Below are 139559 nucleotides of genomic sequence, written 5' to 3'. Positions count from 1 at the left end.
TGTTTTTGCATAGGTGATGCAATTACATCACCTTTATCTACAGATATAAATTGAAAGAAGATTTAATATTGATATTTTGATATTTCTTAATAAAGAATTAAATATTTAACGGGGTGTCCAGGACTGTATGGCAGGAGGGGCAATTAATCCTTCAACTCCACCCTTTCCCTGATTTATTTTTGGCGTTTCTTTGGTTGTATGACATTGGTTTTGGCGGGTTCCCTCAGTCCAGTATCCCCACATCACACTGAAAGCCCTGACCCACGTCAAACTGCCTTTATCGCACATTCCCGGTTCAGACCTGAGTCAGCGATGTCAGAGAGCAGGGATTCCGATTTTACCTTAAGGAACGGTCCTACCTTCTTGTCCCCACAGGTGTAGTTTATCTGACTTACTGTTTATCCGGCAAACTCACATGATCCAGGCAATCACACTTGAGAATTATCGCTGAGTATAACATCGTGAACGCTAATTAATTACGGCTAAGCATTAATCGAGCGCTTACTTGTTGGGTAACCCATGCCTTCACCACTACACTGGACCTCCCCTTTGTTTAGAGATCACCAGGGCTAAGCAAATGGGCCTCACATGCCCAGAAGAATCGCCAGCTCATCTCTGCTTGAATTAGATTCAATACAGGTCATTAGTTTGGGGTCAATCTGAGTAAAGGCCCAGAGGATGGAACACAACTAGCAAGTTGGCAAACTGATAAATACTTGTTATGAAGCTCAAATTAGGATTTGCAAACAGTTTGAAATGGAATCTGACAGCTCTTCCTATTTCAGTGAAGTGTGTAAACAAGAACAATCGCAGGTTATTTAGCTCCAGGTTATAACTGTCTTGCACATTAACTGACTTATTGTTAAATTGCTTTCAGCCGGCATGTGGGTGGCACGGGCAGCCGCCCAGGCCTAGGAGGGGTGGTTGTCTGTCTGCGGGCGGGTGGGCAGGTCTAGGCACGCGCGCATGCGATGACGGAGCTGCTCGGCTCTGTGCCGCTGAGGTGGCGCGGCACGTCTCACGCGTACACAGCGCTCCAAGGAAGTCGCAGGCTTCCAGACAACTGGCAAAGCAGTTACAGCTGTTCTGTGGAATTATGTTCTTTTTGAAGGTTTCAGCAGTTTAGGTGGAATGCTGGTTTAGGTGTGTGTGTGTGAATTGAGAGAGGGTGGGAGGGGGGGGGGAGAAGGGGAAGAAATTGAAACCCATTTTGCGGAGGTAGTGAACATGAGCCAGAGGAAATTTTCCAAGACGTACGTTCAGTTTACAAGAGATCATTTAAGGTCTCGGAGGCATCGCAGACTGACCGTGGTGGAAGTTTTGCAAAGCTCCCACTTTGACTAACAAATACAATTATGATCATTATGGTCACAAGATCCGCAGGCTGTACAAAAATTCTATGTGACTTATGTCATAAAATAATTTTAGACTTCTCCATTTCAAGATTACAAAAAACTATGCAGATTGTAAATATAACAAAATGCCGCATGTATGCCACCATGTTCCTCACTTTAAATTAAAACTGATTATACATTATAACTGAAATTTGTTTCTAATTTGATTTTTGTACTCTAAGCTTGACAGTGGTAGCATAATTCATCGTTGATAATACAGTGATAATACGTCAGTACATCCATTACCTTGGTTACGTCATGTGCTGCAGTTTGTTATTGAATTCATAAAGTCATTTTTTGTGGTATGTGATACAAATACACAATTAACAAGACTACTGCCTACTGAATACACAATACTTACAAAAAATAATAATTGTTCAAACATTTATTTGAGCATCACATTCTATATGGCCTACTTATTATTACTGATGTATGTGACACTGTGTAGTGTCTATTTTAGTTTTGTTGTGTATTTGTGAAATGTGCAGTCTCACAGACAATTTCCTTTGGGATAATAAAAGTTTTCTGATTCTGATTCTAAGGTCACTATCAAGGATATTTCCTTTCGGAAATAGCTGTACCCACTGAAAAGCAGAATTTAGTTCTTTTATACAGCTGGGGATTTCGGAAACCAAACGCAATTATATGAATAACAGCCGATCAGGGACCCGCTTACAACGGCAGCAGGACAGGAAGGCTGTATGACTTCTCTTAGCTCAAACTTGGCAGTTTCTTATGAGGTCAATGTGCGGGACGTGTCAGCAGGCTCCGATACAAATGATAACAGCGGATGACACAATGCTTCTGTTATCAAAATGCGACAGTACAAAAAAAACAAACACAGTAAAAATAATTAGCCTCTTATTCACACACCGTTTACTTTACGACTTCATGCGACTTCCGTGAATTGTCTGGCCTTTTTACTGGCCTTTTTGTTTGAAGACACTGACCCCTAGTGAAAACTTTGTGTACAATACACCATCGTTTACGATGTTCTTATACATATATGTTTCAGAGAACGTGAGGTATTTCACGTGACCTGCGTAGCCACAATGGCAGTGAGGGATGTGCTGTGTCAGATCTGCACAGGTTTGACACGACCTGAGCGACAGCGAATCAATCCACTGAACTATATCCGGTCGACTGGCTTTTTAATTAGTTTAATCCCTTCAGCATTTACGTAGCATGCATGTAATTTCTGGGCTGCTGTCACAGACAGTGGTGCCGTGTGGGACCTGTTTCCTCATTTAACCGACAGTTATACGCCAGTGATAAGTTTTTTTTTCCCCTGACCTAAATCGGCATTAAAGAGCAGCCGGACAGCCCTTTAAATTAATCTCTGATTAAATAAAACGTCACAATTCCATAAAAGGAATAGACGTTTATAATCATTTTGATTTTAAAAATGCTGAAAATGTTTCAATATTGAATTTGTAACATAACCTAACAGCCGCTTTTTAATAATACTGCCGTTTCATCGGGATTGTTTGTTCCCCCTGAATACTTCTCCATTCAGATCATTTAAGTTTCTCTTTCTGTTCAGATATCCGTGGTGGTGTACAAAACAAAAGACTCACATATAACACAGTCTGGGGTTCAACTCGGCTAAACGGAGAGAATGAGTTAGTGGCCCTTGTGACTGGCTGCCCAATTATTCACTTTTGTGGATGGGGGAGGGAGCAGTGCAATATACATTGTCAGGAAGCTCATGAACCTTAACCAGAATGTCATGGGCGTCCATGGAGAGCCAAGGAGGATAGACAGGATCATCTGTGCGAATGGACTGGAAGAGCTCCTCCTCGTCGTGACCATGGAAAGGCGACTGGCCAATTAACATCTCGTACAGCAGGACCCCAAAAGACCACCAATCCACAGAGTACCCATATTTCTGCTCCAGCAGGATCTTGGGAGGGGGTCAGATAACATAGGTATTATTTCCTCCCGCTTGAACTTTTGGATTTCAATTCATACAAAAACAGTTCACAGTGTCTCAGCTTAAGTATCAATGTAATCTACGTGACTGTAGATCAGATAGCTGGCACGTCCATAAATGCATCCAGTTATAATAAACACATATACTGAAGGGTTGCAGTGGTCCTGGCTGCCTTCCCAGGAAGCGCAGTGCACTGTACACACATGGGCAGGATGCTGGACATTACAGGGCCAACACACATATCATGGTATTTTTTGTTTTTTGATTGCAGTTACAGATATGATTAAAATCGGTGGTTCCCACAACGTCAGAATAACAGGAATTTATCACACTGTGGGAACATCTGGTCCCCACACTGTAATTTATATCTGTGACTGCAATATAAAAACTAAAAATGCTGAAAGTCTTTATTTTCTTTATGGTTATTTATGGTTTAGGTTAGGCCAGGGTAGGGGTTAAGGTTGTCATTGGTGGGATTAGGGTTTTTTTCCATAGAAAAGAACAGACTTTCCTAACAAAGATGTGAATACAAACGTGTGTGACTGAAACTGAGATGCCTCATGAATCAGTGTAATTTGGTCAGTTGTAGTACTTCAGTAAATGTAAACTGTGATCTTCCTGTGAGTCAAATGGGACAAAATGATCACTGAGGAGATTATTGTACTGCCCCATGTGATCTTGAATTTGCCCTGTAGTTGTCTCTGTGCATTTGATCCCAGGACAGCTGACCTAATGAAGTGTGACTCTGCTCATCTTCATTTTTATCTGGTCTCTTAGGCTGTCTGGCTGCAGTGCTGTTCCAGTAACTGCCTTGAGCTGCTTCATCATTGTTCTAGAAGATTCTGTCCTGTCAGCCAACCGCTGACCCTCTAATTGAGCCTAAAGCAGTTAAAATATTCTTCTGTATCCAATGAACTAATGTGATTGCCCTTCAGCTGAATCTGGTAACTCGCAAGTCCATTTGATGCATTACTGCCCTCTGGTGGACAGCAATTACTGCAGCGGTATAGCAGACAGCGGGTTCTACCTCAGGGCTGGGGTGAAAATGTGTGGTTGATGTCCTGTGGTAGATGTCATCTCTTTAACCTTGGGCCCAAAGCTTTCAGAGAGAGTCGCCACCACCCATAGTATTACATTAGTGGTTAGATAGCTCAAAAGGTAACACGTTGCTCTCTATTGTTTCGTATTCATTTGACAAACTTCCAGGTTTCTTTATCTTTTGAACAGAAAAAAGCAGAACATTGTCTTTTGTGTTTTTGGCTGGCTGTGCTATTTCACAGCTTTGAGAGGCAGTTGCCCTATCATACAAATGGGTACAAGAATGACGAGAGAGACTTTTTTTCCAACAAATAGTAGATCTGATATGCTGCCTTTGTGTCAGCAACTCGCAACAAAATACACGGCCAAGAATGAACATTTAATCATCAGGGAAGCGTGGTATAGTGGCTTTGAAAATCCCTCTTGTGTTTGGTTGACCCTAACATTCCATGCATACATATTTTAAGATCACAATTTTAGGCAGCTCAGCTGACTTTTACAAAAAAAATATCGATTAAAAATACAACTAATATAGCCATGACGAAAGGGGTTTGAATGGGTCTCATTTCATGTTGAAATCAGAGGCAGGAACTGCAGTCTGAAGAAAGAAGTAAAATATTGATGCAATATGTTTCCTGTGAGACTGTTATTTATATGGTGGGTCATATTTTGAAAATAGCATCCATTTTTCCAGGGTTTAGAAGGCTGAAACAAATGCTGAATTATTCGGAAAAAAGGAGAATTACGACGGGAGTTTGCTAACCAGAAAAGAATCCTTATCCTGCTTACCTGTAAATACATAAACCACAGACATACGCAGACACAGCCGGAGTGCTTTTTGGACCGGTCAAGATTCACGTTTGGTCCTCCAAACACCAAAGAAAAGGGAAACACATGAGGATACTACAGAAAACAGGGGCACTCCCTCCACATAGTCTGCCGGGGTCTGAAGTCACAAGATACACCATGGTTGTATTGCAGGCTACAGCTCCATCTCGCTAAGTTAGATTGCCCTCGATCATAATGAAAGTACCAAATCTCTGCATGCACGGAACACCTGGATTAGTTACAGTTGTTTCTTTGGTGAAAGGCAAGGAATTCTTCAAGTGGGATGCATTGTTTTCTCGATGCTTCTTTCTAACCCCGAGTAGAACCTTGTATAACAGACCATCACACATTCCCAGTTTGAATCCATAACATTTTAATGCAGTACTACAGAGCTTTTGACCAACTGTGATACTTATGGCATATATGGAGATTAGAACTTGGGATCCACAAGGGTGAAAATTACTGAATTTTACCCGTGTTGCCCATATTGTGGTAGTTAAGTTGTGGGGTCACAAATGATAATTTCTCATTCCAATGCAATCAACACTGAAAATTCCTATTCGCCATTAATATTGTGCAAAACCTATTAGCAATTAGTCCAGAGGCTGGGTCTTGTACCCCAAGTTATTTACTCTCGCAATAAACTTTTCTCATCATTTCAGCAAATTTACTACTGCTGATTTCCTCTTCGACTTGAATCCATCATTCTCTTGTATCTCAGTGATTGATCACAGCTGATTACCTCATATTGATGTTGAGAGATGCCTGTGACAAAGGCACAGGCTCAAACGTGCCAGTGACATCGCTTATTAATGCCTTTCAGGGGCATTAATCAGGGGCCCTTGAAGCGCTCCATCCTAGGGGTGACGAAGGAGAAGTCGTGGAACATGGTCTGGTCCACGCTGTTAATTAGTGTGCGGTCCACACAGGAAAGTCGGGGCTTCTCGTTGATGAATTCTCGGTCAAAGTTACTGCAGTCATTTGGGGATTTCTGCAAATGAGGGAGATTGTGTCAGAATTTGCTTTTGGAGTGGACAGGAACCTGAAGCTGTACTTAGTGAGGACGTTCCACCTGACTTCTTCTGTCCTATCTAACTGGCCGAAGCTTTTCCGTTCATTTGAGTGAATTCTCTTCACCTACGGCTCCTCTTTCTTCTGGAGTCCCCCAAGTCTCTGTCCTGGGCCCTATACTCTTTTTACTGTATTTATTGCCACTGGGGTCTATATTCAGAAAATATAATATCGCCTTCCACTGTTTTGCAGATGATGTACAAATTTATCTGCCTCTACCTCTAAGCAGGAATGATTGTATTCAGCCTTTGATCGACTGCTTGAATGAGGTTAAATCTTGGATGAGTAGTAGTTTTTCAAACCTTATTGATAGTTAGACCGAGATTATTCTATTTGGCCATAAGTGTACTGATTGCTTCTCTGGTCTTTTGGACCCTCTTTCTCCTTATCTTCGCGCATCTGTTAAGAACCTAGGTTTGACCTTTGACAGTGCTTTTAAATTTGATAATCAGGTGAGCTCTGTCATAAAAACAGATTTGTATCAATTGAGACTTATAGCTGAGGTTAAAGGTTATCTCCCCCTTAAAGATCTCGAGAAGGTTATCCATGCTTTTATAACCTCCCGTTTGGATTATTGCAATTCATTATATTTTGGAACTGATCAATCACAAATTCACCTTCTGCAGTAAAAGGGCATGTTAGATCTGCCTCAACTCTGGAAACTTTTAAATCTTCTCTAAAGACAAAGATAAGATAAGATCTTTTCTCAATAGCATTTAATTTAGGATGAGTTGGCATAAAATGCTTTGAGTCTGTTGTTTTTCATTTTATGTTTCCTAATTATTATTTATTTTTTTTTACTGTTTTTAATGATATGAATCTATACAGCACTTTGGTCAACCTTGGTTGTTTGAAAGTGCTTTATAAATAAGCTTAGATTTGATTTGATTTATTATCTGTATTAATTGGCATATTATTTGTAATGGCACCTGGTCTTGACATTGAATCGGTGTTAATACCAGTAGGATTCTCCTGCTAGCAATGTGAGGGCGTGTCTCTGAGGGCATCCTTACCACAATTGGTCGAAATGGAGGCTCCACCTGCCGACCCTCCAGCGCAGTCCAGTCCACATCCCGGAAGAAGCTGTGCTGCCGGATATTCCCTTTCACTCCCAGCCGGCGCTCTGGCTCCCGCACAAAGAGCTACAACCAATCATAGCACAGAATTTGACTCAGGCACTGCCCATTGTTTTTCTTTAAACCAATCACAGCAGAGCCAACAGTCAAGTGACAAGCATTTACTTAGTTGCCTGCAGTCAACTGGGATATCAGACAGCAGAATTCTGGAGGATAGCACTGCGAGTGACAGCCGACGAACCTTAACCAGAATGTCATGGGCGTCCATGGAGAGCCAAGGAGGATAGACAGGATCATCTGTGCGAATGGACTGGAAGAGCTCCTCCTCGTCGTGACCATGGAAAGGCGACTGGCCAATTAACATCTCGTACAGCAGGACCCCAAAAGACCACCAATCCACAGAGTACCCATATTTCTGCTCCAGCAGGATCTTGGGAGGGGGTCAGATAACATAGGTATTATTTCCTGCTGCTTGAACTTTTGGATTTCAATTCATACAAAAACAGTTCACAGTGTCTCAGCTTAAGCATCAATGTAATCTACGTGACTGTAGATCAGATAGCTGGCACGTCCATAAATGCATCCAGTTATAATAAACACATATACTGAAGGGTTGCAGTGGTCCTGGCTGCCTTCCCAGGAAGCGCAGTGCACTGTACACACTGGGCAGGATGCTGGACATTACAGGGCCAACACACATATCATGGCATTTTTAGTTTTTTGATTGCAGTCACAGATATGATTAAAATTGGTGGTTCCCACAATAACAGGAATAACAGGAATTTATCACACTGTGGGAACATCTGGTCCCCACACTGTAATTTATACGAAACCCATACACACACAACACACACACCACGCAGGGCAATTAAGAGACCCTAATCCACCTAACCCATATGTCTTTGCCTGGGAGAAAAACACAGGAAGAACATGCTTCACACAATGACAAGGCACTGACCTCGGGTGCGATGTAGTCTGGGGTCCCGCAGAAGGTGGACGTCCGGGCATCTCCATACATGCTCTCCTTACACATGCCAAAGTCAGCGATCTTGATGTGCCCGTCAGCATCCAGTAGCACATTGTCCAGTTTCAAGTCCCTATGGCAACAGAAACACAACATCACCATTGTGATCACCTCCAAAACCAACAATTAGGAGTAGGCTGCTGTCTCACTCTAGGCCTGTTCCAAGACCTCCTGCAGGTCTGTGTCTAACCTATGGAGAGTAGACACTGCTGGCCCAGCTACAATGAACCACGCAGCATACAACAAAGCTCCTAGATTCTCCCATTACCTGCTTGTTTACCTGTATATGATGCCTTTGGAGTGAAGGAACTGGAGACCACATATAATCTCAGCACCATAGAATCTGAAGCCCGGGGCCAGAAGGAGAAAGTGCACATTAGTGTCACCTCTAGATTAGTAAGATCAAAACCAGCAGCAGGCTCTGAAGTTGGAGACTGTACTTACATGGATCTTTGCAGGTCAAACTTTTGGCAGTTCTGTATGTGGAACATCAGGTCACCTCCATTCAAGTACTCCATTACAAAAAACAGATTTTCCTATAGGACAGGTAAACAGTAGTGAAGGACAAAATGACACTTCATGAACCAATTGCTGTATTTTTCGACCCTACATTCATAAAAGGGCACAGAGCATGACCCAAGGCAAACCAAGAGCACCATCTAGTGGGTTCAAAAAATACAGCAAATGGTTCTTCAAGTGTCTTTTTGTCCATCATTAGGTAAATAAATGTTAGTGAACCTGCTGTGCCTATACTTGGACAGTACATGCAGTCTTCTACACAGCTCTATCCTCCAGTAGTTGGCTTTATGAAGGATAAGGGTGGACAATGCAACATAAAGTGAGAGTAAAGCCTTGACCTTTCAGTTTCTTACCTTAGTCTGGAAGGTACAGTATAGGTGTGTGAGGAAAGGATGCTCCCAGGCTAGAGACAAAACCCTCCTTTCCACCATGGTGCACTCAACATCATCGTCCATCAGTACCACATCCTTCTTCAGGGCCTTTATTGCGAAGAACTGATTGTTCGGCTTGAGTTCAGCTAAAAACACCTACCAGTGTAGACAAGGAACCTATGTCATGCACTAACCTTCCATCCTGTTGACCATAAAAGCTAAAAGTACATTGTGCAGCAATGATAAAAAACTATTTCTACTGGAACCAGTACCACTGCAATATATCACTGCTTTAACACTCTTGCCAGTGTTCAATGTGCGGACCTTGCCAAAGCTGCCCTTCCCCAGCATCTTGTGCAGTGTGAAGTCGTCGATAGTGAACTTGTACGCCTCGTTCTTTGGTAAAACAGAGGGCGTCTCCTGGCCTTGTGGGGCGAATTGATCTCCCTCCATGGGTCTGTCCCAGAAGATGCCTGGGTAATCTTTGGGAAGCCAAAAATCTTTTTAGCACTTTATCACCAACACACTCGTAGCATGGACAGTGTTGCCAAGTGATACGGATTACTGGTAATTTGGTTAAAGATATTTATCATATAAGTGAAAATTTGAGCGTTCAGAAAGACGTGGTATTTCAAGACTCCTCTACCACGACCCCTGAACCCAGTACCCAGTGATACTCTCTACATACCTTTCCGGCTTGTAGATGGAGCCACAGATGATGATGTAGTGCCTGACGTCTCTAGGGGGCTTGCCTGTCCGGTCCCTGTGGGGCCACTCCCAAATATGTCAAATCCACGGGAGTTTCGGGCCTAAAGTATTAAGAGGGACCAAAGCAAGGTTTTACTTCAGCTGTCACAACAGCATCTGGTAGCAAGTAACAAGGTTTTTAATAACAGCTTTAATTACCAAACGTGGCCATTCATTATTAGCAAAAATGAAACCAAGGTTCAACCTAGAGGCATAATAACTTTTACTAGAGATGGACAAAATTACGTTTCATGAACCATTTGCTGTATTTTTTTATCCCACTAGATGGTGCTCTTCATTTGTTTTGGGACATGTTCTGCACCCTTTTGAACAGTGAGCACTATTTAGTGGGGTCAAAAATACAGCAGATGGTTTACTAAGCTATTTTCTCCATCACTAATTCTGACCCGGAGCACAGGTGACAGTAAGGAGAGACCCAGAACAGCTTGCCGTTCTGCCTGTGTCATCTTCCTTGTATGACCCGCTGCCTGCCTTCTGGCTGCCTGGCGATTGGAGGGAGCGTTGGCACCGGCTTGTCAGCTCCCCCCTGCTCCCCGTTTGTGTCTCAAAATTTACTGTATCTGACTCTCCCTGCCGGCCCCTGGAGGATGGGCTCCCCCTTTGAGTCTGGTCCCTCCCAAGGTTTCTTCCTTCTAGGGAGTTTTTCCTTGCCACTGTCGCCTATGGCTTACTCACTGGGGGCTTTGGGTGGGGATGCTGTAAAGCGCTTTGAGACGATGTAATGTTGTGATAATGCGCTATACAAAAATAAATTTGTTGTTGTTGTTGTTGTTGTATGTCCTCCCAGTATAAGGGGAGGTCATGCCCAACACTCACCTGCTGGGTGATCCCAATGGTTTGAAGTGTCTCAGCCATCAGCTTTTGATTCACCCCACACAGGTTGGCCACTTTCATCTGGCACTTGTGATGCACATTCATTCCACACTCTGCAAGGATCACCATGTGACTGACTCTCAAGCCCAACCCAGCTGTCACCCATGGGTGAATAATATCATGACATGTCATTCGACTGACCTATCAGGTTCACACCTGAGGGTCTGTCTGATCAAATATGTGCAATGTCATGTGACATATTTTGTGACCAGGTCTCACCTTCACACTTGAGGCCCTGTTTAGCCAGACCCCACAGCAACGTTCCACAGTGCTGACAGAAGCTGGGACTCTTGTAGTTGTACACTTTAAACCTGTGAGGCATGTCGATATTAAACCGCTCCTTGAGGTTCTGGTAGTACAAGAAAACATAAGAACAGACTGTAAAAACATCTGTGACTAAGTAACAGGCAAGAAACCTTGGAAATTATACCTGGTTGTATTTGTTTAGCAGCGAATATGAATGACATCATTACATTCCTTTTCAGAAATCAGGCCGTAGGCACCATAGTGGTTCACAAAGCTAATTTTAGACCCTGAAGGGAATTTGTTCTGATCATTGTTAAAAAGTTGTGTTAAAGTGTCATTTTTCTTTTAATTAACCTACATTGTCAATTTTCTTGGTAACAGGCCTGCAATATACTTAGAATATAGCATCCAGAGTCATGATATCATCGCAATGACTACCAAGAGCACAAAGCATTTCAACTGAAGACTGATGTATCGTGGTCTGTATAGACTGCTACGAATCATCTTTCTGAGAGCCTAGCAAGCAGGGTGTGAAAAACATCCCCCGGGCTGCCTGTGACAAGCACAGCATATAATAGGACTGCAGACCACAGATTATGTGACCTTTGGCTTCCCACATACTCCTGGGAAAAAGTGCATGAAAAAATCTCAACTCATTCATCACACATATCTAAGACATTTCAATTTCATTATAGCACCATGTCACCATGGAAACCACTGTCAAATGCATGCCTCTAGTTGTGCTGGCCCTGTGGTGACCGGTAACACTTCCCAGAGCTGCTCACCATGGTTTCATTTCTGTTGATGGCTGATCCTGTGCAAGTGGCGATCACTTTGTCAATACACTTCTTGTGTATGGCCACACTGCACTCTGAAAAGCCAGGGGGGAGGATGAAAGAGGGGGGAGTTATCGAGAGCACCAAGGAGGCTCTGCTGGCATGAGAATAATGAGGGGGGCTGGTGGCACTCACGTTTACACTGGTAACCCTGCTTATTCAGGCCCCTGGGAGCAAACAACAACACAAAGGGTCAAATGTTCTGGGTGGCACAGTACAAACTATCAATTGTTTTTAACGTCAGGTGTAGGATTGGAGTTCTAAACAAGCTGTTATAGGAAGGTCAGAACTGTTCACAAAGGCTCACAAGCAGCTGATGGGAGTTTTACTTGCATCGAAATGTTCTAAGGGCAGAATGAGAAATGATTGGTTCAGAGAGATAACCAATCAGATTGTAGAGGAGGTGGGTCCAAGCAACTAGAGGAGGCAGGACCAACCAATCAGATGTCTTATTCCTGCCTCCTCTAATTGCTCAGACCAACCTCCTTTACAATATGACTGGTTAACTCTGTGAACCAATCATTTTTCGTTCTGCCCTCAGAACATTTGTGTGTAAGTAAAACTCACACAAGCTCACAAGCACTGGAGAGGGGTATTTGTAAGAGAATGTATTCGAGATTAAAACATAAATTCAACTTTGAATGAGTTTAAATCGTGTCAAAGAAATGACTCGCAATCAAAATCCCACATCACTTTTCATATCCCGATCCAAAAAGCTGGTTATGATAAAATGTAAAAAGATTGTAACTGATTTATCTTCAGTGAGACTAGGAGCAAAGGGGTAAGTCTGTATGTTTCGGTCACATGGTGCATGAAATAAAGGCCCACCATACAAACTCCTGGCAGACAGAGCAGAAGGTCGGTTGTGGGAAGAAGGTGGCTGTGAACTCGTGGCCCTTCACCATGTGGACCTTGGCCTGCTTGATGGCACCGCGTCGCTGGTGGAGAGTGAAGGGCCCTTCCTTAACCGCATCTACTTCATCCTCACCCTTGGTCTTCCCTGTAGCGTCTGGTCAAGAATTCAGCTTTGAGTGATGTGAGTTGTATATCACATGTGACCTTTCACACTGAGATAACAATGTTAAAGGAATAATTGTCTTCAAAAGTCTTTCTGATGCATGTCTACACTACTCTTGAAGAAGAAGATACAAAATAAGACAAGAAAGACATTTGATAAAGATGGATTACCAGAAAACAGCTCACTGACGCCTCGCTAGCATTTCAAACTCACCACTCTTCTCCAGGAAGTACCTGGCCTCCATCATCAAGCGACCCACTGGTTTCAGCTCCACCTGGTTTTGCAGAGGAAGTCAGATAAAATCCTGCTTACCATCTCTCCCCCTGTCACCTAGATCTTCAGCCAGCCCCCTGATACTCACCCAGATCTCCAGCTTGCCATTCTCTTTCTTGCAGCGTGTAGCAAGGACGTCCAGCTGCATTGTGGCTTCAGACTTGAATTGCGCCATCTTGTCTGTGACCACCACATGCATGACACGGCCTTTGTGGATGTGGGCGTCAAATGTGCTGTTCCATCGTGGGAACATGGTGGGTTTGTTTTGCTTGTAAATCTGCCCCTTCTCTGTTTTCAAGGGTGTGGGGCATTGGGGAAAACAACTTGGGGTCATCAAATGTCAGATGTGGAATCCAGTCTTTAGGCATTCTCTACATAACCTTCATCAACCTTCATCACCCTCCCTGTCTGGATAGAAGCAGCATCCCAGTAATGCTGATGTAGAGATAAATTTTACTAAAGGGAACATTCATTAAGTAATGAACTCAAGAAAATATGGATTCAAATTTTAGTAATTTAAATTAAGGAATTAACCAACACACTCTTGATGCCTCAACATAGCATGTAGCAATGCAGTAGCAGTCTCAATTTTCAAAAGTTGTCTTCCTTCCTACGTCACACAATTTCTAATTTTCAGCCAGTCTCTCTGGCTTTTCAAATTACGGAGACACGGCCTTTGACGTCCTTGCTTATGCGATGTAGGTAAAACAGCCAATCAGCCATCTTGATGCAAATCACCTGACAAAGAGCTGATCATTGGGCCCACCTACATGCTAACTTTTAAAGTAAAGTGGTACCTCGGTTCTCGAACTCACTAGAACTCGAATTTCTTGAAAGTCGAACAAACCAGTTTCACCTAGAACTCGATCTGAATATCAGAAGTCGAACCGTGAACGCTGACGTAATATAAATTGTATGCGCCAGCAAATGAGTCATACTACAATGCAATTCTTACTTGAATGCTTTCTTCACACACTGGACGATTAACCAAATAAAGCAGCGCAACATTACAATTACTAACAATAAATAAACCACTAACTTACGTGTAGTATTAGAGTATTTGTCATTTATTTAAACTTTATTTTACTAGTTAAATTGAAAACCAGTTCTCACTGCTTTACGTGATATTCGGGAGAAATAGCAGATTACGCATCGGAACTGTCTGGGATACAAACGTCATGCGTGTAACTAAACTCTTCAGCCAATAACGGCACAGGCGTGTTGTCACGGAGTCGGTTCCCAGTTTGTGCAGCCGGGTGAAGGGTCGTAATGCATCTAAGCATAATGTATTGCGTCAGAATCAGAATACGTTGCTTTAAGCCAGCGCTGAAAGCAAGTCGAACGCAGCCAATGACCAGACTGGGGAAACAAACTGAAACGCGAACTTAATACAGAGGACTGAAAACAACAAGAACAGCTGATCACATGGGGATCCCACACGAGGTTAACGAGGGGGAGTGGCACACGGAAGGAGCGGACGATCAGAGCAGGACAGGGGTAATGTTGGGATAAGATCTTTATCGTTTTGGAAGCCATTAAGAAAAAAATGCTCATCTTGTTTTATCCTGTTCATTTTGTGTTTAAATGCTAAAAAAATCTAACTTTTTAGGATTCGGTCCGGAGTCCGGAACGGATTAAGTGTATCTACAATGTAACGCAGCTATTTGTGAAGATATATGTGTTTTCCAGGAAGAGCACTGAGGGAATCGCCGGAGAGTGGTAACGTCATTAATTAACAGTAGATGTCTATATCATAAGTTATAAAGTCTGAGAACTAAATGATAATATCCACTTGTGCATGAAAGCAAGAATGATGTTTATTTCTCAACCCTTTATTAACCTGTGGTCACCTCACCGCTTTACTGTGGCCATGGGCACAAACCAAGGCTCAGCTGTGATGTAGCACACACTCTGTTTTCATGACTTCATACCACAGTTGAAAGAAATGTGTTTTAGGTGAAGCTGTGACTGATTCACCCACGGTGCAAGACTGAATGTCTGCGTAAGCTTTGGAGATTTTCATCTAGTTTGGCCAACCTGTGTTCCCCTGGACAACCTTTTCTCAACCACAACCCTTAAGATTAGCATTTATTTCTTTTATTGTATCATCAGCTCTTTTACCAATAATAAGTACAAGAAAATTAGATCTGGACTAGGTCTATACGCAGGATGTAACACTGGAGGCTTCCAGAACCCCCTAAGGCCTCACCTGTCTCCACCACCTCCTTGATGTACACAACACAGTATGGCTTCAGCTTCTCTTCGTACTGCGCCACTCCCGGATCCATCTCAAAGTTCATGAAACTGATTCTCAGGAAGGGGGACATGATGCCGTCGTCACGACACAGCAACTTAGGAGCCTGCAAATCTGGATGGTGAATCAGAAAGAGAGAGGGACGGATTCATTCACTAAGAAGCTTCCCTTCCCACATGAAGGAAGCGGACTTGAGAGAGAGAGAGAGAGAGAGAGAGAGAGAGAGAGATAAGTGAAGATATATGCACCTAGAACGTAACAGAGGGAAAGCCAGAGAGATTTGGGAGAAAGAGAAAAAGAGAAGAGTGAACAAAAGAGGTAATAGAGAGAGAGAGAGAGAGAGAGAACAAAAACAATAGGAGAGTAGCTCAGGAGCACAAGAGCTTCCAGGCAGCAGATGCTCACAGAAGGTTCCCTGTCCTTCAGTGTGGAGTTCGGGCCTGAGCTCTGCAATAAAGAGCCTCCTCACAGCTTCCAGTGATGGGGCTGGTCAGCCGAATAACTTATGATTTGCGATAAAATGCTGTCCTGATGCCTCCCTCTTAGGTCATTTGCAATAAACACAAACAGACACACATACATATACAGCTACGCCTTTGCTGATGTTTCTTTGTCAACTTAACGCAGTTTATCATTCACATTCACTTTCTGTTCAATGTAAAAACATATTACCACAAAGAAACTAAGGTTACTAAAGGCACATCCTATGACTAATATATAGGCCTACATTTTAGATATTTTAAATTATTCTCATTCGTAAAAACAAAAATACCGATATTATGGCGCCCTGTTAATGGTGGATGTTGTTACAGTTTTGCAAAATTCTACCAAGGGAAACCGCACAGGCGATGCCCTAGCTGAGGAAACAGATTCCGCCTCCGAGGCTGTTCTCGCTGCAGATCTCACATACACACATTTTTTATCGCGGAGCGGAAAAGATGACTGGCTACGCGCATGCGACAGCAGCCTTTCCACGCCCGGAGCGCCGGGCCGGGGAGCGCCGGACACACGCGGCGGAGCTGCGGTGCGCGTCTGCGGGGGGGGTCCCGGAGCGGTCCCACCGGTACGCGCGTACACTGACGCGCATTTCCCATCTGCCAGTAATGTGATTCAAAAAGTTCCTGTTTCCAGGTGGTTTCTCTTAAGCGTATCTTATACAATACTCGCCAGAACTCGCGTAACCGGCAGAATAACAATAACGTTTTACATTATTGTATTGAAATAATTTTACATTATTTCAGGTCCATTGCATGATTGCATGATCTGGGTTTTATTCAAACATCACAGATATAAGAAACGCCTTTACCTTTTTCTCCTTTTTAGCCTCACGTTATTTTCAGTTTTCTGTCTTGAAAATGTCTTTTCGTAATTAGTCGGTAAGCAAAAACTTTTTTTTTTTTTTTAATTAAGCTGTATGTAAGAAATTCGATATGAGTGATAACGCTCGCATTTGCGAGACGAGTTGTTTGTTAACACTTCCGTCTGCTGGTAAATGACAGCTCGGTAACCACACTTCCTGTGTTTAGTTACGAAAAATGTCACAGGTGGATGTCACCTAACTGTCTTCAAATACCCCAAAGAGACAAAAAATGAGAACGTCCTTTTGAAAACTTTTCCAGTGTCTTTCAGTGTTATTCGTGGTCACATCTAACGTTTAAGTGCAACGTTGACTTTCAAAAAAATACTTAACATTACTTAAACGTGAAAAAATTTAAACCGTTCATGAGATTGAAATAAAAGCTACCAAACATTATTAAAACCCAGATTGATATATATTTACAGACGTACCAAACAATTTCAATATTAGGCTATTATATAACGACCTGTTACGTTCGACAAAACCATAGACCCATCCTTAGATCCTGTCGACAGTTCGATGGTCAAACGTTGCTTAATTTATAAATCTAACTGACGCAAATATGTATACTATGTTTCCAATTCCAATTTTTCCAAGTCACCAGCACCCGTTTTTAAGGGTCCTACTTATTTAATGGCAGGTTTCTAACAAACCTCCCACTCAGAAAGAAGAAATCTAAAGATTCCTCTTTTATGATTCAATTTTAAGTCAGAATCACATTCCTGTGTAGTTTCCAGTGTTGCCACATTTATTCTGACCTGCTGCTTTTAACATTAAGTTCTTATGTCTTTTGTTTCCCATGGCTTCTGGATCTGAAGACAATGAACATAAGGAATAGAAGACACAACATAACCTTTTATCTGTCAGGAGCTTGCAGGTCACCGCCTGCAACTATTACCCACTTTGCTATTTTTAATTATTTCAAGGTCCTCTATGTAAAATACTTATAAATTTGCATTTCCCCCCTTTTTTTCTCCAGGAGCTATTTTCAGTTCTGTCTCATGGTCAGCAGTAACTACCGAACTACTAATTCTGGTGTGATAAATCACCCGAAGACATATGATTACATGGCACAGTGCCTAAAACTGTTCTTGCCTCTTTCTGTCTTTGTAATTTTTTTTCATATTCCCACCTTCCTAGTGACATACGTATCGTTTGATTGGCCAAAGCAGCAGTCAATCGATGTCGCAACTCTGACAGCCCGTTTCTGAAAAAAAAAAAAAACTCACAGAGATGAAGTTTCGCTCTTCAGAAATCTCTCTTTAACTCCAATCGCGCACGGAATGAGAGACCATATCCTCTAGGTCAGGTCCAATATGACACTGTCTTGATCCAGCCTTAATCTGAGCAGAGTTACACCCATCCATCCCATAACTGCTTATCCAGTACTGGGTCAGAATGTAAACAAAGTCAATTTGAAAAGAAAAACACTTTATTCAGTAGTTTGGAGTCAAACAGAACATAAGCATTTAGTCATCCACAGTAATGTATATAGTCAGTGAGATGAAAATACTATACATTCAATGCATTGCAAGTTGATATAGCTTCACCCACATGGATTGTGTACATCTACGCAAACATCATGCATGCATGGAGCATTTGTTTTTAATGGTGCTCACTGATCATCATTATGCCTGATAAATATTTGATCTATCACTTATGATCACCGTGTACTTTATTCACTCACTGTTCTTTCATTGTAAACCTGTGTGCCTGTAATCAGAAGGTTGCCGGTTCAAACCCAGCCTCAGCATGTCTGTGGGTCCTTGAGCAAGGCCCTTAACCCCCAGCTTTCTGGGTGCCGCTATGGGTGGCTGCCCTTCGCGGGCATCTTACTCTACTAAGAGCAAGTTGAGGGAGGTGTAAAGACAATTTCCCCACGGGGATTAATAAAGTATCAATTATAATTTGTTGATGCAATAAATGCGCAACCAAAGCTGCTGCAGTTCCTTAGTCAGGAGGTGCCTGTGAACCATGCGGTAACAGAACTATGTACAACATATACAGCTTTTCATTCATTATGTTCTGCATAAGCTGTTTTTAAGGTCTTGTATAAACTTTATTGGTTTCACTGTATGCTTGCATGATTTTAAACAGCCAGACCTGTCTAACATCTCATGAATGGACTGTGGAACAGTTTCATGAGCTCAGAAATGCTGCTGGGTCTTCCTGCCCGAAGACCAAGTCTCCTGTCCTAAGGGTGCATGAAACCATACACTCCCAGGTGAACATTATTCCACCTCACACATTGTCCTCAGTCTCTTTAAACTTCAGAACCACTGCAGAGATTGCAATGTATTAGTTAAACCATTAATAATTTTGAAAAAGCTATACTCTCATATTACTTCAACTACATGACTGTGTTTCGCTATAATAAATCACAAATTAATAACCGTCCCCATGGTTATAAGTAGATAGTTTTGCATCTGATATATTTTTCCTGTATAGTTTGGGGGGGATCTATTTTTAGACAAAATACAGATGTTTAATTTAAAGTACTCCTTCTTCTTTGTAGAAAATGTTTAATTGTTATTTAAGAAAGGGGCTCACTCAGGTGAACAGTAAGATGACAAAGGACAGAATGTCACTTAAATCCATAAATTTCCTGACATTATTAAGCTAGTTACCAGTTCCGTCTACAGATAATCACGTCACCTGACACGGGCCCCCATTACAGAAACATAGTGTAGTATTACCGTGCACACCAGCGAAACCAAAATGTAAAATAAGTATGTTAAATACTGATATTACGTTAACTTATCATTAATAGATCGTGACGCCTATTTTGTCTCAAGCAGTTACTATATTTGTTACTATATCTGTTAGGTATGTAAACCTTTATGAACTACTGAAGGACCGTCACAAATAACACAAGTTAATTACTGATCTCATATGTGTTCATCATTAATGAATCATGATGCATCTTTCATCCAAAGCAGTTACTATATTTGTTACTATATCTGTTAATTTTGTAAATCTTTGTGAACTGCTGAAGGAACAAGTAGCCTAATGAACAACACATGCGAAATACTGATCTCATGATTGTTGATCATTATTCAATCTTGACGCATCTTCTATCTCAAGTAGCGACTATATTTGCGCATAATTTGTACTTCAGTAGTAACTGAGTTATTACTAAGTATTTGTGCCCCGTCAAGTAAAGTGTTACCGAAATTTCTAACCATAATCTAATAAATCTTTAAAGACAAATCTTAAAAATAGGCCTAAGCTTACCTTAAAAACAACTTCGGAAGAATAAAAGTCAGGAACAGCAATGAAACTCAAGTCGCCCTTGAGTAATCTTCCAGTTGCAGCATATTTTAGTGTTTTTCTCTGGTGCTAGCGATGCACCCCTCGGTTTGACTGTCGGAGCGGTAACTCGACCTCAGGTCTGCGCAGCCCCGCCTCCCCGAAGGAGAATGCGGTGACAGCTTGTACGCTTTAATCCACAGCGTCACGTTCAACAGGTAGCTATGATTTTGTAATCAGATACAGGACCTTTGATAAAGGTGACAGAACTGTAATTTTAAAAAATATTTGGGAACACTCTAGTTTGTTAATATTTGTCATGGTATTCAGAATCCCTCTTGCATATTCTCTAAACAGATCAATAAATGAACGGTTCGCGAGGACCCGTGCGAGTACCAAAAGATAAGGCGGGGGTGTGGGACTGCCTCTTTTGCGCCTGAAAGTCTTCTGATGTTATATCGCCAAACGGAAAGTTCCGCCCTCGTACTATGATGTAGATGCCATGTACGCCGACGCAGTAGAAAATGTCAACACACACAGGTTTTCTCAACGCTGAACTGGCCTGGCGTCTAAGTGCTGCTGGATCTGCTTCTTGGTTGAAGGGCTTTTCAGAAAGTTTACTATGAACTTTCTATATTTATTTGAAAATATGAATGTTGCGTTGACTTTTGTCATGTTGTAATAATGTGTAATTACTGCCATTTTCTTTTCATAGGAAGTCATATAGTCATAAGAGTAACCGCTGCATCTTAGCATTCGAGATTTAATCAGCTCCACCTAAATTATGATTCAGTTTTATATCAGTTCAATTTAGTTTAATATAGCGCTTTTAACAACAGAGTCGCCCGAGGCGCTTTACACTGGGTGTGTCGTGATTCAACATCCTTAACACAGAATAATACAAAAACAGGAAAAAGGCAGCACAGAAAAATGACAATAAAAACAGTCTTCGTTTTGTACTGTGTGTCATATGTGCATAAAGGTCACTGGTGCATTTATTTGTACCAATTTATTTTTCATTACACATCTTCCAAACCCTGTTCAAGTTCGTGGTGTGTGTGTGTGGGGGGGGGGGGTTTCCCACAAAAATAATACAACTACAGAAAGAAAGTGATGGAGGAATTTGTCTGAAAAACATAAATGTCTTTTCATAGGTTTTCCTCATTTAAGTGGAATTACACATACTTTATGTGGAACATTTACATTGACTTGTAACATGGCCTAATTAAAGGTGTAAAGAGATTTGAGGCCTTGGTCTGTACAACCTTGTATAAAGCTTCATAAGAGTATTTATACTGTAAATACATTCCCTTTGTGGTGCAGACATGTAAGGGCAGCATGTAGCTCAGTGGGCTAAGACCCTGTGTCTGTCATTAGAAGGCTGCTGGTTTGAGCCCAGTCTCTGCGTAATAGTCATACAGTATCTATGGGCAACTGCTGAGCTTGTGCTTACCTCCATGTTTGTGATGGAGAGCAAGGTGTGGTAGGTGAGAAAAGAATCTCCCCACAGAGATCAACAAAGTCTCTTCATTACAAACGATGAACATTCTGGATACATGAATGAACTCATAGAAGCACTAGTCAACTCAGTTCGGAATAAGTTAACGGCGTGCTGTTTAATCCAGTTAATACGAACCCAATGCAGTTTATTGATCCTTGTGCGTGCAGCAGCAAAAACGTACATTAACTTACATGTAATGACAAATGGACAGGGTGTAAAGACAGTGCCAACAAGTAATCATAGGGAGGTAAAGTACAGAGAGTATGCAGCACTGAGAAAAAGGACATTGTGATACTACAGAAATATTTAAAGATACGAATAATAAATTAGCAGATGTGTGTCTGCAATTATAACAAATAGAGCTGGACCTTTACTGTAAGGAGAGAGGATGTTTCCTGTTATGGCTGGGGGGGGACGGTGGGACGGGGGGGGGGGGAGAAGGCAATTGGTGTCTGGCTGTAACAGACAGGAAGGATCCCCAGTAGCATTTTTTAGCGCATCGTGGTGGAATGAACCGCTGGCTAAATGTGCTCCAGCATAGCGCCCCCTGAAGCCCACGGGCAGAATTGTTCACTGTATTGTCCATTTTTGCCAGCATCCTCTTCTCTGCCACTGCCTCCAGGAGGTCCTGGTTCAGGTTCAGTCCTGTGCTGAGCTGGACTTCCTGATGGACAGAGCTGATGTCACTTCCCCAGCAGGTACAATGTAAAAAAAAAAAAAAAGAAATAAACACACTGGCCACCGTGGAATGATTAAACGTACACAGCAGCTTGCTACACATGTTACTCAGGTACTCGTACCCCTGCACCACCTCCACTCCCCCCCGGATGGTGACTCGTCTCAGGGGCTCCATTTTGCCGGAAGTCCCACCAACAGCTCCTTTGTACGCTGATATTGAGCTGCAGGTTGTTCTTCCTGCACCTACTAGTCCTCTGCACTCTGACTCATCTACGTTGTTGATGTGTCCTACAATGGAGTCGTCATCACAGTTGTTGTTCTGGAAGTCCGACGTGTAGAGAGTAAACAGGAAGGGAGACAGGACTGTTCCCTGAGGTGCTCCAGTGTCACTCACCACCATCTCCGACACACAGTCCCAGTGCTTCATAATGGAGGTGCTCCATGATCCAGACTGTGGAGGCATCAAGCTGCGATATCCTGAGTTTGTTCTCCAATCAGAGAGGCTGGATGGTGTAAAAGGCACTGAAGAAGTTAAAGAACATGATCCTGGGGTATCGGCTTTGTCTGGGATTGTCTGATATTTTATGAGGACAAGCAAAAAGGGTGAAAAGCTAGTGTCTCGAGTCAGTCAGTCTTCAATGATCTAACTTTCACCCTTCATGAATTAGACATTTTTAGCATTTCCTACATTCTACTTTCGACACTGTTTTAAGGCACAAGAAATTTGTAGGTGCAAATCTTATTTGTGAATGGTCACTGAACGACTGGCTGTAATGATCATTATTCGCCGCCCAGCCTGCAGATGGAGCCACAGACAATGACGTGGTGCCTGATGGCCCTGGGGGGCTTGCCTGTCCGGTCCCCATGGGGCTACTGTCTGGCCAGCGTTGCCCTATGTCATTTGACCAGTTCACACCATGTGACACATCATGTGGCCAATTCCTAACGACATATTTCCTTTCTAGCCAGACCCCATGGCAGTGCTCCTTACAGGTGATAGACGATACTGTACCTGTACACATTAAACTTGTGTGGTACCTGTCATCTTTTAAAAAGATGTGTTTAACTGCCATCCCTGCATTAAAAAAAACCTCCATTACCATTTTTCCTTGTGTACAAACTAAAAGGACAGTAGAATACGAAAAACATAACATTATTCCATCATAGTTACTGCCAAGAGCACAAAACATTTCACAAAAGACTGACTCACTGTGGTCTGTATAGACTGCTATAAATCATCTTTCTGAGAGACATCTTAGCAGACAAGGTGTGAAAAACATTACCAGGCTGCCTGTGACAACCACGGTGTACACTCACCTAAAGGATTATTAGGAACACCATACTAATACGGTGTTTGACCCCCTTTCGCCTTCAGAACTGCCTTAATTCTACATGGCATTGATTCAACAAGGTGCTGAAAGCATTCTTTAGAAATGTTGGCCCATATTGATAGGATAGCATCTTGCAGTTGATGGAGATTTGTGGGATGCACATCCAGGGCACGAAGCTCCCGTTCCACCACATCCCAAAGATGCTCTATTGGGTTGAGATCTGGTGACTGTGGGGGCCATTTTAGTACAGTGAAGCACTGTCATGTTCAAGAAACCAATTTGAAATGATTCGAGCTTTGTGACATGGTGCATTATCCTGCTGGAAGTAGCCAGGATGGGTACATGGTGGTCATAAAGGGATGGACATGGTCAGAAACAATGCTCAGGTAGGCCGTGGCATTTAAACGATGTCCAATTGGCACTAAGGGGCCTAAAGTGTGCCAAGAAAACATCCCCCACACCATTACACCACCACCACCAGCCTGCACAGTGGTAACAAGGCATGATGGATCCATGTTCTCATTCTGTTTACGCCAAATTCTGAATGTCTCAACAGAAATCGAGACTCATCAGACCAGGCAACATTTTTCCAGTCTTCAACTGTCCAATTTTGGTGAGCTCGTGCAAATTGTAGCCTCTTTTTCCTATTTGTAGTGGAGATGAGTGGTACCCGGTGTGGTCTTCTGCTGTTGTAGCCCATCCGCCTCAAGGTTGTGCGTGTTGTGGCTTCACAAATGCTTTGCTGCATACCTGGGTTGTAACGAAAATCCCAGTAACTGAGCAGATTATGAAATACTCAGACCGGCCCGTCTGGCACCAACAACCATGCCACGCTCAAAATTGCTTAAATCACCTTTCTTTCCCATTCTGACATTCAGTTTGGAGTTCAGGAGATTGTCTTGACCAGGACCACACCCCTAAATGCATTGAAGCAACTGCCATGTGATTGGTTGATTAGATAATTGCATTAATGAGAAATTGAACAGGTGTTCCTAATAATCCTTTAGGTGAGTGTATAATAGGACAGTAGACTGCAACTTCTTTCACCTTTGGTTTCCACACATCCTTGGGACAAAGTGAATATAGACAATTTTCCCAGCTCAGTTTTGTACCTATCTGGAATGTATAATTTCTTTGTCTCCATAGCACCAGAATTCACCATGGAAATGACAGAGAAAAGCTGTGTCTCTAACTATACCATCGGAAAGTTGCCGTGGCCCTGTGGCAGCCTCTGAAGCTTCCTGGGTTGCCCTTCACAGTTGATGGTCGATCCTGTTTGACTGGCGATTGTTTTCTTCATGCGTTTCTTGTCAATCATTTGATAAAGGTGCCAGAAGTTTTAGGTGCTGCCTCCTCACCACTGCAGTGCTGGGGGTTTCATGCTCGTCTTCACTGTGTTTGCGTGGCGTTTCCAGGTCACCCTCATGTCATGTTGGTTTCCTTCGCATACATGCATTTATGCCAGTCGGGGTCTAAATTGCCCCACAGTGTAATATCACTCCATCCAGCCTTGTGGCCTGTACTGTGCAAGACAGATTCCAGGCCTTATCAGGATCCTGTTCTAGATAAATGGCTGGAAGATGAATGGACAGAAACTTTTCAAAAACTATGGGAAGATTCCTAGTTAATAATACTGCATAACCATCCGTTCCTCCATCCATCCATCCAATAAATTTTTATAAGGTGTCCCAAATAAGATCTTCTTCTAAAATGTCCTAATGTTTATTCATTTGAGTTGTTATACCATTATTACACAAATAAAGATATTTTCTTATCATATTTATCACTCTAAAAATGCCTAATATGAACATACTGTTTTATACTGTTGCCAAATAAAGGATTTTGTTCAAACTAAGGAATGTGCTTCGGATATTGGTGTTTTCAGTCAGGAGGACAGCGAGCAGCGTGGCTAAGCATGTAGCAGATTGAGAGGCTGGAGCGCAGGTTATCCGCCGCTTTTCAGTTACCTTCTTGACCATGTAACAACAAGGTTCTGTTTGCTTGTTTTGTGTCTACAGAGCATTGTTAGATATTTGCTGTATAAGTTTGCAACAAATACATACGGCAGTCCCTGCAGATTGCCGAAACCGCGGATAATAGAGAACCATCCGCAGATGCCACGCAGCCAGCCATGTGACTTCCGTGTACTTAAATATGGCGACTGATGAATTTCACAAAGTAAGACATTAAAACATTAAACAGGCCTAGAACAATAATTAGCACTTTCACATTATTTGCATATAATTAAACAGTACTGTAAGCTACAGTGCTGTACTCTCCCGCATGAGATGGATTCTGACGTTTTAGACTAATTCGCAAGAGACAATAGGGCAATGAAAAAAGGCCATGTACGTATCAAGGGATGACGGAACAATGAAAATCATGTTTTTAAACCCCTCAAATGACAAAGGAACAATGAAAAAACATACTGTTAAACATTTTACAATATTTTTATTCTGTGATAAACCAAAATTACCAGAAACTCTTGTTACTGAAACCGTGCAGGTGGCAACATGCATGTCCCCCCTGACCCTCGTGCCCGCCATATATACATATTCTACTTGGTTCTGAAATAAATATACTACTGTTATTATTATTATAATTTAGAGTTATATATGCGGGCTAAAATTTTATGCGCTGGGAACAGACGAAACACAGACGTTAGCACATTTTCTTGACAAACTCTTAACGCGGGTGCGCCCCTGTTTGAGTCGCTTCAGTTGGGGAAATCCGTTCCCCCTGCTTCAATCAGAAAGACAGTGTTCCTAAAGGATATTGCTGATTGTGTTTACTCTGCGACAGGTACATATGTCTTTCAGTAACTTTCAGTCACCACTTATACCAGGAATTGGGAAAATCCCCCACCCGTTACTGGCTGTGGAAATATGAGGGGTGACAGGAAGTCATTCGGCGACATGATTACATGTATATAAACTACTGTTATCGGTACTGGGGTACAGAGTTGCTGCATGTTTGTTTTAGCAGATGCAACGAAGCATCCTCGATTTCAGGAAATAAAGTTTCCCTCTCATATTTGGGCAAAGAAGTATGTGAGATGGCTGAAAGTCATTCAGGTACACAACTACATGTGCCTAAACTAATATTATTAGTACTGAGGTTCAGACTTGCTGTGTGTCTTTTTTAGTATGGCAACCATATATTCTAGCCTTAAGGTAATAACGTTCCCCCTCGGTTTCCTGCAATTAAGTCAGAATAAACAACATTACATCGATCATCATGCATACTATACGTCATGCCCTTCAAACAATACTAGTTTCCTTTATTTTACCAGCAAAAACCAATTACCAGCGATTTAAATAGTTTATCTTTAAATAATACACAAATATCGGAAAGACAGGTGATATTTTTGCATAAATGTTTGTTTCTCTCAGCACATTAAAGACACTGAGAAAAACATGAACATGACTATAATCAAATAACACGACTTCAAATCAGCGCGCAAGAGCGGGAACATCGACCTACCTCTGGCGCGCAGATGTGGATGTCATCCTCTAACTACAGTGGGATGACATCATGATTCACATTGTCAGCCTCCCTAGCAAGCTCCCTACAGTCCTTAAGCGGGAGGTTAGCTAACGCCCCCCGCAAGTCTGCGGGCAGCTGTTGCATGAAAAGCTCTCTGAAAATAAAGCAGGGCTGATGGTCACCTAGGAGAGCTAGCATGTGATCCATCAGCTCCGAGGGCCGTGAATCACCCAGCCCGGGCAGCGCGAGCAAGCGGCGCGCGCGCTCTGTCTCGGAAAGCTCGTAAGTGCCCAGCAACTCGTGTCGAGGCAGTCTGTTATGGTGGCCAGCGGTTCCGGTGGCGTTTTGTGGTGGCGAAGGTGTCCACCCCCCTGCTGGGCGCCGATTTTTTATGTGCCAACAACCTGCTGGTGGACATAAATCACCAGCGCCTGGTTGATGCCAGGACTTTCCATTCGGTGCGGTGCTCGCGAAGCAGGGCTGGTTCGTCTCGGCTGTCTAGCGCCTTGGCGGCAAATGACACTTTCGCCCGCCTGCTCACCCGGCCCACCTTCACGGCCAAGCACGGTGTTGAACACCACATTGTTACAACAGGGCCGCCGGTCCATGCCCGAGCCCGACGCCTCGATGCCGGTAAATTGGCCATCGCTAAGGCGGAGTTTGCTGCATTGGAGAGCCTCGGTATTGTTCGCCGTTCCAGCAGCACCTGGGCCTCCCCTCTACACATGGTACCCAAGCCTGGTGGGGGTTGGCGCCCGTGTGGCGATTACCGCCGGCTTAATGACGCCACAACCCCGGATCGCTACCCGATCCCACACATCCAGGACTTTTCCTCCCGGTTGGCGGGGGCATCCATTTTTTCAAAGGTTGACCTGGTGCGTGGCTACTATCAGGTCCCAGTACATCCAGGGGACATTGCAAAGACTGCGGTCATCACCCCGTTTGGACTTTTTGAGTTTCTTCGGATGCCCTTTGGGCTTAAAAACACTGCCTAGTTCAATTCAATTCAATTCAATTTTATTTATATAGCGCATTATCACAACATTACATCTAGTACACCTAGTCTTTCCAGTCGCTCATGGACAGTGACCTGAAGGACCTTCCGTTCTTGTTTGTCTATTTAGATGACATTTTGGTAGCCAGCAACTACAGGTCTGAACATATAGCTCACCTTCGGACCCTTTTTGAGCGTCTGAGTGGTCATGGGTTAATTATCAACCCACAAAAGTGTCAGTTTGGTTTATCCTCCATTGATTTCCTCGGCCACCGCATCACGGGCGACGGGGCAGTTCCTCTGCCTGCCAAAGTGGAGGCCATCTCTGCGTTTCCGCAGCCTGCTACAGCCAGGGCCCTTCAGGAGTTCTTGGGCATGGTTACTTTTTACCATCGCTTTATCCCTCGGGCCGCCCAGCTGATGCGGCCGCTGTATGAGGCTCTCAGGGGTAGGACGGCCAAGCAGGTTCTTGAGTGGACTGCTGAGCAGACCCAGGCTTTTGTAGCTACCAAGTCTGCTCTGGTGAACGCGACCATGCCGGCCCATCCATTTTCTGGTGCTCCGGTTGCACTCACCACTGACGCCTCGGACTATGCGGTGGGGGCCGTGCACGAGCAGTTCGTGAGTGGTGCCTGGCAGCCGCTGGCCTTTTTCAGCCGACCGCTCAGGCCGCACGAACGGAAGTACAGCACATTTGACCGCGAACTTCTTGGCCTGTACTTGGCTGTGCGTCACTTCCGGTTCCTCATAGAGGGCCGCCCAATCGCGGTTTTTGTTGACCACAAGCCCCTGACGTTTGCGATGGCTAAGACATCGGAGCCTTGGTCTGCTCGTCAGCAGCGGCAGCTCTCCTTTATATCGGAGTTCACTACTGACATCCGGCACGTGGCAGGGAAGCATAACCGTGTTGCGGACTGCCTCTCCCGCTCGGTGGCAAGTGCTGTGCACTTAGGAGTGGATTATGCTCTGTTAGCAGCAGATCAGCGGGTTGATCCAGAGGTGCAGGCATATAGGACCGCAGTCACCAGTCTGCAGCTGGCTGATGTTCCCTTCGTTGACAGTGGTGCCACCCTCCTGTGTGATATCTTGACTGGTCTGGCTAGGCCTATCGTGCCGGCTGGTTGGCGTCGTCACATTTTCGAGGTGGTGCACGGGCTTTCACACCCACACTCTAAAAAACGCTGGGTTGTTTTTTCAACCCAAATGCCGGGTTGAGACTGCTGGGTAACAAAGTTGGGTTGATTTAACCCAATTTGGGTTGAAAATCGGTCTTGATCTATAACCCAGCAGTGCTGGGTTGGGAACGCGGACGTGAAAGAGAGCACGCACGTCACGTCAACATCCAGGGACATCAGCGAGAGTTGACGGAGTTTTGCGCCGTCTTTAGAGGGAAGCCAGTGAAATTCTGTCTGAAACGTAAGTTATTCAGTGTGTATTTAACAATGTTCATAATAAATAAAACATTTGCTTTACTGTATAATATATATACACGCAAATTTTAGGCTTTCGGTCAGTTGAACTGAGATTACCTAACGACTAAGCGACGGCCGATCTCTTGCTCAGTGGACGGGAAAGCGCGCGTGACATCGTCATCGGAAGGAGCTTGGAAAGGATAACGTAAAATTTTTAAATATTACTTTTGTATATGTTAAATCTACTTTGTTTATTATTAATGATTTACTATGTTAGATACGGTTTTGATATAGCGGAGTTTACTTAACTAATTTGATTTTGTCAGCACATCCACATAAATTTCCCGCTCTGCTTGTAAGGTACATTTCCTTTAATTCGTTTGACTTAGTTGTACATTCGACAGCAAACGATGTTAATTTACTACGAACATGTAATTTCTTTAATCCTGTAAATGGTTTGATGCAGGCGGGAATGTCTGAGCTCAGCTCAGGCTAAAGGAGGCTTGAAACTAAGCATGTTCCACGGACATTTTCTAAGCATAGTGCTAAGGCCATGGTCAGTGGTTAACTAATGCTGATAGCTTGGCGTGTTATGGTCTTTAATGCTCCTAAAGGTTTTTTAGGTGTTCTGAAGGTAGCTCTAAGGATATTTAACTTTTACACATTTTTGAGTTCTTAATGAATCTATACCATTTATTTTTTATTTATTTTTCCTTTTTTCAGATTGGGACCAATATGGCTGAGTACCTTCGTTCAGAAGAGTCCATTGAATTTTCTTATGTTCTCATGCTTGGAGACAACCACTGCTTTCAAGCCTTTGCTATAATAAATGGCACAGCATTTGAGCAAAGTACATTACTTGCTGCAGTGGACGTTTGAAATGTTTTCATATTTTAAATACATATTTTCTTGGAAGTAAATTTGACTTCAGTCACTTTATATCTCAGGATATATTGATGTTTGCACATAATTGTTAATGGGAAAGTTATAAAATGTTTTCCTATTTTTTCCTAATCTTAAATTTGTATTTTCTTAAGTTTTTTTTGTTTGTTTGTTTTTTCAGTCAGTTTGATGCCGTTTCATTATTACTTCTACATATTTTTTTTTCTACATTGCAGTTGATGATTTATATATATCAGGATATGTCAATGTTTATGCACAAATTTGTATTTTAAAGTTAATCTTTCTGACTTCAGTCAGTAAGATGCTTTTTCATTATTACTTCTACATACTTTTATTTTCCCTCTACTCTGCAATTACATTGCAATTGATTCTTACTGATGATTCCTGTATATCTCAGGATATATTAATGTTTATGCATGATGTAAATGTTTTGAAAAGTTTTCATATTTCAAATTTCTAAAGTTAATTTGTCTGACTTCAGTCTGATGCATTGTTACTGACTTCAGTCACAGTGTTTCTGTGATACAGTTTGATACATTTTAATAGAAATTGTCTTAATGCTGAGGTGTAGATGGGAAAAATGTCTTAAATTCATATGGACACATTTTTTACATGTTTTGTCATAAATAAAATTCCATCACTGAAGTATGTATTGCTGTAGAATTGTTTTTATTTTAGTAATTTTAATCACCAAAATTTCTAGATTAAATTTCTGACCCATTTTGGGTTACATTCAACCCAGCAGTGTAGTCATTTTTAACTAATAGTTGGGTTAAAAATCTCAACCCAGCATGCTGGGTTAAACGTGTAACCCAACTTGTTGGGTCAAAATAACCCAGCGTTGGGTTAGTCCCTTTTTTACCCAGCGCTGGGTTACCAAAATAACCCAAATTGGGTTGTTTTTAACCCAGCAGTTTTTAGAGTGCAGGCAGACGAGCGTCTCAGCGTCTGCTGGCCGGCAAGTTTGTCTGGCATGGGCTGCGGAAGGATGTCCGTAGTTGGGCCGCCTCCTGTGTTCCGTGTCAGCGTGCTAAGGTGCACCAACATACCAAGGCACCGTTGGCGCCTTTTGTGGTGCCTGAGCGCCGTTTTGACCATGTTCATGTGGACCTGGTCGGGCCTCTTCCCCCTTCCTTGGGCTTTACTCACTTGCTAATGGTGGTGGACAGGTCTACTCGGTGGCCAGAGGCCTCACCTCTGATCTCTGGGCTGCAGTGGCCCAGGTTTTGGGGGTTTCCCTCCATCGTACCACAGCCTACCATCCGCAGGCCAATGGGCTGTGCGAGCGTTTTCACCGCTCCCTGAAAGCCGCTCTTCGGGCCAGCCTCAGGGACGGCGGCTGGGTGGACAGGCTTCCCTGGGTTTTGTTGGGCCTCCGGACCGCTCTCAAGTCAGACCTGTAATCCTCGTCGGCCGAGTTAGTCTACGGGCAGACTCTGCTTGTACCAGGGGATTTCCTGCCCACCACCACAGCCCCTTGGTGCGCTGAACGTCAGCGTTCCGCTCTGCGGGACTTGGCTGGGGCTTTCGTTCCAGTACCCACGACTCAACATGGGGTGCCCCAGTCACGTTCCGGAGGATTTGGCCGGGGCCGCATATGTCTTTGTCCGCCATGATGCTCATCAGGGTCCGCTGCGGCCGCCCTATGATGGGCCCTTCCGTGTCCTACAATCAGGGGACAAGTTTTTCACACTGGACATTAGGGGCAAGCCGGACCGGGTTTCGGTGGACCGTCTGAAACCTGCTCATTTGGACGTGGACACCCCAGCAGCCCCCACCCCTGCTGTTGTGCGTGTGCGGGGGCCTGCTCCGGCGACGGCTGGGCACCCAGCCTCCCAGCCTATTGTGACTCGTTCCGGTCGGGTAGCCCGACCTCCCCGCAAGTTGGACTTGTCTGTGTTTGTGAATTCTGGGGGGGCGTGTGTAGGGGCTCCTACCATGTAAACAGAATTCATTGTCTTACCTTTTGCTCATGTGTGCAGGGTGTCGTGGTTGGTGACGTATGCCCAAGCGGAGAGCGCGGGTTCTCTCTGGTGTTTAGGCACGTTATAATAAACTCACAGGTTTTTTGACGCTCAGCCTGTCTTGACTGCCTCTTTCCTTTTTGCTGCTGCACCGCAGCTCTACAACGTCAGCGACAGGGGGAACATGGGGGAACTGAATTTTCCGTAACAGTAGAAGGAGAACTGGCAAATCGCACAAGGTCTATCTCAATCTTCCGTCTGTCCTTGGGCAGACCAGTACAAGAGTACTGTATAAATTACACAAAAAGACTGAAATAGTGAATTTATGAAAAATTTAAGCTTATTAATTGTTGTGAGTAGTGAAAGCGAGCCAGAGGTTGGTAGTATAGTACAGTGGCATGGAATCCTGAATAACAAGGAAAGTGGCTGACCATTACGGGGCAACAAGTGTCAAGCACTCATTTTCGTGTACAAAATACCTTCTGTGCCACAAAAGGCATTATTTAATGACGAAATCAAGTAATGCCTTGCTGCATTCTGTCCACAAAAGCAAAACGACTTCACTTTCTTTCCTGCACAGAAATCAAAAGGTATATTTCATTTTGTGCACAGAAATGATATCAGCATTTTGCATTTCGTGAACAAAAGAAAGTCATTTTGTGGTAGAAATGCATTTGGTGAATGATACACAATTATTTCGTGAACAAAATGCATTTCATGAATTAAAGTCATTTTGTGGACAAAATGCATTTCGTGAATGATACACCATCATTGCAGTGGATGAAATTGATTCTGTGGAATCACGAAATGCATTTCGTCTTTTGCCGAGTCACGAAAGGTACCACGAAATGCATTTCGTCTTTTGCTGAGTCACAAAATGCCTTACCTCTTTGGCTGAGTGACGCGCACCTGTGGGGGGAGGGGGTAGTACCTTGCAATGACCAGAAGGTGGAGCGCTGGCTTTGATTTTGCCGACGCGTGTAATTACCTTTAACTTGCATTTAATTGTAATAAAAAATACAGTCATTACTCCTGGGTTCATACTTTTACTGTTGTATGTACTCATTAGTGTCACTATTTTTTCATTACATTTTTTATATTTTTAAGTGGAGCCAATGAAAGATCGGCACTGATTCTCTCCATTTGTTACCATAACATTTCCCCCTGCATAACACTGTCCCTGATAGTTCAGATCACACATACTGGGTAGCCTGCGAGTAATATGCAACAATAAAATGGCAGATATGAATGGATTAACACAAGGAGTCACAGAATCTCTGCAGATCCTCATAGAATCGCTGGTGTTGCGAACTGCTGACGGAACTAGTTACTCGATCCGGTCCACACAGTGTTCAGGGGGACATCCAGGACAGGACAGTCACTGGTCAACTGCCTATTGTAAGAAGGGTCCTTGTTATGCTCCTAATTAGTTAGTGATTACTCTTTTTTGACATTTAAACAGTTGTCAACTTGGGTCAGTTGGCTAGCGTGAGATTTTCAGTTTGAGACAAGTCTGCACATACATGCACATGCATTTAAATGTATGTAACATTTTTATTACCTTGTAAATAGTCTGTATGGTTTGCAAACTACCCCAACATTTTTGATGTAGCTGTTACGGTCCAGTCTAGGGTTGGAGCGCAACAAAGTGAAAGGGAAGGAGGGATTGGGGAGGACAGGACAACTAGGGCTAGGAGAAGGGAACACGGGACACAAAGGGAGTCTTTTTTTTATAGTTTTTCACAAACACTAGGTGTAACGAACGTCAGGAGTGACAAAGGCCAAAGAAACAAACAAAAGCACATCTACCGAGTATCACCACAAGCTGAGCTACCTAAGCGAACACAAAAAAAAGGTGAAAAGAAACAACAATGCCTAAATCTATCTCCCTGACCAAACAAACAATAATCCCCACGTTAACGAATAAACAAAAAGGCAGACACTCCCTACACACTTAGTGAACACGAAACACAAAGCCAAAGCAAAGGTATCAAAAGGGAAGAACCGAGAGGCGAAGTCGAAACACAGGCGAAAGTCCAAAACCAAGCAAGCAGTCAAAAACCAAGGCAAAAGTACAAATAAGGGCGAGGCGAAAATCGAAAGTCAAGGGCAAAACAGTCATACACAATCAATCAAACAAAGTAAACCGAACGGAGAGCGAGCTAGCAGGCGAGAAACAAGTAGCGGGCCACGAAAGGACGAAGCGGCGATCTCTTCAGCCGACGAACCGGAAACTGCTCCGAAGGTAAGGCAGGCGGGGTCGGGTCCAGAGGGCGGAGTCGAGGGGGCGGTTGACCAATCGGCGAGTGGGCAGGACGTCCGAAGGACCTGCAGGCATCCTCCTAAACTTACGGTACGTAACACTTACGGCACGTACCCGAAACTTACGGCACATATCCCTTACGGCACGTAACCCAAACTTACGGCACGTAACATAGCCAATATTAGGTTTTTAATGGAATAATATAGATTTCTAATATAAATACATTAGATTCCTTGCGTGAGCGTGAGAGTCTGAAAGAGAGGGTGTTACACCAGATGCTTGAGAGTTGGCATCCCTGCAATGCATCTGTTTGTGGCTAGCTACCTGAGGCTAATGCTGTGTGCACAGAAAACATGATGGGGAAAATAAACTCATTTTCTCTCAATGACAAATATAGACTAATCAAAGCGTATGTTAAACTGCCAAAAAACGGGCCACAGAGATGCAGCAGCGAAACTACTGTACAAGCGCATTGAGATAAGGTAACGGTCTGAAAACGCACTGTGTAAATAAAATTGAATTGGATATTTATCCAATTTAATTTATTTTTATATAGCGCCTTTATATAGCGTTATGACACATTACAACATCATTAGAGAGAGTAATACAGAATTGGAAAATGGAATGAAAGAAATTAAATAAAGAAAGCCAGATGACAACAGAGGAAAGGAAGCAAAAACTCCCAATTAATGAGAAAAAAACTCTGGAGGTTCAAGGTAAACTGGCTGCCCCCCCCCCGGGGGTAATAACATTACTGAACACAGTGGACTTGCTTGCTAAAAGCAGGGTGTATGCTGTGATTAAGGATCAAGACAGTCCATCAATCCACGTTGTCCTGTGTAGGGTGGCACTGAAGGCTGCACCCTCAATGATACAATTCCACAATATAGGGGCCCTGTAGCAGAATGCTTTACCGCCCACTCTCACTTTATTTATATGCGGAACAACAAGGAAACCTGCATTTTGTGATCTGAGTGGATGATGTGGTTTGTAAACTTGAATTTGTTCTGTCAGGTAGGCAGGAACTAGACCTTTAAGTGCCTTATATGTAAGTAGGAGAACTTTGAAGTCAACTCTAAACCTAACAGGAAGCCAGTGCAGGGAACTAAGAACAGGGGTTATGTGTTCAAACTTCCTGCTCTTGGTGACAGTTCGAGCTGCTGCATTTCGAATATGTTGCAAGGTATTTAATGTGCAGTGTGTGCTTCCAGATAACAGAGCATTACAGTAGTCTAACCTACTCTATACAAAGGCATGTATCAATTTCACTGTGTCTTGAATAGTAAGAAATCGTTGCAGATGGCGATATGGCATAGCTGTAAGAAGCATTGCTTCGATACTGCATCCGCATGTGATTTGAATGAGAGGTTTGTATCAAAGACAGCATCAAAGTTACGGACTGAGCTGCTGAGGCAAAAGTTCAGCCCTTTGAAGTGGAGTGCAGTGATTATAAAATTCCTATCTGCAGACCTGCCTCCAAACAACAGAACCTGGATGTTGTGAGCATTTAGTGATAAAAAGTTTTCAGCCATCCAGGTTTTGACTTTGATAACGCAATTAGCTAAAGTGACAATAGATGTGGTGTCGTTAGGCGTAACCGAAGTGCATATTTGGGTGTTGTCAGCATAGGAGTGATAGTTAACATTATGTTTTCTCATTATGTTTCATAATGGCAGCAGGTTGAGGGAAAACAATAAAGGGCGAAGCACTGATCCCTGTGGTACTCCATATTTGACTGGTATGAGTATTTGACACTTGAACATATTGATAACAATTAGTCACATATGATTTAAACCACTTCAACACTGTTCCACACAACCCAACCTCAAATTTAAGTCTTTGTAATAGGATAGAATGGCCAACCGTGTCAAAAGCTGCATTAAGGCCCAGAAGCAATAGCACAGCCATTTGCCATTGTTATGTCTTTTATGACTTTAATCAAGGCAGGTTCAGTGCTGTGTGCTGGGCGAAAGCCCGGCTGGAAACAATCCAGTATGTTGTGTCTCTCCAAGTTAAGCAGCAACATCTACAGAACTTTTGAGAAAAATGGTAGGTTAGAGATAGGTCTGTAATTGCTGAGCTCCTGTGGATTCAAACTTGGCTTCTTCAGTAGTGGCCTGATTACTGCTGCTTTAAGTTGGTCAAGAACATTGCCTGATAACAGGGACACATTCAGTATGGAAGAACTCCCAGGGATACTTTAAGAAGCTTAGTGGTGATTGGGTCCAGTGGACAAATGGTTGGTTTGATCTTAATTATAATAGTTTTTAGCTCTTGCTCATTAATTACTTAAAAACATTAAGGGTGTGTTCACATTCCGCCTGCATTGAAGTTAATTGTGAGCCATCTGAACATGTTTGAAGCCTAATGTTTGTAATTTTATCATTAAAGAAGTTCATAAAATGTTGGCTAGTGAACTTACACGGTAGCAGAGTTTCAGCCTTATTTGTTAGATGAACTGGATTATTTCTATTGTGATCATTGAGGTTAGAATAACAGACTGAACGTGCCCTATAAAGGGCTTGCTTATATTGTTCAAGCTGTCATGCCAACTTGAACACTTCTAAACCTGTGGATTTCCACTTGCTCTCCAATCTGCGGCCCTCCCGTTTGTAAGAGCGTCTGTGATCATTAAACCACGGGGAGTGTATGGTGGTTTTTACCACTTTATTTTTCAGAGGAGCTGTCTCATTTAAAATCTGACTAACCATTTTATTGAAGTCATGGGTGACTTCTGAGATCTGTAGAAGTGCAAATTACTTACTGCATTAATAAATAATAGGGAATTTCTATCATTTAGGTGACGTGTCCTAATAATCCTCTCTACCATAGTCAAAGAGAGTGGCTCAACCATGAAGGTGATTACAAAATGGCCAGAGAAGGACTTATTCAATGGACCTACAGATACACAACGAGCAGAAACTCCGTGAGTAATAATCAAGTCTAGTGTATGACTGTGAACATGTCTTGGTCCTGTTACATGTTGGTGACATTCAACTGAGTCCAGGAGGGACAGGAGACTTTTGCTGAAGGCATCAGTCTCTATGTGCACATGTATATTGAAGTCTCCAAGTATTGTAATATTCTCTAAGTTAATAAACAAGTCAGAGAGAAGTTCTCCAAATTCTGCCAGGAACGAAGTGTATGATCCTGGTGGTCTGCGTACTATAAGAATCCAGATGGGCAGGTCGGAGACCATGTGGATTAGCATTGCTTCAAATGTTATAAAATCTTTGATAATCTTGGGTTCAATTTTTAACACCGAGTTAAAAATAGCTGCCAGGCTGCCTCCATGCCCAGAGCCACGTGGTTTGTGTACGAAACTAAACCCATCAGGTGAGGCTTCAACAAGAGGAATAGTGTCTGTGGGTCTGAGTCAGGTCTCAGTTAAAGAAAACACAGGTCTGCAGCAGTGTCCAGCACCATATCATTAATGAAAAGTGAGCAGACATTCAATAATACACATTTTATGGTGGGTTTATGTTGTGACTCTTTCATTCTTATTAATGAGATTGATATTAAGTTATCCACACAGGAGCCCCCAGTGGAACATTTAGATCTAAGTCTCAGTCTAATAATGCTTACAATATTCTTTTTATGCTCTGTTTCTAAATAGTCGCTAGATTTAGGGGATGCCGTGTGATGGAGCATCTGGGTGAGGGTCGAGCATGATCTAAAGGTGGGGGGGGGGATAAACAGCCTTCGAATAAAGGTTGCAAGGCTGAGGCCTGGGTGGTGCTCTCAGTCAGGCAGGTAACTTACTTGCCATGTTTTGGGATAACATAAATGATCCCCTCAGTTAGGATGGAGACTGTCCCGTTTATAAAAACGACGCTGTTCCCAGGAAAGGTCCCAATTATCAATAAAGGCAATTATCAATAACGGCAAGATACCAAGTCTCTACCCGGTGGTTTAGGGAGAGTAGCCTGCTATAGGTTACATCCAGTCTATAGAGAGTGTTGGTAAGGGACCAGAGACAATTGAGTCCGACATTTTGTTTTAGCTTTTTCACTCATAGAAATGAAGCTCCTCTTTAGTACCTCGGTTGTTCCAGCAGAACAACCAAGGTGGAGACTTCATTGCTGGACTGAGAGTCCAATTTCGTCTCGATGTCGGAAACTCTGGCCCCGGGGAGGCACTTCACAGAAACCGCTGCTTTGCGATTGTTAGGAACTCTAACGTGTCTAAAATCTTGAATTAACATGTGTTAATGTGTGTTTGTCTCGTAGGAGGATGGGATATGTAAAGACTGAATTTCTTTGTGCTTGTTACCAGTACCATTACAGTAAATGTGTTTTTATGGCGGAATTAAATCCTGACGATTGTTAATTTATGGCAGAACAGATTCTCCAAGCATAATGCTCTGTACTCAAAGATATTTCCAAAGCTAGCTTAATTCAGTTGGTTCATATTAGTATGTGTGTAATTTACGTGTCCAGTTTCATGTAGGATCATTTTTTGCACAACAATTTGTGGTACATTTGTGCCTGTTCAGTGAAGCTCAGGTACTTCATCAAGATTTTAAGACAGATTTTATGAAGAATGAGAGACTGCAATATTGAACAGGGAAGTTTTGGACAGTTATACAGGCCAAGTGAACCTGTGCTTTTAAGTCTGTTTTTTTGTCAGACCTGTCATTTTAACTGACAGCCGATTCTGAATGATTTTGCTCGAGGTGCCCACTTACTTCGCATTCTGTCTTTCTCGGTCCCATGCTGCTTTTACTGAAACTAGAGCTGCACCTCACACTTTCCGGGTTGGGGGATTGAACGCTGCCTTCACTTTGTCTGTTTGTTTGGAGTGTTGAACAGGTCTCCTCCAGATTTCTATACTGGTATCTCCTACTAAGATTTCATTTTAGAATTTTATGTATCCCTGAGGAGAATTTTTGCTGCCCAGCAGCATTGTGGATATAAAATCTCAGAACCCCCCCACCCCCCCATGGCCCTGTACCAGATGAGCAGTTGGGAGATGGATGGTAGGATGTACGAGTAATCACGTCTCATTTTCGCTCGTCAGCTCACAGTATTGTAATTACTAAACTAACCAAAACTGAAACTAGACTACCAAGGAAATACGAAGTTAGACTGATCAGGTTTCCCAGGCGCTGCCACGCCATACAGGGTTTGCCCGACAAAGCCTGCAAGTTCCCCTTTCCTTCACTAGTGGGCATCGCAGTATAAGAAAAAGAACCACGACCAGTTAAATATACTGTATACCGATGGAGCTTTCATAATTTTGCGAAATATCAGTAGTCAGAGGTTTTCTATAGTAAATGGCACTATTAAAAGATTAAATTTTAAAACATTTATTCATCCGGTGATGTATGACAAACCGAAAGATGATAATTCGAAATATATTAAAACAATCATTATCCGCCACACATAGTACGACTGCCACCAAACCGACCGCTTTGCAAGATGCAAACTTAAATAACTTTAGGTACTTTGGGTGGATATGGTACGATAATTTCAGAAACAGAAAGTGACATATTTTAAGCCCGATTAAATAGTATTGTCGTTGTAGAATTCATCAGGAACCACTTTAAAACTCTGAAGCAACACTTGCATGTACGGGGTTGTTATCAATAGGAGGGCAAACAGCGCGCAGTATGGGGAGATTAGAGACGGCGCTCGTCCTGTCTGCAGCGATCGGACCCGGCGAGAGGCTTGGCTGGCAGCCCGTCGTCTCCCCGCTTCCCCGCCTCCCCCTCCGGCAGCTGATCAAAGATAAAAAAAAAAAAAAACCTCCTCACGCCCGATGCCGCCTGACTCGTTATGTTTGCACTTTGCATGCCGTCTTTCATCACATAGACCTACCTACCATGTTCATAATTTAAGAGTAGCTAGATGTGCCAATTATTTTCTATGACTTTAAATGCTAAATATTCAGAACTTTTTTCCTCTCAGGCTTTGGCATTATATCTGTCGGTATTTGAATATTAGGCCTACATTTAACATACGAGGATGTCATTTTATATTACATGGTTTTTTGCTCTCTTCATAGCGCATATCACGGGGCACAGATCAGACAGCTATTTGTGTTGGAGGAAGAATAAGGCATATATACAATGATGAAACAGAGCATTGAAATGTCTCTATTTCCTGCCATTTTGCTGCATGGAAATTTAACTTAATAAGAAGAAACCAGTTTGCGTAGGTTTTCAGCAAACGTTAAACTGACGTTTGCGTGCTGTTAAAACTTCTAGAATATGTCCATGACCACAGTATAATATGCCCACAGCGTAAAACAATTAATAGTCTGATCTGGGGTGAAACATAGATTTTCCACTGCCACAGAGTTGCCAGCTCTCACGCATCTGGCGTGACACTCATGCTTTCAGACTCTCACGCAAGAAATCTTACAGCAAATCTATATTATTCCATTATAATTCTAAAATTATACATCAAAGGCTTTAGGGTAATTTGCAAACCGAACAGACTATTTAAAAGCTAATAAAACTGTTACATACATGTAAATGCGTGTGCATGTGTGTGCAGACTTGTATCGAATTAAAAATCTCACTTGAGCCAGCTGACCGAAGCTGGCACTCTGTTTCCACAGAAACAAGTTTTTTGGCAATGACTGCAAATTAAAGTCACAAGGAGACATGTTTCAGAAGCACGTTTGCTTCGGTGAATGACCTGCTGCAATTATATACACAATTGCAACGGCATTGTTTTTGAAACCTTTTAAAATTAAACAGAGTAAATCTTTAGTATAAGCATCCGCCAAGCAGACCATATTAATAATTGTAAATGCTGTTGCCAGTTACACATGCGCATTAAGTGCACATTCAGTTCACACTCGCGCGCCACGCAGGTATGCTTTCTCTGCTTATTCGTGAAATGCAGCAGCATCCCAGGCATAACAGGCAGAGGGATCTGGGGTCTGCCTCCGGACCGTCCCCAGGGCCGCGCAGGTCACACGCTGGTCACCTGGCGTCGCGGCTGCTCCACGTCAGCTGGCTGGAATGTGACAGGAGGGCACGTGGCAGCTCACTCGCACTCCCTCGTTTTTCAGGCAGTTACCCGGCGCGAGTCTGGCCAGCGCACGGCGTCGCGAGTCACGCAGCGTGACTGATGCCTCGTTCGCTCCTTACGTACGTAACGGCTTTGGCGGAAACGTCGGGGTCACATGCCCAGGAGCGCGAGAAGCGCTGCAGCAAAACCCCGCCCCTCTGATCACATGTCAGATTTGTTTACTTCACCTCATCAGTCAAACTGTCTTTTCTTCAGCTAAATTAAATTTTGTTATCGGTTGACACTGAAACATGAGAAGAAATCACATCCTGAGATGTAAACGCTCGAGGATTTTCTCACACATGCAGCCCCCCATTTTCATTGTAGTAATATATTAAACATGTATTAAACATGCTTTGACTTCAGGCACGAGAACTGAGATGTCGGACACAGAGGCAATTAAGGGTGAGGTATTGTTAGTATGGACATTTTATACAGAAATAAGGAGATCAGAAGAAGCCCTGCTGTTTTTGAACCCCGGGCAGAGGAAGTCACGTAAGTCCACATTCTCTATACAGGAACAGAAATAACACCGCAAGAGCAGCCCTCCCCCAGCAGAAACCTCTCACTTTCAACGCTTGCTAGTCACTCCAGAGACTGAGAACACTGTTTCGGCAGCTCTTACCGCAAACAGCCTGAAGTTTGACTATGCAATTTCAGTGGTTCCCACCACAATCATCTACATAAATGTCAGAAAAACTTGTACGTGTCTGCCTGGTAATTTGAATGAACCTGCAGGCTCTACACATAGGGGATGCTACATTTCAGCAGATGTTAACAATCCCTGAAATAATATATCTGGATAGGTACCAGCAGGTAGAAGTGTGTGTGCATGCGTGCGTGTGTATCTTAAGACATCTTTTCCCCATTTATTCTATATACTTCCTTGTTTTCATAACACAAAACAGTGAGCTCGACTGTTGCGTGAGCATATATCGCAGAAATGTGTCATGAAGGGTGTGTTTCAAACCACATGCCATATCGTATCATACTATCTAAAGGAGAACTGATATTTCGCGGAATGCATACATGCATACAAAATTTTTTTTTTTCCGCGTTAGAGAGCCTGAGGGAAGAGTCATATTTCTTTAAATACTCGTTGTAATAATGTTTCACAGAATATAGGCGACCATTAGTCATCCATTTCGACTATTTTTCTGGGTCTGTTTCTTCACATATAATTACTCATTTCATTGCCTGTCTTAGTAGCTCACTGTATAGAAAGATGCCACTTACCATTCTGTGACTGTTTTCCTAACTAACCAGAACACACATCTGTTACCGATCCAATATTTTATCCTACAAACATATAATTATTCTGCAAGCTAATTAGTGATTTTGTGGACGCGTATAGTTAGCGTTTATTTGTACAGTTAAGTTTAATTGTATTAGCCTAATTATTTGCGATTTTTTTAAATGCCCTTGAAAGCGGCGTTCAGGTCTGTTTCTAGGGGTGAGACGTAAACAGACATAGCGAATACCTGGACACGCTGTGATTAAAAATGCAATGCACCAGTCACGAGCAGTACTGCAAAACTACTGAGGGAATGCGATATGCCCGTTTCCGTGGAAACCGCCGAAGCAGCAGGCATCCGCCGTGATGCGGCGCTTCCAACTGCCAGATCCATGCTTTAGGGTTCGCAAGAATAAGGAAGGGTTCGGATAACGGTTAGGGTCATCAGAAGGAGTTACGGTTATGGTCCGCAAAAGCAACAGAGGCGGCGAGCTCATCTTCCACTAAAGCACAAAATTTAGGGTTATATTCAACCAAGACAACATATACATGCACACAACGGCTATAAGCCCACTGGAATATGAGACAGACAAAGTTGCCATTATTATACTCTACAGTTGCATACCGTGCAAATATCGTTGAATGTATATCGTGAGATTGGCTAATCCAAAGGGATACCTGTATTAATGTACAGCCCATTAGATGAGGTCATAATTAAATCAGTAATCATGCATTCATTTCCATTAATTTCATGGAAGCACGCAGTGCAACTGGCGTTTAGCTGTCTGGAGCGGTAATGAACGGTGTAAATAAAAATAAAGAGCTGGAGGGCATTTTCTTACAAACCCTGGCCAGGATAAGCGATTGGAAGATGAATGGATGGAAGGATGGATGGATGGATGGATGGACTGATAGATGTTCACGTCCAGAAGGAGTCATATGCTTCCACTGCGGCATTGCTTTGGTTGGTTGGCGTCTGCGTTTTCGAATTAATGACCTACGCGAAACTTTGAAATAATAAAAGAATTCAATTTTTTAAAGTTTATATATATATATATATAAACAAATACTAGTGTTAGTGTCTATAATAATATTGTATATATAGGCCTACTATTTCACATGCAATGAAGGTAACACAAGAAAGGTCATTAAATATTATTAAATAAATGCGTAAATAAATACAGTTCTGGAAATACAGAGTTTAAATATCTGATTTGCTTCTCCATCTGGATCAGTACTTGTTCTGTTCTGCATCAGCAAATAATTGGTGTATTTGTCGCTTTAGTCACCTATCTGTTTGTTTGTTTATTAACACACATGGCTTAGACATTTATACACCTTACGTTCAACCTGTTTTCCTCTGAATCAAAGGGCGTGAGTACAGAGGTGTATGTGTCTGTAGGGCAGGTCGGTTTCTGCGTTAATGACACCTCTAAACTGCGATCACAATTTGTTCACGTCCAAGCACAGTCAGGCTGAATAAAAATCGTATCTTACTGAGGAATAATGCAATAATCCACATGAACATATACAGGGAGATTTCATTGACACTGCTTGACTTACTGAATCTCAAAAACAGCCAATATAAACTGAACGAAAACATATACCTAAACTAAATCTTCTTCATAATACAGCAATAAAAATAGACCCCGAGACAATCGTAATAAATATTCGAAATTGAAATAAAACAGGCAGCTCACAGCTTATTGTATATATTTTTGCTGTTCAAAGCAAGAAATATAATTATGTAAAGTAATTGCCAGATTTGTTTTTTGCCAAATTGTATTCTTGAAAGGACGGCTGCGTAGCCGTGCTGAAGCGATAACAGGCGCGCAACGGGCCCCTCACTTAATAGGAAAAGCATTGTCTTAGGATGTGAATCGAAAACAAACCGTAGAAAGACATTATGGTGCGATTGCTGATGAGCCCGGGATTGAACACGCCGTGCAGGATCTATTTGTGAGTCACTGTTTCCAATTAGTGCAGAAGTGCTGTCTTTAATCAAAAGGGAGGGAGTGGGAGTGATCCTTAATTATTAGCTGGGTTACAGAAAATAGATAATATCTGTGTATTTACTGCCTGAAAGAAAAGCTGTGGAGTTTTATAAGCTGAATGTGTGGACTGAAATTCCATAGTGTGTGTACATTCCAAAGACAATTACCACCAAGGATAATCCTATATTATATCTGTGTGCCATGCTATATGAGCTAAAAAAAAAATCACGACAAAAGTAAATATGAATATACAGAGCATTGACTGGAAAATTGGTCTTTAATTTGCCAAGAGACTGAAATTCTAATGAAATTGTCCCTGGCTGGTGTTCCAAACAAATGCGGCTTTTACACCGCTGCAGACAGTCTCAAACATCTATTAATTGTAAATAATGCTGACCAAAATATTTAGCGAAGACCGTGATCCAGAGCCTATTAGCATGTGGTGGATGGGGCAAGGACAAAGCCTGTCTACCAAATTGCACTTACATGTGACATCAGTTCTCAGTTCTCAGTTCACATTCCTGGGTCCACAGGTGACACTGGCTGCCACCATCTTCTCAGGGGGCCCTGACTTAGTGAGCCAGTTTCACTTCGTCTTAGATGGGGGCGCCACATCGGCTTCGACCAGCACTGTCTGGGCTGAGAGAAACCTGGATGCTCTGGAGGACACTGAGGGAAACATAAGGAGGACATGGAGCTCCACACAGTCCACGCATGGAGCGTCACACAGTCCACGCATGGAGCGTCACACAGTCCACGCATGGAGCGTCACACAGTCCACGCATTGAGCTCCACACAGTGCACACGTGGAGTCTAGAGATATAAGACCACTGGAGAATCAATAAATCAATCAAAATACTTTATTAATTCCTGAGGAAATTATGTTTCAGAACATGCCTGATCACCTACAACACAGTAGGCGTTATAAGTCACTATGAAAAGTAGCATCTGTTAGCCAGAAAACATATGAAATATGAAAAAACTCTTAGTAATAATAATAATAATAATATTAATCTGCGTAAATCGGCTGCTTCAGCTCCACTGATTCACTGAACAAAGGAATCTGAGACAGCACAAGCTCCCTTCTGCTCCATGATGGTTTTCACTGCGACTCCAAGAAGCATGATTGTGTGAGCTGTCTAGTCTTAAGGCTGCATTGAATCTACACCGTTGGTAGCCTACGTCTTTGCCTGTAGCCACATTTCTGGGGAAGGTGCATCAGGCTATAGGCTGTACTGACAGTGTACATTCTCCCCCGACGTATAGATCAGACTTCAGAATATCTGTGATTTGTTTGCCAGCTAATTAACCCTTTAATCAAATACACAAAGGGTGACCATCAACAGCTGTTCTTTGGGGTCATTTCCTGACTATTTCCATCTCTTTGCTCAAGATGAGAAAACCATACAGGTGTACGAAAAGCCAGTCTTGGTCTCATTCCACTCGGTGTGAAAATTTAGATGTTTGTTAGAGAACTGCGATGATAATTCATATTGATAAGGATGCAGATTTCAACACTGTTGAAATGGCTTCTGAAATGACCATGCAGAGAGCAGAGTCAGTACAGGTCCAAAGAAGGTTGGCCACCCCCAGTCCACATGTGGGGAAATTAAAATCGGTCTTTGAGACCATCGTCCCACTGCGGCTGTGGAATCCATTTTAAAAGCATCTTTTTAAGGCAGATTAGCTCCTGTAAGCACAGGAATGAACATATACAGTGATTGAGGGTGTAATTTGGTCCCGTCTTTACTCGCAGCGCTGCCTCTGTTGTCATACAGATGAGGAAACAATGGCGGTAAATCAGAGGCACGGCAGGGGCTGCGGATGAGAGGATTTAGCTGTTTTATGGAGCTGGTGTGAAATTTCACTCATCCGCCGTTTGCCAGGGAAGCACACGCCTGGCACTCCTGTCCAGGTGCCGTTTCATCGCTGCCAAAATTTAGTGACATTTAGGCCAAGCCGATCAGATGCATAATACAATAAACCAAATTTATTTGCTAACCAGGTGCTCCTGCCCATCCAAATGAAATTACACAGCATAAAATGCTTTCCACCCCAGAATGAAGTCTGCCAGTGCTACTCAAATTAATTATCTTTCACTAGAGAGGGAGATAGGTTTCCCTTCCAGGAATTTTAACCTCTAAGGTTCCTGAGGTCCACATGTTTAGCCATGGAGCTACAGGTACTGTACCTGCTGTTTCCCTGTTTTCTTTTCGTTATTTCTTTGTAAGAACTACTTGGACATCAAAACACTCAAATCTGAATTATTTTGAAATGCTCTTGGCTATTTTAAACCCAGGCAAGGAGACAATCGCCTCCTCATCTATTAGAATCAATTATCAGCACGCCTCTCCCTGGAGAGTCAGGTCAGCACGTGTTTCCAGCATCTCAGGGTTCATCTTCCAGCATGGAAAACCCTAACTGATCCCCGGTTCCATTTGCAAGATCTGAGTATGAACTAAAATAGCTTAATGCAAGGCTCTTTTAGCTTATTGCGGCAGACCTTCACTATGTCCCGATCTAAGTAGATGATAAAACTGACATGTCAGCTTCAAACAGAACTCCTTATTTTTGAAGCAATCTCACAAAATCTGTCTTTCCATTGCACATAAAAATTAACAAGGCAGAAATTGTACCTGCCTGGAAGAATAAGTAAAGTATTTTTTGCTTATGATGATATTTTTATTCAATGAATGTGACAACACAATCAACATAAGCATAACAAATATAATTCAACAACCATAAAATACTATAGTCAAAAAATGATGATGAAATATCCTCAGCTTCATATGTAGACTTTTGTTTCCATGGTAATATGTACAGGTGGATAACTGGAGGATTTCATCATTCTGTCAGTGTTCTGTCAGAAACCTCTGGTTGTTGCTGGCAGCAATTGATTATTACTGCCTTGGTGGAATGACGTAACTGTTGTTTATTGACTTATATGATTTAATAGTCTGTGTAGTTTTGAATGAGTGCACTGTACGCCACCTGAGAAGATCAGAGCAATGACCTGCAGAACGACATCACAGTTCAAAGAGCTGACTGATTTCTGGGACAGATACAGTTATTTTTACAAAGCTTAACTGGGTTTGCAGAGAATCCTATGACCCAAAAACATTTAAATTGCTTTATACACACACGCACACACGCACACACATGCAGTTTCAGGTCACGTTTTTTTCCTTATCTTTTCTGTCATCTGATTTTTCATAATCAGTTGGTGACGCAAAGGAAACGCTATCAGCTATACAGAAATCATTTTTCTTGCAGTTATTTCCAGTTACAATCATGTAAGTGTTGTATGATACAAAGCAAATCCCGTCACACCAAACAACAATTAGTCATTGTGTCTATGATTATGTGCATGATTTTATTAAAAAGAAACAACGGAGGTGATTCAAAGCATGTGAAAGTGAAAGATGCACATGGCAATTAGTTTCCACTGGCGCTGAGTTGCGCTTCCCACTGCGGCTGCGTGCTGTGATCCTGACGTCTGGCCTCCTCCAGTCCGCGTTGCAGCTGCTTGGCTCAGACCCAAACCGCGATGGGTAAAACTCACACTCGGCTACTGACAAGCCCCAGCGGATCACACAGAACAGCCAGCTCTGTATGTGCGTTTGGGCGCTAGTCTGTGGTCGGATCATTGTAGTGGAAATTGTTCAGTTTACTGACATATTATTTGTTAATTAAAATACTTATACTGCTCAAGTTCCCTTCTGTCTCCATCTTGGCTCCTATCTTTCTTGGGTCTGACCCGGATAGCCGGGGCTTTCTGGCAATCCTTCTTCGGCCAAAGCTCAACTGGTGATTCAGTCAATGTTAAATACCGCAATTCCATCACAGAGCTGTTTTTTTCAGTACCACACTCTGATCTCCATGACTGACTTCAACAGGTCCTTCATCACGCGTGATGGCTATTCCCTAACAGATGGTGTGCGTGTTGGACTCCTGAGTACTCTTGTCCTTTACAGAGAGGCTGCATTATCTTGCGACAGTCCTCCTGACAGATTGCAGTTTACTCGCAGAATTCAGCCCGAGTATAAGGACTCCTAATTCTCTAACGGATTCTTTACAGCTGCTTAATTTTGTTAGTCCTTTTCCCTGTAGAGTTAGGGCATTCCTCATCAAAAGCCTGAAAAGAAAGGCAGTGTTTTTTTTTAGCAAATAATTAATCTCTTAGGGAGCCACTTCTGTTTCATATTCACCATTGATACTTAAATGTACATTGCTGCTAAGTAATGAATGTTTTATGGAGGAAACACCATAGTGAACTGTTGTGGAATATTTATTGCATTTTCTTTTGCTCTTTATTTCGGGGGAAAATCAAGTGATTTCACATCAGAGTGTGTTTACAAACTGCTTGGCTTAATTTTTCTGGCTATGAGTTGGCATGATGTTCTTCTGACAGCACGTGTCGGCACATTCCTGGGGCACAATGATGATCTCACAGACTCAGGTCTCACACCTAACCCTTCCTAGATGGCCACGCCAGGTGTTTTGCCCTATTTTCATCCACGTCTTCTCTCTGTGTTTCATCCATTGCGTTTCACAGGGCCTACAGCTGAGCTATTTTGTGTTCCATCGCTAACCGAAGGCTGCAGTATCTGCAGGGTCTTTCCCGTGTTCCTTGATGTTTCTGGGCGCTTTCTGTAGAATTTGAGGACTGGAGACTCTGGGCCCTGCTCCACATTGCCTGTAAATGGATAAGGGAGCCCTGGACCTCCCCAGTACCAACACTTCATTGTGACACTCCAAATAATGAATGCCTTGTCTCATTCATACTGACAGCTCCAGGGTATTTGGCCAGAAGCCCCCAAGTTTACCACCATCTCATCTCATCATGATGCTAAACGTAGCTCCAACCCCAAAAATGAAGATGCCCTTCTTCTTTTAAGAGCTCCTACTGAGGGTACAACTTCAAGCTCTTAATAAAGAACATTCACAAACAGACAATCATAATACATACGCAACAAACTCATGTGGAAACCTACAATGTAACACAAGTTTTGTGGAGTTTTGTTTCTTCTCCTTTATTTTGTTCTAGCTTTTATTCATTTTTTACTACATTTACCTCAACTGTTGTTCGTCAGTTACTGATACTGTTGTTTACATTGAACTTTATTGATAACAATGCACAACAATGCCAAAGTCCATTGCACTACTTTCAAATAAAAGTGCTGTAGGTGCCTATCTGTCAAGGGGAAGGGTTATCTGTCATGTGATATATACATAGATATCAAAAACCTGTTACACAAATAATTATGCTAATCTGCTTTTATTTGGGGGTGGCATGGTCGTTTAGTTGTTAACACTGTTTCATCACCTCTGGCTCTAGAGTTTGAGTCTGCATGTTCTCCCGGTGTCGTTGTGGGGTTTCCTCCAGGTATCCCCCCCCCCCCCACAATCCAAAGACAGATTGAGGTTAAGTAAGTGTAAGTGAATGAAGTGAATGGTATGTGAGTGTGCCCTGCAGTGAGTCCCCGCCTTGTGCTGTAGCCTCCAGGATAGTGCAGCCTACGACCCTGAAATGGACAAACGGTTACCGAGAATGGATGGATGCTTTTATTTGTCCTAAACTACGGCCGACTGAATCTGAGCAATGAAAAACGCAGCAAAGGGGAGGTTTTCTGGTGTAGAAGATGGCAGAAGCCAGTCAAAGCTCAATAGTGTGACTTCAGAAAACCCACTGCGTAGTCAGGATCCCTTCGGGAATGTCGACCAGCTAGCGTGGGAAAAAGAAGATGGTGGACAAAAGGGGCAGAGGAGAGTGAAAGAGGATGTGAGGCAAACTGAGAGGCACCCAGGGGGGAAGTAAGTGGAAGCCAGAGCAGGATGTTGGAAGTCACTGGCTAAATCCCCGGCTTATTCCACTCATTCCAGTGAAGTGCGGATTGAAGTTAAGGCCTGAGTCGAGCATCTTGCTCCATCACCAAAGTACTCCCTCCTAATATTGTGCCTTGACATCTCTTGCTGCTCCTCTCAGAGGCAAAGGGGCCCCACTGAGCCTAGCAAGACCCCCTGCTGTACAAAGCTGAGGGCTGTTCCCCAGGCTAAAGGTCCCGTGGAATGACAGGGCAAAGCCACGCAGATCAAAGCGCAATCAGGGCCTCCGTACTGTCAGCTACACGCCATGTGCAATGGTGACTGATATAGAGAGCAGAAGCTTGTGTGAACACTGACAGTATAGTGCTAGTGTCACACTTTCACATTCTTTACCCAGACTGGCAGGAGGCGGAGTTTGCAAAATGACAGACAGGGGGCAGGATGTGTCTGTTTAGAGCCAGTAGAGGAAGGGAGACACAGCAGGATTATGAGTAGCCAACTTTGCCGGCTTTTGTCCTGATCACAGTGGTTTCTGTAATACTATAATGAACAGCTGTCATTAGTAACTGAGATAACTAATCTGCAGACTGACACTGGAGCAGAATGCCACCTTGCTTTATGGTTATTATTTTATCACGAACTTGTTTGACAATGCCCTGCAGTCAAAGGAATATTTGCAGGTTCGGTGGAAGGACTACAAAGGCAATGGGATTTGTAACAAATAATGATGTTGGACAGACAATAATAAAATCCAAATCAAATTCCAGAAGCTGTACAGAGACATGACTTACATTCTTATAGTTAGATTTTTTCAAATATACATACAGCTGTGGAAAAAATTGAGAGACCACAGCACAATTTTTTGTTTCACTCATTTCTCAATTTATGGGTGTGCGTCTGTGAATGTTTTTTTTTTGCAAACTCCAGCCTGGTTCTTCCCTGCTTCTCATTAATGAAGGGCTTCTTCCCTGCTTTATGGGACTTCAGTCCTGCTTCTAGGAGCCCGATATGAACTGTCCTAGCAGGGCACTTCACACCTGCACTTAATGTTTCCCATTCCTTTTGAAGGTCACTTGATTCATCCTCCGATTCATGAGAAATTATCGGAAATGTTAGCGCTCATCTCTGAAAGTCGCTTCCGCCCTTTACCTGGCTAGTTTTTGGTTGTTCCCAGTGTCTCCTGCTTCACTTTATTCTTGTTTATGTTGTCTTAGACATTTTGAACCTGGAAGGAACCTGCTGCTCAGTGTAACCTTCCGCCAGCAGAACAACACTGCAAAAAAATGACAATCTAAGCATGTATCATTTTCCTAAATTTAGACAAAATTCTAATTTCATAATTAAACTTATTCAACACAGCTTATGAATAAGATTAATTTGCTTGCATTTAGGCATATTGTCTTATTTTAGGAAATCTTACAAAGTACAATTTTCTTACTACACTGGCAGATAATTTTGCTAGTTTTACGCCGTCTTGTCTCAAAACAGAACCAGTTTATCTTAAATTTCAAAGGGTATTTTCTTGCAGTGCATGATTAAACCAGGATTTAAAAATTAATTTTTTTTTTAAATAAAGAGCTGTCTCTTAATTTTTTCCACTGTTGTTTATATAAGCCATTTTGGTACAGAGAACTGGAACAGTTGAAAGTAGATTGAGGTCACCAACGCACTGCTGTAGTAACACAAATAATGCAGAACCACTTGTGACCACGCTTTTGGCGAGATCTTTCTGCAGCAGAGTAACGCTGTTCTTCCTCAGCAGGCATCCAGGGAGGGGATGGGAGGCAGCAAAAACGTGGACTGTCGGGGGGGGGGGGGGGTCCCCGAGAACTAGGTCGATAAACACTGAATTAAGGTATAGGTGCAGCATAGTATAACATCAGAGTGCCCAATTAAGAGCATAATTAACACTGACAATTAACACTTCCAGTGTTCCCAGAGTAACAGATGGCTCATAATTACAACGTGAATCACATACTCACTGGCACGTGCCTGACACACAATCTTCTTTTCACTTTATCTCTCCATCTACCTGCAGCATCACCTAACGGCATTCAGTCCTTGCTTGCTTCCGACTTCCTCAGAGTCACCGCTGGCAATATGCAGTTGCAAAATATACATGATAATCATCCTGTGGCGCAGTGCTGTACCCCAAGTATGGAAGGGAAATGTTAAATTCGACATTGTTTGCCTTCCCCAATACGCCTCTCTGTGAGCTGAAAGTGGAACGAGACGTAAACAGATGGCAAGGCGCTCTCGCCATGGGGCCATGGATGATTAGTGAATATCGAAAAACAAAACAGTTGTTTCTTCAGCAGACAGGCAAAGGGGGCGGGCATTCATGTGTCTGGGTTTATTGGTGGAGACCAAGCCTTGATTAGCTCTAGATAAAATAAATCAGTACTTAGATTGGCCATAACCAGTGACTTTGCTAAGTTGCATAACTTAATCTCCACTGGCAGAAGTCCGTGTGGCCTTATCACATATTCACTGCCCGGCAGATGCTAAAATACAGTAGCTCCTAGATATAGCTGGCTATCTTTACAAAGCCGCACCATGTTTGCTTCATGTGTCCTGCAACAAGAACCTGGGTTTATTGTCTTTAAATGTGCCCTCATCAGTAAGACTCAGTGTTCAAACATCTGATACCTTTGGCCAGTTCTTTCTTACGCCGGGTGCGAGGTCATGGTTCGGCCCAATGGGAATCCCCAACAAGGCAAGACGGTCCCTTAGATGAACACACATCTAAAGACTGTTGCATGTCACACTTAGGGTAGGCTTCTAGAAGAAGATTTACATTTTTCTACTTTGCCAACTAGTCCCATGACCCAGTTTAAGGCCTCTGTGAAAATGCAGTAGTGTGCCACAGCAGAATGCCAGCATGTGGTTAACCACATCTAGATGTCAGTTTCTCAATAAACCCGAGGCTCATTTCAGAGCAGCCTTGCCTGTCTGACAGTCAACCCCTCCTACACCCTAAGCAGAGCAAACATCACCTTTGTACAATGGTCCCATGCAGACCAACTTTCTATGACCATTTTTGTTTAGCCAGCTTCTTGATTTCATTGGACGGCTGAACACAGACGGTGATTTTTCACACCTGACATTTTGGACTGCTTTGTGGGAGATATTTGGAGGTATGTTTGTAATCGTGAAAAAGTGAAAAGAACTTGGCATCAGGGACCAGAATTGGAAGCCTGTGCTTCATAACTTAACTCAGTCAAGTGTTCAACATGAGAACTGGACATAAACAAGACCATCATACGTACAAGTAGATGTCTATAAGGGAGGCATGGAGTGGAGCTAAGTGATTTGAGAACAAAGCTAATGTTGGGGAATACCCTGCAGAAGCCCCAGTACCAGCAAGAAAGGACACGGCGTCACAATGATGTCATCACTCCATGCTGTTTCACAGGCTGCCTAGGCAAAATCAGGCATTAGTAGGGATCTGGGTTTGTTTGATAATTCACATAATAATGCTGTCTATGAGAGTACATAAGAACATAGGAAATTTACAAACGAGAGGAGGTCAATTGGCCCATCAAGCTCGTTTGGGGAGAACTTAACTAATAGCTCAAAGTTGTTAAAATCTTATCTAGCTCTGATTTAAAGGAACCCAGGGTTTTAGCTTCCACTACACTAGCAGGAAGACTATTCCATACTCTAACTACACGCTGTGTAAAGAAGTGCTTCCTCAAATTCATTTTAAAATGTTCTCCCGCTAATTTCCACTTATGGTTACGAGTTCTAGTATTTAAACTAATATTGAAATAGCCATTTGGCTGAACAGCATCCAAACCCGTTAGAATCTTATATACCTGGATCATGTCCCCCCTTAGTCTCCTTTACTCGAGGCTAAACAGATTCAGCTCAGCTAACCTCTCCTCATAAGACATTCCTCTAAGACCAGGAATCATTCTCGTAGCCCTCCCTTGCACCCTTTCCAAGGCAGCAATGTCCTTCTTAAGGTATGGTGATCATACCTGCACACACTATTCTAGGTGGCGTCTTACCAAGGAATTATATCCTCCTGAGACCCCACCCATTCATTTATGTCCATTGTAGTGGACATTTTGTTTTGGCATCTATCTTTTCACTGATGTAAGGAAACTTATTTATTCCTGTTGTACACTAAAGAGGACATGCTGTGAAATTAAAAATAAAAATACATTTGAAAAAATCTAAATTGTAAGATGTCTTATTTCCCCCAAAGACAAATAACCTAAAATTGAAGGACACTTTTTTCCTTGGGTCTCAGGAGGATATAATCATAGCATCACTTCCCTTGACTTAAACTCCACACACCTAGAGATGTAACCCAACATTCTATTGGCCTTTTTTATTGCTTCCCCACACTGGTGAGAGTGGGACATGGAAGCATCAACATACACACCGAGATCTATCTCGTAATCAGCTACCTTTATTTCAGTGGAACCCATAAAATATCTGTACTTTATATTTCTGCTCCCTGCATGGATTACCTTACATTTATCTGTGTTAAATTTCATCTGCCAGGTATCAGCCCAGTCGCTAATTAAATCCAGATGCCGTTGTAGCCTCTCTGCTGCTAGATCAAGCTAGTATGCCTTTGTTAGACTGTACCATTTTTACAGTATGCTGCTGTTAGACCGTTTTATTCTTAGACTGTCATTGTTAGACTGTACTGTTGTTAGACTGTTCCATTGTTAGACTATGCCGCTGTTAGACTGTTCCATTGGTGGACTGTATCATTATTAAACTAGGCTGCAATTAAACTGTTCCATTGTTGGACTGCAGTTATAGAGTTCCATTGTTGGACTGTACCATTGTTAACCTCAACCCATAATAAGATACCCCATCTGTCTGCTCATGGGACTGTCCATCCAACTCAGCAAACAAATTCCAGTGAAGAAGCCCCTGACCACTGAGGACTGTGTGTGCGTTTTATGGGCCAAATGCGGCTCAAAAATGTTCTTTTGCAACCTTGTGCAGACTTCAGCACCTACTCTGCTGGTCACGGTTGCTTTTTCATTCCTCAGAACATCATGTGAAGCACTGCTCAAAACAAACTGCGCTACACCTTCTGCAACATTCAAAGAGCCCACAGATGTTTAGTTAATTATGGTGATGCACAGAGCTGCTTGAAGGAAGATTCTGGTCTCTCATAAATACAAATTAATTATATTAATATGTCAGCCAGTTCCAAAGAACAAGAAATATATATAAAACACAATCAAATTCTCATTAGGGTCTCTATAATCACTGATTAACACTCATAATACCCCTGCAAAAAGGACTCATGCAATTTAAAAAATAGAGTAAAGTACTTGATTATGAAAATACCATGTTATTTCTAATTCCACTCTAGTACATGAAGCTAATTTTAAATAATGACGTCAATATGCACTCAGAGTCTCAACAACAGCCTGCGACAATAATGAAGAAAATACTGTCAGTATTGCGTTAACGCTTTCAGCTGGTGTGCTTCGCGTTTCATAATAATATTTCCAAACTTGTTAATAGTCTTGCGACCAAACCTGTCCGGTTCTCTGATCAAAACAGCTGGGTAGAACACATGTAGCGGACGTTGGAGATCGCGTTGCCTGGCAACGCCGAGCGTTGGCAGCTGACCAAACTGCGTTTTCAGAATGACTCAATGGATGTTGGAGAGTTAGTGGGCGCAGCACTAAAATAACCTAATAACAAGCTGCTCTGTCAGTCGTGAACCGGTTTTCTTGTTTAAGGTCACCGTAATGCAGCGGCCTATAATTGTTCCTGACCCATGGGGACAGCTTTCACCAGGAGAGGATTCAAAACGTGCGAAATGCAATCAGCACCGAGCGCACATGGTGGGTGGGCAGGTAGGGGGGCAAAGACTGATGTGAATCAAGCGAGCGCTGGCGCTCTCAGCGGGGTCGGGGTAATGTAATTTTGGCTTTCCATTACAGTTTTGTTTATTCGTCCATTTCTAATCCCAAAACACACACACACACACACACACACACACAAAGTATAGCTGTTAAGCAAACAAGCAAATATTGGCTTTGCATTGTTTTATTTCCTGTGCCACTGGATTCAAAAGAGTACAAACGTGTTTTCACATTCAGAGTACGCTCGACGTAGACACCTGAAGGAGTTTTTCTGCCGAATGTTTAACATACCCCTGCGTACCATGCTGGCCTGTTCCTTTCACAGGACGGCCCAAACACAGAGAGACAAAAACTACCCATTCGTGAGAAGTCATTCCACCTGTTAGCGCAGTCTGGTTCAGGGCTCAGGAACCGCCTCTGTACGACGGCGTCTGCGCTTTCAGCCCCAGGATGCGAGATGATCAGCAAATGGCTTCTTAAACGCTTTGATAAAGAGGCAAAGCACAAACGGGATGTGGAGGTGATGTGCAGCGAACGAACAACCCTGTCAGCCCCAGTGTAGATGATGGTCCTAAGGTCCCCAGGATGCTTCGAAATGTTCTCCTAGGTGAGGGGGTGTGGACCACTAGCATGTGCCCCCGTTTTTCTGGGAACAGAGTCTGTTTGTTCATAAAGTCTGGTGATGTAGGAGTATCCAATGCAGTCAGAGATAAAACTGCAAATGCAAGTGGCTGAAAATTGCTCCATGACGGCTTAAAAATCGAACGACTTCACCAGCGACGTGAGCCGCATGTTTCCTGTGCTAGATATATGGATTAAAAAGCCACTTGCAAGGGACCCAGGCTGAGTTTTTTTTGTTTTATCTCAACTTTTTTTTTTTTTTTTTTTTTTTTAGGAAAAAGCAATACAAAATGGACTTTGTTTCAGCCAACGCTTCATGAGATAAATTCGCTCCAAGTTTTGCATAGATGGATAAGAAGAGACGCTTACAGACCAAATGCTTATTCGGTGATGTAGAAGTAAGTTTACACAGAAAGCAAAGCAGGAAGAGCAGCACCCTTAAAATCAGGGCACTGGAAAATAATAATAATAATAATAATAATAAAAACAAAACATCCCATGTATCCGTGCAGTTCGGGATTAAGAACTCCTCCTCTCACTGTGTCACCCCCCCAATAGCCACGGGACAATAAATTACAACTGATATTAAATTAAATATTACCCCCAAAAAATTCTGCATAAATATGTTGCTTCTTTAAATAGCTAACATAAATATCGCATAGAACACAATGGCTTTTAAGACCTCACAGTATCGTTACATTTACAGCTGTTATGAGGATGTAAATAAATACAGGTGCCATTTGTGCCAAGCGAATGGCTCCGTACATCAGAGGGCGCACTCCGCCATGCCTTCTGCTGGCGTGCCACGCAGGGTCCGGCCTGGCTCCTGTCCACTCCTTTCTCCCTCATTACTCCGCGTGCGCCGAGCTGTTTTCGGCTCCACGTAACTGATGCGATTGGGGAGGAAGAGAGCAGCTCCGACGGGACCTTTGCTGATGTGCAGAGCGAGGCCCGTTAAAACACCCCCGCCAGTGTTTTTCGCAGAACTCTTCAACCGGTTGTTATTTTTTTACGGCATAAGTAATGTGATTCTCAGAGAACATTCTGGAATGGCCATAACGACGTCCCTGGACCAGAGGTGAAGTCCAAGCGTTGGAAAGATGGGTAAACTCAACAAGATCTTTTCTAAAAAAAAAGTTCTGCAAATTTCCAGGCTAGTTTCTTCTTATTTAAACACTTTACACAATTTAAACATTTTATACAAAAAAATAAGCCCGGCAGGCTAGTTTTTTTTATAGACTAATACTTCTAATTAATCTGTGATATTGAATTGAATTATGCTGACGCTGTATACGGCTGTTTATCTGACAGCATCTGCATGATATGTTGCAAGAATCAAGAATTTCAGCTGAGATTCACCATGCCAGGTTATTTCTTCCCTGATTGATCGTGTTCGCAGTTACAAAGTGAGGTTCTAATGTATTAATTTACTACTAATGTACTATGTTCTAATATTCGTCTTCCACATAACGTCCTGGTTCCGGGTCCATGGCTGCAGAATTGAGCAGGGTTTCCTGACCCGCTAATAAGCCCGAATGGACTGCCTCATTAAACCTTGGCTCGCTAGTGGAGATACGCAATGGCGGTACTTGGCACTGAAGTCTTCCTAAAGTGCCCTCTTTGCCGAGGAACCAGATGACAGTAATATCTCCCCAGTCGTCAAAAAACAATACTGGTCTCATGCACCCTGTTGGTTGGTCCTGGTTTTGATCCTATTTACACTGTAAACACACAACCAGGATTAAGTGTCTGGTTCACGGTTTGCAGGAATTCCTCCTCAAAATGTTTCTGAGTAGACCTGAAGCCAGTAAACCCCAAATTCTCAACCAAAAAGTAAAATAACATAGATGGTGAATAATTCAGGGAAATCCGTCAAATTAATAAGGCTAAATGAACCACCACCAAAATATATCAACATGCCACTATTCATTTTGACAAAGGTATTATCTTACAAAGAACTGCTTTACTTCCATGTGAGGAATCAATTTTAAGGAGTTCAGCAGGAATGTAAGGAAATTAAACAACCCGACATGGAAACATAGGCCAGGGTGACAGTCACTGTACACACACACAGAAATCGGACAGTATCCATGCTGGTTTTCAGCTTAAAAAGATCTCCAGAACAATGACCACAAAGTAGACAATGGAGGGATGGTCACTTCCCTGTGCTGTTATCTTCATCCACAAGAACTTGTGACTTTGCTGGGCGGCTCGGCCAGAAGCAGAGCCTGCGATATGATTGGTACAGAGCGGAACCTGAAGACGGTAAAGGGCAGCGGCTTCCTGAGTCGCCAAACCGCCCTGGCGTGCCGTGTGGTTTGGTGTTTGGCTCACTGTCAGCCTATCGCTAACCGGCGATTTTCCCATTCAGATTGTTGTTTAAGAGAGCGTGCGGACTGCAAGACCAGCGTGTCCGACACCACGCCCCCCCCCCGGAGCCGGGGTCAGGTCGTTCCGGATACACAAACAGAAAGCCCAGGACTCCCACTCGCTTATCCGCCTGCACCCGCAGTCAGAAACGGGACACCTATCCGGGAACAGTCCCGTTAATGATCCGACGGGGATTCCCCACAGGATTCCGGCACGATCCTGGAATCCAAAATCAGTTTCACAGAACATTTTACTGGGGCCCAGCCTCCTCAATAGAAAAACTCCAAAAAATAAAATAAAATCCAATGCATGTTCCAGTTCTTCTGCATGTGCAGCTCCACCCCCCCCCCCCAAAAAAAAAACACTCCCATGCATGGTCACTTGGCGTATTGAGCATAGAAGGCCACTTTGACTCTCTCAATCTGATGGCACAGCTTAATGGCGGGGCCCAGCTTTAGGTCCATGCATTCCTGGACCGTGGGCAGGGTGAGGAGCAGCAGAGCCTGGCCGTCAATGTCCTGTGGGGGAGAGACCTGATGACATCACACTCACAGACACTGCCTCCGATTCTACAATTTTTAAAGTTGGGGATGCGGCCTTATTTCTAGCAAATCATATGTTTTAAATTGGTGAGTGACAGGGGAGGGAGCCAATCAGATCTCAGCTGGGGCAAGTGTCTGTGTGGCCCCGCCCCTGCATACACCCCTACCCCAATAACAGCCAGGCCAAGGGGTTAAATAAGCAGCGAGCCCTTGTACCTGTTCCTGGAATATCTTGGCAAGTGCTGCACAGTCGGTGGAGCGGATGAACTGGACCACAGCGGCCACCGTCCACTCCAGGGGGTTGCTATCCAGAACCAGCTTCTCCTCCTCCTCGTTCTCCACCTGCGACACCACGGGAGGTCAAGGCCCACCCCCAAAGAGCCGCCTGGGCTACCCGGACCGCTCTCCTCACCTTGGTCACCTGACGCTTGGCCGGGTGGTACTTCGCGGTGTCGCTGTAGGACAGGGAACGGGTGGTGCGTTTGCGGCGGGCGCGGTCCGAGCCTGCGGGGGCTCCTGGGTCGGTGCTGCGGCGCAGCGTAACAGCGCGGCGCGGACGCTGGCTCACGGACGCCTCCACCGACGACGTGTCAGTCAGGTCCCCACGTGGCTCAGAGCTGGTGCCCTCCTCACTGCCTGACTGGTCTTCGCCATCCTCATCTTCCTCACTGTCCTATAAGGGGGCGGGTGGCACATCCGGCGATGAGATCCCCCTCATGAAAAACAACAGACACCCCCCCTCAACTCCTCCAAAAGAGCAGCTGACCTGAGGTGACCCCACTGGAGTGTAATCCACTGCTGACGATCTACGCTTCTTCTGGACGAAGATGGATTTCCTCTTTTTCCTGCGTCTGGCCGGCTTGGAGATGCCGCTCTCCGGAGAGGCTTCCCCCACTGACGTCTTACGCTTCTTCCCATAGTAATAAGCTGTTAACCCCAAAGAAGCCGGGCTTCAGCAACGCGGTCCACGCAGGCATTGACACACTCGCTGTGCTACTCTCATAACATTTATAACACACATCATTAAAAACAGACAAATGAATCCCCTGGAGGAGTGACAAGCTGAACAAGTGACGCCATGTAATGGGCAGAAATGCAGTTCAGCAAGCTACTTATGATAAAATGTCCCCCCCAAGCACGTCAGAAGCGGTTTCGTATCAATAGGACGTGCTGTGAGTGTGCATGTGCGTGCGTGAATTGGACTCCGCCGTGATACTTTTGTGTTTAGGTGCATTTGCGTGGGTGCAGGAAATCACACCCTGAACAGGCTAACCACGTCTTCAGAAGAAAGCGAGCGTGGGCTAGCTGCTGCGCGTTTAACCGCCCGCCGGGACACAGGTGTGCAGCGTGATCTTTCCGGACGGTCACGGCATGGGAATGTTACCGCTGGGTGATCGGCTCGCTCACGCTGCATACTGACTGCAGCATGTTCCTACAACAGCAAAAGTTACTAGTGTTTATCTCCCTAAAGCAACATCCAGCTCCAGTCTGTCTGGCCAAAAGCCCTTTAAAACTGCCTGGGACAAACAGAAATGCCCCGTGATGCAGCGTAACCCTAACTTCAACCCAGAATGCACCTGGATGTGCCCCAGGCCCACAGTGACAGGAGCCGCTCTTTTCTGATCCCTCTTTCAGATGAGTATGATAATGTAATGTAATGAGTAACGTAACGTAATGAGGTTTCTATAATTCACGTTTTTCCTGTTCTTTGCATTCCTGCAGTATTCCTCTTTTAGTCTCTGTACTTAATTCTATATATATACTGTATTTGGTCTTTGTATATCTGCATACTTAGTGCATTTATCTATTTACATACTGAATTTGGTCTCTGTATTTGCTCATTCACTGTACTTGATCTCTGTGTAATTGCAGTCACTGTTTTTGGACTCTGTATTTACACACTCACTGTATTTGGTCTCTGAGTATTTGCACACTCACTGTATTTGAACTCTGTATTTACACACTCGCTGTATTTGGCGTCTCTGTATTTGCTCATTCACTGTACTTGATCTCTGTGTACTGTAATTGCAGTCACTGCATTTGGACTCTGTATTTACACACTCACTGTATTTGGTCTCTGAGTATTTGCACACTCACTGTATTTGGACTCTGTATTTACACACTCGCTGTATTTGGTGTCTGTGTATTTGCACACTCACTGTATTTGGACTCTGTATTTACACACTCGCTGTATTTGGTGTCTGTGTATTTGCACACTCACTGTATTTGGACTCTGTATTTACACACTCACTGTATTTGGTCTCTGAGTATTTGCACACTCACTGTATTTGGTTTTCGTCTGCACAGAGCAGTTCTCAGGGCACTTGTCGGTGACCAGCGTGGGGCTGAACAGATTGGGGCAGCACTGCAGCTTCAGGCAGACCTTGCGGCAGAAGTCAGACACCTGGTCTGACCTGCGCACGATCCTGATGGTCGACCTGTACGTCTTGCCCTTGTACCTGCAAGATGGGGGACAGCAGTCACTCGCATTGACACCAGAGGCTCTCCTGCACTCTAACCCGAACCCAATGCCTGGGAACACAGATTACCGGATTATACATGTATGAAAACCACATGAGATGTGTGCTAACTACATTAACTACACTTGTTGCCCGGACCAAGGTCACACTAGAGCTCTCATGGTCTGTCGCCTTGCGATAGCACAGCTTTCTGCGCAGCCTCTTCAGGAAGATGATGCCTGTTCTTCTGTACTGCTGCTCTCCCCCGCAAAACGGGGGTGGGGGGGGCTTACTTGGCTTTCAGCGTTTCCTCTTGGAAGTTCCACTGGGGGTCCTCCACGAGCTGCAGCTCCCTGAGCACACGGCCTGGCTTGTACGCTGCGTTGATCAGCATGCTGAGCACCTGCGGGAACCAGGACGTGGGCTTCAATGGCCGTGTGTTGGGTGAAGGTATCCCAAACCCAAAGACGAAAAGGTGGGAAAATGGTAACAGGGGGTTGTGGCACCCTTTTCCTCTCTCACCTCCTTGAGCACCAGGGTACATTTGCCTGGTCCCACGGCCTGGGGCAGCTCTGCGATGCGGCCCTTGTTCAGGTACGGCCCGGAGAAGCACCGATGGTTGACGAATATCTGGGAGCAACAGTACTTCCCATTGGTGGAGCCTGTGGTGTTTCAAACTCGAGTTTAGGGAAGATTACATCAATTCCACAAGTCTCCATATTGGAAATCTATAGGATATTCCGTCTGATAAATCCAGCAAAACTCCTGTTTGGTCAGAGAGATTTTACAGCAGTTGGGATGAGGGGTATCAGTCAGGACAATGTGCAGTCAGCTCAGGGATGGAGAGGTACAGGAGTGAAGCCTGCATTGCAGATGGCCAATAGGACTGTACGGGGGTGGGGCCTATGTCACAGTCAGCCAATAGGACCGTACAGGGATGAGGCCTGCATTGCAGATGGCCAATGGGACTTTACAGGGGTGGGGCCTATGTCACAGTCAGCCAATAGGACCGTGCAGGGATGAAGCCTGCATTGTGGCTGGCAAATAGGATCTGCTCACCTGTCTCCTGGACCTGTGTTGGACACACGACTGGCTGGCTGCTCTCCATGATCGGGGGGGGAACCAGCCTGCAGGAGGGGGCAAAAAAGAGGCATTTAACAAAGAAAACAAAAAATCTAAACATTTTTAACCTATGACTGAAAATGTTGTTATTTTAGTCCAGTGATAGTAGCGAAAAAACCAGTCAGTCGCCCATTATAGGGCACGAAGAGCAGAGCCCCCCAAGTCTGGGAGACACCCCAGGGTTAAACACTGAGCCTTAGTGCAGTCAGATTACTGTTATTAATAACATAATGTAACATAATATGTAAACTTCAGATGAGAAGTTGTAACATTTGCTTCAGAGACACACAGACTCCTTATGTCGTGAAATGGACTGTTAGCCTCCCGGCCTCCAGTAAAACAAGCCATTTATCATCAAGGAAGGAATCCATTTTTCAGTGAATGTAATTCTCAGGTAAACACACAATCTCTGTGCTTGAGATTGTACTCAGGGTGGGGGGGGGGGGGGGGGTAAACTAGGTCAATTCCCTGGGGAGCAGAGAGAGAAACGCAATCATCGGGCCTGGAGGCCGGAGGGCAAATGGAGTACATTGCAACTTCTCCAGAAGAGACCCCTCCCTGGGCACTGCCAAGTCTGCGGCGGGTCACCCTGCCCTGGATGCCCTTGCAGACACAGACATGCCCCCCCCCCGCCCGCCAATCCCGCACTTACTGTTTCTCAGGCTGCACCACCGCGATCTTCCTCTGCTTCTGACCTGAAACAGAGCAGGATTAAGCCAGTCATCACCCTGGCTTCTGTGACTCGCGGGACCCCTCATGCATGTGTCTTCAGTCCATTCACGTTTATTTAGCTGGTGTTTCTGTCCAAAGCATCAAGCAAGCAAGGAGAGCTTGGTGTTCTGGGGAGCAGCTGCGATTAAGAGCCTTGCTCAAGGGCCCAATGGTGATGCGATTACTCTTTGGGATTCAAACCCATGACCTATAACTCTTTGGGATTCAAACCCACGACCTATTACCATTTGGGATTCAAATGCATGGCCTATTACTCTTTGGGATTCAACCCCATGACCTATTACTCTTCGGGATTCAAACCCATCACCTTCCGGTTACAGGCACAGGTCTCTGAATCCCTGAGCTACATGTCACCCAGCAGGGTTTCCTGATCATCTTAAAAAAAAAAAATCAGCAATCCAGTCATCTGCCAGGTGGCGTTCCCAGCCCTCATGGATGTAGATTACATTTAGATTTACATTTGATTACACAAGATGGCAGCCATTGTGACAAAACACCGTGTAATGTTTGTAACAATGCTTGTTTGTATGATTGTGTGCTTAATCGCATTAGTGCACGGGGATGCCAACAGGGTATGTGGGTAGGGAGGCAGAGTCAGTGGGGCCGCATGGGCGGGGGGTACGTACAGACGGGCTTGTGTGGGGGAGTCAGTTGGTAACCATTGGTCTCGCACCAGCCCAAGGGGAAGATGGCCATGGACTCCACATCCACAATGCAGTCTGGGAGCGACAGCGACAGTCCTGAAGGACACAGGGGACACGGGGTCATGACTGGGCCAGCGAGACCCTGCAGTGCACCCCCACTGCTCACTTCCGTAGAATCACACCCCAGCGACGTCTTTGCGGCTGCATATTGAGGCCTGTGTGACAGTCACTGATCGAGTCAACTATGAGACAAAACCGAGTGTTACAGTATGTACACTGATGGTTAATGATTCTGAGGTGGTATTTAATGAATGGGCCACCAAACAGGTGGGGCTGCGTTTATCCTAGCGGCTGCCTGCACAGACTGTGCGTTTCACCCACTGCGATGAGGCCTGGCTGATAAAATCAGCTCATGCAAAAACAAAACGGAATTAACTCAAGAAAAAAAAATTAACTCGGGAACTGATTCTGCAATGACGCACTCAGTGAGATTTCAATCCATAAGATATTATCCAAAAATTCCCCGTGGAGATTAATTAAAAAGGCAAAAAGTTAAACTATTATAATCGTATGATTTCTCTACAGCTATCATGCCATCATTATGCATTTAATGTTGGTTTTTTTTTGTCAAGCATAACTTTAGATGCATGAAAACACCCTCCATAGGTGAGAGAATGTTTGAAGTCCTCATTACTGTCTGTTGCATTTTTTTTTAACCTAAAACATGATTTGATTTTATAAATTCTGAATTAATTAAATGCATAGAACACAAATTGCAGGTATTTAAAAGTTTTAACTTGTTTGTAGGACGTGAACAAGCAGGATAATCAGGTCTAGTAAGGGGGTAATTCAAATCAGGTGTTCCAGTCCATTAGATGGCGATCGGGTGCGAGTGTGATTGGCCCTTTGTTATAAACAGTGACTATGAAGCAGTACTGCCTGCTCTCTAGATACAGCTTGGAAGTCACTTCTAGCCCTCAAAGCGGTTTTGATGGTAATAACACTGGAAACATCTACAAAACCATTTCTATGATCATCATGACTGCACAGATAGCTTAGAAGTGATATAATGGTTTGCACATAATGAGTGAACAATACTTCTGGATGATATTAGGAACTTCTACTGAGAAATCTCAGGGTGTTCACCATTAGAATGATTTTTAACTGTTTAATGAATCAGATTACATTGTCTGTCGGGCTCCGCTGCATCTTCTGCTGTCATTGACAGGGTGGAGATTCGGTGGATTCTGCCGGGGAAGCAGGCTTCCGGGCCATGTGAAAGCAGGGATGGGGTGTCTGACAGAGGGAGCTCGACCCACACCCCCTTACGATCCAATCCAGCTACATGACAGCGCTGCACTGATTCTGTGTTCAGCACTAACCTCTTTGAAATCTCTCAGCCAGCAGTTAAAAAAAAGACATATGGGCACATTGTAGGCGACAATATCACTGCTTTGTCACTCATCCTATAATGCACACCGAGATAGATTGTCCAATAGAAATTAAACTCTGTCTTTTAATTTCTATTAGACAATCTATCCAGTTAAAATTGCTAACACTTGTTAGCATTAGGGAATTGTGGCGATTTTCATGTGATTATTACACATCATGAAGGTTTTACGAGGGGTTGCCAGTTGTCACGTATCTGGCGTGACACTCACGCTTTCAGACATGCAAGAAATCTTACGGCAAATCTACAGTAATCAATTACAAACATAAAATTAGCTACATCAAAAGTGTTGGGGTAGTTTGAAAACCCTAGACTATTTTTCAATGTAATAAAACTCTTAGATACATGCAAATGTGTGTGCATTCGTGCATTCTTGAATAAAAAAATCTCACGCCAGCCAGCTGACCAAAGTAGGCAACCCTGTTTACAGTCTTTACTTTTAAAACAAAGTTTTTTACTTCTAAACAAAGGCTTTAGGGTAGGTCATTACTTGTTTCCAGTCTGTATTACGATTTTGTGCTTTGGTGGTGCTCACTTAGCTTGCCTTTTTGACATTGAACAGAATCTCTCCTCTTTGAATATGCCTTCCATTCTCAGACCACCGTCTCCCATGATTTCGCTCCTACATCTGGTTCGCTCGTTCTCAGAGCGCTGTGGATTCCAGACTTGGCCCCTGTCCAGGCAAATCCTAACGCTGCACCTTACTATGATTGAGCAGCTCATGGAAGACAGCCTAAAATATCAATGAGCTGAAGCAGTGCTATTCGTGCCAAAACACCCCCAGGCTCATAAATGGGATTAATGAACAGGTACAGGAAGACGCTGATGTTATATGTGTTATGTGATCAGTCATTAACTGGTGCCAGGTTGGGTGGCCAGTTACCTCATAAAAATGTTTTGAATGTTTAATTAATTATTAGGGCTTAGATGAGAGGCCAATTTAGGTCAAAACAAGGCAGGAAAAAGAAGAGAAATGGTTTTTGTTCTCTTGCACTTCAGTTGGATGGATGGATGGATGGACTTCAGTGTAATACATAACTCAGAAACTTAACCAGGATAAGTGATACTAACCAGGATAAGTGGTCAGAGGATGGATGGATGGAAATGTAGTTAATGTATCATTTTTTTAGTTAAGTTGTGGTTAAAAGCTAGAGATTCGATACATACACAAACCATGAAATCAAACTGTAATTTCATGGACCATTGTGTAAAAGTAAACTGCACAGATACGGTGTTTGTATTACTTATGCAATATTTACTGTTGTGGATTGTGTTTTCTAGGGAGACAATTTGTCATTTATGTATAAGGCTTTCCAATCGCACCAACAAATTACAATTTAAGCGTGTAAATATTCTTTGGTGAGATCTTACACTAGCTAATGACCTCCTTAGGGGTTTGCACCGTGGAAACGGCGTTAAGGACTGAATCGGTTCGAGTTGTACGTATTCGTATTAATAAGACGCCAGCTAACGAAAGGCTGTAGTATTATGGGCTGTCCTAATGCACCTATCCCTCAGCAGTGTTAACGCCATATATACACAGAATGAAACTTCATAAACCACAGTCTCTTCCCCTTATAAAATGCATCGTCACATGCAAAAATAAAAATTAACAAGGAGGAGACTTCAGATGCTTTACCAAGCGATTAAATCGCTCCTGTGAGCACAGAGCCCATTAAACAGAAAGGAGCTACTGAGGACTTGTCAGCTTATCCTCATTCAGCAGTTCCAGTGGCAGGAACAGCTTGCCAAGTCCTTACTTGTCCAATGACACACAAAATTAATTCAGATATTAATTTCTTCTTTTTTTGCACCGGGAAACCCTATCCAATACTGCTCGAATGAGAACTGTGCAATATTACAAAGAAATTTCAAAGCTCCTTTTCAAGAGGCCTCTGGAAGTTCTACCAACAGAGCACTACTGGTCACCAGGAACCCAACCCAGGACCCAACCCACGTTCTGTGGCACGGAAATGTTATGGTGTGCATTCTTCCTGGCGGACTGCATCCACGACCATCAGACGGCCGCCAAGCCAGACACCACACCCCCCCCCCCCCCCCAACTTCCTACTCAACCCTTTATTCTCACAGCTGAGGTTACGCTCATCCTCTATAAACATCCTCCTTTAGCGTGATTTGCAGAGAGCCGAACCTCCAAAGTGCGGGCTTTTATTTTGAAATAGAGGACACCAAACAGCTTTTGGTGCTTTTAATTTGTTCTCATTGCATCGAGGGGGTGTTTGTAAGTGGGGCAGTCAGGATCCTGTGAGGTGAGACAGCTCTGAAAGTGGCGACAGTAAAACTCATTCTGAGACTAGAACTGAAACCAGTGATTTCCCCCCCCCCCATGGCAAACCTGGTTTTCTACATTCCTTCTGCTCAGAACAAACGGAAAATCACATCTTTCATCTGGCACATATCTTTCTGAAGCAATTGTAATTTTTACAGGAAAGCCAGTCCTTTTTTTACACTAATTATAAACCAGAACAGATGCCTACAATTCCATTTGGATTCAATGGCTGTGTATAACATTCACGTTTCCTTCACTTCCTGTAGTCTAAAAATATATTTTCCTTTCAAAATTCAGCAGTAGCACGTGTTCAGAAAAAAAAAATCCTGACAATTTTGCTCACAGTGTATATAAATCCACAATAATCTGGGTTTATTTACAAAACGGTAACATTTCCCAGCAGAGTCTGTTTTGAAACAGAGGAAGCAATTCAGTTTTATAAGTTAGAAAAATGAGTCTAACCAACTAAGGAAATAATGGCCAGTTTGGGAAGTTTGAGGAGTTTTAACAAATTTTTGTTGTGTGCTGGCAGGTGCAGACCAGGAGAAATCAAAGAAAGGCAATTTGATAAAGAATGTGGTGCATCTTCTAGTCTAAAATGTACTTTCTGGATAAGGAGTTACAGAGCAGTCAGAGTGACCCAGATGGTGTGGTCAATAGGATCAGGGAAAACATGGTAGACATCTGGTCCACGGTCACTAAGTGAGAGGCGTAACCACGGCAGTCGATGATGTCTCAGGACGCCAGACTCACCCTCGAAGCGGAGCCACAGCAGCCGGCCAGTCACGCGGGTGATGGAGGCCACGCAGATCTGAGAAGGCTTCAGGTGGTTCACAGCCTCCAGCCACATGCCCTTAGAGAAGCCTCTGGGCTTAGCCTGATGTGGAGATACGGCCATTATGCCGGGGACAGCAGGTCACATGCTACTCAACAAATACCAGGGCTCTGGAACCATCTGTACTGGGGCTGTTACTTTCCTAACCAGTGTTTCCCAACCCGGTCCTTGGGGACCCTCAGATACTCTGTGTTTTTGCTCCCGGGAGCTAGAAGGGAGCAAAAATGTGGACCGTGGGCAGAACACTGCCTTAAACAAGTGGCCATAAACTATAAAACTGCAAGCTGCACACTGGAAGTTCTCAACTGACATAATAATCTGCTGCACCAACCCTGAAGGAAAGTCAAATTCAAGGCACCTTATAACAAAAACCACACAAGCCAAAAAAAACTAATGATATTTACTAAAGAATACATAAAAAAATAAATTACTGTATTTTCAGTGTGGATTTACCACAGACATGTCCCCTAACTGCATAAGGACTCTGCGTATTTCTGCATATCTTGGACATTTTTTGCGTAAATCTGGGTTTATGTAATTGGATTTTATGCTAGCTCGAGCGCTACCTGTACATTGTCTTGGTTTAAACCAGCGCCCCTGGCAACAGCAGACCGTTTAACAATGACCGATGCACCTTTACTTCCAGGCCGAACGCAAATAAATTTTGGGAACATTCCCACAATGCCGAGAGGTCGTGTGAATGGGATTTGGGGGCTCTTACTTCAGGAAAACAAGAGTCGGAGGCGGCCTCAGTGCCACTCTGCTTCAGGTAGTCGGCCCAGTCGAAATCCTGCCCGGGGTAGCCTGGGGGTGAGCGATACAATCACAGAAACAGGCATGAAAGAGCCGCCTATCAGTCAAGGTTTCCACAGAAGCATGCAGACACGGAGCACTTCATTTATATATGACACGGTCTGTAACACCTGCTGGATCATAGATCCAGCATATCCAGTGCTGACCGCAAAAAACCCAGAGCACCCCACAGAATTCTCCTAATTAATCTCAGTCTTCATTAGCTCGCACTTATTCAGCTGAAAGATGCTGTTAAAAGAATCCCCGATTCTGACAGAAAGATCTCTGCAAAAGCACCAGGTGGTTTTTGGAAGTACCTCATGAAAAATGGATAAATGTACCTCAGGAAACCAAGACAGAGAAGAAAAAAACACCCCACCCTCAGTGGAAAAAAAAAAAAAGATTTCAAAGACAATTTCACATTTGTTTTGTGACGAGCGCTTAACGTTATTTGCAGCTGATCTGATACTTCCTGCGAAATAATCACTGGTAAGCTGGAAGTGGCTGGAAACGCACCTCTGGGCTTTTCCAGCGATACCCCGTTCTTAAGGCACCACTGTGTGGGCAGGATTCCTGGAGACTGGGCGTGGCATACCACCGAGAGGGGCGTGGCCTCGGCAGTGAGGTCATCCTCCATTACCTTGAAGTAGTACTCATTGTATACCTGCACGTGGGGGAAACACACACACAGTCAAGAGGCTGTTCACACAACAGATGTGAGGAATGATGCTGAGAGATAAAACCAGACCACTTATGCACCCAGTTCAAGTCTCTAGCATGTTGCAATCATTTGGCAACAACACTGAATTCATATTTATGAATGCGATTTCCATGAATACTTGTATTCTCTTAGGGTTTTTTGTATGAAAGGCTGCCAGTGACCTTTACGTGCAGAGAGGGCACTGAGGTCTACATAAAAGGGTGGGGTGAGGAAGGACTCCATCTAGACATGGATAGTGGAAGCCTGGGGTGAATCGCTAATAGCTCCCTGAGAAGGAACCCAAAGCCAGACAAAATTTTGAAGAAATCAGGGCAATGGAGGGACAGACCGAGGACGCAAGCAGTCACCGTGTTGTCATAAGCAGTGACGTGATAGGCAGTGACTTCTGTGACGTCTGTCACACCACAACAAATCAAGCAGGAAATCGGAAAGACATGCAGACCGAAGCCGCCAGGAACACGTGGAATCCAACAGAGCTGAAGTAGAGGCAAGAAGATCACAGGTCCAGCTTCAGCCTCCCTCCAGACCACCAGGAACCTCTTGACGGCTTGGATGTGGCTCTCAGATTCACACCACTGAGGCCCTACCTGCCTCCTACCACTACCTCCATGGCACCACACAGGAGAGCTGAACCACACAGCGATCGACCGGCAGTCCACAGGCCTCTGACAGGCCCAGGATGCTGCTCTACACCGTGGACAAATTCAGGTGCTCGTTTCACAAATTTATCGCCGCTCGCCGGCACGGCCACTTTTTCAGTGCTGTTGCTTTGCTACAGACTGTCGATCGTAAATAGCAAATGGTGCGACCTAGATGTGCACCGCCTGGCATACGACAGAGCCCGATCCGCTGGCTCTGGTAGGCGCTGGAGAGATTTCCTCAGCTGCAGAACTGAGACCCTGCGCCCAACGCTGACAATATGGGCTGCCTCTCCTCTTCAGTTGTGAAATCTTCCTCAAATATTGCATCCGCAAAGCCTCCCTATCCATAATAGAACGTTCTGCAAGGTCTGAGCCGGCTCCACCATACTCTGAAACCGCTTCTTCTGCAAGGTTGTCAGAACCCTCAGCACCTTGCTGTCCCCTCCCCTCCCGCCCAAGCCCTAAGAGGACCTGGACCCCCCACTCCCACTGCCACTCTCCTTACTGCACCCAATTGCTGCAGGGCTGCTATAAGCTGCTTTATTTACTTGCTCATTCAGCATTTGATTGTTTCTACTCCGCATATCCTTTGGTCTGTTGTTTGTATTTAAAAATCCAGTGAAGATATCACTGCTGCATTAAACCCTATGTTCCTTACACTACAAATAATCTGCAGTCTTGAGTTCCAGCTCATGTCTTGGGCTTGACTCAGAGATGTTCACGAGTCACAAAATTAGAGTCCGAATCAAGCCTCAAATCTCTGACTTAGAGTCCGAATCAAGCCTCAAATCTCTGACTTAGAGTCCGATTTGACATTACTATTTATCAAAGACTTAACTGCCTATCTGATTTTTTCTATTAGTATCTGATGTGACTAAATGGGAATCTCCTCTTGAACAGTTCAAAAACATGTCTCATAGTTCCTTAGGCTTATGTACTTTTTCAATGTAATTCCTGTTTCAAATGGCTTTCAAGCAATATGTTTTTTGTAAGAACTACGTACTTTTCTAATGTAGATTTTAAAACTAATACTTTCTCAAAAATAACATTATGATGAAGACATCCCTTGCAGGAAATTTTGCCATAAATTCCTTAGTTGGACTGTACGTATATGTGCAAATTACTGTGCTGACAGCACGTCAGACTGGCCCTGCTCTGGAGCCAGACCAAACCATGCCAAACTCCACCCCCAACCACATTAAAGTCATGTGATTGGCTAATGAATGAGTATAACCCAGACCCCGCTTGTCATGGTGCTAAAGTAACTGCATGTTAAAGCAAATCGCATCGTTCTAAAGCAAAAACTACAGTTAATGAATAAAGTCGATTTGTCTCTCAGCTCGTGTGTGCAATTAAAAAAACGATTATGCAAGTAACAATGCGGACTGCATGCTAAAAAATTAAAGTAATGTTGCAGCCCTGCTGCTCTTTTAGTTACGGGAGAGCGGTCAGTGATACTACTGTTCAATCAAATTGTTTGCTGGAATTATGTTTTTACTTTATTAAAAACCATTAAATTTGAATGCGTGACAGAACTCAGAATAATTTAAAAGACATAACATTGCACGCTGTATGCGGGGCATAATGAAGAGTTGTAAGAAAATACAGCTTGACTTGACTTGGAAGGCTACAGTATGTTAGAAATGGAAAGGTGTTTTTGGGACATATCTGCTAAATTATCGTATTTATGGCAAATAAGGCTGAACGATTTGAGGTAAATATCTAGTTGCCATTTTTCAACAAGTTGAACAAACTTCAGCTTAGCGTTTCATGTAACTGTTGACAAGACTTGTATACATGTATATTGTGCGTAGATTGTAAAACAAGAGTTAACTATAACTTTACCATACATCTAAGATTCCATGTACACAAATGCCCATTTGGTTAATATTCATAAGAGCATCATTAATATTCATGAGCAGCGCTACCTGATTGGTTGGTGAACGTGAGAACTCATTCATATTCAGATCCTGGACATGTCCTCTTTTTTGTCTCACCAAATATGGTAACCCTGTGCTTGGCACCATGTGTAACTCCATGTACATAAACCTCCTTTTCATCTCTATGTTGGCTCTGGGGGGGGGGGGGGCATTATTTCACAATGCTGTATAGCTCTGTTTAGGCTCCACACAGCACATAGACCGACTCAGGCACAGAAACTCTGTCCTTTCTGCTCTTCTCCAGGAAGAGCTTAAACAATAACAGGTATAGAGCAGTTTTGAAGAAAAACACTTGATGAGACAAACAACCTTTTCACAGCGGCAATTAACGAACGGGGACAAGGAACGGTCAAGTTGGGCCTAGTCTTTCGAAAGCCAGAGACTCTTAAAGAAATAAACATAATTGGCGATATACCTATAGAAGGAACTCTGTCTTCCATTAAAGCACTTTAACTAATTAAGGATCCGTTAGTTTCAACCCCATCTCAGGAAACGAGTCTTCATGTTTCCGTCGTTGTGCGTATCAGAGCGTACCGAGGATGGCTCGATTCCCAGAGTTTCCGTTAAAGGTTCTGCGAAGGTGCTGCTCCAGTTCCAAGACTAGAACCCGGAGCAGGAACGGCCTTTAACCAGGCAGCTGCACCCCATGAAAGACAGAGCAGATCCTGGCGGAGGAGCATCCTGTCACCGTTTGGACAGTTTCATCCTCCTGAACGAGGCTTCGTTCAGTAGATGTCAGACAGCACCGTCTGAGGATCACAAGTCCCACCTTCAGTAGAGATGTGTACTGCAGTACCAGAGCCGTCACTCTGAAACGCCTTCAGTTCACAGCACTTTATCTTCCGTTTTCACATGGCTGTTGGTTTATCATTAAAAATAATAACGCGAGATCGGCTACAGCTTGATGATTAGTTATAACAGTGATCATTTTTTAAGATAATTTATTTCTTTTTTAACTGATTTGGACATTTTGTGGTAAGGCTAATCAAACATTTCAGCTAGGCTTTCACAAATTTGTTAATGTATAACATTGCAACTAGGCTTTCACAAATTCTTTAACGTATTTTTTGAGATTGAGTAAATCATTCATAAAAAAGTCGGTTTGTGTTGCTTTTCAGCTCTTTTTATTCTATTAAATTATTGCACTACGTTTGTAGTCCTGTTTCAGACACGTACGGTAACCCTTCACTTTCGCCATTTGTGGTTTTGGTTATTCACAAGTTGCCTGTTAATGATTAAATGGGAATATTTCTGGAGTTTGCTGAAAGATTGCAGAGACTCACCGATGATGCGTAAGCCAAAAACAATAATGAAATTGAATCACATCACATAAATTCACTTAATATATAAATATTAGTGATACATAATATTTGTTAGTCCAAGTGCATATTATAGAGTTATTATGAAAAGTCTTGGCCTGGACCTCCATTCATTGTCTTGGCAACCAACCCTACGCTGACATTAGTTGTTTTTGTAACTATAGAATCTTGCATATCACGCAGTAACTTTTACATTTATCAGTGCTGTTAATTTTGCATTTTTAATAATGGGTCCTGCCCTGCGATGGGTTGGCCCCCCATCCTGGGTTGTTCCCCCGCCATGTCCCTGAAGCCTCTGGGATAGGCTCCGGACCCCCCGCGACCCTGAATAGGACGAGCGGTTACAGGAAATGGATGAATAACAGATGCAAAACACAGTGCTTCTAGGGGACCTTCCACCCCTAACCCTCACAATTGTGGAGGGGTTACTGTATATTCATTTCTTTGTTCCCATACATATTAAAAATTCATGTATTTAACACAAATTTCTAAGTTTTTACCCTTAGAGAAACTAACACGTGCCCTGCATCAAAATTCAGAAAAGTTGTCAAATTCATTTTTTTGTCTTTTCTAATCCTCCTTTACACACTCTACCCAGAATGCCCGGTTTCTATTTCTCTGAACCTGATATTAAAAATCAAATTAAAGAATTAAAAATTAAAAAGGTGAGAAATCATGGAAGCACTGATGAAAACTGGCTGAGCAGATGGCGAGAGTACTTTATGCTAAAAGTAAGAATTGTGAGTGTTAAGAAGAGCAAACTGAAGATGCACGGTGTCAGCCTGGGGCGAGGATACGGGGGGGGGGGGGGAGTTAGCGGCAGCCCGGGGCGAGGATACGGGGGGGGGGGGGGGGAGTTAGCGGCAGCCTCGGACCTCCGGGTCTGCAAGTCAGCGCAGCCCATCTGCTCCTCGTTAACGGAGTTAGTCAGTGAGACAGCTGGGCAGGGAGAGAGGAGGCGGAGCGATGGAGAGCAAAGGCTGCGCCAAGGTTGAGTGCTGAGATCTGCTGGAGGGATTCGCAGTGCTGTTTTAAGGTTCTTCAGCTTGTTTTTTTCAACAGGCATGTATTCTTCTGTTGTCTGCTGTGTTTTTAAAATAAAAACCTTCCGGCATTATAAAACTTCTAGTGATACACCTTTGTTCTGCCCTGTGCCTGTCCTGTGACTGTCCTCTGTACCGTGACTGTCCTCTGTACCGTGACTGTCCTCTGTACCGTAACTGTCCTCTGTCCTGTGACTGTCCTCTGTACCGTGACTGTCCTCTGTACCGTGACTGTCCTCTGTCCTGTAACTGTCCTCTGTACCGTGACTGTCCTCTGTACCGTGACTGTCCTCTGTCCTGTGACTGTCCTCTGTACCGTGACTGTCCTCTGTACCGTGACTGTCCTCTGTACCGTGACTGTCCTCTGTCCTTTAACTGTCCTCTCCCCTGCTATGTGACTGTCCTCTGCCTGTGACTGTCCTCTGCCTGTAACTGGCCTCTGTACCGTGACTGTCCTCTGTCCTGCTCTGTGACTGTCTTTTGCCCTGTGACTACTTTTGCTCTGTGACTGTCCTCTGTCCTGTGACTGTCCTCTGTCCTGCTCTGTGACTGTCTTTTGCCCTGTGACTACCTTTGCTCTGTGACTGTCCTCTGTCCTGTGACTGTCCTCTGTCCTGTGACTGTTCTCTCCCCTACTCTGTGACTGTCCACTGTCCTGCTCTGTGACTGTCTTTTGCCCTGTGACTGTTCTCTCCCCTACTCTGTGACTGTCCACTGTCCTGTGAATACCCGCTGTCCTGTGGCTGTTCTCTGTCCTGCCCTGTGACTGTCCTGTTACTGTCCTCTGCCGAGTAAAGTGTGGGATAGCAAATGTAATGACGGCTGCCACTAACGACTATTTTTCTATGGATTAATCTATCAACTATTTTACTGATTGGTTGATTAATCTAAATGATTAATTTTCCTCCAGAAGAAAAAACAGACCATTTAATTTAAGGTATTTAAAAAAACAACATCAGAGTGTTCTTGCAGGGCTTTACATAACGGACGCTGGCTTTTCAGCACTGTACGGATATTATTTTTGCCCACAACTCGATAACCAAGTTGGTAGTATGCCTAAAATACTAATGAGATGCGTATTGTGACACCCAGAACTTAGTAATCTGTATAAATTCGGCATATCCTTATGCCTATCAAACTTGTTTTGGAAGCAATAAGCACTGAAGTGGCACTGAAGAAAGGGACAGATCAGCAGCCACAACATTTTTAAAAGAGGAGAAATTGTGGAAGGTAAAAGCATGTTGGTGGTGTGGTGTTATTGTTTGCTGATTGAAGTCCAACGTTTTCATTTTTATTTCAGTTCGCAAATTATTTTCTATTATTTAATGTTCGTTTTTGTTCCAGTTTTACTTTATGATAATAATACGTGTTCAAACTTCCAATAAGCCCAATGCGCACAAACACACACTGGCACTGTCAATCTATGTAGAATAAGCCCAGATTTTAGCCTAAACATTTTCTCAAACACGTATTCAATGGAGATTCTAAGGTAGCAGGCAGATGACTTTATGGCTTTAGTAATGAGTGTATTTACAGTAGCAGCTACGATGATATTAAAAGCTCTCCATACTAATGGTAATTTAATAAACATAAATAGACAACACTTATGGTTGTTTTCCCTACTTTGGAGGTCCATCATGCAGAATCCGGCAGCGCGTTTCCCCTTCCGGTGATCATGCATGGTCCCAGTGCCGCTGTGGGATGCCATCGAACTTTGCACAGTGTAAAATCACCATTTTATTTTGTGATAATTTGAACTACTCCCATAATTATGTAGATATTAAATGGAAACATTTGTTATAATGAACTGAAGTGTTTTAGAACTCATAATGGTAATTTAATTAAAATAATAATTTAAAAAACGATGTATCGATTTAAATTATTGATGTTGACGCATTTTCAGCATCAACGTCATCGACTACGTCGACTAATCGCGGTTGCCCTAAATGTAACCCACTAAACCACTCCTGGACCTGGGCACACCACACCATCAATGTGATACCAGACCTATGAAACGCTGCTGCCACTCAGGCCAAATTCAGGCCCATCAGGTCTGCTGAAGAGCACATCTTGGGTGTAACCCTAGCAGCAACCCTAACCCTAAGGGGACTCTCCCGATCGACCGCCGGACCCTGCAAGCTCCACCGTAGGATGACCCCACACGAAGGCCGACGAGGGGAGCTGAGCAGCCGCTGAGATGAGCTTCCGTTTCAGTTTCACCTTGCAGCCGTGAGGGCAGCATCCAGCTCTGTTCCTGGAGCTCATCATTTATGCAGCGCGGGCCTTAACCGTCGTGGCTCATGTCGCCAGGCGGCTCTAACAGGCAAAGCGGAACACTGCAGGACGCATGGAGCATTGTACCTGCTACTCATGGTCGGGTTTTGGTCACATGACCCTTCCTGACAGACCTGGCTGTCCAATCTCTGTCCTTTCCGAGTGAGTTCAGCTCACCTGGGTTACAGACACGGGGCAGATGTGGAAGGGCTTCCCAGGAGACACCATCTCCAGCTTCATCCCCGTCCTGAAGGTGTGCTTTCTCACTTCGACGTGGTCCTGGAGCACAGGGCAGGGCAGGGCAGGGCAGGGTTTTAGCAGAAGTGCACACATTTCACATTTCCAGAGTAGACGCTCTTCAAGGTAATTGCTGCACTTTACAACGTGATTCTCCCACAAGGTCTGTGGCCAAAGCATTACTGTGATACCATTCAGGACAGCTGCCTGAGGTTCCACAGCATGGGAGAGAATAAGAGACTGGCAAAGCCAGAATGATGTGTGTCTGTCTGTGGGTGCATCTGTGGGTGTTTGTGTGTGTAAGCATGCGTGTGCCTGTGTGTGTCTGTGGGGGGTGGGGGGGGGGTGGGGGGGGGGGGGAGTATGCATACATTACATTGTGAGGACCAAATGCTGTGGGGACCATTTTTTCAGTCCCCACAATGGGAAGTTCAATTTTATAAAAATCTGTGACTAAAAGTCTTGTATTTTGTTTGGTTACTTATGGTTAAGGTTAGGGCTGGGTAGGGGTTAGGGTTGTCATTGTTGAAATTAAGGTTATGCTCATAGAGATGAATGGACGGTCCTCACAAAGATGAGTACAGGTCTGTGTGTGTGTGTGTGTGTGTGTGTGTGTCTGTAAGAAACTCTAGACTCACACAACATCTCACACTGAATATTCTGCCACTGTTCACCCATTTCCTGTCCAATGCGGAAAGCAGAGAAATGAGGCGGCAGACTGGGCTGTTGTTACCTTGCACATGTGTGTGTGTGTATGTGTGTGTGTGTATGTGTGTGTGTGTATGTGTGTGTGTGTGTGGGGGAGGGGGGGGTTCAGTTAGCTGAAGCCCTCTGAGGACTGATGGACACGAGTGGCAATCGGCAGTCGCCCTGCAGTCTCCTTCTCAAACACAGAAGCTACTGACATGACTGGCATTCCTGCAAAAACAACCATGCATATTTGTTTACTCTTCATTCGGTCAGCGGGTGGCAAACCGGTTAAAGACAGACTGTTTACCGGGTCAATTCCCTACTCTATCAGAGACAACTATCTGGAATTGCTTCAATTATTTCCCCACAGTAAACATATCGTTAAAACGTAAAAATCTTAGTGTCACAATATTCACTAGATAAATCACAATTTATCTATATTTATCTATTTGTGTAAAGGAATTAATGCTTTAGTTTACAGCTTGCAATTTGTATTTCCTAGTGAAGATTATTTAGACTATTTTTGCCAAGCCTGAAACCAGCACAGACACACCCAGCCCGCTGTTCCCCTGTCCCGCGCGTAAATGACGGGCTGGGGGTGTCTAATTGGACAACAAGCCCACAGACTGTGCCCTGCTTCCTTGAAGGTGACACTCTGTGTTCCTTGCCGGCCCACCTGACTTGCCATCATTATTTCCGCACAAATGGATTCACAGTGTGAATACATTATTCATTCCGGGCCTGAAACATCCAGCTTTCATTCAGGCTCTGTAAAAATAGACCTTTTTTTCCACCGCTGCTGCTTCTATTTGGCTGTACGTCCCGTTTCCGCGGCTGGGCTTCGAGAACGGTGCGCTCGCTTTAATAACAAACTGTATTGGGTCTCCGGGAGACTGCATGCTGATTTTGTGGACTCCCCACTGAACACCATCTCAGAGCGAAAACAGCCCTGCGATTAGAAAATGGATTCCTGTGACCGAACAGGATGAATTCCTGTCCGCAATTCCTGGGCCAAGGGCAGTCAGCCAATCAGGACCAATTAGGCTCTGAGTGTCCGTCGTTGCTGTCCAATCACACAGCCGGCACGCGCTCGTGTTCCCTCCCAGTGGCCCCTGACCTTAAACACTTCCAAAGGTAGTGGGTTCTGCTCCGCCTCGGCACGCGCCTGCACCAAGGCCTCCTGCCACTCGGGGGTGCTCTTCAGACTCCGCAGCTCTGTGGGGAGACAAGAGAGACAGCAGAATGGACTCAGATGACACCCTCAGCTGCCATGCATCTGCACCAAAAAATTAGATACGTCAGAAGTTTCTTCAGTAACAGAAAATATTATGCTTTCATTGGAACCTCAGAACCTGTATAGCCCATGGTGTATGTCCCATAAGCTATTCGCATGCCTACAAAACAACAAGCCCTATACATAACAAAACAAGTCCTGTAGCCTAAAGGCAACTTTTACAAGATCTTAGGTTTATATATACACCCCTTCCCCTCCAGGGCCTCTGAAGGCTATGACATCATCCTGCACGCGTCATCACTCCATCGTCCCACTGAAAAACATCTGGGTTTTTTTCTTTCTTTTTCTGCTTCCTGATGACTTTCAAGATAACAATGACGGAGAATCCAGTCGATGCAGGAATGAGGAACGACGCAGCGCGGCTCGCGTGAGTCACGGCGGTCCGTGAATCCCCGGCCAGCACCCAAAGAGACCTGCAGAATTCCACAGTGCTTCCCAGAAATCGCCAAGCCGCTGAGATCAGACGACAGACACGCCTGGTGGACGGAAGCGGTTTCCTCTGCACGTCAGAAAGCTTCCTTTGTCCGATTAAAGATCCTGTGTCACCAACACCAGGGTCAGACTGCTCTATAATTAGCGGTGACCACAGGGTTTGTGTCGTAGCAATTGGGACATTCCTGTCCAGGTCACCAGGGACTAGGACACTTTTGATGACGTCAGAGTCACCCCCCCGCCCATAACAAGAAAACAAAAACACTGCCAGTGAGGTAAGCACAGTATAAACAATCCTTCCAGTGTCTGTACTGGCCCCCACAGCCACAGTGCAAAATGACTGGCTCTGAGCAACAAAAAGGCATCTTCTGCAGGAACGTCGTCAGCGTTACATCACCCCGTCCCCTACAAAGGTCTCACCTGCTTCTCCTGGGGGGGGGCAGAGCGTGGCTCAGCAGGTTTGGTTTAATCAGTTAACCAGCTCATGCAAAATAGTGACATTCTGAGCAAAGGTTCCAATTCCCCCGAAAATCTCCAAGGCTACCAGAGAAATGACTGACCCTACCCTTGGGCCAGACTTCACTGTCTCCTGTATGTGTCTGTGTAGCTCAAAGGAGAGCTACATGGAATATGTGAAAACTTAACGAATTCCAGTGCAAATGGCAAATAAAAGCACCATTTAATTTTTGCTTCATTTAATTTTTGCAGCGACACAACATAAAGCGTCCAAAAGCTGGGTCGACGAGGCTTCAGGCGACACTCTCTGTGCCCGTGAAGCAGGCCTCCGCAGGCCTGCACGCCGGCCCCGGGTTCGGGCACTGCCTTACCAGCAGGAGGCTCCATGGTGTAGTGATTCTCATGGCACCAACCCACGGGCCGGAGCCGCACATCCAGGTAGAAGAGCCAGGTGTCGTGGGCTTCATCCTCCAAGCCCACGTGGCGCAGATGTAGCCGGCCGCCTGTGTTCTCCAGCACCCGCGCCGTCCAGTACAGGAAGGGCTCTCGCATGTCCTGGAGCTCCACCACGGAGCCTGCTGTGATCAGGTCCACCGTGTTCTTCCCACGCATGGGCTGCAGGGGCAGATGACCATGCCAGTCAGGGGCTTTTCTTTACTGACCTCCAGTTCCTCTGACCCAGAAACCCTGGATGGGGCCTCTAGAAGCCAAAGGGCTTGTGAGGGGAACTGAAACCGTATTTTAAGTGTAATGAATTGCATTTCAGCTTTAAATACAGTCCAGTCTGTCTGGGTCTGCATCTTCAGAAGCCTGCTAAGGAACCACCAAGCGCTTCCTGGTGTGAATGGTCAGAGGTCACAGACAAGCTGCTCCACTCCCCCTGGAGGAGGTCTGAGGATGATCGTGGAGACCGTGAGGCTATTTGTGGTCTATTTGCAGGGATTCTTCTGGCCAACACATGCGAAAGGGACACAGCCCAGTCAAGGTCAAAGGCCAGAGATCTAGCAGACACTCCGCTGATATTAATGTTTAACGCTACAGGTGCATGTGCTGGTCCCATCTGAGGAACAGCCCTGGTTGATAGGGTCACTATAGTGGGAACTCACCATTTTCTGATATAGGACCCTCCCATGTATTAAGAAAAGTATCTAAGGGTTAGGGTTAGGGTTAGGGTTAGGTAGCCAACTCTACCTCAACTCTAGTGATAATCTTTAAATATCTACTCGCACGGCTCCACGACCAGCACTGCAAGTTCTGTGGCCATTGTTGGACAGTTAGATGTGTGTCGTGTAAGGATACAGGGAGCGAGCGGGATTCTCACCCCTTCCAGCAGGTTGGCGGGCGCGGTCCTAGCACCGGTCAACTCCTGGATCAGAAACTCTGTCCAGTCGCTGCAGCGTTCCTTTATGGCTTCAAAGAGAGGGGTGACATCGTCAGGGAACACTAGTCTATGTATGCAGCCCACCACGATTTTCCAGAATCTTTTTTTAAGGTGCACAAATACACAAAGAAATACACATTAGTACAAGCAGATGCGTACAGTCAGCTACTCGGCCGAGCGCGGTGAGTGAGGTGTTCAGCAGAAAGTAAACGTTAACGGACACGGTGCCCTTGTTAGCGTGAGAGGGGGCAAGACGAGGGTCCAGGATGGGGGGGGGGGGTCAAGGCACCCATCCACCACACTCTCACAGGAACTACAGTGGGCAGTGGTGGCCCAATGGCTAGGGAAGTGCATTCGTAATCAAAAGACTGCTGGTTCGAATCCCTGACCAGCAAAGTGCCACTGAGGTAACCTGAGCAAGGTACTTCTCCCCGGGCGCCGAATTAGCTGCCCCCTGCTATGTCACCATGTCACATATGGGTGAAGTGCAGAGGACACATTTTGTTGTTGTGTGCTGTGGTGTGTCAACAATGAATTCTAATCACAAAAAAAAGACATAAACACAGTTGGTGTGTGTCCCACCCCCACAGAGTCACCTACCAGGCCAGGGATCCTTGTATGAATTAAACAGCTCATCCTCCAGTAACCTTAGCAATGTGCTGATGTATAATTCATGGACACTGTGGGGCTGTGATTGGGTTTAAACCTGCTGGGAACATGGGGGTCTAGTCCAATGGCAGAGGGCACTGCTGAATCCCTGCCCCTAAAATGCCACACCTCCTCTGTACTGCCCTGTATTTCACGTCGAACTCAGTCTGAGATCCTGGCATTTCTTCTTATCATCCAAAGAAGAATGCTAAACCATGAAATGAGGAAGCTGCACCTGAAGGTCACATCCACTGATTGTAGGAGACCAAAGGCCAAAGTTGCAGCCAGGGGTTGTTGGGGGGGGGGGGAATTAACCAGAGTCTAGTTTAGGCAGAAACTTAGTGGAGGACCAGGTCCTGCTGTCAACCGGCCCGAACCAAAACTCACTCCACAAAGTCCGCTTTGAGAAGACTCTTGTGTTTCCTCTTACTCATTCTATCTCTCACCCATTTCCACAGCTGCACTGGTTTATCGAAGAACAGATTAAGTATTTAAAGTTCCCTTTTCAGATTAGTCAACCAGCCATTTACAGTTCAACAAGCAGCAGGTGAACAAACAGGGAACCGCTAAGTTATGTGGGATCTTGCACCCTTGGCTTCTTATCCGCTGGCTCTTCTGTAGTGGTTCAGCTGAGTGGACCTCAGCTCCCAACACCGCAGTGCATCATCTCCCCAAACATCAGAAGGTCCAGCGAAAGATGTTCAATACCTGGGCTACAGCAAATAATACTTCACTCCGGAAGTCTTCTAAAGCCTCAGCTGCAGGTGATTCCTATACTGTACTGTGATTTTGCATCTGTGAGGCAACAGCTACCAGTAAGTCACCCTGGATAACGGCAACAGCAAATAAAATAAATAACCATTTCAGTCATCCACTCAATCCTCTACAGTCGGTATATGACAAGATCACACACCAAGAACGCAAAGATTGTACTTGTGGTCTTGGCAAGACCAGTCTTGCTAACTTGTCTCTCAAGAATGAAGCTGGGGTGCAGTGAATCATGGGACTGATCTTGTTCGGCGAGGATGCAGACGATGCATCCTTGATATTTGGTGCGAGGCAAGAACAACATCCGAGGATTTTTATCATCCTCTGTGCTTCTGTTCCCAATGGAAGATGATGTGAAGTGAGGTAATGTTTCTTATCCTGACCTTACTGGTGATTTTGGTCACTGAGCATCATGGGAACCACTAACTGATCCACAGCTCCTCTGCAGCCTTCATTTTACAGTTTTATGGAAGCAACACTTCCTGTAGCTTCCCAACTGCAGAATAGAATGAGAGCCCTGGATAAACCTGATAATAATCCATCCAGCTACCCATCCACTCATTCTCTGTTCTGCTTATCCAGCTGAGAACTGCCGTACAAAGACTAATATCAAAGCAAGCAACAGTTTAAGCTCAAATCGAATGGTCCTGCGTGGAAAGGAATGTTCAGTTTTCACAAAACATTCACCAGACAAGGGGAGCAATCTGGACTAATTTCTGTGTAGTTTCTTCAAGTGATTTTGAAGGCAAGTATGTTTGACACTAATGACCTCTGCAGTCTCAATGTGGAGCTGGTCCATTTGAGGACATTCATTTAAAGGTTTGTGTTGAGTGGACATTGCATCCAGGATTGAGAGCAGATTTTCCCAAAAATTCGTCAGTTCGCCCAACTAATCAGCTTTACAAGACATCTAATGATCTTGGCCCAGGGCACCTGGTACCAAATCTGGTGCCCATTGCATCAACGGTCTAGGAAAAGAAATCAGTTGAAAAATTTTGGAAATTTACGATGGTAGGAAAATGAGTAAAGTGGAATAAAGGACTTGAATGATAGAGAATATTATGAAGCTTCTTAAAACACACATGACACCAAAGTGCATATGTCCAGGCCATGTGAGTTATGGGCAAAATGACAGCAAAACACTCCCAAGGTGTGCGAGTCTGATGACATATAATGATCTGTGCAATGATTACAGCTACACATCCATTAACACTAAAAAAGCAACAATACTAATAGATGCATCAAGATCAAACTTCTTTAGTGGCAGAAAATCACACACAGATCAAATTGAAACAAAAAGGCCAAAACTGACTATACTGAAATTATAAATGACAACAGTATCTGACATAAGGCCCAGTGTAAATATGTACTGGGTGCATACAGCATAAACATGTACAGTGTCGTGGAAACTGCGGCTTCACACAGTCTCTGCTGCTCTGACTAAGGACTCTTAAAGGGGCCCCTCCGTTGCAAAGAATTCTCTTCTGTTTCTCTCTCTCTCTCACTCCCTCCGTCTCTAGTTCCCGTCTTCAAATCGGTTCAAGTGCTGTATTGTCATGCTAAATTCACATCCACATAATCAAGGCGAGCGCAACATCGTCAACGGCGCCCATAACGGCAACGCAAAAAAAACCATAGCTAATGGCGCATCGCGCTCAAAGAAAGTGCTTCTTCATTAACCCCCCTTCCTACACTTCTCCCTCATCTTCATTCTCTCTCTCCTGCCCTCTCCGCTGAAAATCCCGCCGTGTATGCAGAGCGTTCAGCAGATAGAATGTAAATCAGTGCCCAACCTTGGGGGGGGGTTGGTTATGGTCTTCCTCAGTGGACTCCCACGAAACAATAACCGCATCGTTTATGCGTGTGGAGATGCCACTTGTTTCAGATGATGTCTCTCTGCTGAGCGGCACGCAAAGCAAACATCTATTATGCAAATATCTTATGGAAATCTTTCACGCAAACGAGCGAGGACTGATTTCAAGGATTTATTTTTAAAGTAATCAGAGGCATTAAGGGCAGGGCTGGAAAAAACAAAAACATGTCAGAAATGTTCTGTTTATTCTGATGCAACATCACCACTTTAATTACTTCACAGGCAGCCAAAGTAATTAAAAAACGAAAAACAAAAAACCATTAGTGATTTTATAAATAAGAGACGTTCCCTCAGACATTAATACGCATTAATATTAATAATTCTGACTGCAGCAGCAAACAGTCTCATGAAATTCCCGCTGAAAAAAAAACTGTTAACCTTACCCCCCTCCACACACCCACGCATGGGTACATCCTAATCATTTCACAGGAGGCCGGGAAAAGCCTTCAGTGCTGCCATAGTGACTTCAGGAAACTGCTGAGCCTGTCACGGTCACCGAGGCCTTCCGAAGTCCCGCGAGACATCGCCGTTTCTCGCGAAGAACGCGGCTCGTCCCTCCCGACCAGACGGGCGTGAGTTCGGCCGGAAGCGGCAGCTTCAGCGTGACGCCTGACGAAGTGTCGCTGTTTCAGCAGAAAAGCCCAGAGTTGCCCTCGAGTTTGACGGAGGGAGGTGTCATTTCACACAGCAGTGCGTGGTTCTGACACGCACTCACACACACACACACACGCACACACACACACACACACTCACATGTCCATGTGTTCATTCACACACATCTTTCTGTTTGTGCCTTCAATTGACTACTATTAATGAAATCAATTACCCTAAATCAAAAATCACCAAAACTCAAAAAGCAATTAAAAAAATTCATGACTAACTATAACTTTCCACCATTTTGTTAATTCGTTGTTTTTTTCCCCAGCCCTGCCCTGGCATTTCCACCCAGAACAGGGATCCCCTTTTTCTGAATTTTCCAGTCATTACTGGAACATATTCTAACATGCAGTCCTCACAAGGAGAGAGAAACAAAACCACATAAACACACTAAAGCACCGAGGCACAAACACAAACACCCGCATGCAGCCGTGTCATTAACAGAGCTGTACTTGCATAAGACCCGTATGTGAGAGACAGCAAACAACGACCAGTTGGAAACAAAGGAGTTTGCAAATGACCTTCATCATCATCATCATCCTAGTCCTCAGAGAAGCCCGAAGTCATTTGGGTAGCAAAGCATGCGGGTAACTTTGAGAGTCTTTCTGTCTTCAGGAGGGTGTGGTCAGTGAGATGGCCATGGGGGGGGTTGGTGGCACGAGGCAACCACACAACACTCAGAAGCAGACTTTAACCCAATTGCACCAGTACGCAACTGCAAGGATCGGAACTGGAAACGGTAAGGGGATAACATCACTGCGAGGACCAGTGCTACAGGCAGAAAGTGGATCACCTTACTATAAGGATCAGCACCGCAAACAGGAAGTGGATCACCTCACTGTACGGATCAGCACTGCAAACAGGAAGTGGATTACCTCAGCTAGAAGTGTCTCCATTCAGCTAAAGAAGCACAGAAAAAATAAATCTTTTCAGAATGCAGCAGCATACGCCAGGAGAGGAGCTGCTCTGGTTCTGGGGATTAGTTCGTACTGTGAAATTCACCCTCCGCTTCCCTGCACTGGAGCCTGGGAGATTCCAACGACGTCAGACTGAGCACACACATACACAGACGCACGGCACATTGACACAGAATTAAGATAGAGGCACGATTGCTGGATACTTCACACTTCTTGTTTTTTCACAGGCTAATCTATTCATTTGCCGAAGAGGAAATGTGCTTTGTTTCATTTCATTGCGTGAAAGTTACCTCTGCTTTGGCACTATGATGGGCTCACACAAACACACACACACACAGAAACACAAACACACACACAAACACAGAAACACAAACACACACACACACAGAAACACAAACACACACACACACACAAACACAAACACACACACACAAAAACACAAACACACTCACACACACAGAAACACAAACACACACACATACACACAAACACACAGAAACACAAACACAAACACACACACACACACACAAACACACACACACATACACACACACAGAAACACAAACACACACACACATACACACACACACCAACACAAACACACACACAGAAACACAAACACACACACACACAGAAACACAAACACACACACACACACATACACACACACACACACAAACACACACACAAACACACACACACACACACATACACACACACACACACAAACACACACACACACACACACACACACAGAAACACACACACAAACACACACACACACAAAAAAATTCTGACTGGAAGAGCTGGGGATCTGGCTGCCAGGTACAAAATGAATCAGAAAATATAAAATAATGAACAATGCTCACTGAATAGTCACAGCAGGCCTGCTGGCGCCTCCATTTCCAACTTACTTAATTTATTTCACAGTATATAAATATATTCGGAGGAGGCAAATCCCCAAACACTTTATTTTGTGCAGAATCATGAACGTCAGTCTTAACGAATCGTTGCTTCCTTATCTGCCGTAAGCCGATTACTTCACACTCATTTATGAATTCTTAAAGAGACAAATTTCTCAAATGGCGACGTTTACAAGGTCTATGCTGAGAAAATAGAAGCGATTTTTCATCCAAAGTCATGAGATTCAAAGAGAAAACACCCTAGAGTTCTGCTGCTTGTACTCTAAGGAGCATAAATATCCTTAAACAGGGCATGACATCATCATGAGAAGGAGGTGTGGCATGGTGTCTGTAAGGGAGTGTCAGGTGACTAGGGCTGGCCATGCTGATTGGCTGTACCTGTCCTCCATGCAGAAATGCAGTCCATGCAGGTGGGTCTGCAGGCCAGAGAGGCTTAGAGTGATCCTGCAGGACCCACCGTCCAACAGCAGGACCTTGTGCTCATTCAGCAGTCAGTTGGATTTCCATGGGAGGGTACAGTGAATGCTGGGAGGACCAGGGGGAGGGACTTTTTCTGCTCGAGATGTTTTCCTGACTCGTTAATGCTAGTAGCATTAGCCATTTCCAGTGAGTCAGGGCACAAACTCTCTACTCATCTATGACAGAACCAGCAGGTGTCACTTAGCTAACCTTCACCTCACAAGGACAGGTATTAAAATGAATTAGCATGAACACCCACATGCCCACCTCCCCGCACAGGGCACACTGCACCCTGATCGTGCCCCTGACACCTTAAACTCACTCTCACACATCACAAGAAAGACTCAGCGAGTCTCAGTGGGGAACAGAATCTGCTGAAAGAACGCCTACGCAACACAAAAAATGACAACAAAAAGCCCTGATCTGCTCCTGACCGGTAAGAGCTGACAGGAACTGGTTAGCCACAGTGCTAACAGTGACGCTCATGCACGGACTCTTATCAGCAACGGCAAGCATGACGGCTCCGAGTCCAGAAGACAAAAAACAAAAGATCACACAAAGAGACAGCCAGACACAGGAGAGACATGCAACATGGGGCTGAAAGGGGTCACGGCCTTCAAACTACAGCTGAGAGCACAGAGCCCAAGACAAGTCACCAAGCATGCACTGTGTGGTGACGGCAGGCAGTGGAAGCAGCGGCAGAGGCAGAGCTAGAGGCCACAGAGAGCCCCGCTTACCTTTTCTTAGGTAAACGTTATCTGAGAAAGAGAGAGAAATAGAGACAAAATGTAACACAACCAGCAGGGATGGTTACCGCCATGAGGATGGTGACCGCCGCAGTGAGATAGTGCTTCTGCCACACTATCAGGATGTGAGACAAACTCCCCCTGTCCCCTCTACCCTCGTAAAGGGGGGAGCAAAGAATTAGTAGGATTCAGTACTGAAAATGTCCCGATTTGCAAACCACGTCACACCACGTGACGCCGGAATGGTCGGGAGGTGAAATCGAAATTAGATCTTGAAAGTGAAAGTGAAATTCATCTTTTAACCTACTTATATAAATATAAAATCTCTGCTGGCATCCGTTCAGCCGGCCAGCTGCCGTAAGCCTGTAGCACATGGCATCAAAGTTTTTCCGAGTTAGCGACATCTGGCTAATGCTAAGTTTAATGCAGGCAGGGATGCAGGCAGAATGAGGACACTCGGGCCTCTATGGGGACGCGAGCACACAACTCCAATTATCACCCATCACCCGCAAGTGTAGCCTTATTAGTGATTTTTGTTTTGGTTTGAAAATAAGTGATGTGAGCAAAATCTGAAGAATCTGAATAGCGCTAACATGACTGTTAATGCGAATCGCTCACACGTGCTCCTTGCTGGCTCTCTGGCGGTCCTCACCTCCAGGTGCATATGCAGGGGTGGGGCCACAGGGGTGGGGACACAGGGGAGGGGACACAGGGGAGGGGCCACAGGGGTGGGGACACAGGGGTGGGGACACAGGGGAGGGGACACAGGGGAGGGGACACAGGGGTGGGGCCACAGGGGTGGGGACACAGGGGAGGGGACACAGGGGAGGGGACACAGGGGAGGGGCCACAGGGGTGGGGACACAGGGGAGGGGACACAGGGGAGGGGACACAGGGGAGGGGCCACAGGTGCACTGCCTAATCACTCACTGATTCAAAACGTATCATTGGCTAATGAGATGATTAGCCCCTCTGTATGAATTTTGGCCCCTCTTATGCCCCCCCCCCCTTGAAAAATCCTAGAATCACCCCTGTTGTAACAAGCAAGTACTAGTGGACAAGGAATGTGATGCCGACATCCCTCCGTCCCCCGGCAACCCGGCCTGTACATCTATACATCTCCCGAATCAATGTGGAGAATCATTCTTCAAGCAGGATCAGGTTACTTAAGAACCTCAGACTGGCGTCAGTCGCGACTGCAGCCTTTGACGGTTATTTTTAATTCCCGCCAACGATCGACTGAACTTCCTTAAACTAAAATTAGAGGTAGGGCTTCCTTCCCCTTACCCTGGGGAGGGTGGCGCGGTGAGGAAGACCGTGGCGGGGGGGCATACGCTCACCTTCCGGGGGCATCAGCACCTTGTTGTTCTGGGTGCACCAGCCCACAGGGTGCAGGTCAGCCGTCATGACGTCGCACCAGAAATCGGCCTTGCGCTCGTCACCGTAGCCGCAGAAACGTAGCAGCAGCAGCTGTCCACACGTGGTGATGATGGTCGCCACCCAGTAAGTGTCCGGATTGCCCTTATTGGCCACCTCCAGCTTCATCCCGGGCTGGAAACTGCTCTGCAGGCTGATCTCCACCTGCGGGAACCAATCGGAGAGCAGCATGTCACAGAGAGGGAGACACCCGACTGGCTGTCACCAGGGCGACACCAACAAGGTTCAAATTAGAGCGAAGATGACACCTCGACAACAGCCAAAACACTGAAAAGTCCACTTCACAGCTTCATAAATAGGTATGCACCTGAACAGGTGGGTGTCGGGCACCCAGGCTAGCGAGGTCATCAAACGTCCAGGTGGGGGTTCTGCTTCATTTGCTTACTATTTAAAGACCTTCTGTTTAACCAAGACCAGCAGGAAAGGGCATGTGTGAGAGCACCTATCCGGGGGGGGGGAAGGTACAAAGGTCACCTTGGTTACAGGAATTTATAGTATGGATACCTAACAGTAGGTACTACTAGTCATTGGAACACCTGGATAGATTGCAGGTGACCAACACAGAGGCCAAGGAGAGTTTCTGACCCATCGCACATGCGTGTACTCTGAAGGTGCCGCTGAGAAGCCCTGTGTGGGCCCTACAGCATCAAACCAGTAGTCACAAATCCAAAACCTGGCCATGACTGTTGTTTTACAACAACTGGACCGCAACCAAAAAGTAACCAAATCCAAGGGCACTTTTCAGGTGCCGTACTATTGGTACTTCAAGGCGTCAGATTTCCACTGGCGTAAAAACTGGTACCGGCACTGAATGATATCAAATTAGGGCATTTTGTACTGAATTTGAAAAATAGCTGCAGTATATTATAGGGCTCGGTGCAATATTATGCATGTTACGCACGTGAAATTCTTACATCGTTAATAAGCTAATTTAAAATCAGGCTTCTTCTTACCTTCATATAGTACGGACATTGAAATGCAGGGAGTTTAAGATTCACTAAAACTATTTTAAAATGATCTAGTGAATGTTTAAAAAATCAGTTTGAAGTTTACATCCGCTGCTTTTGCTTAAGTGCTGTATGCGTTCTCTGAGACAATCATAATCGTTTTCATCCTGTTTAAATCCCCCTAGATGGGTTTGTGAGAAACTTCTTTTTGCTTTAAAAATATCCCAATTTTTATCAAAGTGAAATTACATCACTATACTTGGAAATGTTCCAATACCATGCTGTCTTAGTATATTACATGAAAAACTTTTTAAATTTCCTGTCATGCCATACTGATCTTGTTCTATCTGTTCTTACCGACCAAATCATAATTAATCTTTTTTTAACTTTGCATATTGTTGTTTTCTGAGTTTGTAACATTTTTCAAGACTGCGATTGCATTGTGTTGAGGCATAACTAATCATTGTGTTGAGGCATAACTAATCAGCAAAAAAAGCACTGCCAATCTCACCCCAAAGTTACAAAAAAGTACCCCTGCTGGTTTGGTACTTTGAGTAATGGAACTTTTGGTACTGGTACTGGACCGGAAGTCAATGGAAAAGGGAAAGTACTGAAAGTAGTGGTCCAAAAGTATGGTACCTGGTGCGGTGGAAAGGCTCCCCAATTGGATTTAAGGTAGCAATTTTTTGTAGCGTTTTCAATGAAGACCTTTAGGATTTTTCCCTGAAGCCATGAAAAAGCCGACTGAAAATTCCCAGAATCCCTGACACATCACCGTAAGACAGAGTGTCATGAATCCCTTATGATCCCCAACATATTAAATCAATCACATAAAACAGGTATGAGGCCCATTGTACAAAAGCACCATGCGCTTTAAGGCATATCCGCTTGGACCCAAGGAATCTCTCCCTTATGGCCAGGATTATCAAACTCTGCTCATCGTTCGCTCTTAAAGGTGATTTTCCTGCTGTGATGGACCTCACCCTTAGAAAAGCGGGCTGATTAAACCCCGATCATGGTTCACTCTTAAAGGCGATTAACCCCGTCACTCACCAGCTTCCTCTCAAATGATGCCCGTTTTGCACAATCATGTTCTCTGTTTACCCTCAGTCAGTCCGTTTGTCAGCGTGTGGACAGCTGACATTAAGGGCTCGGCATACAGACTGGCCTTAACACTAGAGGTGTCCAGTGCAGCTGTGCCTTAACACTGCATCCCCCAATTACGGCAGCCTTGACGTTGCTCTCCGCGCAGGAGCTGAAGGAACTTCAAGGAGCTGTACTGCACTAATCTATGTATGAATGTTTTTAAGCTCAAAAGGATAATTGCAGTGCAGCCCTGCTGGCTCAACTGCAGTAAAACTTATGCTAATGCACGTCTCCTTACATAATGTTCCTAAAGGTGTAAGAAGTTTTGGCTACATTACAAATTATACACAGTTAAAATTTGAGCCGAAGATCCTGTCCGCCATTCTAGAGGAGCATCTGGCCTATACTAATATTCTCAGGATTCTTCCGGAGTCTTCCAGGATGGTGACTGTGAACCGCTGCTCTGCACAGATTCAGGGCCACAGCAGATGTAGGAAGGTCAAGGAGCTGAAGACCACTTTGGCCTCAGTGTCTACCTCTGTGGTCACATGTCCACAGGGCGGGACGTCACAAACACACTGGACGCTGGTCTGACGGCGCCTGCCTGTAGCTTCCCATTAAGATGCGCGACTAACACTTCCTTTCCTGATATGACTTACGCTGGATTTAGAGTCACTGGAGCAAAAGTACAAAATGAAGAAAACTGAACTGCAGCCCGTGAAAGTAATGTTACAGACTTACTATGTTTTTAGTACAAACTGGCAATACAGCACATTCTAAAACCATAAACCGACTTAACCAATCAAACCAAGAGCAGTGAACCCAATGCTAAACTCTTATAAAGTGTGAAGTGTAAATTCAAGTAAACCACCACGAACACTAAAGCCTAATGTAAACCCTACAGTAAAACTGACATTAAACAGCACAAAACCCTTAAGTAAACCCGACAGCAAACATTCTACTAAACCCTACAATAAAAGCAACATTAAACAAAGCACATAGTTCTTAAGTAACCCATACGGCAAGCATTTAACTCTCGCGGTGCCTTTTATTCCCCACATTTGTCGCAACTCACAGGATAAAGACGGACTGAGGGATTAACTCACATGTTTGAAGGCAGTGTGGGGGGCGGCCACTGCCCCGTTCTCCTCCAGGAACTCCTCCCAGCTGAAGTCCACCTCCTCTGTGGAGTCTCCATCTAGCACAGATCACAACATTCACAAAGAAGGCGGCAATAACGCAATAAAACGGAGGCTGGTGTGAGAATCGATTCAGTGGCGTGTGACAGAGTCTCCGACATAGAACGCTGCATTAAGTCGGCGGACAAACACCAGGGCTGCCTTTGTCAGCGACACGGCCGTGAAGTTAGTAGTATTTCCCACTGACAGCTAGACAGGTGACCAGGCAAGAGGCAGAGAAGCCCCCCCCCCCCCCCCCCGCAAGTTAACAAATACAGGAAACACAAATGCAAAAGCAGTGATAAAGGACACAATTTCACAGGAATGTAACACTTTACGTGTGACTGCCTCAGCCATCACACGCGGAGGCAGACGAGCTTGGAGACCCTCATCGCCGGCTCACGCCACATCGCTTCATTCTGTATATTTGGCTGCTTTCTAAAGCTTTTCAGGTGTGAAGGAACAGCCAGTTTTCTGAGTCAACCTGGGGGCCTCTTATTCCACAGAGCCATTAAAAGTGACTTTTAAAAGTGGCTTTTGTGTGACTCACACTTCTAGCTCTCAATAGATGCACATTTGCCAGCTCGAGTCCCCGCGGCACGGCCATCAAATGAAATGTTTTAATGCAGGGTGAATATGTTGATATAATCCCATTTCTGCCAAGGCTGTTGTGCCAGTGTACTGGAGGATTGGCTGCATTTTGCTGCAGAATTGGTTTTTTTGGGGGTTGCATGCTGTAGCTCCTGAAATTTACAAATATTTTCTATTTCTGAAGACTTTTCTTTCAAACTGGTTGAAACTTGGCCATTTTTCAACCGATTAAATGACTGAAGACAAAAAATACATCATTCTTAAGCATGAACCGATTTTTTTCTTTGAATTAGTCAGCAGAAAAAACTCGGCAAAATGTTTAACATTTGCATGTAGTAATTGTATGCTGTTGTATACAAACTTGCTTTTGATTAAAAGAGTGACTTTCAGAATTCTGTTCACACACAATTTGGCCCTTTAAACAAGAAAATAATAATTACAACGGCACTTCTACAACATAAGAACATAAGAACATAAGAAATTTACAAACGAGAGGAGGCCATTCGGCCCATCAAGCTCGTTTGGGGAGAACTTAGCTAATATCTCAGAGTTGTTAAAATCTTATCTAGCTCTGATTTAAAGGAACCCATGGTTTTAGCTTCCACTACAATAGCAGGAAGACTATTCCATACTCTGACTACACGCTGTGTAAAGAAGTGCTTCCTCAAATTTGTTTTAAAATGTTCTCCCGCTAATTTCCACTTATGGCCACGAGTTCTAGTATTTAGACTAATATTGAAATAGTCATTTGGCTGAACAGCATCCAGACCCGTTAGAATCTTATAGACCTGAATCATATCCCCCCTTAGTCTCCTTTGCTCAAGGCTGAACAGATTCAGTTCCGCTAACCTCTCCTCGTAAGACATTCCTCTAAGACCAGGAATCATTCTCGTAGCTCTTCGTTGCACCTTTTCTAAGGCAGCAATGTCCTTCTTGAGGTATGGTGACCAAACCTGCACACAGTATTCTAGGTGGGGTCTTACCAAGGAATTATATAAGTGTAACATCACCTCCCTTGACTTAAACTCCACACATCTAGAGATATAACCCAACATTCTGTTCGCCTTTTTTATTGCTTCCCCACATTGGCGAGAGTGGGACATGGAAGCATCAACATACATACCGAGATCTTTCTCGTAATCAGCTACCTTTATTTCAGTGGAACCCATAAAATATCTGTACTGTATATTTCTGCTCCCTGCATGGATTACCTTACATTTATCTGTGTTAAATTTCATCTGCCAAGTATCAGCCCATTCGCTAATTAAATCCAGATCCCGTTGAAGCCTCTCTGCTGCTTGAATAGTATCTGCTACCCCGCCCACCTTAGTGTCGTCTGCAAATTTAACCAGTTTACTGTATGTATTCGTGTCAATATCATTAATGTAAATTAGGAACAATAGTGGTCCTAAAATTGAACCCTGCGGTACCCCACTATAAACGGAGGCCCACTGTGACATAGTGCCTCTAATAACTACTCGCTGCTTCCTATCAGTTAGCCAGTTTTTGATCCAAGCTGCCACAGTTCCTAAAATTCCTGCAGCTTTAAGCTTTAACAAGAGCCGTTTGTGGGGGACAACATCAAAGGCTTTCTGGAAATCTAAGTAAATCACATCATAGGCCTTTTTGTGATCAATTTCACTTGTAGCTTCCTCAAAGAACTCAAGCAGATTCGTTAAGCAGGATCTACCTTTCCTAAATCCATGTTGGCTATCCTTTATAATGTTATTTGCATCTAGGTAATCTACCATTTTCACTTGAATTATAGCTTCCATTATTTTTCCAGTAATGCTAGTTAAACTGATTGGCCTATAGTTTGCTGGATTACTTCTATCCCCTTTTTTGAATATGGGTGTTATATTAGCATGCTTCCAATCTGATGGTACCACACCCGCAGATAACGATTTCTGGAATATTAAAGTCAAAGGTTGGCTAATAATATCCCTCATCTCTTTCAAGACTAAAGGTAAGATGCCATCAGGCCCCTGCGATTTATTTATTTTGAGTTTAGCTAGGCTTAGTATCACATCAACCTCAGTTATACATATATTGGTCATAGACGATGCTGTATTCGTATTAATTGGTGGTAAATTACTTGTGTTCTCTATTGTGAACACCCTTGAAAAATAATCATTAAACTCGTTTACCATATCAATTTCGTTATCAATTATAAGGCCCTTACTATCCTGCAAATTAGTGATTTCAGCTTTTAGTGCTCTCTTGGAGTTAAAATATTGGAAGAAACCTTTACTGTCATGCTTAGCCTCCAATGCAATTTTTCTTTCTACATCCCTCTTTGATAGCCTAATGTCATTTTTTAACTCTGCCTGTAGACTTAGATACTCCTGCTTGATTTTGAAATCATTAGTTATTTTCCAGTTGTGGAACAGAGCCCTTTTCCTCCTGACTTTATTCTTAATTTCCTTAGTAAACCACCTTGGTTGTCGTTTCCTAGATTTAGTTTTGCTGGAAACAGGTATGAAGTCCTCTTGCACTTGCAACAATGTGCTTTTGAAAAATTCCCATGCCTCTTCAACTGTTTTGCTATTTAACTCTGTCCAGTTTACAGTTTCTAATTTCCGTCTCATACCATTAAAGTTAGCCTTCCTAACATTGTATACTTTTAATTTAGACTTTGCTCTTCGGACACTAAAATTAACCTCGAATTTAACCATGTTATGATCACTACCGTACAATGGGTCTAAAACCTCTAATTTTCCAATCCTATCCTGGTTATTACAAAACTACAAAAGAAAGTTATCGATTAATCAACCAAGCATGGTCTTATATTCAACAGCAAACAGCCATGACTGGCCAGAAGGAATTAGATGGGACAAATGTTTTAAAGTTTAACTGGTAGAAGACTCTATCTGTGCCATGTAGCTGTGATCGAGAAATGCGATAAAACGCAAAACTTAATGTTGTTAGGGCAAAACTTAATTATGTATGCATAAGAAAATTAAGGTCTTGCGCGAGTGCGGGGCAATCAATCCAAAATGTGTGAGCCTTGGCAGATTTGCAATCCCATTTAATTTTCTGTGGAAAATGTCCCTGTTCCTTTTACAGTGAGAGTCTGACATACAACGTTTCCCATTTTATGAGACCCAGTCAATGTTGCACCACTATTCCAGCCAGAGCTGTCACGATTATTCGATTAAACTACATTATTCAATTATTAAAAGGCATCGATTAAAATTTTCCTAATTAATTACTAGGCACTGTATTTCGGAACGAAGAGGCGCATCAGAATGGGGAGGTTCATGTACAGAAAGTACAAACCCAGACCAAGATTTTGTTTCCACCAATCAGTTCAGTACTCTGTGACTGTGACTGTGACTATTTATGCTCAACTGGTTGGTTGAAACAAAATCTTGGTCTGGATTTGTACTTTCTGAACCTGAACTTTCCACCTCTGTGGTGCATAGAGGATGAAGGTCCAAATAAAGAGCAAAAGCATCATTTGAGTGGAAGCATTTCACATTAAAACAATGAAAATGCAGCCGTCAGTATTGCAAAGCTGAACTTAAATATCACTCAGTACGACTGAAATGAAAGACATTCAGGTTTGACAGTCTCACCCAATAATCTGAGGTTAGCCATAGATAAGTCCAATTTAGCCTTTTGCAGTAACTTACTTAAAAAATGTTCTCCCGCCACATCACTTTATACAATACGGTACATATAACCAATTAGCATGAATTATGTATTGTGAATATATTGAGTGTTAGGGCTGAACATTGTGATTTTGGAAGTTTATGTAATATTTAGCATTTGAAAATTAATTATACAGTACGCCCAATTAGAACATATTATCCACCATCAGTGTCTTGCTGGTGTTGTTAGTTCTGCCAGCGTAGACAAAGCAGAGCCGAGAAATCGCTTCTGCTCAATATCGTTGTGAAAAGGGTACTTTTTTTTCCTTTTCACTGGATTCAATTCCCTTATTTATATGGTTTGTTTATGAAATATAATTGTTTTGTATTTTCTTTATCTAGGGGAGTTTGCTGTGTATGTGGTGGTTGGTTGTGCTGCTGCTGGGAAGGCAGGGAAGTCAGCCGCTCATTAGGGAGAGTGAGGACAGGTTTGGGTGCTGCTTACTTGAGTTATACTAGGGGGGGGGAAGAATATCAAAGATTACCAGTTAGTAATTATGTAGCCCTTATGAGACTGCAGCCAAATGCAGAGGCATGGTGGGAGGTCAAACATAGCTGCCATGGCTTGTTTGGTTTGGTATGAGTTAATTTTGTGTTTTATCTTTGCACAGCTCACCCCATGCTTACCTGAACAGGTGGTAGGTTCCAGTTAGGTGAGGTGGTAAAGGTGAAGGCCAGGAGAGAGAAAGGGAGGGGGGGGCAGCTTGCTGTGAGGCTGTGATTTTAAACCTGTGTTTGGTTTTCTTTAGTGTAGATGGTTTTCCCGGGAGACTGTTTTTTTGGGCTATTGTTTCATTATTATTTTTGTTAATAAACCTTACAACCTTCTGCACCTATTCCTGCTAATTGGACTATTTTTTTCCCCAACATCCTTTTTAACGGGGTTGGTGTGCCAAAACCATCCCATTTCCCTTTAGTTCCCTTCCTTTAATGGAGGGCAGGCGGACAATCGTCTCTGACGAATGACCAGTTATTGTTCGCTCTTCTCCTCTTCATTTATTTTAGCTTTAATTTCTCACAAACGCCCCACCAGATCGACGAGTGAGTACAACAGCATGGATGAGAATGATTACGATTGTTTCGGAGAGACCATGCAGAGCTCATGCAAAAGCAGTACTGGTAAACTTCAGACTCAATTTTTTTAAAACATACACTAGGTAATGTTGAAAAGGAATGAACATTAAAACTGCAAAGATTGCCAAGTCTGGTTTCCTCTGACTGAGTCAAAATATTTTAGCGCAACTTATTGACAGTTCGAACCTAGCAGACTATTGCATCCTTGCAATGCAACAATTGCATGTGCATGAAATGACGTGTTGATTTTAACATTACACATCATGCAAGCCTGTCAGGGTGGCACAGTCTCACAATGTATACTATATTATATAAATTTGATCTTTTACCTTATACAATTTATTATAAACTATTACTTGATAAACTGTCAAATCAATCAGTAGATTACACAATTATTCATGTAATCGATAGTGATATCCTTAATTCTAACCTCCCGATGGTCCCAGCCAATGATGTTGAAGTACTGTTACTACTAACAGATCCCAGCCAATGGCAAATCACTGCTGTTTGTAAATCAGAAATTTAGACCTCTCCTGTTTCTAAGACCAACTGTACATGGTAACTGAATAACTGCAACCCCAGCAGTTTTGCCAGCCTGAACTGGGCAACAGCGGGAAACTGGCTGCACGAAAATAAAAGACGCAAATGCTGTACAATGCATAGGAGGTGCCAGAGCGGCCCAGCAGAACATTAGCCGTTACTCATTATTGTTGATTGGTCAACAATGACTCACATGCCACTTCATCCTCAGCCCCCCGCCTAGAGTTCACTGCAGAGTTTGCAGAGTTTCAGGTCCTTGCTACAGGGCTCTACGCTCACATCCAAATCCCAATTGACGGGCAACACATTCCTCCATAGCTGGACAGCGACGTGATCAGGCACCTCGTCCCGCAGGGGGGTGCTGTTGCAAGTTGCCAAACCCACAGTCGGCCACAACAGTAGCCGCATCATGAACGGCAACCGGCAACACCGCCCCCTGGAGGACGAGGCGGGAGCACTGCACTAGCGAAGCACAAAGGCAGGCTCATGCAGGACAGCGCTCCAGGCGCTGCTTCACTGCGGGAATTTGGAGTCTCATCTTATGTCAATCAAGTTAATTAAATGACTAAAGAGAATTTATTCATGGACTTCTTGGTAAAAAGTGACATACAGTACGTGTTTCGTTCCCTGTTTCGCTATGAGTTTTACGCTAGTGTAATTTCCCCTGCATCTTTGCCAATATCTGACTTTTCGCTGTCTGTGTGCCTGTATGTATATGTGTGTGCATGTGCAGTTGAGTATGAAACAAAAAATCTTTTTCTATAAATGCATGCAAACTTCAGTCCCTTTCCACAAAGACATGCACACACCAACGCAGCGCTAACACAGTCCCGCCTCACCTGAGTGGAGCTGTTCTCCCTTCCCATTGGCCGGGCTCTGCGACTTCCCCGGCAATACCAGCGGCGCCGATTCCTGGACATCCGCCACAAAGGATGACATCCTGCCCACTCTCCGCCGTCTGTCCGTGCTTCAGAGCATGGCCTCCTATCCTCTCACCTAAAAACAGTTCATTTCCACTTTCATTTAATCCTTTGCATGTTGCTTTTGGCTTTTTCCACCCAAAAAAAAAAATCAAATAAATGTGTGATTTCATAACAAAAGGCAGGTCTGGACTATTTTTTTCAACGAGCAGAACTTCCTTTGTCATCATCGACCCAAGACCTTCCACACTTTCAGAGACGTTTACCCAAATGTCATGTCCAGGAAGCAGACTCAAATGGCTTCAGCTTCCACAAAAAGACATTTTTTCTTCTAAGAATTATGCCGTCCCTACAGGCTTATGTAAATTTGGCACTATATTAAATAAAACAGAACATTACAGAATGGACAAACAGAGGTTTTATTGATATATTCTGGGAGAGGTTCTTTTTAAGAGGCAAAACATTCACACTGTTGACCAAAAACCTCAAAAAATTTGTCAACAGCGTATCTGTGGTTTTTTTTTTTAGACCAATTCTGTTTTTGGACTGTTTCATCAGTCATTGATATGAAATTAATGTTTCAACTACCGAAAATTTGAAAGTGCCACAATAAGCCGAAATAAATTACTTTAATCAGGACATATTTAATACAAAATGTAATTGCTTTCATCAGCCATCACATGCTGCCGCCCAAAGACAGATGCTCGCCAATTATCAGAAACTGTAAGGATTCCCAGAAGGAACTACTGTCTAAAGTTACATGGAGGAAGAGTGTGTTGTTTAAATCAGTCCACAACAGGTAGATACGCTAAATGCCAGCAATAAATACCAAGCAGAATAAGCACAAAATAACGAATCATTCCAGACTGAATGATACAGCCGCATACAATAGTGCAACTTGTCATTCAAGTTGGAAACAGTATAAAAAGTAAGGCAGTTTAAATGCACAGATCTTCACTGGACACACCCAGTAAGTAAACAATGCTCCCAGAGAAGACTCCCTTTTCCCCAGAACTCAAACACACACACTTCATTCCACACAGCCTTTATGGCATCATTATAGTCTGATATGAGCACCACTGATTACATCCTCATTTTTTCATTATCTGATATCAGGGTCTCCGTCCTTCTTCCCCTCATAGATTCCGGCATGGGAATCTTCCTGGTGTTCCCTCTTCAGCCAGATGCTTCCTGATCTGTCCTCTCCTACACTTCAGCTCATCCAAGCTTTGCGGGGAATTAAGAGATTAATATCATTCTTATTTCAGTTCTTCCGTCAAACTTTCACCAGGCGTCAGTGCTTCCCACACCCTGCCCTGCGCTGCCGTGTTCTGGGTCCAGCGTCAGCTTTCTCTTCAAACCCTTTTGCTTGGATTAATTACTTCCTTCCCAAAATACCCTAAATCCCAATCCTTCCTACGAGACAGCTAGGTACAGTGAACCACAGTCCAGCACCAGTGCCGCTGATGATTGCATCTGACACGTTACGTTTTCATAGTGCTGGGAAACTCGCGTGTAAACAGATGTCGACTGACCCATTGCAGTGATAGCCCTTTTTAATGAACAGCGAACGGTGCTGCTTGGTCTGATTCAACATCCCTGAAACAGCCCCGTCTGGGAGCAGCCGGGAGAGTTCTCGGCCTCCGGTTAGAATCATTCTGACCCTCCAGCTCCTCCGCCTTGGATCCGGAGCAGTTTAAAGGTCAGTGTCCCAGCACTGTTCTGGTATGGTGGGATCTGGGGGCTTGAGCTGCACAGGGGGTTGCCCATCCTCCATGCGGCACCTGCCGGGTCCCTGAGCCGGGACAAGAGGCTGACACCCCCCCACGCTCACCGGCTATGTTGAGCAGTTAGCTTATAAAGTGCAGCCCAGTGGCCCTGCATGCCCACATTCTCTGCAGGGGAGGGGGGTGTAGTCTTAGTCACTCCTACTACATGACAGACATACCAGATCACCATTTACATTTTCCACACTCTTCATTTGCATATATGCTGCTCTCGATGCATTTACTCACTATGTTTTTACCATGCTGAGTGCAAATACCTTCATGCCTTCTCCATATTTATTGTCATTACTTGCAGTTTGGCATGAACACAGTTCAGGAGAGCAAGTGGCAACTTCATTAGACAATTTCAAATCAAATGTCAAGAATTAAAACTAATTCGTAATTGTTATATCATGATTTCAGAGACGCCCCCCCAGGAGAGAATCGGTATTTACGTGGAATTTGCTAAAATGGCCCCAAAGATACAGTGCTGTCTTTGCGTTACATAAATGTTTATGTAATAACACTCATCTGCGGTTTAAATTACATAAATGTATTGCGTTACAGCAATTAATCATTCATTCCCGACGATGCTTTTTTCCAGCCGTGGGTCCGATTTTAAAACACCACCCGCATTTCGACTGGTCCGCATACAGTGTGTTTTTGTATCTACAGATGCAGAAATATCCCTCGGGATCATTTGCTTCGTTTCAAATTGTCTGAAAGGGTCATAATAATGAAAAAGGTTTAAAGTCGGTTCGAATCTTGGACGGTGAGTTGAGTGAAACGTGGACGTTTCTCTGACATAAAAGCACATTATAGCCTCTCCGTATGTAACAGACATTTAACTACAGGCCAGTTACAATGCGCGCTGTAGGGCGTCGCCCTGCCGCTTCTCACTTTATCACCTTATCTCTCGATCGCCAGTTGCCAATGTTGAGAAATCAAATGTCTGTTGCTTTCTTGCATGTCCAACTTCTAAGCTTACCCGGTAATGACTGTTAAAACATAAAAATATCCTTATTTTAATAGCACATAATCGCAACTTAAATTAGTGTAATAGCTGCGCATTTTATGCGGTATGAATTACCGGTATTGAGAGGCCTAACTTTCGGCATATGCTATATATAAGCTATTAATATCTGGGTCTCTGCCTCGGCGCAGTTTGAGCCACTCAAGAAAGTTTCAAGGAGATACTCCACGGATAATGTGAATAAATCGCACCCAAAACTTCCATATCGGATCCGCAGGTGGCATAAATGTCTGGTTGCCCATATAAAGTTATACTGTCATATACACCCTAAGATCAAAGGTCTTCCAAGAACACAAGCCGTAGCCAGGATTTTTAAAATACCGAGGTCAAACGTGTCAGCCCTTCCTAGGTGCCCCGTAATGGATCGCGTGTATTGGAGCTGCAGAGAAGATACTGAGGACTTGACCTTGGTGTCCTCAATGGTGGGTACGGGCATAAGTTACTGTACCGTCACTTCAAGTCTCCATAGATATTTAATTGTCGGAGTCTCCCCCCGCTCCCTTCGATGTTGCTCTTTTAATTAGGCAGTGCCAAGTCAATAATGAATCGACGCTCAAGTATTATTAATATGCAAGCTATGCACGTTTTGTTATTAATCTGTCTCATCATTTCTCTGGCATACACACAAAGGCAAACAACACCCATGCAAGTCGGGATGCTTTTCAGCTAAGATTAGAAAACAGCTAAGCTTAGTCACTTCGGCAGGCCACCATGGACAGATACAGACTCGTTTTAAGATTAAGACTTAAACCACACGCTTAAAACGGTTTACTAGGGTAGCGCGCAACTGACAACGGAATGACCAGAAGGTCTAGTACAACATAACTTACATTATTTGCCATCTCACAAGTTGTTTTGCCATCAGGGCGACAATATGAAGATTAAGACTTCCACAAATGTCTTAGTATAGCCTATATGGACTATGACCTAAATGGTTTCGTGTTTTACAGAAACGTGGTGTATTTCATCTGAACGACTATTTTAATTTCACCGATTACTATTCTGGAGTAATTCACAGATAAAATTTGCATGCAATTCAGAAACAGGATAATTCAATTAACTTAATTATCGAAATAAACCTGAAAGTCTTGCATAATAAATTAATCACCTCTTTAACAAAAAAAATAATAAGATCGCCGAATGAATAATATCGAAGGCATGAACAGTAAACTGGGCAATGTGCGTGCATGGTATCCGGACCGGATTGGGCTCCTCTTCGCAGGCACGGGCAGCCAAGCTTGAAGCATGCGGCACTCCGTTGATGTACTTTGCACAGTATGAAAGTATTGCAGCGGAAAAAATGGCCAAGACATCACATCGCGTTCACTTTCTATTTAATTCAATAGAGTACCACCAGGTACAGTAAAAGAAACTTGAACCGAACCGGTAACTCTCTTGAGTTAATTTTTTCCCTATTCAAAGAATTTATTTTCAGTTTTTGCACACCTAAGCCCGCCATGTTGAAAGAGGCTTGACATTATAGACTCCCCGGGTGTTCACTGGTGCTTTTGCGCACTTAACCACTAATGCGGGGAGAGGGAAAATGTCACACCCATGTCGTATTAATTGAAAATTTGCGGGCGCAATTAAAATCGAATTCACTGTAGTCAACTTGGGCTTGCTGGCTATAAGACGCAGAAGATGGTCATTCGCGCAGAAATCGAAAGAGGTTATGTAAGTTATAGACCAAACAAAAAAAAACAGGATATTCTTTCCAGGTCACAGACCTGACATTAAACACGTTATTATTTAATCAATTAATTTCCGCGTTATATATTTTTAGAGAACTGTGGAAATACATATAGTGGTGCAAAATGGCCAAATCGAAAGTTAAAAGCACCGTCACACGATTTGCGTCGCCATAAGCAAAAGCAGTAATTATACACTGGAAAACACTTTGTGCAACTTGCCTGCTGTTCGCTACAGTATATTGCTGCTTCTAGAAAAACACCCTCGGAGCCGCTTTATGTTTTAACCAGGAAAAACCTTCGTGGGTGGATGAAATGCTGAGAAAACGACGGACATAGTTAGACGGGACAGTCAGCTACCTAAAGAAATAATCACTAGACACCTGTCTTACCGTAATGAAGTTTTTCCGCCGTTTTAATCCACGACCCCGTTTAGAGCTCGGCTGAAGACGGGGAGCGGCGTCTTTTTCAGCTGCCCAGCCGAAACCTTCTTCCAATATGGCATCCCATAACTGCGCATGTCTAAAATCTGCAGATTATTTTCCAGCCAACTCCTTCATTGACCTTTACAGCAGTTGCTAATTTTTTTTCGTAGCCAGTTATAAATTGAACGCGAAAACCTCCCACCCCCTTTTTTCTTTTCTTCCCTCTACCAATATGATTTCAGAGAAAACGCTGTTTCGGCACCAAGTTAATCGATCCACCGAAGACAGGCCTCTTGGATAGTTTAACTATTAACAAGCACGTCAATTTTTGTTTACAGTCTAGTTTTAATGAACTTGTAGTGCATGTGGTAAAAGTGTTTTTGACATCGCGATGCGTATCCTCGGCATCGTGGATATGAAGAGTTAAATGAAAAAAACTGAATTTTAGAGGATTAAAAAAAATAATAAAAATTAACTGTCCTTATTTTAACATTACACAAATAGTTGCATCGTCTGTTTTTTTTTTAAGTCTGTGGATGAATTTCTTCAATCAATCCCCGCTTATTCATTATGGAATGCGAAAACATTTTAAAATGTTTTTGTTTTGCAGCAGAATTCAGAGTTTAATATGGAAAACAACTTTTTATTTGTATAAAATGAAACGTTTATTTATTTAATATACATTTATGTGAGCTATATAATTTCCAAACGTCAAAAAACGACTGTAGGATTATGTTAGTTTTGTTTATTTTGGCATGCGTTCAATTATAATGTTAGGCTATATGAACTGCCGGCAAAGAATCAGCACTAGAATAGACAAGAGCTGCTTTTTAATAGACGTTACATTACACAGTTAGTTGCACGGTATGTTCCAAAGTCCAAAATGGCAGATTGCTCATCTCCATATTTATGGAACAACTGGGTTCCGTTCAAGCTTTTTAATGTTTAAATACAATATTGAGAAAGTATTTGATCAATTAATTTCCGTACCGCTGTTTAGCAGAGGTCGAAAATGCAGTCTATGTATATGCGCATGTTCCTACACTTTGAAAGAATTGAGAATGAATGCTAAATTAAACACTTAGGTAACATGAATACCTGCATATAAAACAGCCATTTATGATTAGGACAGGAGACCCCTGGCGTAAGCTCGAGCACTAAAGTAAACCAACGAATTGCACGTGGGCGGTTATTAACCAAATACACACAATGCAAAAAAGGATTATTTCTGGTCATTTTTAAAGCATTTTTTCGGCGAATACAGGGTTTATATATAATATATGCATGTTTGGTCAGTTACTGTGAGCTTGTTATTTTTATGTCTTTTAAAAATAAAACGTTTGGAAACCTTATCCAGTCCGTAATTCAACACTGACCTCTAGCGGTCATGTGCCCGCGTCAACAAACCAGCGAAGCACATTTTCTGTGGGTTAAAAAAGATGACTGTTTCTGAGTTAGTTCCCCTTTATGGCGTGTTTTTTTAACCACGGCCTAAACAAAACAACGTTAAAATGGACAAATAGATGGAGGCGTTGGTCGTTTTTCCAGTTATTCGTCTCAAATGTCATTAAATGGTATATTGCCGCTTTATAGACTGCGTACCGGCGCGCGGAAGTGTTTGTGGTTATATCAATTAACGCTTTCGCTGCAGCATAATCCTCAGATATCATTATTAACATTTCATCTAACTGAGGAAAATAGCACTCCATGTATTTTAATATGTTCATTCAGATTTCTCACCTCAAATCTTCGAATCCGAGAAGAGTCGTTATAATGAGTAACTTTATTGACCCTATTTATTCTTCCTTTCTTTCCTTTGATACATATTTTTTACAATTTGAAACCGGGTGGAAAGTTTCAGAGGTGTGCAAAACACAACATAGGCCTATTTACCAAGAGCGAGATTCTGAAGACTATGCTACTCTTGGTAAATATTTACGCTGTGGTTTACATAACTTAAAAACACCCTATGGATCATTTAAGCAGGATGCTCGTGGTGTATTTACCTATTTCTTCAGAGTTTTGATGCCAGATAACGCGTTTCATGTGCGTGCATGTTGCATGAATTTCTCGTGGGAACATCCATTTACACAATCAAGCGTCACTGCTTGATTTAGGCTACTGAAATGAAGTAGGACGGTACAAAACATTTGTTTGACCCTTATGAGTTACTGCATTGTTTTAAGTGATTGCCTCCTTTAAATGACTTTGCAGCTTTTTAACGGGCGGATAACAGATGGTTTGAAGCTTGCTGGTTGTCTGCGAAGTGGGCCTCGACCAACAACAGGGAGGGATTACCTTCGTGTGATTAAGCGGCATCTGGTGCCCGCGGCCGCATGATTTTAAACTAAAGCTTCGCTAATCGGTGGCAGCCGCCCGCTGCACACGAGTCCTCGCGGAAACTGTCGCAGTTTGGCTCATGCCAAGTGGACGGAGAGTCACATCTAAACATACCTTATCGTGTTTTATGGGTCACATTATTATTATTAATTATTATTATTATTATTATTATTAGTCTAAATAGTTAAGACCGCCCTGTGCAGACGACCGGAATGTTCTGAATTACTCACCAATATAGCTACTGACTTCAGTATAGCCTACAATGGGCGTCGCTGTACCCGTTTTACTGGGGCACCCCAGGTAGCACACATATGTTGAAATGACGTCGATTCCATATAAGACAAAAAGGCTGAAACAACGGTGATCTTCAGTGTTTCACTTTATATCATCATTGAATCGAGGTTTTGCCACCATAAATTTTTCAATATTGAAAATCTGACGAAAAATCAATTCAGTTTCAACGTTAATAACTGAACACTGATCGTAGTTCAACGTATTTAACTATGATTCAACGTTGAAACAATGACGTGTCCAGTATTTATGCGCTGTGCCCCAAGAAAATCTCACGTAAGGGGGGGCTGTGCCCCAGTAGAGCTTTATATCTTACCAACCTGTACACTCTCCGAAAAAAGGGTAAAAAAAATGTACCTTGTAATTGCACATTTTAAGGTACAGAAATTGACTCTGAGGAGCACCCCAAAGGTAGAAACAGCATTAATGTTGCATCAATGATACAGAAATGTTCCTCAGAGTCCATTTCTGCACCGTAAAAGGTACAATTACCAACAGCTGAAGGTAGAATTGGCAGCCTCTTGAGGGTACAGCCCCAGTGACAAGCAAAGGTACACATTTTTATCCTTTTTCTGAGAGTGTAGTTTCAAATACACTCTTGATAAACGCGGGCCAAAACCTAAAAACTGAAATCACACTACAATCAGCGTCCCCCTCACGGATAAAACGTTATAGGCTGCCATGTGTAAATGGAAATATGTGAAATGTGAACAGTGCATGTCAAAAGCATCAAAGGACATCGAAGCATCAAAAACATTCATTCATTGTGCTTGCTGTCTTCTAACTGTGTATATAGTACAGGTTCGCCAAGAAATAATACGATTCTGAGCTAATGATTAGAAAATGTACGTTTAGCCTACAATATAATATACAGTGGTACCTCGGTTCTCGAACTCACTAGAACTTGAATTTCTTGAAAGTCGAACAAACCAGTTTGACCTAGAACTCGATCTGAATATCAGAAGTCGAACCATGAACGCTGACCTAATATAAATTGTACGCGCCAGGAAATGAGTCATAGTGCAATGCAATTCTTACTTGAATGGCTTCTTCACAGACTGGACGATTAACCAAATAAAGCAGCGCAACATTACAGTAACTAACAATAAATAAACCACTAACTGACGTGTACTATTACAGCATTTATGTAATTTATTTAACTTTATTTTACCAGATAAATTAACTGAAAACCAGTTCTCACTGCTTTACGTGATATTCGGGAGAAATAGCAGATTACGCATCGGAACTGCCTGGGATACAAACGTCATGCGTGTAACTAAACTCTTCAGCCAATAAGGGCACAGGCGTGTCGTCACGGAGTCGGTTCCCAGTTTGTGCAGCCGGGTGAGAGGTCGCAATGCATCTAACCGTAATGCATCTAACCGTAATGCATTTAACCGTAATGCATTGCGTCAGGATCAGAATGCGTTGCTTTAAGCCAGCGCTGTAAGCAAGTCGAACGCACCCAATGACTGGACTGGAGAAACAAACTGAAACGCGGACTAATGACAACAAGCAGAAACAGCTGATCACATGGGGATCCCACACGAGGTTAACGAGGGGGCGTGGCACACGGAAGGAGCGGACGATTGGGGCAGGACAGGAGCAATGTTGGGATAAGATCTTTATCATTTTGGAAGCCATTAAGAAAAAAATGCTCTTCTTGTTTCATCCTGTTCTTTTTCTGTTTATATATATTTAGGTGTAATTTTGGGAGGCCGGGAACCAATTAATTGGTTTTCCATTATTTCTTATGGGAAAAATTCGATCAGAACTCGAACTTTTTAGGATTCGATCCGGAGTCCGGAACGGATTAAGTTCGAGAACCGAGGTACCACTGTGTTATATATAGGCCTACTGTATTCACTTCATTAAAAATTAATTATGCTTTGTAAAATTATTGTAGAGTTAGATTGATTGCTAATACAAAAAGATGAAGAATGTTTTTCAAGAGGATTTATCGGAACAAAGAAACTTTGCAGAAAGCAGTCTTCTGTTTACTTTCCGGGCGCTTGCCAAGACGCCTGCCCGCTACGGTGGGTCCAGCACAGTGATTTAGGATTTGGATTTGGCACCATCAAATCAAAGTAAACACTTCCTGTCGCCGATCTGAACTCCTTCCAAAGAAATTCGATACTGTGGATTCAATACTATCCGAGCTGCCAAGTGACAGATTCAAGGCATGGCCGATTATGTTTTATACGATTTATAAAAGTAGTTTTATCGTTTTGAAATTCAATATTTATTTGTGCATAAATGTTGTCCAAATCTGTAGTCTTTCTATACATATCAGTGAATGGAATATTGATAACTGTATTATTATGTTAGTGTGTGATTATGCTATCAATGCTCGGCAGGATTCGCGATAGTGCAAATCAGGTAAAGGCACCCCAGGTGAAATTAAGCCTTCTATAATTAGATCTGACTTGCCCGCGAGTCGGCAACGCCGATGCTTGCACAATAATACAAAAAAAAGGTTTTGCGCATATATTACACACAGATTGCTGAGCCGTAGTACGGTTGTGCAAACAGGAAACTGCGCGAAGAGGCGCTTCGTTAAGTTTGCAGGGACGTGTATTCCAGCACCAACCGCATCAAGGCTCCGCTGATCAGAGCAGATCTTTTCCTGTTGTTACTGGGTCACAGGACATTTACAAAAGCCTGCAGTCGCTGTCATCATTTACCACGTGAGGAACTCAGTCTCGTTGCAGCTGGATTTCTAATGTAATCGTACCTTCATGTTTTTGTTGCTGGAGAAAAAAAAATATTAATGATTATAAAAAGATTAGCAACCCAGACACAAACTGTGTTTTGGGAAACGGTTCAAAAATACTGTATTTTCTAATATAGACCTTTATTTCCGACATTTCAGAATACTATAAAATTTTCAAAAAGTATATTGTTATTTAATAATAATGTGGTCTTTAAAATGAGTACATTGTGTCATTGATTCGCAGTCTGTTGTTTCATGCTGCTTTTAATGCAACTCAGATGACAAAGGCAGCGTTCTGATTTTTCTTTGTGCAGATATTTCACAGACTTGTTTATATCTTACAGGAAGATTAATAAATGGTAATGCAATGGTATGCCTTTCACGACAGTACAAGTATAATACACTGTGTGAAATACGATTAGGCAACACCTGAATGTATTCTGGATCTTATTAAGGTAGTGATTTAGATGGGGACCCACGTAAAGGCTCAGATCGATCATCTGAGCCCGTCCAGCTCCTCTCACGTGTGTTGAGAGAAGGATAACAAAGGAGGGGGGAGCCGCCCCTTGGATGCACGTGAGAAAACCAGCAGCAGCAGGAGGTGACGTCAGGCTCCAGTTTTCCAGCATGTTTGTTAAAAACACGGGGATTTGGGGCATCTAGAAGAGTTTTTTTCCCCAGCTTCCAGTCGATTCCCCAGTGAATTGATTTATTTTGCTTACTTATTAATTTAACGGAACTTTAGCAAGAACGGGAGAAGAACTTCGGGTCTTTTGGGTTCTATTAGGGTTCTCTCACTGGGAATCCGGGCTGGATGCATCGCGGAACACTCGAGGAAGTCCACTTCTTTTGTTTGCTTGGACTGTCGTTTGCTGATGTATCAGTGTTTCCTGACAATCCACACACAACCGACGGCTACAAGAGCATATTCCCGGCCGAAAGAGCGCGTTTGATGGGAGGATGGTGGTGTCGGCGAACACGACCGATGTTACACGTGGCCATGGGTGCGATAACGGGGCGCTAATGGACAATTTCGGGGTCTTGATCCAGGCGCTGCTGGCGGTTGTGGCTTTCAGTACTTTGATGTGTGAGTACAATGTAAAATAAAACAAAAGCGATATCGTATCTTGTTGGCGATGTTGGCCTCATAAACGGTTTTTATTTACCATTATCGAATGATGTAACCCTGTTTGTTCTGAAAACAAAAACCCCAAGGTTTTAATTGGTTCACACTCCTGATGCGTGGCAGACGTTGCAGTTTCCTGTGACATGAAAACTTTGACTAGGTGTCATTGTGATCTGTTGCGTCGGCTGTCGACTGTTTTAAACTCAATCCCCTCGCGGACACGCCGGGCCTCCCTAATCTTTGCAGGTTGTTGTGCCGCTTAAGCTTTTCGAATTACTCATTTTCAGCGTAGTTTGCAGTGTTCTAAATAAATCATGGAAGGGTCAAAGTCCTTAGTTTGTGTACTTTGTTATCATTAGCTGTCGTAAGCCATGCCTGCAGGACTGGCAAAAAGAACTAATTCTAGCGTGATCCGCAAGTTTTTCCTGAAAAAAAGTGCTTGATAATCGTTTCCTTGCACTGAAGCAATTACTGCTCACAGGCTATAGTGTACTAATGCATTACTGTAGGATAGTAATGTGTGAGTACTTTGAGAAAATAATTCTTGGATTAAATCGCTTCTTGATTCACTGTAAAGACTGGTAAAGTGACATTGGTTTAAGGTGGGTACAGGGTCTGTTATAGGCTGAATTTATATTCTCTTCAGGGGAAACCCTCACTTTTCTGAATCTAAGAAGTTTACAGCAGGCCTACTGTTAGAACTTCTTCATTAAAAGTCCAGTCTAATTGGGGGTCCAAGCCCCAGCAGTGATGGATCAGAATTTTTTTTCTTTTTGTGTTCGGTCACATGTGCGTGTCTGCAGTGCTGTGATTATAAAGCACTTCCTTTTTGTCTGTTTTGTCTGTTTGCCTGTTTGATTAAACGGCCCATTGCTTTTGGTCTGTTTTACAAAGCGAATGTCTTAACCTCAGCATATCAATGGTGTTGTAGTTGTTGATGTATCTCGGTGTGCTGGTTTGATATTGCGGTGGCTCAGGGTAAAATGTCCAACCCGAGGAAGGTCTGCTGTCCCGCAGCTTTCTTGTGGACTTTTTTGTTGTAACTGCAGCACTGCTGGCAGTTTTTGCAGTTTTCAGATGATGAATAATTGACCACAGATTATGAAGGTTCTTCTTATTAATCAGACTCTGCTTCTGTCTGTTTTAATGGCAGTAAAACGGTTCCGCGAACCAGCTGGAATAAGACGACCATGGAGAATCTGGTGAGTTGTCTTTTGGCCCTATAGCCTTCTTAGAATTTTCCTATTGTATTAATCTTATCTTTTGTGATATTCCCATATATAACTAATTTTTTTTGCATCTCAGTCTGTGTTAAGAAATGCAGGGGATCGATCAGGGCCTGAGTCCGAGAGGCATTGATCTGTCTGGTCATGCTAATGTTTAAACCTGTGTTTGTTATACATTGTTCAGGCATTGCAGTTTTTTCCTTTATACATGTATTCTTGCTCTTTTAAAGAGTTTGCCAGGTGTGTTAGGTGTGTATTTTGGTTCTCCCAGGTTTTACGACACCTCGAAGCAGGCGATCGGCGCACTCTTCATTCACTTTGCCAACGTCTTCCTCTCAACGCTCACCATAGAAGACCCCTGCTCTTTGTAAGAGCTTAATTTGGCACTTGACATATTCAGTACAAACAAAATTCCCTATCCCAGGCGCACCCAAGCGAGACCTTATCCCTTGTAATAAAAACACCTGACTGATTCTGTGAGCTGTGGTGTAAAACCCCAATTCCTGCTGTCTTTCCCAGGTATCTGATGAATTTCCTTCTGGATGCGACATTGGGCATGCTCGTAATCTGGGCAGGGGTGAAGGCAGTCTCCAAGGCCGTCGAGTACAAGAAAGTCACCCTGCTCACCTTTGGAGAATATGGTGAGGAGTCGGAGTATATTAGTGTGGAATGCGCATTGCCATCTTTCCGTTTTGTGGTGTACTTTGGTTTATTTCTGCTACCACTAGGGGGCATTGTAGCATCAGTACAGGAACTCCCCGTTTCCGACAGTACAGCGTTCCTATAAAAGCCCTCATAAGCCAAAATGACATAAAGCGAAGTAGCAATCGCCATTAATTAACACGGGAACGGCAAAACGAAAAAATAACCTACCAAATCATACCAAATAACAGATAAAACCTAAAAACACTAACGTAATAAAAGTATTAATGATACACAGCCTCTGCAAAGTAGAGATAATGTATGGACAGTGAGGTTTTACGTACCATGATCAGTACAGTCATGTATCACTTAACAAGGAAACGTTCAGAAATATGCATCTTTAGGCTGTTGTGCAGTTGTGAGAACATCGTAGTGTATTTACACAAACCTAGATGGTAGAGTCTACTGCACCCCTATAGGCTTACAGCACAAATGGTTAAAAAGTACAGCATAGTAAACACATAAACCAGTGACGGTTATCCTTACCAGGTATAATGGTGCATGCTGTTTTTACACGGCTGGCAGCAAAGTGGGTGTGTTTACACCAGCATCACCGTGATAAAGTGCTACATCATCACTAGGCAGTAGGAATTTTTCAGCTGTTATAATCGATCGTATGGGACCCTTGTTTATATGCGGTCCGTCACTGACTGAAACATCGCTATGTGGTGCATGACCTTGTATCTGTAATTGGTTCACTGATAAACAAATACTAAACACTGTTTTCGCTTTTCTCCTGTTTTCGTAAAAGCACAGATCCTTTTCGGAATTCTTTCGGTTAGTAAAAACAGATGCAGTCAGATCGCATGAGGCGAATGTCCGTAAAGGCCGGATGCCTGAATTTTGGCTGGGTGCCTCTGGCCCTGATGCCTCATACCTCCCAGTTTGTGGGTTTCAATCCTGCCCCCTACCATGTGCACCATGTGCGTGGACCTTGCACGTTCTCCCTGTGTCATGTGGGCTTCCTCCAGTTTCCTCCTGAGCTCCAAACAATGTGCAGTTAAACAGTTAGTGTACCTGTATCATTGTGCATGTGCATTGTGCTATGGGCTAGAATGCCGTCCAGCTTGTACCTCAGCCTTGTGTCTTGCTGGGGTGGGGGGCACTAGATGACCTTTGACCCTGTCCTGGATAAGCATGTGTGCTGCAATGATCTGATGAGGAACTGCAACATCAGCGCAGTCCTCACAGAGATAACATGACATAATGCAGCTTAAATATAAACTTGTTTTATCATATATGTTATGTATAACATACATATATATCAGATCCATTATAAACTAATAGCGTGTTGCCAATGGAGGAGTTGTGGTGTGCCCTCTGGTGGACTAACTACGAAATGACAACACTTATAACATGGTCGAAGGATTCCTCTTCCATCTTCCCATTTCTTTTTAATTGTAATTTGTTGGCTGTCATAAACGCTTATGCCGATTTTATCTGCAATTAGAGCATATCGGCCAATAATATCGGCACGCCGATTTATCGATCGGGCTCTCGTTTAGACCATTATGAAGATATGCAGAATATGCTAGGAGCCTGTTAACATGTTAAAGAACATGTTTGTTTACAAGTGTGTCTGTGATCTCAGCCCATTTTACATCACAGACCTTCTGACTGGATATGAAGCTAACAGGCCGCTGAGACCATTAGGATCTGGTCAGCTAATAGTACGAGCCAAAGTCAGGGCAACTGCTAATAAAAATAGCTGCTTTTTCTTTATTTTAGTGTCTTCAATTTGTAATTTTTAATTAGTCACTTAAATTTAAAAAAGTGAAAGAATTATTCCATTAAATGATTGCTTTTATTTGACCTTATTTTATGTAAAGCTCTCTGAAATGACCCCTGTGTGTTGATGTGCTATAAAACTAAACTTGCCTAAATTATGTAGGGCTGTGTTGAAGCATTTGGACAAACTTTTGATAAGTTTGATTTGAAGGTAAAGATGGATCATGCACCTTTCGGGTACATTGACAGCGATGATGGTGTGGAGATGTTTGGCTGTAAGTGCGGATGACTGGTATTTATTATTTATCTGGAAGGCTGTTATGACAGAAAGCTGACCATGAAAATATGGCTCCGCTGTTTTTAGGAACACATTTTTGGTTGTCTTTGAAGGGTACAATGAATCTTCTCTGTAAATCAATACTTATTCCACATTTTATGTGTGCTGTGCCACACATCGATGAGTATTTCAACTTTTGAAGCAACTTCCCACTTTATTTTGTAATCCATGGTTTCTCCCAAGTCTTTCTTGTGATTGGACTGTGCTGGGAATTGTGTGCAAAAATATCCACTACATGCTTGGAAGTGAAACACAGATTGCATAAGCGCTGAAGTAAGGAGTTATGAAACGCAGAGCTTTGCTTTAAAGCAGCTAATGTTTCAGGGGTGGTGATTTTTGCTGACCTTTTAAAAAAAAAAATAAGTGTTATGTCCAGAAGAAAGCACTACTGCCTTCTGCTCAGTAGGGGGTGCTGTTGGCTGGTTTGGGGCCCAGGTTCTGGCCGGTTTGCTCCCAGTCTGATGGGTGGTCTGCCCTCTCCAGGGGAGCCTCCGCAGGTGGCGGCCTGGGTGGGCCAGTGTGCCATATACCTGCTCATCGTGGTGCTGGAGAAGTGCGTGGTGACCCTGGTGCTGCTCATTCCTGGGTGGACTAGGGTAAGTACCCACTGCATGCTGGCTGTGCACCAGCCAAGAGGCTCCAGAGTGATAACAATTTTTTGCATTATCTCTATTTTTATTCTTCGTTTCTGACCGACATTATGCTTCTTAGGGGTAATTGTAATTGTAATTATTCAGAATTGTAATTATTCAGAATTGTAATTGTAATTATTCAGAATTGTAAATGTAATTATTCAAACTACCGTGGTACACCCTGCCTGGGCAGGCTGGTCTCTCTCTAATGGGAGCCCTGTGCTGCAGGTGCAGGAGGTGCTGCTGGACTACATCCCCAACGCTCAGCTGGAGGTGGTGCTCGTCATGCTCATCGTGCCCTTTTTGGTCAACGTGAGTCTGCGCAGCTGCGCCTCGCGTGCGGCTGCGCGTGTCAGTCAGTTGGACATGATAGGGCGTGCTGTCAAATCGTGCCCCGTGAGTGGTCTCTGTGCCCTGCCCTAGGCCGTCATGTTCTGGGTGGTGGACAGCCTAATGATGAGGAAATACAAGACGCTGGTGACGATGGAGGAAAAGGGCGACGTCGTGAAGCAGGGGGAGGCGTCGTCGTGGGCGACTGGAGAGGAGGCGCAGGTGAGGGGGCGGGCCGGCTTTGTGGGGGGGTGGGGGGCTTCAGCGTGTCCATGTGACCTCCACCCAGATCGCCTGTGTGTAAACAGCAGTTACAAATTCCCTTTCACGAGTCCAATATCCACGGGGCCCAAGATTCTATGAGTGAATCATCTGGGTACTATGGAAACCAGTATGGAACAAAGTTTAACAATGACTTCATCTGTGGGCTGCTGCCCCTGAGAGACAGAGAGAGAGACAGAGAGCCTCGTGTTGAAAGCATGAAACTCCAGCTGGGACAATTGAGTGACCTGGAGTCAGCGTGTGTGTGTGTGTGTGTGTGTGTGTGTGTGTGTGTGTGTGTGTGTCCACTGGTCGCGCTCCACATCTGCTACAGCTCACGCTGGATTTGAACATCAGAGTGAGTCAGTCACGCTCCCCTGGAAGGTGCCTGTCCTCCAAACCCCTGTCTTTCTGCATCGCGTTTCCCAGAGAGGAGGGAGAGTCCTGCTGTAGATGTGTAGTAGTATGTTTCTTCTTGCCATTCAGAAATCTCACCACCTTTAAGTCTTAACTGACGTTTTATTGTGCCTTTCTCCTCTAACAATCTCTCCGTTCGTGTCAGTTCACCTGACATCGCTGACGCCAAAACGGGACGATCTGACAGACGAGGAAGAGCAGTGAGATCTGACTGGGTTACATAGGTAGCATTGGTGCTGTCATCATTGTGTGTGTCTACAGGAATGCAGCCCCCTTAACTTAATTAGGCGTAATGCTGATGAGTCTGCGAATCGACTGACTTCCTCTGCTGCCCCCTGGAGGATAGGCCCCCCTTTGAGTCTGGTTCCCCTAAGGCAGGGGTGGCCGATCTTATCCGCAAAGGGCCGGTGTCTATGCAGGATTCTGGGATAACCTGTAGGTCAGCTGCTCAAACCCAGGTGTGAGGACTCTTCAGCCAATCAGTCCTCTAATTGGTAATCTAATTAGGGAGCTGCAGCGAAAACCCGCACACACAGCGGCCCTTTGCGGATAAGATCGGCCACCCCTGCCCTAAGGTTTCTTCCTTGCCAGTGTCATCTCTGGCTCACTGGCGGCTTGGGGCAGGGACAATGTAAAGTGCTTTGAGATAATGTAATATTGTGAAAATGCACTATACAAATGCAAGTAAATTGAATAATTAGTTGTGATTTTCAGGGCCTTCTTGCTGAACTCTGGCATCATTCTGGTCTCACATTCTGGTCGTCAGTTCCGACCTCCAGCCTCTTAGGCTGGTAAATGTTGCCCCCCCAGTCCTTTGCAGATTTTCCAACATACTGGGACCCCGGTGACTCAGTGCGGCCCCCACCCCTCAGCCCTCCCGGGCCCTCAATGGCTGATTCTTTTCCCGTCGGTTCTGCCGCGGCCTCTCCCACTCCCGTGGCCTTTTGGATGCCAACGAATCAGCCCGTTTGTCCGGCACCATAAAAGTGACATTTTGAGGAATGTTTCCACAGGGTGATGTCAGGCTTTACAGAGCAGACGGGCCCAGGGATGATCTCCGGACCCGTTAAATGTGCTGAGGAATGTAACATTCGTGATGCGCACTTAGCATACAGTATATGCTTTGTTTTTGTATTTGAAGTGCTGTTTACATGACTCTTTTATAACTGCATGTAAAAGACTGTGTGATACATGGTGCATCTGGCTCCTTCCTGTGCCCCAGCCTGTGTGTAGCAAACCCCCAGAAATCCCCCCCCCGGCCATTTGGGACCAAACGCTGCCAGGTTGACATGGGCGGCTAACCCCACCCTCATTCCTGGCTGTACGGGTTCCCCATAAACCCAATACAGACCTGGGACTCCAGCGTTGACATGGGTGGGGGGGGGGGGGTTCTTTTGGTTTGTCTGGCCCCTATCTGCAGAGGAAGGGCCCTAAGGGAGACTCGTGTTCCAGATAACGTAGCTTTCCACTGATGCCCCCTCCCTTCACGATTCTCAGAAGTTGTTCCAGGCCTGAGGCCGGAGGGACTATATGCCCACCTGGCTTGAGAACATCTGAGGAGTCCACAGGACCTGCCTGGTTATTGTGACCCTAACCTGGAGAAACAGTGTCCATCCACCCACTATTCATAATCGCTTATTTAATGTGGGAAGCCCTGGGCACCAGGAAAATGTAGTGTTTGCCTATGAGGTGAGGGAGCGCCAGTTTAGCTCATGGGCGGAGCCACTGGGCAGGGGACACCCTGGACGGGATGCCAGTCCATCACAGGGCACACAGAATGAATGCACGGTCCTCTATATCATATGATCCACCTTTGTGCTTTGTTCCAGGTACTCCTGGAACCCGACACTGACCCTGAGGTCCTGGAGGGGGAGCAAGGATGGTCAGGGTCAGAGTCACCCCTCCCGTGTTCGGGGGCCGCTAAGTGTGTGTGACTGCTGATGGTCTGGCCACTTCTGTCTCCAGTTCCCTGCTGAATGAGAGGCGTTCTGAAGTTTGCGTGGATCCCGACTCAGCCAGACGTCGAGCACTTTACTAGGAGGGGCCAGAGCAGTGATCACTCTTTTTACACGCCTTTTACACTCGGTCACTCCTATCCTTTATTCATGGTTACACACCCTGTTGGCGGAGCTTTTTCTGGGACCCGTAGGCACTTGATTCTGAGTGATTTGTTGGCTGGCCCCTTGTGATGGTTTATTCCTGCTAATCAGTGTATATGGATGATAGGCCGCCTTCTCAGGGTTAGACAATGACTCATGGGAGAGGGGTGTCTCATATCTGGAGCAGATGGAACTCGTCCTTCCTTTGTGCTGATTGGTTACCCCAAAATGACCCCAAAGACCCACAGGGCTTAATTTAATGGCATTAAGAGGAGTTTATGAGCTGCCTGAGACAAGATGAGGAGCAGTGTCATTTTCCACCCTGATTGATAACGTAGATGAATTCGGGAGGTGGGGGAGGGGTTCCCATTTTCTTTCTTTTTCTCCCCAAGCCGTCTTGGAACCAAGCACCAGCACCGTCTGATGACGGAGATGTTCTCCACCTGTCTGATGCTATCCTTCTGTTCATGTGAACCACACTACTGCCTAATATACACTTTGTTTCTGTACGACTGGCTACTCTCCTTCTGTAATGCAAAGTGCAGTTGGTCTCTTGTGGGGGGGGGTGTGATCTGATCGACACTCACAGCTGGAGGCTGGATGTTTGTTCCCTTGTAATGTTTGCTTGCATTCCTCAGTACATTCATGGGGAAAATATCAATATGTGTGTGTATTATTCACACAAGTGCACTGATGCATGTATTTCTTAGTCCAAATGTGTTTGCCTCGTACAGCTAATGCTTTGAGGTATTACTATGTGGCAGTTGGGGTTTGAGCCGGTGCTCCTCAGCTCTGTATTGGTTAGGTTACGCCGGTTCTGCATTGTTCTGTGTATTTTACCAGTGTTCTTTCTTTAATAAAGCAGCTCCTGATTAATAGTCTGTTGTACTGTAAATCATTTTTGTAAAGATGTAAAATTTCTAGGATCATGTATTACTGATGTGTGAGTGCATGTATGCTATCCATCCATCCATCCATCCATCTTCCACCGCTTATGTGGGGTCGGGTCACAGGGGCACCAGTCTAAGCAGGGATGCCCAGATCTCCCTGTCCCCAGCCACCTCCTCCAGGGGAATACCAAGGCGCTCAAGCCAGTGGAGAGATTTAATGCCTCCAGCATGTCCTGGGTCTGCCCTGGGGCCTCCTCACGGTTGGACATGCCTGAAAAACCTCCCCAGAGAGCCGTCCGGGTGGCATCGATCCATGTCGATCTCCCACTCCCTTCTCTCATGAATAAGACCCCAAGATAGGCAGTAACTCATCTTCCACCAGGAGAGGGCAATCTACCCTTTTCCAGTCAAGAACCGTAGCCTCAGACACTGGTGGTGCTGATCCTCACCCCAGCTGCAAACCGCCGCAGTGCAAGCTGAAGGTCACAGCCCAGTGCCAGACCACATCATCTGCAAAAAACAAAGATGCGACCCTGAAGTGCCCAAACCAGACCCAAACTGCCCCTTGACTATGCCAAAAAATTCTGTCCATAGAAGTTACGAACAGAACTGGTGACCGGTCCAACACCTACCAGGAACAAGTCTGACTTACTGCTAGCAATTCAAACCAAACTCATACCCTAATTATACAGGGACCTTGTGCTCTGCACCAAAGGTCCCCATACTTCTGAAGCACCCCCCACAGGACCTTCTGATGGAGATGATCGTATGTCTTTTCCAAGTCCGCAAAATACATGTAGACTGGTTGGGCAAACTCCCATAAACCCTCCAGTATCCTTGTGAGGGTGAAAAACTGGTCAACCATTCCATGACCAGGAAGGAATCCACATCATTCCTTCTGAATCTGAGGTTCAGCCAACAGACAGACCCTCCTCTCCAGTACCTGGACATAGACCCTCCTCTCCAGTACCTGGACATAGACCTTCCCAGGGAGACTGAGGAGTGTGATCCCCCTGAAGGTGGAACACATCTTCCGATCCCCTTTCTGGGGACCACCACCCCAGTATACCAGTATACCAATCCAAGTGCACAATCCCCAACTTCCATGCAATGTTGAAGAGGCGTGTCAGCCAAGACAGCCCAACAACATCAAAACTACCAAGCTTTTAGAAACTCAGGGCGAATCCCATCCACATTACCATCCATCCATCTATTATCTCCCGCTTAATCCGAGGTCGGGTCGGGGGGGCAGCAGTCTCAGCAGGGAAACCCAGACTTCCCTCTCCCCGGCCACTTCATCTAGCTCCTCTGGGGGAATCTCGAGGCGTTCCCAGGCCAGCCGAGAGACATAGTCCCTCCAGCATGTCCTGGGTCTTCCCCGGGGCCTCCTCCCAGTGGGACATGCCCGGAACACCTCACCAGGGAGGCGTTCAGGAGGCATCGTAAGCAGATGCCCGAGCCACCTCATCTGGCTCCTCTCGATGCGGAGGAACTGCGGACGCCGCACTGATCCGCCTGTTGATCTCCCGCTCCATCGTCCCCTCACTCGTGAACAAGACCCCGAAATACTAAAACTCCTCCACTTGGGGGAGGACCCCATCCCCGACCCGGAGAGAGCATTCTACCCTTTTCCGGCTGTGGACCATGGTCTCGGATTTGGAGGTGCTGATTCTCATTCCAGCCGCTTCACACTCGGCTGCGAACTGTCCAAGTGAGAGCCGAAGGTCAAGGTCCGATGAGGCCAACAGAATCACATCATCTGCAAAAAGCAGAGACCTAATCCTGAGGTCACCAAACCGGACACCCTCAACGTCCTGGCTGCGCCTAGAAATTCTGTCCATAAAAACTATGAACAGAATTGGTGACAAAGGGCGGCCCTGACGGTGTCCAACCCTCACTGGAAACGAGTCCGACTTATTGCCGCCCATGAGGACCAGGCTTCCCTGCTGAAGCCCCTTCCGATTCATTGGGACGTCTGGAAAATAGATTGACCAGAGAAGAAAAAGGTGAATGCTACCATGTCACAAGGCAAAAGTGATAAAGTGGTTCAGAGATCATAACATTTAAATTTTGGATATATATATATACAGTATATTTATATATATATATATACAAACGCACACACACACACACACACACACACATCCACATCCACCATTATGACTACCCCCCTTGTGAAGTGGATACTGTTGACTTTTGCATGTCAAGGTCTGGGATATATTAGACGGCAAGTTAACATTCAGTACTTGTAGTTACTGCAGAAGAAACAGGCAGCGATGAAGATCTGAGTGACTTTAACAAGAGTAAAATCATTATGGCCTGACAGCTGGATCAGAACATCGCCCAAACAGCGAGGTTAGTCAGGTACTCAGGGTCAGCCATGGTGTACTAAGGGCAGGACTCAGACATGGACCTCCACTCAGGAACCTGTTACCTCCTGTGTCTCTCACTCACAATACCTGTGTGGGTTCCAGACCCAGTGGGTCATCTGTAGTAATGATAGATACTTTATTGATCTCTCTTTATGCCGCCCCCAGCCTGCTCCCTGTAGGTGAGAGCAAGCTGGCTGTGAAGGGTGGGGGGGGGGGTCAAGGGTCTTCCAGATATGTCAAGGCTGGGCTTGAACCAACAACCTTCCAGTCACAGCCACACTCTGCCCCCTGTACTGTGTCTGTGTCCAGATGATCTATATTCAGTGTGTAAGAGAACCTTGCATTCACCCTCCTGAGAAATCTAAAGTATCCTACAGAACAACGTTTTTTTATGTATTCAAGTAAAAATGCTGTTTCAAAAATTAAAAAGAAATAAAACTGCACATAACTTATTTCAGTACATTCTTAGAGTTTATTAAAGGTCTGTGTTGTTATCCATATCATTTAATAACTGAACTGTTACTAAAACATCAATTGCCTGTGAAATGTTTGATTTTGTTTAGTTTGTGCATTGAAGGGTAGGTCTGCATTTAGCCTTGACTCATAGCATTTGTGGATCACATGGGGCAGTTGTACTTATAAACATTGAACTACTTTAGTGTAAATAAAGTGTCATGCCCTTCAAACATTATAATACATTGCAGCTTTCAGTAACTACGGCTGCAGTAAATGCGTAATACAGACATGCTGTTCTCTTGTTGGATGGTGTCAAATCCTGAACAAGATGTCTTTAATCATAAGCAACCAGAGATATATGATGAAGTGCAATAATTGTAAACCTTTTAAAATGATGTAAAGATTCACAAGTACTCCTTTCCCAGAGTACAATGAGCTGATACTGAAATCCCACAGAATATTGCCATTATTATAGACAAAAGACATTTTGACTACAAGGACACACCTCAGAACATCTGGCAGTTCTGCTGTCACCCAGCCTGTCCCAGCAGAAGTGCACTCAGATTACGACATGCCCACTTAAATGAGTTACATATATTTTTAAACGATTGTCAGTTTGTGTAGTAATTATTATTCAGGCCTGCAAATTAACATCTACAGACTATAAATTCTGCCAAAGCTGAACTACCAATGCAAAAGATAAATGTAAATCACAACTCTGATGTTTGTATTCAGTACAAAATGTGTGAAATTGTAGATGCCACACTGGTGTTGATCTCCTGAATGAATGCTGAAATTCAGTCAGAACTGAGGGTGACAGACCCATAAATTATTGCATAATCTTTTGTACATATACACACTTGTGCAAGGTTTTCATAAATAAAAAAGAAGCTTCTGAACAAATAATGTATTCTCTAAACCTGGTAAAACAAGGTACTATGGCTTTAAAATCATATCTCATAAAAGATCACATTTTATGACATATGGTTTCTGAAAAATGTAGGTCCAGCTGATGTGAGAATGAGGAAATGCATTGTATGTGTTGTGAATACTGGAATAAGAATGTCCATGTCAGTTGTTTCCATGGAGACCAGGACTCGTGTCATAGAGGTCTGACACCACATAGTCCCCATACTGGCCATCAATCAGTTTGGTGGCACTGTTCTTAATGAACCAGCAGTCAACAATCTGCATGCTGCTGTAAATCCTCCTGGTTTTCATAGTCACAGCGAGTGTGTGGCCTTTGATGTGCAGGGCAGGGAAGGTACCATCTGACAAGAGCATGTATTCATCAGGAGACAGCGTAACATTTCTAGAAAGAGTAGGGGAAAATCTGCTCATGTTGCTAAGGTCTTTACTTTGTGAGGTGTTTGTGTTTGGAGGGCCCTTACTTTGTGTGGTGTTTGTGTTTGGAGGGCCCTTACTTTGTGAGGTGTTTGTGTTTGGAGGGCCCTTACTTTGTGTGGTGTTTGTGTTTGGAGGGCCCTTACTTTGTATGGTGGCAGTGTTTGGAGGGCCCTTACTTTGTGTGGTGTTTGTGTTTGGAGGGCCCTTACTTTGTATGGTGTTTGTGTTTGGAGGGCCCTTACTTTGTGTGGTGTTTGTGTTTGGAGGGCCCTTACTTTGTGTAGTGTTTGTGTTTGGAGGGCCCTTACTTTGTATGGTGGCAGTGTTTGGAGGGCCCTTACTTTGTGAGGTGTTTGTGTTTGGAGGGCCCTTACTTTGTGTGGTGTTTGTGTTTGGAGGGCCCTTACTTTGTATGGTGGCAGTGTTTGGAGGGCCCTTACTTTGTGTGGTGTTTGTGTTTGGAGGGCCCTTACTTTGTGAGGTGTTTGTGTTTGGAGGGCCCTTACTTTGTGTGGTGTTTGTGTTTGGAGGGCCCTTACTTTGTGTGGTGTTTGTGTTTGGAGGGCCCTTACTTTGTGTGGTGTTTGTGTTTGGAGGGCCCTTACTTTGTGTGGTGTTTGTGTTTGGAGGGCCCTTACTTTGTGAGGTGTTTGTGTTTGGAGGGCCCTTACTTTGTATGGTGGCAGTGTTTGGAGGGCCCTTACTTTGAGTGGTGGCAAGGTTTGGAGGGCCCTTACTTTGTGTGGTGTTTGTGTTTGGAGGGCCCTTACTTTGTGAGGTGTTTGTGTTTGGAGGGCCCTTACTTTGTGTGGTGTTTGTGTTTGGAGGGCCCTTACTTTGTGTGGTGTTTGTGATTGGAGGGCCCTTACTTTGTGTAGTGGCAGTGTTTGGAGGGCCCTTACTTTGTGTGGTGTTTGTGTTTGGAGGGCCCTTACTTTGTGAGATGTTTGTGTTTGGAGGGCCCTTACTTTGTGTGGTGTTTGTGTTTGGAGGGCCCTTACTTTGTGTGGTGTTTGTGTTTGGAGGGCCCTTACTTTGTGTGGTGTTTGTGATTGGAGGGCCCTTACTTTGTGTGGTGGCGGTGTTTGGAGGGCCCTTACTTTGTGTGGTGTTTGTATTTGGAGGGCCCTTACTTTGTGTGGTGTTTGTGATTGGAGGGCCCTTACTTTGAGTGGTGGCAAGGTTTGGAGGGCCCTTACTTTGTGTGGTGTTTGTGATTGGAGGGCCCTTACTTTGTGTGGTGGCAGTGTTTGGAGGGCCCTTACTTTGTGTGGTGTTTGTAATTGGAGGGCCCTTACTTTGTGTGGTGGCGGTGTTTGGAGGGCCCTTACTTTGTGTGGTGTTTGTGATTGGAGGGCCCTTACTTTGTGTGGTGTTTGTGATTGGAGGGCCCTTACTTTGTGAGGTGTTTGTGTTTGGAGGGCCCTTACTTTGTGTGGTGTTTGTGTTTGGAGGGCCCTTACTTTGTGTGGTGTTTGTGATTGGAGGGCCCTTACTTTGTGTAGTGGCAGTGTTTGGAGGGCCCTTACTTTGTGTGGTGTTTGTGATTGGAGGGCCCTTACTTTGTGTAGTGGCAGTGTTTGGAGGGCCCTTACTTTGTGTGGTGTTTGTGATTGGAGGGCCCTTACTTTGTGTAGTGGCAGTGTTTGGAGGGCCCTTACTTTGTGTGGTGTTTGTGTTTGGAGGGCCCTTACTTTGTGTGGTGTTTGTGATTGGAGGGCCCTTACTTTGTGTGGTGGCGGTGTTTGGAGGGCCCTTACTTTGTGTGGTGTTTGTATTTGGAGGGCCCTTACTTTGTGTGGTGTTTATATTTGGAGGGCCCTTACTTTGTGTGGTGTTTGTATTTGGAGGGCCCTTACTTTGTGTGGTGTTTGTATTTGGAGGGCCCTTACTTTGTGTGGTGTTTGTGTTTGGAGGGCCCTTACTTTGTGTGGTGTTTGTGTTTGGAGGGCCCTTACTTTGTATGGTGTTTGTAGAGACTTTTAGCTGTATGTGTTCTCTTGCAACCATAGATGACATGTACTCTGTGGAGCGTCTGTAACGTATACTGTTTGTAAGGACCTCTAACTGTGCAGTTTTGGCTGGGGTCTTGTCCTGCAAGATCTTTGTATCAAGCTTTGATGTCTTTTCCAGAAATTCCAGGTGTTCTGTCTTGAGTGGATGCTTAGAGGACAAGGTCTTTGTCAACATGTTTTCGTCAGATGAATTTTTACTTGTTAGCACCTTGGGCTGTGAGTCCAGTGTTGGGTGTGTGGTTTGGATCTGTGTTTTCAGCTCCACGGTATCTGTCAGCTGCGTGGTCTTCATTAAGTTTGGTGGCATCTTGGTCGGGATGACTGGCTGAGTGTTGTTTGCTGTCGTCTTTGCTGGAACCTCACGTTTTCTGCTGAAAGCATCCGGCTGCATGGGTGCTATAGCATCCATGGGCAACTGCACAAGGCCCACTTCCTGATACAGAAACTGGCCTGAAAAATGAAAGCTGGGGTTAACACTCCCTGGAGATCTCTCCATAGAAACTCCAGGACCGATTCCTACAAAACCCTGGTTCTTGAGGTTTATGGTTTTAAATCTAGGTAATTCCAATCAACATCAGCAACTGGCATTGCATTGTGATTTCCATAAAAAATCAGCCTACTGTCTCTGATTGCTACCTCAATACACACCCAATGGTCTATCAGCAATACTTACCCAGTAGCCCATGGGAATTCTCTGACAATCCTTTACTGTTTGTGATGTAGAAACCTAAGTGGTCGCGCTGAAATGGTGCTGGGTTCCGGAACTGATGAATGGCGATGAGGAAGCCAATGTTCCCATGTATGGTGACGGTGACGTTTGACTGTTCTACAATAGCCACTGCCAGTTCATCAGTCTCCACGGAGATGGTGGTATTGACAGGCAGTACAAACTGGTCTGTGCCGTTGACGATAACTTGGTATGGTGTGACTTCCACATAGGACCGTCTGGGTCGGTCCACCATCACAGTAATGGTACTGAAGTAGGTTCGGTTCTTTTTGTGGGCCCCAGTTGGTGCTGGAGCCCCAATCAGTTTCCCATTGACTGTTACTCCTAAGTACAGCCAGATATGAGGTTAGTGGGGAGTCCCGTAGACTAGTGTTTCTCAAGCCAAACCTCAGGGGCCTCCAGACAGTTCATGTTTTTGTTCTCTCTCAATTTCCTGGGAGTTGGGAGGGAGCAAAAACGTGAACCATGTGGGGGTTTCTGAGGACTCGTTTGAGAAACACTGCCATAAACAACAGGCAGGAATACCACTGAGATTTTAAGTCAAGTCTTAGGTTCCAAAATTCTTCCAAGTTCTGTTGGAGGTCAGCACTATATATTTAACCCTAACCCTAACCCTAACCCTAACCTCAATAACAACCAAAACAATGTGCTTATTATTCACTAAGCTGGAGAAAAGTTTATTATAATCTTTAAAATTTAGAGCAATTAAAAGCTAAACAGTCTGTGGTTTCCAGGCCACCTTACCAGAGTTTTTGGGGTCAGAAACCAGTCGAAGCACCTGCCCTGACTCTCCATTGATGTTGAAACACATGGTCAGCTTGTTGAGAGGAAAGTCCACCATAAAGTGGGGGTCACCATCCGCTGGAGAATGGAGGGATGGTAGATCATGTAAGCGAGACCACTGCAGGCACAAATCTACGGGGAGTTCCGTGCGCAGACAGACAGACAGGCCTGCACCCAAAGAGCTACAGCATTATACATCAGCTGGGTGGGGCAGTTTTCCCTTAAGAAATACTGACCTACCCCCAAGAATTCTGTCCTTCAAACTGGAACTAGCAATATTTCACAAGACAGACAAAAGAGGCCATCGTTTGAAGGTTACCTGAAGTCTTGGAAATTTCGACTAGTTCCTCATCAGGTTTCTTCAAGGCTTTATATAGAAAACGTGATCCTCTTAGCAGATTGAATATAAGGGAATTCTGCATATAACAGGCATGTGGTTTCTTACATTTGCTACAGTAGATATCTAGATAGCTGGTAGCAGTTGAACATTTACCTGACAGCTCAGGGCTCCCCTGAGTACTCTGGGTAATTTCCTCACTGGTATGTGCTGACAGTTCGATGGCGCTGTCAGGTATGACCTCCTGGACAAGGGTGTTGGGTGTCTCTAAGGTGATACTCGTCAGCGGGGTCAGGAAGTGGTAGGCCAGTGACAGGTTTGTGGCTTTCTTGGTGGCCTCCACCCTGTCCTGACTTGTCTGACTGCGCAGGCGTGACTTCAGGCTCTCCTTGACGCTGAGGAAGCCAAATGCCCGCTCTGCATAGTTCTCTGCCTTAGGGTCAAGGCCCGCCTCCACTATATGCTGCTGCAGTTTCCTCTCACGCTCCTGCAGCGGCACGTCTGTCTCCAGCACCATGCCCCCTTCACTGCTATTGGCCAGGACCTGCACATGCAGAGACTCTGCGCTCTGATTGGTCAGCTTGCCGGCGATGACGATCTCGGAGCCATTGAAGTAGTTGCTGAAGGTCTGTTGGGTAACGTACTCTACAGCATCCTCATCGTACGCAACACGCACGTGCGAGAGGAGCGGTGTGCCAATCTCGTCGTAAAATCTGCCAGGAGAGAAGAAACCCAGGATGAAACTGAAAGCCCACTGGAGATCATTAGATATGCGGGCAGAGATACTCTCACAAGAAAAGATCAGATGATGGTTATTTATCCCAAGGGGAGATTTGGGTGCTTTCCCTCCACCTCCTCTGTCCCCCTACGTTTCACATGTTCTGGTGAAGCCACAACTTTCTTTTCATTTTCACATGTGCCCACATATTGTGTTAAACCAGGCTTATTTGGTGAGGTAAAATCGATCATGGTCATTTTCCAAGGAGATGAACTCCCGATGTTTTCATTCTCATTTTATCATGAATAAATTGTGTCTCTGAAATTGATTCGCCACTTAGCCTGTGTGGTTTGTTATTAGGCCAAAGTTAATGCATAAGAAGGTCTAACGTTATGCTCTGAAAAAACATTACTGTAAGTGAAGCCTGTTGGAGCTGGCAGGACTGAGAGGGCAGGAATAACACCAGACTGCTGGACCAGACCAGGCTGTTTGTAACTGTATAGGCTTATTACTTTTACTAGTATACTTCTCCTAGGATAATTCCTGGGAGTTATCAAAACCAAATTCTTTTGGATAGGGATAAGGACAATGAGATCTTCTGTATTGATTCTCATTGTGTCGCATGTCCAGACCATGACCGTGTGTTGCATACATGTTAGTAAACACCCCTAGCGCATCTTGCACTCTTAACATTGATCCTGGTGGCGACTATTCGTATTGACGCGGTAGCGGACCGCAATGGTCATAGAAGTGTTATGAAGGCAGTACCCCCCAATTATGGAGGGGTAATTCGCACTCTGATTTAAATGATATCATCATTTAAACATCATTTTCTTTGACTGCCTCAGACTTTTGCATAGTACTGTATATGTACCATAAATACATAATTAGTGGATTATTTTGGTATTTTGACCACATGATTTAATGGGATTTTATAATAAATCCCCTGTTGGAGCTGGCTCCCTATCCTGAGGTGGGGGAGGGACCCCGGGGACGGAGGACACACCCCTTCAGCATGGCGCTGGCGTCCGCCTGCTCAGGGATGCGGCGCGTCGTGCCGCAGTTTTCCAGCGAGAGGCGCTCTAGCAGCCGGTAGTCCACGTCGTCGCCCAGGCCGATGGTGAAGACACAGAATCCGCCGCGCACTGAGGACCGGGCGTTACTGAGGATGCGGGGAGGCTTGACCTCGCCCACAGTGGGCCTGCCGTCCGTCAGGAAGATGAGCAGCGACACGCTGTTGCGGCTCCGATCCTGGCTGGAGAGATAGCCGCTCAGCAACGAGGAGCCCGTCTCCATCGCTCGGTTGATGTCGGTACCTGGAGAGACGCCATATAGCCCAGTGTTATTTATTTATGAGCTGTTACTACAAGATTACATGCACTGTTACTGTTTATTGTAATTCTATTATTTATTATAACTATCTATTTATGACTAAATATCTTTCTACTGTCCAAATATGTTACCATCTATCTATCTATCTGTCTATCTAGTGGCCAAAACTAGTGGCCAAATATATATATATATATATATATATATATATATACACACACACACACACACATATGGAGTCCTCACCTCCGCTTGGAGAGGCCAGGTAGATAAACTTCTTGGCATCTCGGATATTGTCCGGTGTAACTGGCACCAGCTGATTGGGCTTCCACACCTTTATCCGGTTGGAGAAGCTCACGAAGTTGAAGTGGTCATTGGGCCGAAGGTCCCTCAGGATGGTAAAGAGGGCTTCCTTTGTCTGCCATGGGAGGGTGATGAAGGGGACAGATCAAGTCAATTCATGGGAAAGAATACAGCTGAGATGATGAAGAGGCTCTTCTCGAGCTCGGAGGAATTAGGTACGGAGATGTCAGGAAGACCTGGCTTTCACAGTGTAAGACACAGTACAGGACATGCTGCACACTGAGTGAAAATTCAGCGCTATTGACCTGGTCATCATTACTGTGTCATACTATGTTATTGCTATGTCATTACTATGTTATACTATGTCATTACTATGCGATTACTGTGTCTGTGATAAAATCATGGAGAAGGAGCTTACAGCTCTATTTTTCACAGTTTTACTTTCCACACAAGTTGCAAAAAAAATTCTATTCTGGATATTGGCATTGTGGATTGAGCTCTTGCCCCTGAAACATAAAAAATCCCCCTTATTTTACCCTCTGCCGTGTCCTGCCCCGCGTGCCCGGGTAGGAGGTGCTGGGCTTGTGGTCTTGCTGGAGTTTCCACTCCAGTCCCCTGAGAAGAAGAGCTTTAAGCCCTTTAGCGCCTTTGTTGTATAAAAGTTAAAGCAGCCATTTCCAGAAAGAAAAAAAGGCTTTTTAAGGACCAGTGAAAGCTGATCTGCCGTGCAGGTTTGAGAATGCTGTTTGGCAGAGGTCTAATTAACTTCTAAATGTTTCCAGTGATAGACAGGATCTAGCTATCAAGGCACAAAGGCCTGAAGGAGCTGATCCTTGGTTCTCTGTATGGGAGCAGTTCCCACAGTTGTGGTGTAACGTTTCGGCACTGTGCTGATGGAGGTGCGGAGTTGGCTGCATTTCTTAAAACAGAAAAAAGTCTCCCTTTCACGTAAACACTGAACTACTCAGGGGATGCATTTAGCTGTTCTCAGCTGCCATTTCCAACTTTTTTTCAGCCCTTGGACACGACTCTCGGGGTGGGATGGCTTAGCACGTTCCCATTTTCCAGTCATCCTCACGCAGCTTTGCGTCATTGCTGCTTACTTCTCTGCAGACTGGCTCCTTCTCAGTGAGATACGTGCATTGAAATGCGCTCAGCCAACGCAGAGGTGACCCACCTGTCTGATTTTGGTGCCCAGCATGGAGGCACTGATGTCTATCACAAACACCACATTCTTTGGGACTACGGGCAAATTCCTTGGTGCAAAATAATGCACAAAATGTCCGTCTAAGACCTGGAACACAGAATAAGGTGTTATGTGATCAAAAAAAAAAACCAAACAGATGCATAAATCAGGTTCTTGAGCTTAATTAGGTTGTTCTGGCCCTAAATCTTAGCAAGTTTGGAAATCGATACCCTCACCAGTTACCAACCACTATGGATGAAACCAACCACTGTGGGTGAAATTCAGAAGCCAGTTGCATCGCTATACTGACAAATATTAATTATTCAATTATAAAATGCAGCTGTTTTATGCCAATGGTGAGTTATGTAACTTCTCGCATGAAGAGCATTTGAATGAAATCAGGTGTGCATTACAGGTACGCATACACCTGCAGCCATGCATGCTGTATATCTACACCTGCAGCCATGCATGCTGTATATCTACACCTGCAGCCATGCATGCTGTATATCTACACCTGCAGCCATGCATGCTGTATATCTACACCTGCAGCCATGCATGCTGTATATCTACACCTGTAGCCATGCATGCTGTATATCTACACCTGTAGCCATGCATGCTGTATATCTACACCTGTAGCCATGCATGCTGTATATCTACACCTGTAGCTGGATGTGTGTAAGGAAATACCTGAATATCACCAATCGGCAGCTCTCTCTCTACGTCATACTGTACAACAAAATCTCCCAGGATGCCATTGCTGGCCATCTTGTGCTGCTGGATAATACTGGGATTGAAGGATATTTTGCAGAAGGTGGTATTCTGTTGGATGACTGTAGAGGCTGGGGGTTCAGTGTTACCTAGAACAAATGAGAACATATAATTTGGTTAATGAACCAGTTTGTGGTTCTGCACTGATTGAATAGGCCTCTGAAAACCATTCGAGAGGAAGGAATCGATGCGGACCAAACTATAAAAGTGAAAGAATGATTTATCCAAGAAATAGGCTCAGCACATAATCAACCACATCACACTTAATAGATACAAGCTGAAGAAAGCTGTATCTCCACCCTCAGCACACATGAGTCCATACCTTGGGTGCCAGCTGAACGGTCATTGGTGGGAGTCCCTTTACGCAATGGCAACACCTCCAGGTGTGTGATCTTAGACTGCTCTACTATAGTGACCTGGACTGACAACTTATTGACCACCTGCAGGGGGCGTATGCTGGTCACATGCTCATACAGGCCCCGCCTCCTCACCAGCAGCTCCTCATACGTGAGCAAGAATACTGCTCTGTTCTTCCCAGGAATCAGGGCCGACGCTTGGAAAGTCTCCACCTCACCCTCGCTGCGGATGCAATGCAGGTGACATCATCGCGATGACAGTAACTCTCTGGGAGTCAGCCCTTCCTGTGTAAAACACTTACTACGCATTTACACCATGCTTTTCTAATTATTTACAGGGAAAAAAGAGCAGATATTCTCCAAACTCCTCCATTTTGTAAACTACTAAATTATGTTTTGTTTTGGTTATTTGATGACATCAACAGTGACATCACTTTCCTGGCCCAGGACGTTTGTAGTGCAAATGTAATGGATAATTTTAACACTCTGCTGATTGGATTGTATTAAAGGTGGAGGAGGAATAGACATTTAGGATAACAGACACCCTAAAAGATCATGGTGGCTGATTATGCTTTTTTTATTATCCTACAGAATCCTGATCCAGAGTCACATGACTACGATACCCTGCTGCACTTTGTTCCTCTCTCTGTGGCTGGCTGTCCCTCTCTTTGCCCCCCTTAGCCTTCTTCTCCTTGATCTGACTGGGATAGACTCGACCTGCGATGATCCTGCAAGAAAAAGGTGGAATTTGTCTTCACATCAGGTCTTTTACTAAGTCAAGTGCCCAGACTCATGTCTTACTAGCCTGTCAGTCAAAAGTCTCCTGTTCAACCAGTGCTGTTCTTGTTCCAAAGTAGCCTCTCCAAAAGTTATTTTTAATAACACTTGAGATTACAGCATCTGAGTCAACCCTGGTATTAACCATGGCGTATATGCTGTTCATGTCAAATCAAAAACTGCCCTGCTATAGCAGTATTTACACTGTGGGGTGTGCCCACCTGGCGGCCTGCGAAGGAATTGCAGGAAAGGACATGTGATCGGAAAAATTAGAAAACGACTGAGAAGTCTGTGTGTGTGGGGGGGGGGCAGATTTCGAAACTGCATCCTTCAGAAAAAAACACAATGTGCTAACGCTATATGCCTGTACATCTTATATAATGTTGACAAATCAAAATGATCACATTTATTACATTTTATTTCATAATGAAAGTTTTTTTATGGTCAGTGTGTGTGCAGGGGAGAGGGGTGGATCAGAACCAACATATTAGCCCCGGGGGGAATTTCAGAAAAAGTCTGAATATCACTAAGCTATAGGAAACTGAGGACATTTGCATGACATGAAAAAGAATGAAAATAAAAATGAGAAAAAGATAGCAAAAGAAAAAACAAAACGAATCCGTGCCGTACTCCAGCAGCGTGTAACGTGACCTGACTATCCATCTTCACAGTGCACAGGACGAACGCGTAAATCGGAAAAGAGAACAGTGCCGGTTGTTTTTCTGATAATACATTTTAGAAAACCGTAACATGTTCAACTTAGATACATATTTATCTGCTGACAGTGCGGTGGGATTTTGAGTTTATGTGATACTTGTTAGGACCCACCTTGTAAAGTTAGAGACGAAGGCGGACGCAGGGAATTCAATCTGGAAGACGCCCTTAATTGCGGCAGAGTATATATTGACCATGGTGCAGGAGACCGCTGTGAAAGCGTAGCGCGAGATGATGGTGGTCTTCACCGACAGCTCCTGAATCAGGGGCTTTTTTTCCTACAGGTCAGACAGGAGATCATCGATTTTACATAAATATATCTTTCATATTTATGTTTCATTGTTAAAGCTTTCATATAAGACCTTACAATTATGCGCACTGATTAAATTATATTACACATAGGCTATCAGCTACAAAAGGCGCATTAATTTATAATAATCCAACTTTTTTGTTAAATGATTATATTTAAAAAAAAATACCTGTCTCTAAGCTTATTCACTGTGTTATATATAGTTCCTCTGCACATACGCCATTATTTCTGAAAATATTACGCAATAAGAATTATCTTGGTTTTGTTTAAAATTGTTAACGCGTTGGTAGGAGTTAATTAATTCGCACTGCCGCCCAGTATCGTCACGCTCCAAAGGGAGTTGGGGGAAAACTTGTCATGTTTATTGTAGATGCACCTCGAGAAAACGTCATCCTAAATACAAAATATAATCGATGCTGAATGCAGTTCATCGCACATAAATCGAATGGATAAACGTAATCTTTGACTTTACGACACTATAATATGAGCAATTAAAATCACAAATATATAAAATACCTTAGCCAGAGACAATTTCATCTGCGTCGGCTCTTTGCCTGGAGCCTATAGTGTACACAAAAATAGTTACTTACACATATTTTAAAACTACACAATTTAAACAGCCAAGAAAACACATAACTCACAAAATCCAGCAGTCTGCGGGAGGTAACATCATTTCCATCACCAGAGTCACGTTGTTGGCCCCAGACTAAGGGACCAAAACAAATTAGGAGAATAAAGGCGCGCATTTTGGGGTCCCTATGTCTGCAGCGGTAAAGAAGGGGGATCGCGCATATTTCTACGCTGCAGATGGATGCTGGATGTGGGACAAAGTGACCAGCTGCAAATAGGCGTATGAAGGCACTTCCAGCGGCACGCCCACCCTCAGCTGCGAGCTGTCGCGCTCATGAGCGACTTCAGTCGGATTCAGAGCATCAATCCTGGTCTGACAGCCCTTTAATTGTCGTCCTTACTGATTGCGGTGGAAATTTTCAAAATGGTAGGCAAAACATGCATAGAGTTTAGGCTTGCATTAAACAATAGTGACACCGACCTTGCAACAATACATCCTAACAGCATTTATAAGCGAATTTCATGATCAAATATTTGGAAAAAGGAAATCTGGTAAATCGGGTAAGTGTTCTGGCGCCGCCTGGCGACTATGATTTGTACTGTATAAATTAACGATCTTAAGCTGGTTTGGAAAAATGTGATTAAAAATAGGTGCCTAAGTTAGATACGATATTATAAAGAAAGGAGCGTACCCGTAAGATGGGTAGGTGGATGGATGGAGGGAGGGATGAATGGATGGAAATGAGTTTACATAGACTTCCATCTTCTTTGATAGCTCAGTTTGAGGCACAGAGGTCTGTAATGGAATATGATTGAGCTGACATCCTTAGGTTGCCGGGTCAAAGGATTTTAATTTAGGGGGGCAATGTTTGGCTCATTGAGTTAGGAGGGTATGCCTGTTATGTCGAACTTTCCTGCTCTAATCGTAGGCTGGGCAGAGTTATTTTACATTTGGCCTTTGATGTGAGGCCCTTCACCCCCAAATGCTCCAGGGACGGTCTGACCCTGGTTTTTCAAAAAAAAAATCTCTTTGGATAAAAATATCTGCTAAATAAATAGAAATTGAAATGTAGCTATTGGATAAGCATAGTGAACCATTTTCAGTGGGAGGTTGAGAACGTGGGCGTCTTTTAGGGAAATGCCGAATTACTCAACTGAATAAACTGAATCCAACCCGCAAAGAACAAGTGGTATAGATAGCATCACAGGTACATGACAGACAGGTCCTTCATTTATTCATAAATACATTGCCAGCACAGACATGTTTCATCCTTGAAAGCTTTTGCTTTTTCAGATTTTTAGACAATGTATGTTATAAAATGTCATAAAATAACAGCTAGATGTTATTGTAGTTACGTCATCAAATAAGGCTCTTCTTGTTTTTTTGGGATATGTGGCCTCTTGGCTGAGTAACGTCAGATCTTCTGACTAGAAGTTAGTCATCCTGTCTGAATTCAACGTTCAAGTCAGTGTGTTTGAGGTGAGCAGGTGGTGTGGTGTTTGCACCAGATAGTTATTGCTTAAGATGAGCTCTATCTTCAGAATAGTTGTGTATAAGGGTTTGTGGGGTTTTATTTGCATGAGTCAGACGAATTATTCCTCACTTGAAATGTGCAATGACAAAAGCAGTCAGACATGTTTTTCACATGGTTTATCACAATGAATTTCTCAGAGAATGTTGCAGTTAGTGTCACCCAGGCGCTGCTTTTACGTCGCCGGTTTCAGGGTGTTAGTGATAACGGAGTGAACATAATTGTTGAGAAGTCCTATGTATTAAACATTCACCTCAGTTATACTTGGGACAGGTCTCCCCTCTATTTACATTTGCAAACGTTTGGTTGCACATGGCGATGTCATTAGCTATTATTATTGTTACAAAGTCTGAGCGATTAACAAAGCTGCCACACTGTGTGACTATATAACTTTAACTTTAAGGTGGCTTACATTGCCTTAGCATTCAAGTATAATGTATAAGAAAACATTGTAAAATTGTTTAACAGTGACTGAACTGAGGTACGGAAGTGAGGTAAAATGAAGACCTACAATCCTGTGCTGGAGGGACTTCAGCATTGTAGACCTCCCCTTTGCTCTGCTTTAAGGCACCTATGTCCATGTGTTCTTAGACCTCTGTGAGAATAGTGAATCTTTTTGTGCACCCTCTGAAATGTCTAGCTGTTTCTCCTTTGCATCTCCGTCTCCATACTGACAGATTGACAGGAAGTCAACCACCACAAAGTAGAATGGTCATGTGACCGCCCCATACACAGCACCAGCTAGGGCTCCATCTTCCTCTATTGCAACACAGTAATGTGAACTTATATATGATAAACAGTATTGTGCATGATATATAATAGTTACTGGTGACAAGCAAAGATCATCTTTTTTCAATTTGCTGCCGGTTGCATATACTGTTTGGGTAAGAGTTACCTGCATGTCAAACATTTAATTCATGACAACTGTAGATCCTGAATGCTGTTCTCTTTGTACACAAACCGTTTATTCTGTAACACCAAATGTATCATGGAAATGTTGTATTGTTTCTTTTGTTCCTTTACTCCTGGTATTTATAGACACGTTTATATCTATCAATATTAATTCGACAATAGCTGTCCAGCGTTGCACACTGGGAGGAAAAATTGAAACAGCTCAAATTAGCCCAGATTATAATAGACGAATTCCATAAAAATAAAGGTTGTACTTTCTGCCTTGCAGCATAATATAAATCCCATTACCGGATTTACTTAGGTGGGTGTGATACCATTAGTCCTATTCCGTATATTTTCGCTGCTGATCCATGTGACTCATACCTGATAACTTATTTATGCTTTCTTGCAACTTCTCATATTAACATCCTGGTTATTGAAAAAGCTTTGGGGACATAAGTGTCAATTTCACGGCATACAACACAATCAACCCGAGAATGAGTCATTTTTAAAAGTTTGAACGATCCACAATGGAGTACATGTACTTCATGGACATGGTATTTCGGATCACAGATGCCGGCTTCCGTTGCGACTAAATTATACCTTCACGATAACGGTATTAGTAGTAAACATTTTTTCAGGTCCAATGCATCGGTCCACGTTTCTTGGTAATAATGGTTGGGTATTAAAATGCAATGCTGCGACTTATCCTAATGGAGCCACATTCAGCACATCATCATTTTGGACAAAAGAGTAATTTAGGTTTCCGAAAACGAAA

The 139559-nt window shown here is 44.0% G+C and overlaps 4 protein-coding genes across 11 annotated transcripts; 1 reads left to right on the top strand and 3 right to left on the bottom strand.

Annotated features, from left to right (window-relative positions):
• Positions 1-5542: 5542 nt before the first annotated feature.
• On the bottom strand, positions 5543-20534 carry prkcq (protein kinase C, theta). Of its 3 annotated transcripts, XM_072707257.1 has the most exons (19): positions 16829-17203; positions 15928-16063; positions 15478-15636; positions 13357-13556; positions 13209-13269; positions 12806-12986; positions 12113-12144; positions 11927-12012; positions 11115-11244; positions 10839-10948; positions 9943-10063; positions 9579-9736; positions 9237-9410; positions 8809-8900; positions 8645-8707; positions 8299-8437; positions 7582-7770; positions 7278-7406; positions 5543-6184 (listed from the first exon to the last, which is right to left on the bottom strand). In XM_072707257.1, the coding sequence occupies exons 3-19, from the start codon at positions 15593-15595 to the stop codon at positions 6026-6028; spliced, it is 2142 nt and encodes a 713-aa protein (XP_072563358.1). In that variant the 5' UTR covers positions 15596-15636; positions 15928-16063; positions 16829-17203; the 3' UTR covers positions 5543-6025. The 3 variants fall into 3 exon arrangements, with proteins under 3 accessions (XP_072563358.1, XP_023664613.1, XP_023664615.1); XM_023808845.2 differs by lacking the exons at positions 15928-16063; positions 16829-17203 and adding an exon at positions 20114-20534; XM_023808847.2 differs by lacking the exon at positions 15928-16063.
• Positions 20535-50457: 29923 nt separating this feature from the next.
• On the bottom strand, positions 50458-106349 carry sfmbt2 (Scm like with four mbt domains 2). Of its 2 annotated transcripts, XM_072707120.1 has the most exons (22): positions 106166-106348; positions 101206-101362; positions 94437-94528; positions 91201-91441; positions 89853-89873; positions 82811-82899; positions 81861-82104; positions 80425-80522; positions 78558-78659; positions 70959-71106; positions 70372-70454; positions 69569-69692; positions 65058-65171; positions 64352-64394; positions 63637-63704; positions 63100-63239; positions 62871-62980; positions 62402-62577; positions 60885-61045; positions 60531-60791; positions 60335-60460; positions 50458-60094 (listed from the first exon to the last, which is right to left on the bottom strand). In XM_072707120.1, exons 2-22 carry the CDS (start codon positions 101303-101305, stop codon positions 59954-59956), a joined length of 2682 nt encoding a protein of 893 aa, XP_072563221.1. In that variant the 5' UTR covers positions 101306-101362; positions 106166-106348; the 3' UTR covers positions 50458-59953. The 2 variants fall into 2 exon arrangements, with proteins under 2 accessions (XP_072563221.1, XP_072563243.1); XM_072707142.1 differs by lacking the exon at positions 89853-89873 and having other exon boundaries at positions 106166-106349.
• Positions 106350-112035: 5686 nt separating this feature from the next.
• Positions 112036-121278, top strand: tmem110l (transmembrane protein 110, like). Of its 3 annotated transcripts, none has more exons than XM_023808862.2 (8): positions 112036-112629; positions 113822-113870; positions 114166-114261; positions 114414-114535; positions 117145-117257; positions 117522-117605; positions 117717-117845; positions 120131-121278. In XM_023808862.2, exons 1-8 carry the CDS (start codon positions 112503-112505, stop codon positions 120233-120235), a joined length of 825 nt encoding a protein of 274 aa, XP_023664630.2. In that variant the 5' UTR covers positions 112036-112502; the 3' UTR covers positions 120236-121278. The 3 variants fall into 3 exon arrangements, with proteins under 3 accessions (XP_023664630.2, XP_023664632.1, XP_023664631.1); XM_023808864.2 differs by having other exon boundaries at positions 112037-112143; XM_023808863.2 differs by lacking the exon at positions 112036-112629 and adding an exon at positions 112665-112914.
• Positions 121279-124107: 2829 nt separating this feature from the next.
• On the bottom strand, positions 124108-136856 carry LOC111842411 (uncharacterized). 3 transcript variants are annotated; one of them, XM_072706955.1, is made up of 14 exons: positions 136430-136855; positions 136305-136349; positions 135593-135756; positions 134611-134715; positions 133954-134210; positions 133551-133720; positions 132855-132971; positions 131621-131792; positions 131052-131361; positions 129484-130040; positions 129310-129357; positions 128952-129068; positions 128154-128531; positions 124108-127930 (listed from the first exon to the last, which is right to left on the bottom strand). In XM_072706955.1, exons 1-14 carry the CDS (start codon positions 136532-136534, stop codon positions 125190-125192), a joined length of 5286 nt encoding a protein of 1761 aa, XP_072563056.1. In that variant the 5' UTR covers positions 136535-136855; the 3' UTR covers positions 124108-125189. The 3 variants fall into 3 exon arrangements, with proteins under 3 accessions (XP_072563056.1, XP_072563026.1, XP_072563075.1); XM_072706925.1 differs by having other exon boundaries at positions 129310-130040; positions 136430-136856; XM_072706974.1 differs by lacking the exon at positions 129310-129357 and having other exon boundaries at positions 136430-136856.
• Positions 136857-139559: the final 2703 nt, after the last annotated feature.

This window comes from Paramormyrops kingsleyae, chromosome 1 (genome assembly GCF_048594095.1).
Source record: "Paramormyrops kingsleyae isolate MSU_618 chromosome 1, PKINGS_0.4, whole genome shotgun sequence".
Lineage (NCBI taxonomy): Eukaryota > Metazoa > Chordata > Actinopteri > Osteoglossiformes > Mormyridae > Paramormyrops > Paramormyrops kingsleyae.
Note: the sequence above shows the minus strand (reverse complement) of the source record. Positions and strands in the feature narration are given on the sequence as shown.

Bases quoted from the DNA above. Each gene is read 5' to 3' on its own strand.
- prkcq (XM_023808845.2), bottom strand. From the start codon at position 15,595: ATGTCCCCCTTCCTGAGAATCAGTTTCATGAACTTTGAGATGGATCCG. The intron at 12,987-13,208 runs GTGAGTTTGAAA...ATTCTTGACCAG, and splicing joins GTACTTCCTGGAGAAGAGTG to ACGCTACAGGGAAGACCAAG. The intron at 8,438-8,644 runs GTAAACAAGCAG...CTGTTGCCATAG, and splicing joins TCCAAAGGCATCATATACAG to GGACTTGAAACTGGACAATG.
- sfmbt2 (XM_072707120.1), bottom strand. From the start codon at position 101,305: ATGTCATCCTTTGTGGCGGATGTCCAGGAATCGGCGCCGCTGGTATTG. The intron at 69,693-70,371 runs GTAAGAGCCCCC...TCTCCACATCAG, and splicing joins CCGACTCTTGTTTTCCTGAA to GCTAAGCCCAGAGGCTTCTC. The intron at 60,461-60,530 runs GTGAGGAGAGCG...GTGGTGTCGCAG, and splicing joins CCAAGCGTCAGGTGACCAAG to GTGGAGAACGAGGAGGAGGA.
- tmem110l (XM_023808862.2), top strand. From the start codon at position 112,503: ATGGTGGTGTCGGCGAACACGACCGATGTTACACGTGGCCATGGGTGC. The intron at 114,536-117,144 runs GTGAGGAGTCGG...TGCCCTCTCCAG, and splicing joins GCTCACCTTTGGAGAATATG to GGGAGCCTCCGCAGGTGGCG. The intron at 117,846-120,130 runs GTGAGGGGGCGG...GCTTTGTTCCAG, and splicing joins CGACTGGAGAGGAGGCGCAG to GTACTCCTGGAACCCGACAC.
- LOC111842411 (XM_072706925.1), bottom strand. From the start codon at position 136,534: ATGCGCGCCTTTATTCTCCTAATTTGTTTTGGTCCCTTAGTCTGGGGC. The intron at 131,793-132,854 runs GTGGGTCACCTC...CTCCCATGGCAG, and splicing joins TGGGCACCAAAATCAGACAG to ACAAAGGAAGCCCTCTTTAC. The intron at 127,931-128,153 runs GTAAGTATTGCT...TTCATTTTTCAG, and splicing joins GAATTCCCATGGGCTACTGG to GCCAGTTTCTGTATCAGGAA.